Source organism: Nomascus leucogenys, chromosome 17, assembly GCF_006542625.1.
Source record: "Nomascus leucogenys isolate Asia chromosome 17, Asia_NLE_v1, whole genome shotgun sequence".
NCBI lineage: Eukaryota > Metazoa > Chordata > Mammalia > Primates > Hylobatidae > Nomascus > Nomascus leucogenys.
Window position 1 is genome coordinate 67,495,246 of NC_044397.1, and position 144,179 is coordinate 67,639,424.

The window sequence follows — 144,179 nt, forward strand, 5'->3', positions numbered from 1 at the left end:
AGGGAGGAGTTTGAATTATTTTGTTATTATAAGGTACCTGCACTAGCTGTGAAATAGTATAGTGTTTTTGGAAGTTGCCTTGAAATAGTTATAAATGGATATTGCAAACTCTAAGGCAACCACTAAAATAAGTGAAAAAAGGCTTAACTGATATGCTAAGAGAGGAGAGAATATGGAAACATATAAAGTGTTCAATTAAAACCACAAAAGGCAGAGAAAGAGTGAAAGAAAAGATAAGAACAAAGAACAAAAACAACAAATAGAAAACACTAACAAATATGGTAAATATTCGTTCAACTATATCAGTAATCACTTTCAATGTCAATGGTATAAAATAACCAGTTGAAAGACAGTGATTGGCAGAATGGATGAAAAAAAATGACACAACTACATGTTGTCTACAAGAAACCCACTTTAAATATAATGACACATAGATTAAAAGTAAATGGATGGGCCAGGTGTGGTGGCTCACAACTGTAATCCCAGCACTTTTGGAGGCCAAGACAGGAGGACTGCTTGAGTTCAGGAGTTTGAGACCAGCCTGGGCAACATAGCGAGACCTTGTCTCCATTAAAAAAAAAACAAACTGCGTGTGGTGGGATGTGCCTGTAGTCCCAGCTACTTAAGAGGGTGAGATAGGAGAATCGCTTGAGCCCAGGAGGTCGAGGCTGCAGTGAGCCGTGATCACTCCAGCCTGGGTGACAGAGAAAAACTTGCCAAAAAAAAAAAAAAAAAGAAGAGAAAGAAAGGAAGAAAGGGAAGGGATGGGAAGGAAAGGTAAGTGAAGGGAAGGGAAGGGAAGGGAACAGGAGAAATATGCCATACTAACACTAATGAAAACAAAGCAGGAATCACTTCATTAATTTCAGGCACAGTGGACTTCAAAACAAGGAAAGTTAGCAGGGGTAAAGAGGGACATTACTTAATAATACAGAAATCAGTTACCCAAAAAGACAGAACAATCCTTAACATGTATGTGCCTAGCAGAGTAAAAATACATTAGGCAAAAACTAATTATGCTGGAAGGAGAAATAGGTTAATCCACCATTATAGAGGAAGATTTCAGTACCTCCTATCAGAAATGAACAGATCTAGCAGGCAGAAAATCAGCAAGGACATAGTTTTACTCAACAGCATCATCAATCATCTGGACATCTGTAACTCTCTACAGCAACAGCCGAATACACTTTCTTCTCAAGCTCATGTGAAATTTTAACCAAAATAGACCACATTCTTGGCCATAAAGCACACTTTAAGAGATCTGAGAGAATAGAAATGTCATATAATATCTGCTGTATATCACAATGAAATTAAACTAGAATAACAGAATAACAGAAAGATAATTGGAAAACCCTAAACTACATGGAAATCAAACAAAATTAAATAACACATGAGTCAAAAGAGAAATTTCAAAAGAAATTTAAAAATTTTTGAACTAAATTAAAATGAAAACACAACTTATAAATGTTTGAGGGGTGCAGGAGAAGCAGTGCTTAAAGGGAAATTTATAGCATTGAATGCATATATTAGAAAAGAAGGTAGATCTAATAACATGTAAGCTTCTACCTTAGGAAACTAGAAAAGGAAGAGCAAATTAAATTCAAGGTAATCAGAAGAAAAGAAATAACGAAAATTAGAACGTAAATCAACACAGTTGAAGATAGGAAATCAATAGGAAAAAATCAGTGAAACCCAATGCTCGTTCTCTGAAAAGACCTAGAAAATAGGTAAGCTTCTAGTAGGCCAACCAAAAAAAAAATTCTTCATATCAGAAGTGAAAGAGGAGACATCACAGGAGATCCCATAGACAATAAAAGGATAATCAAGAAATATTATAATCAACTGCATGAACACAAATTTAATAAGGTAGATGAAAGGGACCAAGTCCTTGAAAGACACAATCTGACAAAGCAAGAAGAAAGAGGCAACCTAAATAGGCCTATATCTATTAAAGAAATTGAATGAATAATTAATAATGTTTCAAAACAGAGAGCACCAGGCCCAGATGGGTTCGCTGTTAAATTTTACCATACATTTAAGGAAGAAATTATACCAATTCTCTACAATCTCTTCCAGAATATAGAAACAGAGGGAATACTTCCTAACTTATTGTATGAGGTCAGCATCACCATAATATTCAAACCAGACAAAGGCATTGCAAGAAAACAGAACTACAGACCAATATCTCTTTTGATCATAGAAGCAAAAGTCCTCAGCAGAATATTAACAAATCAAATCCAGCAATGAATAACAAGAATTATATATCACACCCATAGTGAGATTTATCCCTGGTAGGCAACTGGTTCAACATTCAAAAATTAATTAATGTAATTCATCACATCAACAATCTAAAGAAGAAAAATCACATGATCATATCAATGGATACATAAAAATCATTATAAAATTCAAGATGCTTTCACAATAAAGCTGTCAGTAAACTAGGAATAGAGGACACTAGATAAGGAATATTGAAGGGTGACATAATATGCCACCTCAAAATATGCCACTTTGACATAGTATTACTTTGGACTAAAGGCACTTAAAAAACATCAGTTGCAAGAAGGCATTCTAATCTTCCCCTTTTCTTCCTGAAAACAGAAGAGAAAAATTCCTCTATAGCAACAGAAAAGAAACATTCTTCAATAGAGAATCATATCCAGAGAATTCTGGGCAAACAGACCCTGTTAAAATAATTCTACATTTTCTACCTTCCATTAGCCTCCCCATATAATTTAGTTACTTTTCCATGACTACCTCTCTTTGTTCAACCTAAAAGCATACAAGCTTGCCACTTCTTTGCATCATCATTTCCTTTTGAGGACTCCATATCATGTAAAATTTAAATTCAATTTGTATGCTTTTCTCCCATTACCCTCTTAAGTCAATTTAATTCTCAGGCTTAACTGGGACTTTACAAGGGTAGAGGTAAAATTTTGCCTCCCCTACAATATTTATCAAAAAACCGACAGCTAACATTACATGTAACGATAAGAAATGAGAAACTTTCCCACTAAGATTGTGAACACGGCAAGGATGGTCTTCTTACCACTTCTTTTCATTATCATACTGGAAGTCCTAGCTAACCAAATAAAAGAAGTTTTTTTTTTTTTTAAAGCATACTGCCGGGGAAGGAGAAATAAAAACCATCTTTGTTCACAAATTACAGTCATCTATGTAGAAAGTCAGAAAGAATAAACCAGATAATAAAACCTCCTAAAACTAATAAGTACAGCAAGCCTGCAGGATGCATGGGTATTATACAAAAGTCAATCTGTTTTATATATACCAGTAATGAAAAGTGGAATTTTAAATTAAAAACGCAATAACATTTACATTTGTGCCTCCCAAAATGATACACTTTTGTGTAAATCTAACAAAATATGTGCAAGATCTACATGAGGAAAGCTGATGAAAGAATTCAAAGAGGAGCCCAGTAAATGAAGAGATATTCCATGTTTACAGAGAGGCAGACTCAATATTGTCAGGACATCAGTTCTTCCTAACTTGATTTATAGGATCAACACAATCCCAATTAAAATTCCAGCAAGTTATTTTGTGGATATCAACAAAGTGATTCTAAGATTTATGTGGAAAGGCAAAAGACCCAGAATAGCCAGCACAATGAAGGAGAAGCACGAAATTGGAGGATGAAGAGTGCCTGACTTTAAGACATATTACAAAGCCATAGTAATTAAGTTGGTGTGGTACTGGCAAAAGTATAGGCAAACAGATCAATGAAAAAGAGAGGCCAGAAATAGACCCACATAAACAGAGTCAATTGATCTTTGACAAAGAAGAAAATGCAATGCAATGAAGAAATGCTAGCCTTTTCAACAAATGTTGCTGGAACGATTGGACATCCACATGCAAAAAATATGAATCTAGATTCAGATTTTACACCCTTCGCAAAAGCCAATTCAAAATGGGTCACATATATAAATGTAAAACACAAAAGTTTAAAACTGCCAGAAGATAACATAGGAAAAGATCTACATGACCCTGGGTTTGCTGACTACTTTTTAAAGACAGCACCAAAGTCAGAATCCATAAAAGAAAGAAAGCTAGAATAGATAAATAGAAAGAAAAGTAGATGATTGATAGCTAGCTAGAAAGAATGGATTAAACAAATTATATTATTATTATTATGGATTTTGCCTCTTCCTTTTAAAATTTTTAATATGGCAAGTAGAAAATTTTAAATTGTATATGTGGCAATTATCTATTTTTATGTAACAAATAATCCCAGAATCTAGTGGTTTAAAGCAACGATTTCTCTCATAATTGTGTGGATCAGGAATTTAGGCAGTATTGAGTGGGCAATTCTTCTGCACCATGTTGTGTGGACTGAGGTCAGTTAGTGGTATTCACATGGCAGATAGGTTGTTCTGGAGGGCCCAAGACAGCTTCTTTGTTTATGTGCCTGGTGCCTTCGCTGGAAGTCTGGCTATATCTGGGCACATCTCCATGTATCTCCATGTAGTCTCTGGCATCTCTAGACGTTCTCCAGCATGCAAGTCAGGCTTCTTTCATGGAGTTCAGGCTCCAAGAACCCATGCTTCAAGAGATAGGAAGCGGAGGTTGCTAGTTTCTTAAAACCTGCACCTGAGAATTGGCACAGCACCACTTTCCTTGTGTTCTATTGGTTGAAGCAATAACAAATTCCACTCATAATAAATTATAGGAGATATAAATTCCACCTCTCAGTTGGAGCAGTTTCAAAGAATTTATGCCCATTTTCAGTTTATCAACTTAATCCAGTGCAGTGGTTCTCAGATTTTAGCCTGCATCAAAATCACCCAGAGGGCTTGTCGAACCTCCTATTATTGGGACCCACAACCAGAATTTCTGAATCAGCTGGTCTCAGGTGGAGCTCCACTGATTTTTCCTTGTTAGAATTTTCATTTCTAACAAGGTCATAGGTGTTACTGCTACTGGTAGTGATGGTCCAGGGCCACACATGGAGAATCAATGGTCCAGATTTCAACATGACTAACAGAACAATTCTTACCCACTCTTCAACTGACCCCCTTGCAATCTTTACTCTAAACCAGCCCAGTGTATCTCCATGTACATTATATGCTCATACCCCTACTTTTCAGGTGTAGAAGTAAAGCTTCTAACACAATACCAGGCACAGTTCTTATTGACTCAAACAACAGGCAAGGATATATTTTTATCATCAGCAACTGGAATAAGCAGAGACTAAGAAGCAGGTCGTAAATGTCAGATACTATAGTGTCTTATGTGGCAGCATTCTATAGGTGTAAATAACTTACTATATTAGCTATCTATTACTGCATAATACATTACCCCAAGACATGAGGACTTAAAACAACAAGTTTCAAGTCAGGAATCTAGCAGCAGCTTAGCGGAGTGGTTCCTGCTTAGGGTCTATCATGAAGCAGCAGTCACTTCCCAGCCAGGCTGCCAACATCTCAAGGTTCGGGTGGGAGAGGTGGGAGAAGATCTGCTTCTGAGCTTGCTCCACAGCTATTGGTAGGTCTCAGAAGATCCACTTCTAAGCTCACTCGCATGGCTAGTAGAAGGCCTCAATTATTTGCCACATGGGCTTCTCCACAGGGCTGCTTTATGACCTGGTTTCCTCCAGAGTGAAGCAATCCAAGAAAGAGAGAAAGAGTGCTCGAGATGGAAGCCACAGCTTTTTTGTAACCTAGCCTTGGAAATGACATTCCATCGCTCTGCCTTGTTCTATTTATAAGAAGTCAGTAAAAGGGGAGGAGATTCCACATGGTCATTATACAGGAGATAGTAGGAGACAGGAATCATTGGCGCTCCTCTTAGAGGCTGCCTACCATATTAAAAACGAACTTGTGAAACCTAATGAATTAGTAAGTTGAGTACTGACAATAATGAATACTGTCTATCTTGAGAAGACTGTGACTTAAAACACACCATGTGCCCTAAGAAAATTGATTAAATGTAATTTGAGTTCACTGCCATTTATCCTGTTCTGTGGTAGCAAAATTATAAAGTGGGTCTACTATAGCATTTTCAAATATAATTAATAATTATAGTAACAATGGCAAGTTATTATGCCTAGTCATTCCTGAAAGAGTTTTCTCTCTGTTGACTTCCTATCTGAGCTAATGTTTTCCTCCAAATACCAAAGCCAGTAACTATAGCTTTACTGACAATCAGTAGTTTTCAAGAAGCAGCTATGTCAACTTAAGTATTCTCTAGAGCCCAGTTTATACCGTTCCTATTTCCAGGTTCTCTGGATCTTAAAAAATTGACAGGTGGAGATGGAGGGAAAGAATGTTCTAGGGTCAGAACTCAGAGAGAGCAGATGTCACAACTTTTGCTCACAATGTAATTTGAGTACACTGCCATTTATCTTGTTCTATGAAATTTGTAAGCAAATTTCCCTGGAGAGTACAGGGAAACCAATTGTTGTGCTTAGCTGAAGTTAAGTACTGCATGAAGGTAGTTAAGTCTGGAAAAAATGATGCAGGCAGCTTATATAGAGCTAAGAGATTGAACATATTGTATGGTAAATATAGACCTGGTAATGGTTCTCTAAAGAGAGGGGAACAATCAATCCTCATTACCTTTTTGGGAAAAAAAAAAAACAATTCTGATGGTGATTAAGATGAAAAATTTTGAAATCACAGTAACATTCATTCAATTAAAGCATTTTATCACAATGGTGGGAAAACACTGTGAAGGAAGAGACATAGGAATGCTTAATGGATAACCCCACTTATGAAACACAGCATATCCAGGCAACAGACAGTCGTTAAAGTAACACAAATTTCATTATAAAGAACTAAGTCAGAAGCTTTTCTCTCTGAATTATTTTGAATAAAGTGTACCTGGAATGCACGGTGGGGTACAAAACAGACAACTATTACTAGAAGGAAGAAGAAACTCTTGATTTGGGGTCTATACTCTTGATGGGTCCACATGTCAGGTCAAAGAGCTTTTATCAGGTGAATGATGACAGCTGTCTGAATCAGGAAGAGGATCACAACCATTGTCATCATAGTGACAAACACAGAGTAGTTCATGATAGTGAATTCTCTGTGGTTAAGATCTTTGTAGAATTCAAAGCATCGTTGTTCTGAGTAACTTGGATCTATGCCATACTGTAAAAAAAAAAAAAAAATTTGGCAAAAATGAGGCAACCCACCATCCAAATAATAATGCTTAAAACTACTACATGGTAGTTTTGTAACTGTTGCATTTGGAGGTTGTTAACATAAATGAGTAATCAGAGTATGACAATGGCCACACAGAAAACAAAAGTAAAGTACATATGCCCATATATGATGCTAACCACTCGGCAGGTAAAGAATCCAAGCTCCCAGATGACTAAGACGTAATAGCTGAGGTGGAATGGAAGGCTGACCAGGAGGATGGAGTGCAGCACTATGATATTGAAGATGATTGTACCAATCATTGATTGGCTCTTTGTTTTGAAGAACATACATAACATCATAACCGTTCCTGTAGTGCCACTAAGTACAACCACACTGTAGAGTGTCATGAGGATTATCCTACAATGCATGTCACAGTGATCTAAGTCTATGTTTAAGGAGTCTGACAGGGTGAATGCATTGATCATCTACATGTTTTGCCACGCAGAGCTTGGACAAACCCCTAAGAGAAAAGTTTTACAAAATTATGATAAACATATTGAAGCTAAACAACTGTGTATTAATATTATTGAATTTGGCAACCCCAGATAATTATTTAAAAACCAAACCTATATACCAAAAAAAAAATTGTCAGAGATTCCACCCAATTACCAAACATATTTGAGAGACAGAAGTTAGTGAAATAAATTAACAACAAAAGTTTGTTTGAATATAAAATTCAGAGCTGTGCACCTAGGTATTCTGCAGACAAGTTTAAGCACACATATCAGGGTCAGGGCTAGTATGAGACATATTAGCTTCAGGGGTAAAATTTAAGGAAGGGCCAAAAAACTCAGGAAACAAATAATATTTTGAAGCAACATTTTTTAAATAAAAATTAATGCAAAATACCATGCAAAAAATAACAAAATTTTAAGTAAATGCAAGATCAGTGTACGTCCAGTCCACAGTTAGGTCAGATATACAAAGGTCGTTCTCCTATTGTCATGCGATCCAATTGGGGAAAATGTAGAGAAAAAGACGTTAATCATGTGTAATTATTGTAAGACAGTATATCAGACAACATTTTAGAATATTTTCTGTGGGATCTATTGAGCAGAAAGTAGCATATATATATATATATATATATATATATATATATATATATATATATATATCCTACAGTCCTTTCTTCTTAGATCTGAATCTCTTCTTGCACTGATGTGTTACATTTTGGTGAAATGTTGGGGATTGAAGATGGTTCTTTTTAGTTTTTATTTAAGTGGGAGTTTAAGGGACAGTGATCATGCAGCAGAAGGACAGAGCATTGTCGATCTGCCACCCTGCAAATAAGCGCCAACTCTGTCATTTAGTTACTGTGGGCCTGCTGTGAGTTACTTGGCTTCTCAGAGCTTCAGCTGTGAAACGAGAAAGGTTGTACTACCTGCCTTAAAGGGCTATTCAAAAGTTAAATAAATTGGCAGGATGTGGTGGCTCACGCCTGTAATCCCAGCACTTTGGGAGGCCGAGGCTGGTGGATCACGAGGTCAGGAGTTCGAGACCACGAGACCAGCCTTGCCAATATGGTGAAACCCTGTCTCTACCAAAAAAAAAAAAAAAAAAATAGCTGGGCGTGGTGGTGCACTCCTGTAGCCCCAGCTACTCGGGAGGCTGAGGCAGAAGGATCTCTCAAACCTTGGAGGTGGAGGTTGCAGTGAGCCGAGATCGTGCCACTGCACTCCAGTTTGGGCGTCAGAGTGAGACTCCGTCTCAAAAAAAAAAAAAAGCCATATAAATGTTATGGTTCTTAAGGCAAAACAACAACCACAAGAAGACATTATTTGCCTCTTCCTCTCTACTGTAAGTAGGGGCAGAAACATAGTTACGATCCATAAAATTATGGTTGCATTAATAGCTATTTAGTAAATATCTAACTAAAAACAAACAATAACTTTTCCAGACTTTGTTCTGACAGTATGAGAAACCCAGGCACCAACAGCTCAAAATATTCTCTCTGGGAAGACCTGTGTCATTTTCTTCATGTATCTCCTGCCTACCTGGCCAGATTGGAGTTTGATTCTATCAGAGTTAAAAGTTATTCCACAGTGAAAGTCTAAATATCTTAGAGTTTTTCCTCTGCTACTACAGAATCTTCTTAGAATAAGTAAGATTTTGTTTATGATAAATTATATTGGACTTGGCATATTTACTACCCTCAATAAGATTTTATGGCAACTTAAAAACATAATTACAACTGACATAGTGATCTAAGTTTTATGTGTTAAAATATGCATTTTTAGAAGTATATATATATATGTAAAAAATGTAATGTTTGTAAGCTTTTGGGTGAAATAGAGTAGGTTTATATGACTTAATAAGCAATAAATATGATACTGATTTAGTTTTAAAATATTGGTCATCCTTAAGTTTAAGCATACAGGATCTTTTAAAATAATTTCAAGAGAATGAAAAACCTAAATTATTTATCAGTTCCATGGTTTATACGAACATATCTCCTAAGGCAGTGTGATACTTGGAAACAGACAGGTAGTGCCACACCTTACTACCTGGTGAATCATGAGACATATACTTAACTCTGTAGCTGTTTCTTCAGCTATAAAAATGAGAATGATAATGCCTATTTTGTAAGATTTTTGTAGGCAGGAAGTTAGATCACATCTGCAAAGAACCTAACAGACTCTCTGACATATCATAGATTACTGAAGTGTCAATGTCATGTCTCCTTCTATAATGCACATAAAGATATTTCACAAACACAACGTGCAAGAGCCCATTCTGCTTAAGTTGGCTCTCAGAAACCTACAAATATTTAAATTCATAAGGACAAATTCAAAAGGAGGGGAGAAGTTACACAATCACTTTTCATATCCCGCAAGACCCTATCCTACGACTGCACCACCACTAGTAACATTATCTTTCAAAAGCCTTTAATTTCTGGGATGGTACTTCCTTATTAAAACCAAGTAAAGACATTTTCGGATCTGTATTATACTCAGAAACAAATGGCTACACAAACTACTTACTTGTTCTTTTCCTGTTACAATTTGCTTAATATCACAGTGGGTATACAATCTGTAATATTATTTGTAATATCATCGTAGGGGAATATTACCCCAATATCATAGTGGGTGTACACCTGCTGTGTACACACTGTGATATTATTCATAATAACTTAGGGGGATATTACTTCTAATATCACGGTAGGTATACACCCTGTGATATTATTCATAATATATTGGGGGGATATTACTCCTAATATCACAGTGGGTATACACTCTGTCATATTATTTGTAATACCTTAGGGGGATATTACTGCTAATATCATAGTGAATGTACACACTATGATATTATTCATAATATCTTAGGGGGATTTGACTCCTAATATCACAGTGGGTGTACACCCTGTGATATTATTTGCAATATCTCAGGGAAATATTACTCGAAATATCACAGTGAGAGTAGATCCTGTGATATTATTCATAATCTCTTAGGGGGATATTACTCCCAATATCACAGTATGTGGACACCCTGTGATGTTATTCATAATACCTTGGGGGGATATTCCACCTAATATAATAGTGGGTGTACACCAGGTGTGTACACTTAGTGATATTATTCATAATATCTTAGGGGGATATTCATCCTAGTATCACAGTGGGTGTACATGCGTTGTGTACACCCTGTGATATTATTTATAGTATCTTAGAAGGATATTCATCCTAACATCACAGTGCATGTACACCCGGGGTGTAGACCCTATGATATTATTCATAATATCTTAGAAGTATATTCTTCCTCCTCTCACAGTCAGTGTACACCTGGTGTGTCCACATTATTCCTAATATCTTAGGGGGATATTCCTCCCAATATCACAGTGGGTGTACACTCGCTGAAATTATTTGTAATATCTTAGAGGAATATTACTCCTAATATCACAGTAGGTGTGTACCTGGTGATATTAAGACTAATATCTCAGGGGGCTATTACTTCTGGTATCACAGTGGATGTACACAGAGTGTTATCAGGAGTCATATCTCAGAAGGCTATGACTCCTAATATCACCAGGGGTGTACACCCGGTGATATTATTCACAGTATCTTAGGAGGATATTACTCCTAATATCACAGTGGGTGTACACCCGGTGATACTATTCAGAATACCTTAGGGGGATATTACTCCTAATGTCACAGTGGGTGTACACATGTGATATTATTCATAATATTTCAGGGGGATATTACCCCTAATTTCACTGTGGGTGTACACCAGTGATATTATTGGTAATATCTCAGGGGGATATTGCTTCTAATATCACAGTGGATATACATCCGGTGATATTATTCATAATATCTTATGGGGATATTCTTCCTAACATCATAGTGGGTGTACACCCTGTAATATCTTCAGGGATTCCCCTCCTGATATCACAGTGAGTGTACACCCTGTGATATTATTCATAATATCTTAAAACAATATTCTTTATAATATCACAGTGGGTGTACACCATGTGATATTATAAGAACTATCTTAGGGGGATATTCCTCCTCATATCACAGTGGCTGTACACTCTGTGATATTATTCATAATATCTTAGGGGGAAATTTCTCCTAATATCACAGTGGGTGTACACCCTGTCATATTATTTGTAATATCTTTGGGAGATATTTATCCTAATATCACAGTGGGTGTACACCCTGTGATATTATACGTAATACTTTAGGGGGATATTCTGCCTATCATTACAATAGGTGTACACCCCGTGTTATTATTCGTATTATATTAGGGGGATATTCCTTCTAATATCACAGTTGGTGTATATCCTGTAATATTATTTATAATATATTGGGGGATATTCCTGCTAATATCACAGTGGTGTGCACCCTTTGATATTATTTGTAATATCTTAGGGGGATATTTCTCCTAATATCACAGTGGGTATATACCCTGTGATATTCATAATATCTTTCAGGAATATTCCCCCTAATATCACATTTGGTGTACACACTGATATTATTCATAATATCTTAGGGGGATATTTTTCCTAAAATCACAGTGGATGTATACCTGGTGATATTATTCATAATACATCAGGAGGCTATTTCTGCTAATATTGCAGTGAATGCACACCTGCTCATATTATTCGTAATATCTTACAGGAATATTACTCCTAATACCACAGTGGGTGTACAGTGGTATTAGAAGTAATTTATAATATTAGGAGGATAGTACTCCTAATATCACAGTGGGTGTACACCCAGTGATAGTATTTGTAATATGTCAGGGGGATTTTACTTTTAATATAGAAGCATGTATACACACGGTGATATTATTCTTAATATCTCAGAAGGATATTACTCCTAATATCATACTGGGTGTACACCCGGTAATATTATTCATAATATCTCAGATGGATAATACACCTAATATCACAGTGGGTGTACACCCAGTGATATTATTTCTAATATCTTAGGGGGAAATTACTGCTAATATCACAGTGTGTGTACACCTGTGGTGTACATGCTGCAGTATTATTTGTAATATTTTGGGGGATATTTCTTCTAATATCACAGTGGGTGTACAACCTGTGAGATTATAAGTAATATCTGAAAGGGATATTTCTCCTAATATCACATCAGTTGTACACACTGTGATATTATTCATAATATCATAGGAGGATATTCCTCCTAATATTAGAGTGGGTGTACACCCTGTGATATTATTCATAATATGTTAGAAGGATATTCCTCCTAATATCACAGTGAGTGTACACTCTGTGATATTATTTGTAATATCTTAGGAGGATATTCCTTCTAATATAACAGTGGGTGTATACTCTGTGATATTATTCTTAATATCTTAGGGTAATATTTTCCTAATATCACAATGTGTGTACACCTTGTGATATTACTCATAATATTGTACAGGAATATTCATCCTAATATCACAATGACTATACAGCCTGTGATATTATTCTTAATACCTTAGGGAGATATGCCTCCTAGTATCACCGTGAGTGTACACCCTGTAATATTATTCGTAATATCTTAGGAAAATATTCCTCCTATTATCACAATGGGTATACACCCTGTGATATTATTTGTAATATCTTAGGGGGATATTTTTCCTAACGTCACAGAGGGTGTACACTCTATGATATTATTCCTAATATCTTTGGAGGATATTCTTCCTAATATCACAGTGGCTGTACATCCTGTGATATTATTCATAATATCTTAGGGGGATATTCCTCCTAATATCACAGTGGGTGTACTCTCAGTGATATTATTCATAATACCTTAGGGGGGTATTCTTGGTATCACAGTGGGTGTACACTCTGTGATATTATTTCTAATATTTTGGGGGTATATTCCTCCTAATATCACAGTTGGTGTACACCTGGTGATGTTATTCATAATATCTTAGAAGAGTATTCCTCCTAATATCACAGTGGGTTTACACCAGGTGATATTATTTGTAATATCTTAGGGGGATATTCCTCCTAATATCACAGTGGGTGTACACCTGGTGTGTACACCCATTGATATTATTCATAATATCTTAGAAGGCTATTACTCCTAATATCACAGTAAATGTACACCAGGGTGTACATCTGGTGATATTATTCATAATATCTTAGGAAGATATTTGTTATATCACAGTGGATGTACACCCTGTTATATTATTCGTAGTATCTTTGGGGAATGTTCTTCCTAATATCACAGTGGGTGTAGACCCTGTGATATTATTCGAAATATTTTAGGGGGATTTTCCTCCTAATATCACAGTGGGTGTAGACCCTGTGATATTATTCGAAATATTTTAGGGGGATTTTCCTCCTAGTATCACAGTGGGTATAGACCCTGTGATATTATTTGAAATATTTTAGGGGGATTTTCCACCTAATATCACAGTGGGTGTACACCCTGTGATATTATTCAAAATATTTTAGGGGAATTTTCCACCTAATATCACAGTGGGTGTACACCCTGTGATATTATTCATAATATCTTAGGGTGATATTCCTCCTAATATCACAGTGGGTGTACGCACTGTGATATTATTCACATTATCGTAGGGGGATATTTCTCCAAATATCACAGTGGTTGTACACCCTGTGATATTATTTATAATATCTCAGGAAGATATTCCTCCTAATGTCGCTGTGGACGTACATCTGATGATATTATTCATGATATCTCAGGGGGATATTACTCCTAATATTATTGTGAGTGTAGACCGGTGATATTATTCATAATATCTGTGGAGGAGATTATTCCTATTATCACAATAGGTGTACACCAGTGATATCATTCATGACATCTCAGGGGGATATTACTCCTAATATCACATTGGTGTACACCTGGCGATACCGTTTGTGATATCTCAAGAGGATATTACTCGTAATATCACAATTGTTGTACACCTGGTGATAACATTTGTAATATCTCAGGAGGATATTACGCCTATTATCACAGTGGGTGAACGTCCGGTGATGTTATTCATAGTATCTTACGGGGATATTCTTCCTAACATTGCAGGAGCTGTACGTGCTGCAATATCATTTGTAATATCTTAAGGGGATATTCCTCATCACATAACAGTGGATGTACACCCTGTGATATTATGTATCATGTCTTAGAGTGTTATTGCTCCTAATATCTTAGGGGGATATTACTACTAATACCTCATGGTGTGTACACCCTGTGATATTATTCGTAATATCTTAGGGAGCTATTACTCCTAATATCACAGTGGGTGCACACCCTGTGAAATCATTCATAATATCTTAGAAGGATGTTACTCCTAATATTAAAGTGGGCGTACACCCTGTGTTATTATTCATAATATCTTAGGGGGATATTACTCCTAATAATACAGTTTGTGTACACCTCATGTGTATGCCGTGTGATATTATTTGTAATGTATTAGTTGTATATTACTCCTAATATCACAGTGGGTATACATCCTGTAATATTATTTGTAATATCTTAGAGGGATATTACTCCTAATGTCACCAGTTGTGTACACCCTGTGTTGTTATTCGTAATATATTAGGGGAATATTACTCCTAATATTCCAGTGGGTATACACTCGGTTTGTACACCATGTGACATTATTTATAATATCTTATGGGGATATTACTCCTAATATCACAGTGGGTGTACACCTGTTGTGTACATCCTGTGACATTATTTGTAATATCTTATGGTGATATTACTCCTAATATCACAGTGGGTGTATACCCTGTGATAGTATTCATAATATCCTAGGGGGAATTTACACCTAATATCACAGTGGGTGTACACCCTGTGATATTTTTCATAGTATTTCAGGTGAATATTACTCCTAATATTTTTTTATAAGGATATAATTTACCATAGTCATTTGCTAATCATGATCAGGGCAGGCAATGAGAGCAGTTTACTGGAACCAAGACTTCACTAACCTCAACAGTCTTTAAAACCATGTGAAAAATGAGGAAGCGAGAGAATAGCTTAGACTGAAGGCTCACAAGGAGGAACAGTGAAAATGAAGAGCCCAGATGAACCATCCCAGCCACAAAGGAATGTTTATCTCTACAGTTAGTGGTGAAACACATTCGAGAATATCCTCATAAGTAAATGCTTCATTTTCACTCTCAGTGTCTTATTTTCAGAAATATTTATTATTAAAATGAAACACTTAAAAGGTATTTTTCAATGCTGTTTCTCATTGTAATTTTATGTATTGCCCCAAATGTTTCACATTCAGAATGAAAACGACCTGTGGCATGACTTCCTTGAGACTTTTGTATTCTCAGCAGTAAGTGTCCAATATTTATAACTATAATTTTCCATTTTCAAAGGTTCCTTCTCTCATCAACTGCCGTTTGGACATATGGTTTTCTTTGAAGTCCAATCCTCTGGTGATGTAACTTCAACAATGAGGGTTGTTTTCCTCAAAAGTTTTTAATTTTCATATGTCAACCTTCTCACTTTCTGCCCTAACTTCACAGTCATCTGTAGCTGTGCTAAGACATCAAAGCATAATTTTGAGGAAGTATTGGGTGACTACATCCTAAAGATGGAAGGAACTAGCAGTTACAGGCAAACTCAGCACCAAATCATATTACTGCTCAGCTACAGGAATTCAAAAGGACAAAAATGCATAATGCAAGTGCATTATGGCCTACATTTAGGTAACAACTGGTAAAGTTCTCATTTGCTTTGGAAAAGAGTAAGTATTGTCCCCACCTGTGCCATCTGCTCCACAATCATCCAACAGTGCTTGTGGCCACAGAGATGTAAAACAACAGAATCCAAATGTTATGGAGCCATATGCTTAATTATTTCAAAAAAAGCTCTCAATAAAAGATAAGATTTCAATTCTTATTATCAAAATCAAATATGTACCAATTCAACTCAGCTGGAAAATTTCACATGAAACCAATTTTTCAACTAATTTTAAACAACTCTACTTAAATGAAATAAATTCAAAAATATAAAACCTGGGTTATAGTCCTGAATTTGGACGTGTTATCTGACAGTTCCTTATTTTTCAGATAAAATGTGTTCCTGGAATCTTCAGGAGAATGTATGTTCCCATAGAAACCGTGCTATATTTAGGGATTGTTTGTCTAACAAAGGACAAACTAAGAAATAAGTTAGATGTGACCAACAGTGGAGTATAAAAATAAAAATCAGCTACAATTTGGAATGATGACCAACACATACTTTAACTGTTCACATTGATGATATTAGGATTTCAAAGTACATATTGCATTTGCAGCACAGCTAGAAGAATGCAGGTGTTTCATATATTTTCTTACTATACTCAGAATTCAGCACTTTTTTCTTGGGTAGTGCCAAGATTTTAAAGAAAACTAACAATTCCTTAATACGAGAGCTTAGAAATAATTTACTCCAGAATAGTATAATTCTCTTATTTAAGAGATGTAAGCCACTCCAATTCGGAGTTTAGGAATTTACCACAAGGCCACAGGGCTACTTAGGGAGAAGATAAAGATGAAAACCAGGGTTTGTGTTCCAAGTCTTCATTTCCACTGCACCATGATGTACACATGGCAAGGAATTTGAGACAGTCTCTGGCAGACACATTAACAATCTATGGCTTCATTTTCCACCTTCTTTTTGCTATTTGGAATCTTATTTTTGAGTTGGAACTTAACCTTTAAGTAGAAGTATATTTTTAAATCCTAGAGCATTAAAATTCTTTAAATATAATTATTTTCCCCTTCTAAACTGTTAAATTAAGACATTAACATAAATGATTAGCCTAATTTCATTTTCAGAAGACAAAGTCAATCTGTCCTCGGCTGAGGCAAGTCCAAAGCAAATGCTGCTGGAGATGCCACCAACTTGCTCACTTCTCCTTTCCCATGGAAGTGCCATTTGAAATGGCCATTGCTGGGGAATCTCTGCTCCTGAAAGAGTGGGTGGAGGTCACTTTTCTTCTCTGGAGTCCTTAAATTGCCACTGTGAAGTATTTTTAGGAAAGTGGTAACAAAATCTGCAACTGCTAATTTCCAAACCTGTTTACACTCAAAAGTCATTAGTTAAAACTTGAGATGCCAGGCTTTGTGCCCTCTTTGATCTAAAAAATAATCCCAGAATCTTAGCCAACCCAGAAACTGGGAGTGGTGTGTAGGCTCTTCACACTAGGCACCTGCATTCATAAAGTATCTCTCTTTATTAATCTTTCCTTCTCTGCGTATATGCATGTCTCACTCTGTCTCACTCTTAATTGAATATATCCATGCTCTGGGATGCTTCCAAAGTGTTAAGATATACAGTGCCCTAAAAAGGCCATCTTTGGAATTTGGAGAACCCTCCAGCTGTAGTGGATTTGAGATGGTCACGTTGGGTGGCAGAGCTGGTTAAGAAAGGAGGATGAACTGAGAATCTCAGAGCCAGGGCATTTCAGTGCTTTCCACTCAGGCTGACTCTCTGGGTTCTGTTGCTAAAGTATTTTACAGGGAAGAAACAGAACCCAGAGAGGTAGCCTGAGGAGAAACCACTGAACAGAGATTTCCCAGCAATGGTACAATAGACCTTTCTTCCATTGAGACATGAGATTTCAAATGAGAAGAGTCCAGATAGGTTATCCCATCCCTGTCTTCCACTTTGCAGATGAGAGATGAAGGCCCACAAAGGACATTCTGTCTCTCTCACTCCTCCCCCAGAGGAAGGTGATCCAAGGTAGCATTACTGAGCATCCATAGGACCAAGAAAATAAGCATGTTAAAAAAAAATATTATCTGGCATTTATTTTCTAGTCTGGATATAGTCTCAAATAATGAAATCATAGTTGGCACACAAAAGTGTTGGATGGTCGAAAGCTGTGGATATTAGTCTTCAAATATTTATAAATGCACACCCTGCCCTATAAGAGTGCTCTCTACATCTAACAAAATGATAAATGATTTTAAGTGCAGCAAGAAAGCTTGAGATTAGCCACTAAGAAGGGATCTCTAATGAATCCAGAGAGAGATTTATGCTGGCCTACAACATCCTCCTTTTATATGCTTGACCATAATTCATACCATGCCACGCTCCATCCCTTGGATTTTATTTTGGTCCTGGAGCCCACCCAGCTCTTTGTGCATTGTGATCTTTACACCTGTGGGTTTCTCTGCCTGGAGTGCTTTTCTCACTTCCACACGTGGTGCTGGCTGTCCCTGGTCATTCCATTCTCACTCAGTATTAATGACACCTGCGTGGGGAAGCCTGCTATGACTGCCACAGTGTCAGGAAACTGCCCAAGCACTATCACATTGTTCTATTTGAATTCTTTGCATATGACTTTCCACCAGATGTTTTTATTGCCCTATTACTTGGCATGGGTTTCTTGTCTGCCTTCTGCTGAGATATTCTGCCTCCAGTATCTTAGTAGACTTAGCCACTATACTTTAAAATCAAACAGGGCACCCCCACCTGGCATTTTACAGTCTTGATCAGTATAAACAGAGAGGGTAAACAGGTTTGAGAATTAGCAGTTGCTGATTTAGCTAACACTTTTCTAACAATATATTCCACATGGCCCTAACTATATTGTTTATTGTTATTTCTCAGTGCCCAGAATAATGCCTTGCACATATTTGTTCAATTAATTCAATATTTTCAATGATGGTCTAACTATACAAGATTTTCTGAGAACAGTCATGGAATAATCCTTCTTTTGTAGATAGCTATTTAATCATTCTTAACTTGATTTTCAAAACTTTTCTGGGATCAGGGTTGAATGTGAGGAGAATTGACCTAAAAAAAGGCTCTATCAAATCCATATACATTATTTTACAGGGAAGAAACAGAACCCAGAAAGGCAGCCTGAGTAGAAAGTATTGAAATGCCCTGGCTCTGAGATTCTCAGTCCATCCTTCTTTCTTAACCAGAACTGGCACCCAAAGGGACCATCTCAAATCCACTACAGCTGGACGTTTCTCCAGTTCCAAAGATGGCCTTTTTAGGGCACTGTATATCTTTATTTTAATATTAATATATGTGTTTCTTTATTAGTATAGTAAATACAGTATCTAGTGACAGGTTTAATGGTCACAGTAATATTGAAGTCATGATTTGCATAAATGGTATTCTGAGAATTTGCCACAGTTACAGTGTAATGTCAAATGATCTGTGATTCCTACGGGTGACAGAGTCACTGGTTTCTCTAATACGATTCTCCTTTTTTGTCTACATTTATAATTGACAGAAATGACAGATTTAGTTATAGATGAGTGAAAAGTAAAAGTCAGTTGTTTTCTGATCCCAGTTCACAGTCGAGGGCACTGTATATCTTAACACTTTGGAAGCATCCCAGAGCATGGGTACATTCAATCAAGAATGAGAGAGGGAGGAGCAAGATGACTAAAGCCCTCAATTTATCATCCTGCCAAAGGAATACCAAATTGAACAATTATCCACACAAGAAAGCACCTTCTTAAGAAGCAAAATTCAGGTGAGCGATCATAGTATGTGGTTTTAACATCATATCAAGGAAATGGGAATGGAAGAGGGTAAGAAAGACAGTCTTGAAACACACCTTTCCCATCCTTCCACAGCACCATGTGGAGCATGGAGAGAGAATTTGTGTGCTTGCAGGAGGGAAAGTGAGTGATTGTGGGGCTTTGCATTGGAAATCAGTGCTTCCCTGTAATAATGGAGAGCAACGCCAGGCAGAATCCAGTTTGTGCCCATGGAAGGAGCATTGCAGAGCAGAATCGCTCATCTTAGTGGCCTAAACCTGAGTTCCAGCTAGCTTCACCACTGCAGGTTAAAGTGCTCAGGGGTCCTAAATAAATTTGAAAGACAATCTAGGTCACAAGGAGTGCAATTCCTGGGCAAGTCTTGGTGCTGTCCCGGGTTCAGAGCCAGTGGACTTGGAGTGCATGTGACCTAGTGAGACATCAGCTGAGATGTCAGGGCCAAGAGATTGTTTTCATCACCCCTCCCCCAACTCCAGGCAGCACAGCACACGGCTCTGAGACTTCTTCCACTTGAGGGAAGAGTAAAGAGGACTTTGTCTTGTAGCTTAAATACCAACTTAGCCACAGTAAAATAAAGCACCAAGCAGAGTCCTGAAGCCCCTGTTACAGGCCCTAGCTCCCTGGGCCAGAAAGGAATCTGCTGTCCTGAAAGGAAGGACACTGTCCTGGCAGGATTCACCACAACCTGCTGGCTAAAGAGCCCTTGGGCCTTGCATAAACATCAGCAGTAGCTAGGCAGCAGTCACCATGGGCCAGGGCAGTGGTAGACACAGGGAGAGACTCTTGCTTGAGGAAAGGAGAGGGAAGAGTAAAAGGACTTTGTCTTGCAACTTGGGTATGAGTTCAGCCATAGTAAAATAAAGCACCAAGTAGATTCCTTAAATTTCTGATTTCAGGCCTTAGTCCCCAGATAACATTTCTAGGTCAATCCTGGGCCAGAAGGGAACCTGTTGACCTGAAGGAAAAGACACAGGCCTGGAAGGATATACCACTTGCTGACTAAAGAGCCCGTGGGCCTTGAATAAACATCAGTGATAGCTAGGCAACAGTCACCACAGGCCTTGGGTGAGACTGTACTGTGTTGGCTTCAGGTGTGACCCAGCAATGGAGGCCACAGGAGTGGTTCTATCACCCCTTCCCCAACTCCAGGCAGCTCATCACAGAGGGAGACTCCATTTGTTTGGGGGAAGAATATGGAAAGTGAACCAGAGACAATGCTTGGGAATTCAGGGAATTCACCCAGATCTTACCCAAGACCACCAAAATGATGCTTTTACAAGTCTGCAAGAGTCACATTGTTACTGGGCTTGGGGTGTCTCCTAATGCAGATGTGGCGGCAGTGAGTGACCAAAGACTTAAATCACAACACTCAATTCCCTTTGAATACTTGGAAAGCCTTTTGAAGAAAGACAGGTACAAACAAGCCCAGAGTGTGAAGATTAGAATAAATATCTAGCTCTTCAATGCCCAGATATCAGTGAATGTCCAAAAGCCTCAAAATCATCTAAGTAAACGTGACTACATCAAACAAGCTACATAAATTACCAGTGACCGATCCCAGAGTAACCGAAATATGTGACGTTTCAGACAGAGAATTCAAAATAGCTGTTTTGAGGAAGCTCAATGAATTTCAACATAACACAGAGAAGGAATTCAGAGTCCTATCAGATAATTTTAGTAAAGAGATTGAAATAACTTTTTTAAATCAAGCAGAAATGCTGGAATTAAAAAATCAATTGACAAACTACAGAATGCATTACTGTGTCTCAACAGCAGAATTGATCAAGCAGAAGAAGGAATTAGTGTGCTTAAGGACAGACTATTTGAAGACACACAGATTAAACAAAAGAAAAAGAGAGTGAAGCGTGCCTACAAGCCTAGAAAATAGCCTCAGAAGGGCATATCTAAGAGTTATTGGCCTTAATGAGGAAGCAGAGAGAAAGAGATTAGGGTAGAATATTTATTCAAATGGATAATAATAGAGAACCTTCCCAAAATATACAAATATGTTCATGTTTAAGTATAAGAATGGTATAGGCCACCAAGCATATTTAACCCAAATAAGAATACCTAAAGACATTTAATAATCAAGCTCCCAAAGGTCAAAGATAAAGAAAGATTCATAAAATCAGCAAAAGAAAGAAACAAACAACATATAAAGGAGCTCCAATACACCTGGCAGCAGATTTCTCATTGGAAAGCTCAGAGGCCAGAAGAGACTGGCATGACATATTTAAAGTTCTGAAGGGAAAAACTTTTGCCTAGAATAGTATATCCAACAAGAATACCCTACATAAATGAAGAGGAAATAAAGACTTTCCCAGACAAACGAAAGCTGAGGGATTTCATCAACACCAGACATGTCTTACAAGAAATGCTAAGGGCAGTTCTTTAATGTGAAGGGAAAGGATGTTAACAGGCAATAAGAAATCATCTGAAGGTACAAAACTCACTGGTAATAATGAGTACACAAATACAGGATATTATATCACTGTAACTGTGGTGTATAAATTATTTATATCTTGAGTAGGAAGACTAAAAGTCACACCTAACAAAAATAATAACTACAATGACTTTTTAACACAGAGATAGTATAATAAGATATCAATAGAAAAGCAGTAAAAAGTTATAAAGTGGTGTGGGTGAAGTTAAAGCATAGAGTTTTCATTAGTTTTTCTCTTTGTTTTTGTAGTCAGAGTTAAAGTTTTATCAGCTTAAATAATGATTTATAAGACGTTATGTGCAAGCCTCATGGCAACCTCAAATCAAAAAACCTATAACAGACGTAAAAAAATTAAAAGCAAGAAATTAAAACATACCATCAGAGAAAATCACTTTCAGAAAAGAGAAGACAGGAAGAAAGAAAGGAAGGAAGACAAGACCAAGAAACAACCAGAAAACAAATAGCAAAGTGGCTATACTAAATCCTTACTTATCAATTAAAAACATTGAATATAAATAGACTAAATTATATAATCAGAAGACATAGAGTGGCTGAAAGGATTAAAAAAAAAAAAAGACCCAATGATCTACAAGATACTTCACCTGTAAAGAAGCACATAGACTGAAAATAAAGGGCTAGAAAGATACTCTATGCAAATAAAAATAAAAACAGGGCAGAAGTAGCTTTACTTATATAAGATAAAATAGATTTCAAGATAAAACTTATAAAAGAGACAAAGGTTGTTATATACCGATAAAGGGGTCAATTCAGCAAGAGGATATTGGGTAAATATATATGCACCCACTGTTGGAACACCCAGATATATAAAGCATATATTATTAGACCTATATAGAGAAATAGATCACAATACAATAATAGCTGGAGACTTCAACACTCTCCACTTTCAGCATTGGACAGATCATTGAGACAGCAAATCAACAAAGAAACATTGGACTTAATCCACACTATAGACCAAAGGGACATAATAGATATTTATTGAACCTTTCATCCAATGGATGCAGAATACACATTCTTCTCAGCACATAGATTATACTCAAGGATAGACCATATGTTAGGCCACAAAACAAGTCTTTAAATATTAAAAAAAATTGAAATCATATCGAGTAACTTCTCTGAGCACAATGGAATATAACTACAATCAATAATGTGAAGAACTTTGGAATCTATACAAACTCATGGAAATTAAACAATATGCTCTGAATGACCAATGCTTCAATTAACAAATTAAGAAGTAAATTTAGGCCGGGCACGGTGGCTCATGCCTGTAATCCCATCACTTTGGGAGGCTGAGGCAAGCGGATCACCTGAGGTCAGGAATTCGAGACCAGCCTGACCAACATGGAGAAACCCTGTCTCTATTAAAAATACAAAATTAGCAGTGTGTAGTGGCACATGTCTGTAATCCCAGCTACTCAGGAGACTGAGGCAGGAGAATTGCTTGAACCCAGGAGGCGGAGGTTGTGGTGTGTCGAGATCGTGCCATTGCACTCCAGCCTGGGAAACAAGAACGAAACTCCATCTCAAAAAAAAAAAAAAAAAAGGAAATTTAAAAATTTCTTGAAGCAAATTAAAATGAAACCACAATATACCAAAACCAATAGGGGTACAGCAAAAGCAATACTAAAAGAAAAGTTTATAGCAATATGCACCTACCTCAGACAAGTAGAAATTTTTCAATAAGCAACCTAATAATCAATAAACAACCTAATAAACAGTAAACAACTTAATGATGCATTTTAAAGAACTAGAAAAACAAGAGCAAACTAAGCCTAAAATTATTAGAAGAAAAGAAATAGTACAACACAAAAGCTCAGAAATGAAAAGTTGTTTTTTTAAAGATAAGCAAAATCAACAAATCTTTAGCCAGACTAAGAAAAAAAAGAAAGAAGACCCAAATAAATAAAATCAGAGATGAAAAAGGAGATATTAAAACTGATACCACAGAAATTCAAAAGTCATTAGAGACTATTCTGAATAACTATATGCCAATAAATTGGAAAAACCAAAAGAAATTGATAAATTTCTAGATACATACAATCTACCAAGATTGACCAATGAAGAAATCCAAATTCAGAATAGAACACCAACAAGTAATGAGATTAAATCTCCTATCAAAGAAAACTCTGGGACTTCATGGCTTCCCTGCAGAATTTTACCAAACATTTAAAGAATAACTAACACCAATCCTACTCAAACTATTCTGAAAAACAGTGGAGAAGGGAATACATCCAAACTCATTCTATGAAGACATTATTACCCTAATGCCAAAACCAGACAAAAACACATCAAAAAATGAGAGAGAGAGAGAGAGAGAGAGAGAAATAGAGGCCAGTATCTCTGATGAAAATTGATGCAAAAATTCTCAACAAAATACTAGCAAACTGAATGAATCTGAACATTAAAAAGATGCATTATAATCAAGTGGGATTTATTCCAGACATGCAAGGATGGTTTAATGCATGCAAATCAATCAATATGATACATCATATCAAAAGAATAAAGGACAAAAATCATATAATCATTACAATTGATGCTGAAAAAACATTTGATATAATTCAACACCCTTTCATGAGAAAAATCTCTCAAAAAACTGGATAAAGAAGAAACTACTTCAACAACAACAAAAAAAGTCATGTATGACAAACCCACACCTAGTATCATACAGCATGAGGAACAACTAAGTCTTTCCTCAAGATCTGAAACAAGACAAGGATGCCCACTTTCACCACTGTCATTAAGTACTGGAAATCTCAACTAGAGCAATGATACGGGAGAAAGAAATAAAGTGGATCTAAATTGGAAAGGAAGAAGTCAAATTATCCTTGTTTGAAGGGGACACTATCTTATATTTGGAGAAACCTAAAAACTCCACCAGGAAAACTATTAGAACTGATAAACAAATTCAATAACGTTTCAGGATACAAAGTCAACATACAAAAATCAGCACCATTTCTATATGCCAACATTGAACAATCTGAAAAAGAAATTAAGAATATAATCCCATTTACAATAGCTGCAAGTAAAGTAAAATACATAGGTATAAACTTAACCAAATAAGTAATAGGTCTCTGCAATGAAAATTATTTTATTATAACTATTACTGATACTCAGTAATTTATAAAGGAAAAAGGTTTAATGGGAACAATTCAACATGGCTGGAAGAGACCTCAGGAAACTTACAATCATGGTGGAAGGGGAAGCAAACATGTCCTTCTTCACATGGCGGCAGCAAGGAGAAGAGCCAAGCAAAAGGGGGAAAGCCCCTTATAAAATTATCAGATCTTGTGAGAACTCACTTTCAGGAGGACAGCATGGAAGTAACCACTCCCATGATTCAAATACCTCCCATCAGGTCCCTCCCACAACATGTGGCGATTATGGAAACTACAATTCAACAAGACATTTGGGTGAGAACACAGCTAAACTATAACATTCCACTCCTGTCCTCTCCCAAATCTCATGTCTTCACATTTCAAAACACAATCATGCCTTCCAAACAGTCCCCCAAAGTCTTAACTCATTCCAGCATTAACTCAAAAGTGCAAGTCCAAAGTCTTATCTGAAACAAAGTAAGTCCCTTCTGCCCATGAGTCTGTAAAATCAAAAGCAAGTTAGTTGCTTCCTAGATACGATGGAGGTACAGGCATTGGGTAAGTACGCCCATTGCAAATGGGAGAAATTGGCCAAAATGAAGGGGCTACAGACCCCATGCAATTCTGAAATCCGAAAAGGCAGTCATTAAACCTTAAAGTTCCAAAATGATCTTGACTCCATGTCTCACATCCAGGTCATGCTGATGCAAGAGGTGGGCTCCCATGGTCTTGGGCAGCTCCACCTCTGTGGCTTTGCAGGATATAGCCTCCTTGCTTGCTGCTTTCACAGGCTAGCATTAAGTATCTGTGGCTCTTCCAGTTGCATGGTGCAAGCTGTCAGTGAATCTACCATTCTGGGGTCTGGAAGACAGTGGCCCTCTTCTCACAGCTCCACTAGGCAGAGTCCCAGTGGGGACTTTGTGTGGGGGCTCCAACCCTACAATTCCCTTCTGCACTGCCCTAGAAGAGGTTCTTCATGAGGTCTCTGCCCCTGCAGCAGACTTCTGCCTAGATACCCAGGCATTTCCATACATCTTCTGAAATCTAGGTGGAGGTTCCCAAATCTCAATTATTGACTTCTGTGCACCTGCAGGCTCAACACCATGTGGAAGCTGCCAAGGCTTGGGGCTTGCACCCTCTGAAGCCACTGCCTGAGCTGTACCATGGCCCCTTTTAGCCATGGCTGGGGCAGCTGGGATGCAGGGCACAAATTCCCTAGGCTGCACACAGCAGGGGGGCCCTGAGCCTAGCCTGCAAAATCATTTTTCGTCCTAGACCTCCAGGCCTGTGATGAGAGGGGCTGCCAGAAAGGTCTCTGACATGCCCTGGAGACATTTCCCCCATTGTCTTGATGATTAACATTTCGCTCCTCGTTACTTATGCACATTTCTGCAGCTGGCTTGAATTTCTCTGCAGAATATTGGTTTTTCTTTTCTATTGCATTGTCAGGCTGCAAATTTTCCAAAGTTTTATGCTCTGGTTCCTCTTGAATGTTTTTCTGTTCAGAAATTTCTTTTCCAGGTATCCTAAATCATCTCTCTGAAGTTCAAAACTTCCACAGATCTCTAAGGGAGGAGCAAAATGCTGCCAGTCTTTTTGCATAGCAAGAGCGACCTTTACTCCAGTTTCCAACGAGTTCCTTATCTCCATCTGAAACCACCTCAGACTGGACTTCATTGGCCATATCACTACCAGCATTTTGGTCAAAGCCATTCAACAAGTCTCTAGGAAATTCCAACCTTTCCCACATCTCCCTGTCTCTTGAGCCCTCCAAGTCTCTAGGAAGTTCCAAACTTTCCCACATTTTCCTGTCTTCTTCTGACCCCTCCAAATTGTCCCAATCTACCCAGTTCCAAAGTCACTTCCACATTTTTGGGTATCTTTATAGGAGCACCCCACCCTCTGCAGTACAAATTTATTATATTAGTCTGTTCTCATGCTGCTAATAAAGATATACCTGAGACTGGGAATTTATAAAGGAAAGAGGTTTAATTGACTCACAGCTCAGCATGGCTGGGGAGGCCTCAGGAAACTTACAATCATGGTGGGAGGGGAAGCAAACCCATCCTTCTTCACATGGTGGCAGCAAGGAGAAGTCCCAAGCAAAAGCGGAAAATCCCCTTATAAAACTATCAGATCTTATGAGAATTCACCCACTTTCAGGAGAACAGCATGGAGATAACGGCCTCCATGATTCAATTACCTCCCACCAAGTCCCTGTGGGGATTATGGGAACTACAATTCAAGATGATATGTAGGTGAGGACATAGCCAAACCATATCAACTATAAAAAGTTGATGCAAGAAATTAAGGAGGACACAAAAAGATGAAAAAATATTCCATGTTCATGGATTGAAAAAATTAGTATTTTAAAATGTCCATAATAACCAAAGCAATCTACAAATTCAATGCAATCCTTATCAAAATACTGATGATATTGGCCAGGTGCGGTGGCTCACACTTGTAACCCCTGCACTTTGGGAGGCCAAGATGGGCAGATCATGAGGTCAGGAGTTCAAGACTAGCCTGACCAACATGGTGAAACCCAGTCTTTGCTAAGAAATACAAAAATTAGCCGGGCATGGTGGCACACCCCTGTAATCCCAGCTGCTCAGGAGGCTGAGTCAGGAGAGTCACTTGAACCTGGGAGGCAGAGGTTGCAGTGAGCTGACATCGTGCCACTGCACTCCAGCCTGGGTGACAGAGCAAGACTCTGTCTCAAAACAATAAAAATAAATAAATAAATACTAACGATATTCTTCACAGAAGTAGAAAGAAAAACCTAAAATTTATATGGAACTACAAAAGACCCCAAATAGCCAAAGCCATCCTGATCAAAAAGAACAAAACTGGAGGAATCACGTACCTGATTTCAAATTATATTACAGAGAAATAGTAGCCAAAACAGCACAGTACTAGCATTAAAATGGGCACATAGACCAATGGAATAGAATAGAGAATCCATAAATAAATCCATACATCTACAGTGAACTCATTTTCAACAAAGGTGCCAAGAATATGCATTGGGGAAAGGACAGTCTTTTCAATAAATGGTACTGGGAAAATAGGATATTCATATTCAGAATAATGAAACTAGACCACTGTCTCTTGGCACATACAAAAAACAAATCAAAATTGATTAAAGACTTAAATCTAAGACCTCAAACTATGAAACTACTAAAGGAAAATATTGGGAAAACTCTCCAGGGCGTCGGTTTGGGCACAGATTTTTTGAGTCATATCCCAAAAGCATGAGAATCAAATAATGGTCAAGAGGGATCACATCATGTTAAAAAAAATAGGAAAAAATATAATAATCTAATTTAAGATGGCATTTATCAGAAGAAGCCACACAAATGGCAAACAGATATATGAAAAGGTACTCAACATCATTGATTATCAGAGAAAATGCAAATCAAAACTACAATTGGATATCATCTCGCCCCAGTTAAAATGGCTTTTATCCAAAAGACAATCAATAAGGAATGCTGGTGAGGTGGTGGAGTAGTGGGAACCCTGATACATTGTTGGTGAAAATGTGAATTATTATAGCCACCCTGGAGAACAGTACAGAGGTTCCTTAAAAAAACTAAAAATAAAACTAGCATATGATCCAGCAATCCCACAGCTAAGCATATACCCAAACTAAAGAAAATCAGTATATCAAAGAAATATCTGCATTCCCATGTTTATTGTGGTACTATTCACAATATCCAAGATTTGGAATCAATCTAAGTGTTCATTAACAAATTTTTTCTATTGAGTTCCTTGAGCTCCTTTATATATTGTAGCTATTAATTGCTTGTCAGACAGACAGTTTGCAAATATTTTTTGCCATTCTTTGTCTCTTCACTTTGTTGTTTCCTTTGCTGTGCATTTTTTTAACTTGATGTGATCCCTCTTGTCCATTATTGCTTTGATACTTGTGCTTTGGGGATACGACTCAAAGAAACCTGGGATAAAGAAAATGTGGTACATATACACAATGGAGTACTATTCAGCCATAAAAAAGAATGAGATCCTGTTATTTTCATCGATATGGATGTAACTGGAGATAATTATGTTAAGTGAAATAAGCTAGGCAAATAAAGACAAATTTCACATGTCCTCCCTCATTTGTGGGAGCTAAAATTTGAAACAATTGAACCAATGAAGATAGAGAGTAGAATGATGGTTACTAGAGGCTGGAAAGTGTAGTGGGGAAGTGGCAGGGGGCGGAGTGGGAATGGTTAATTGTTAATGGGTGCAAAAATATAGTTAGATAGATGGAATAAGATCTAGTACACACATACAGTCTACAGTAATTTCTTGTATATTTAAAAATAAGTAAAAGCATAATTGGAATGTTTACAACACAAAGAAAGGGTAAATGCTTAAAGTGATGAATACCCCAATTACTTTGATGTGATTATTACACATTGTATGCCTGTATCAGAATGTCTTATGTGCCTCATAAAAATATGCACCAACATACCCACAAAAATTCAAAATTAAAAAGTAAATAAAATGAATGAAAAAACATTTTGTCCAATGTAGACTTTTTCTCTGATCTTCTTTTTAGTCTTATATCCTTAAATGTTTTGTGCAAATCTTCACTCATGCCTTAGGGTACCAGTCTGATTTTAGTATAGAAGAAGCAAGTGATCTCTTTACAGGTTACTGTACGAGGAGGTTTAATTTTTTTCATCTTCTTTATTCTACATCTTTATGAAAGAAAGATACTATTTATTTCCCCCAGAGCACAGGAAGGGAGCTGGCATTTTTTCTAACAAATGATATACTCTGGACTAAAGAATGACATGTAGCTCAGATCAGTAGATTAAACTCAACTGTTCGCAGAAACAATTATCTTAGAATTTTGACATCCAGAGGAATGTCAATCAAGATATAATCAACAATATATCTGATTAACATGACAAGGAGGACTCTGTAAGAAATCACAGAAAGCACTTTCTTCAGGGTATAATAATATCCAGAAGTTGTACACATGTCTATCACTCTAGTGGTTTAAAAATTAAACTTTGAAAGCAGTATTTCTCAAATATTATTGTGCTTACGAATCATCTGGTGATCTTGCTAAGATGCAGATTCTGAGTCTGTAGATCCAGGGAGGAGCCTGAGAGTAGGCATTTCTAACCAGCACCTAGGTGATGCAGAAGCTACTGGCCCATGGATCACATTTTATGTGGCAAGACTCTACAAAACACTGTCCAATTTGATAGCCATTTGCCACATGTGACTCTTTCAATTAATTTAAATTAAATTACATTTAACAATTTACTTCTTCAATCACGTTGGCCACATTTCAAGTGCTCAGAGAGAGTTCTGTTGAATATATTTACTAAAGAAAACACAATTTATCAAACAACTCCTAATCCCTGTGATCTCACCTAATCTCTCTTTTCCCTGTGGGCTGGCAGCTTACATTTGGAGAAAAGCAAAAATTGGCAGGATAAGCACTTGGATTTGGAACTGGGGGCAATGGGACTGAAAAGAACCAGGGAGAATAATTGTTAAGGAATCAAAAGAACAAGGGGATTTCAAGAAACGCATGGTCAACAGGGTCAAATGCTGCTGGGAGGAAAAAGAAGCTAAGGCTTAAAAACTGTTCATTGACCTTGAAGAGAAGGACAGAGTAAGAGGGCAGGAGTTGGTGGAATATAGCTTCAAACAAGAGTTTCTGAAGATGGAAGATTTTTGCTTGTTTACATGATAACTCTCAAAATGGCCATGAGGATATATTGGTTTTGAATGCTCAAGTCAAAATGGGCCCTGTGGTGACCTAGTTTATGCTCTGACAGTTCAAAGAACTCAAACAGATACCATTAGCTGTTAAAGATTTCGGTCTCCCATTCTAAGAAGCAGATCTCAAGCCTTCAAAGAAACCTCCCATTTCCTTCTAGCTAAGTAGAAAAATAATTACTTTGTCATGAATACACCAGTGACTACAGAACTCTTCGCCCTTTTGCAGGCTCTAGTTAGGATGAGGAGCAACTTCACTAATCATTTTTTACTCAAAATCTCACCAGACCCTTAAAAATAAACTCTCTAGGCCAAGCCCTATGGGATTTTGCCAATTGAAATCTGATGCCTTGTTCAGAGGATGAAAAGCAATTTTAATTAGGAGCACAAGCCAGCCTCTTTTCAAAGGAAAGAAAACTTCTTAAAATTACATTAATTGCCCTATTATTAGTAAATAAATTTAAAAAACCCACAAAAGCCTATAGAACTCGGTGATGGGTGAAACTGATTGCATTTTCCCGCTGCTGCAGCAGAAAAGCCCACTCAAGGAGAATGGCATGCATCATCTGCTGGGGTAGATAAGGTTTAATTTCCCCTGGGCAGTGCCGTGCCTTGAACACTGAGAATATTGCTTCCTGGATTGTTCCAAATTGCTACCAGAGCATTGCATCACTGCATTACATGCTGGCAAAGGACAGCTGACAAAGTTACTTGAAAGGACTCTTGGGACCAGTTGGACAATGAGAGTTTGGCTCAAATGAGTACTGTGTGACTTCAGGCAAACCATAGAATATTTTAATTCTTTTATTTTTAAAACAGACAAAATATAATTTTTTCTTCTCTTAAGAGATTGTTTTTAGAGGAACAAAAATCAAAATAAACAAGGACATCAAAGGCATCTTGATTTCTTCAGGTAGTTGAGCAGTGCTGACCCAGCTCATGCACTGAACGTTAGTTGATGGCTTAGACTTTTATTTTAAGCAATTTTTAAAAATCTGAGTTTCCTTTGATTAACTCATAGAGGTCATTCATAGGGACACGGTATCAGTGGACATCTGGGAGATGACATAATTGAGTTGAGCTTAATTACAGGCACTGGAGAGAAAGATGAAGACAGAAAGGATGGGACTGAGGGAATGGACACCACCAAGGGGCTTGCCCCATTGGGGCAGTGGGGCCATCCAAGGGCAGGCTCAGAGGAAATGACAGACTCAGGCAGGTTTGACCTGGTGAGGACAGGGAAGCAAGAGGAGATCCAGGTGGTGGATGTATTCTAAACCCAGGCAGGTAGAGGCAATGAACCTGGTATTATGTTCATTCACGCATGGGCCCGGTGAGAGAACAGTCAGAGGGTAGGTGGAACTTTCAGCTTTAACCCACTTCTGAGTCATCTGGGAGGCTTGCTGACATGACCCTTCCTGATGGACTGTGGGGAGCTGGGAGGAGACCAGGCATCCACACTTTTGAAAGCCGCTAGGTTATCCTAATACAATTGATCAGATGACCACTTCTAAAGCAATGGAAAGGAGGCCTTGTCATTCCAGGTGTCAAGGTAGCACACAACAGGGCCAGATTTTACCTGAGGCCCACCTAAAAAGGAAGCTAGTGTTCTAGAGAAGAAATAGAAGCAGAGTCATAGTTGTGTGGACCAGACAATAGGCTGATGAACAGAAAACGATTAACTCGGGCTAGCCAGATGTGTTCACCTCATACATGTTGGCCAAAGCCCTACCATACTTCCTACATGACTATGGTCTGTGAGATATAACCCTAGAGGCAGGGTATAGAGGCAGATCCAACCATAGAGAAGCCTAGAAGGTAGGGATACATCACATCTAGAGTAGCCTCAGTAGTATTTATTACCAAGTGATGCCTTCAAGTTGAAGAATCCCAATACAAGAGTCTTGGATAAAATGAGAAATTTTGTGTCCCACATTACAAGAGATTTGGAGTGGATGGCTCCAGACTAGGTTATTCTTGAGCACTCACTGATGGCAGAACTCTAGCTTGGTTTCCCTGTGGTCTCATGGCCTTCTTTTCATGACTACAAAAAGATGAATGTTGCTTCAATTTTCAGGCCATCACACAACCTTCTGGAGAGGAAGACAAAGAAACTATGTCTTCCTGGTGCCTCTTTTTATCAGGGAGAAAACATTTCCTGAAGCTCTCGTGCAGATCTGCCTTTACATCTCATTTGACAGAATGAATATTTGTTGATTCCTCAATCCATCTTAGAAGCATCATAGTTCACACCGTGGCTAGAGAAGAGCCTCTTTTCCCTGAGCCTACTCCTCCCAGTACAAAAAAGTATTGTGGTGCAGTGAGCAAGACAAGAATTGGCATATCTCTTTAAAGACAACACGTAGTGCCTTTACCCTTTGACTCATGTGGCAAGGCTTGAAACCTCTCTAGCTCTGATGCCTTATAGTAAGATTAGTGGCTGTGTTAGATTATTGATGTTTCATTTGAACACTGATGATTTTATGATCCTATGCTTTCTCTCAGCAACTAGTCTTCTGGATTTTTTCATTTATTATCCAGCCATCAGGACTTTTACCTAAATTCTAGATACAATGGCTAAGTGCCAAGAACACATCCACGCAGAGTTTACTGCATGAATTCCTTATGGTCTGCCCATTATTAAATTATGGCAGTAAGGTTATGGTCAAAGAACTAAGCTCCAAATACAACTGAGAAGCCTGTAAGTCCTACTTCCATTCATCCTCCTCTGAAAAACAGTAAAACAGTGTACATTCCCAGCACACAGCCTCCTGTGCAGGACTCTGCGGATCTTCTCTGTGTCATTGCAACCCTTGTTGTGATGCACTTAGCAATATTTCATAACTTGGATGTTTCCTCACTTTTTTTAAAAAAACATAAATTCCTTCTTCCTACTTCTTTTCATTTTATTTTTCTCAAGGCTCATCTTAAGATATTGCACCTCTAACATATTTCCTTCTTCAAGGGAAGTGTCTTAAGAAATGCTGTACAAAAGTACTCTGGGTTCTGTTTTTGAAATGACATGAAATCATGTTTTTCTATATGCCCACAAGGACATTCATGCCTAACGATTTCTGTGAATAATGTAACTTAGAAACATATAGGCCAGGCACAGTGGCTCGTGCCTGTAATCCCAACACTTTGGGAGGCCAAGGAGGGTGGATCACTTGAGGCCAGGGGTTCGAGACTAGCCTGGCCAACATGTCAAAACCCCATCTCTACTAAAAATACAAACAAACAAACAGACTTCTTGCTTGGTTCCATTTATGTTTAATAATTTTATTATCTGGTTTGCACTTTTAAAGCTATGGCAAGAGAATAAATACTAGCAGTAAGAGTATCTTAGTTGGCTTCTGTATTCCTTCATTCCCTTTTCTTTGGCAAAGGTACATTTTAAAAAATCTCAGTATCAAACAACTTATGTTTGAATATTCCAAACAAGCTTTTTTAGGAACAATAAAAAATGTTATTGCAGAACAATTAGCCATTGTATCTAGAATTTAGGTAAAAGTCATGATGGCTGGATAATAAATGAAAAAATCCAGAAGACTATTTGCTGAGAGAAAGCATAGGATCATAAAATCATCAGTGTTCAAATGAAACATCAATAATCGAACACAGCCACTAATCTTACTATAAGGCATCAGAGTTAGAGAGGTTTCAAGCCTTGCCACATCTCACATGAAGGAGGATGCGGAGACAACCCTTGTCTTGCTTGGGCTTATATCTTGGACCTGCACTGCTTAAGGCAGCAGCCCCAAGTCAAATGGGGCTGAACCCTTGAAATGTGGTCGTCCTAGTTGAGATGTGCTTGAAGGTAAACTACACACTGAATTTTGAAGTCTTACTATTAAAGAAAAGAAATGTAAGATATATTGTTAATATCCTTATATGGATTACAATTTGAGGTGATAATATTTTTAATATGTTAGGTTAAACAAAATGATATACGAATTTCACCTATTTCTTTTTACGTTTTAAAAAGTGTAGTTACCAGGGAATTTAAATTTTCTCACATGGCTGGCATTATATTTCTATTGTATTTAAACTTAGATGGTTAGCTCTTTTGGTCCTGAATACTAACCCTATTGAATGAGAAGGGCATAGTCTGGCCTCATGGAAGGTTCGTCTCACTATGATTTAAGGAGTTTTTTGGGGGGCATAAATTGTGATTTTTTAGTTGGAAAAATAAAAAAATCAGCTCAAAGTGGGAGTGGATTTGAGGCAAATTGTGCAAGCAGATTTTCTTTAAGTGGCTAAGCAAAGTTTAAAAAGCAAGTAACAATGGAAAAAAAAAATGTTTCTGGTACAGGACCAGCAGTACAAAAATGGTGTACGAGTACCTGGATCACATACCCATTTTGCAAAGTGCAACTTTTAAGTAAACAATTTTAATGACTTTATTTGTTGCTTAATCCTTTGGATCATTATAAAATAGTTTTATGAATCAATCAATAGCCAGGAAATTTGAGGTATATTTCCTACCTGTGTTGTTTATCGTACGTGTGTTGGTTTCTAGTCCCACTTAAACTCTACAGCCCATGCCTGGCAATTAGGGACTAACCAACACTATGGATAGAGGTATATGGTTTTACCAGAATTCCTGACTGGAAAAAACAATCAGCTTTAACTGGTTAGAAGTCATCAGTGCTGGTTTACATATTAAATAAATCATTTCCGTAAGTCTGACAGTGCCTTGGAAAGAAGCACTTTTCCCTAGAGGCCTTCACCCATGCGGAGCACAGAACAGTGAACTCCAGAGCCAGCCATTGCAGGGAGATGGAACAGCAGCAAGGAAAGCTGAGAGAAGCATGGTGTCAGTCCAGGGCTATTCCCTGCAAGCAGCAGAAACTTTGCCTTGGCTGACATTAAACAGAAAAGGAGGTTTTGCAAGGTTATTAGTTTGTTCACAGAATAATTGGGAAGATGCAGAACTAGTTTCTGAAAATAGGCATGAACAGAGGGCAGCCAGAACCACAGCCCAAATCAAGACTCAGAACTTGATCTTAGGGTGGTCAACGCCACACTGCAGAAGCTGCAGCTTCCCCTGCAGCCACTGTTGACCCTGGACACTGAGGCTGAAACTGCCACCCCCAGACTCCAGCAGCAGGTGACCCACTCGTGCTGGTGTGCTCAAAACTCTTTGCTAGCTTTAAAACTGATAGTCTGGGCTCCTGAGAACCCCCTCTGCCCTCAGCAAAGCAGGACAGTTGGTCACACTAGTCCGAATAAATTGTCCATCATCCATGGCTCCCATGTCCAAGTGCTGGGCACGTATGTCTGATTAGACCCTGCTGGGTCCCTTGTCTAAGTTCTGGCTGTCAGAGAGATGAAGAGAGAGGGTCTGACCATCTATCATCCCTAGTGGGCGGCTGGCCCAGCTTTCCATCAGAGGCTTATGACTAAAACATAAGCAGACTACTTCTCAGTAATTTAAGTTAAATAGAGGAAACGAAACACAAAGAAAAGCAGCCAGGAGCAACAGGAACTGGTGGCTCTCCTTCTGAAGCAGCATCCTGTAGTCAAAGGAGGAAGTGCTTTGCTGGGACTCATTTTGTTCATTTGTAAGTTGGAGAAAGGACTCTAAAGGAGCTCATGTAAGGGAAGTGCCTAGCCCACATCACGTGCTCAAATATTTCTTTCCCCTTTCTTCTGTTTTTCACTTTCTTTTCTCACCCCCTCATTGGAATCTGATGTCACTGCTGTAGAAACTAAACTGATTTACATTCTCTACCAACTAGCCATTATTAAAAATTCAAGTAATAATGTGTAGAACTCATCACTTACTAAAACTTATCCATTACTGTGTTTGATTTATTTATACTTTTGAAGTTACCTATGTCTTAGTTGCAAGTTGCAAGTTCTACATAATGCTGTGTCACTGCACATCTCTTCCCAAATCTATGTTTGTGACATCACTCGGATAGCTTGAAATTGGCCTGGTGGGAATTGGCAAATGCTACAAATCAGGGCTCAATTTATTTTTTATTGACTGTCTAGACTTATGGAAGTGGTAGAGAAAATGTTGATAAAGCAGATTAAACTTAGAAGTGTGTCGTGTGTCTGTAGTTATCACACTGACCAGCACTGAAATGAAAAATACAGTTTTCTAGTGTTCAACCACTATTATACAAGTCAACAGAGAAGTTGCTCACACCATGGACAAAACAGTGAAGTTCTGAGACATGAGTCTTCATTGTTTCACTTTTGTCTTACATGAGATAAACAAATGTGTCAACTAACTTGTTCATCAGTTGCAAACAAAGGTTGGCTATAGGTAAGAGTTTGGTAAAAATTAATAAAAGCATTCTGTGGAAACTGACTGTATGGAATTTATAATAAAGAATATTGTGTGTATATATATATATATATATATATATACACATACACACACACATACATACACACACATACACATACACACACACAGAGTTTTTTTTTTAGGGAGAAGGGAACCAGTTGTTCAAAAATTACCAGTACACCACAGTGAGCTGCCCTCTTTATACATGATCTATCTTTACAATCATATTATTATTGTTCTTTTTAATTTTTATTTTACTTTAAGTTCCTGGATACATGTGCAGAACATGCAGGTTTGTTACATGGGTATACATGTGCCATGATGGTTTGCTGCAACTATCAATCCGTCATCTAGGCTTTAAGCCCCAAATGCATTAGCTATTTGTCCTGATGATCTCCCTCTCCTCCTCCCTCTACAGGCCTTCATGTGTGATGTTCCCTTCCCGGTGTCCATGTGTTCTCATTGTTCAACTCCCACTTATGAGTGAGAACATGTAGTGTTTGGTTTTATGTTCCTGTATTGGTTTGCTGAGGAAGATGGCTTCTGGCTTCATCTATGTCCCTGCAAAGGACATGAACTCATTTGTTTTTATGGCTGCATAGTATTCCATAGTGTATATGTACCACATTTTCTTTATCCAGTCTATCATTGATGGACATTTGAGTTGATTCCATGTCTTTGCTATTGTAAATAGTGCTGCAATAAACATACAAGTGCATGTATCTTTATAGTAGAATGATTTATATTCCTTTGGGTATATACCCAGTAATAGGATTGCTGGGTCAAATGGTATTTCTGGTTCTAGATCCCTGAAGAATTGCCGCACTGTCTTCCACAATGGTTGAACTAATTTTCATTCCCACCAACAGTGTAAAAGCATTCCTATTTCTCCACAGCCTCGCCAGCATCTATTGTTTCTTCTGACAATTCATCCATGTCATCCTCCGTCCAGTTCTGTGCCCTTGTTGGAGAGGTGTTGTGATCATTTGGAGGAGAAGAGGCACTCTGGCATTTTGGGTTTCCAGTGATTTTTTGTTGATTTTTTCTCATCTTCATGAGTTTGTCTAGTTTTGATCTTTGAGGCTGTTGATCCTTGGATGAGGATTTGTGGGGACTTTTTTTGCTGATGATATTGCTGTTGCTTTCTGTTTGTTTGTTTTTCAATAGTCAGCTCCCTCTTCTGTAGGGCTGCTGTGGTTTGCTGGGGGTTCACTTCAGGCCCTATTCATCTGGTTCACTCCTGTGCCTGAAGATGTCACTCGAGGAGGCTGGAGAACAGCAAAGATGGATGCCTGCTCCTTCCTCTGGGATCTCTGACTTCGAGGGACACCAATCTGATGCCAGTAGAAATGCTCCCATATAAGGTGTCTGACAACCTCTTTTGGAGGATCTCACCCAGTTGGGTGGCATGGGATGCACGACCCATTTAATGAAGCGCTTTGGCTGTCCCTTGGTAGAGGGGGTGTGCCTCGCTGTGGGGAAACCTACTTCTCTGGGCTGCCCCAATTCCTCAGAACTACAAGAAGGAAAGACTAAGTCTGCTGGTCCACGGAGACTATGGTCACCCCTTCTACAGGCTCAGGCCCGGGGAGATTAGAGTTCTGTCCCTGAGCCCCTGGCTGGAGTTGTTGGAGTTCCTGCAGGGAGGCCCCACCTAGTGAGGAGGGATGGGTCAAGGTCAGGCCTGAAGAGGCACTTTGGCCATAGTCTGCCACAGCCGGTTTGTTAGGCTGTGGGGATACCTATTGGGACCAAGCCGTCCAGCCTCCTTGGCTCCAGCAGGGGAAAAGCGTGGCCTGGAGCTATAGAGATGGCTGCTGCCCTACCCCTGCCCTGGGAGCTTAGTGTGTTAGGCAGCTAGCATTCCCAGTGTTGCCTGCCGCCCCTCCTCCAAGGAGCCCAGACAGCTTAGACAGCAGGCAGCTGCAGCTGTGGTGATGGCCTCCCCTCCCCTCAAGAACTGGGCAAGCTTAGGCAGATTCTAGCTGAGTGGCTGTTGAGAATCTGCATGGCTCCATGGTTGGGACCCTAGGCCACGGTGGCTTGGGCTCACGAGTGGGATCTTCTTCTAATCTGTGGGTTTGTCAGTTCCATGGAAAAAGGCACAGTTTCCCAGGCTGGGTAGCGTGCTCACTCACCACCTCCCTTGGCTGGGGGTTGGGGTCTCCTCGGCCCCGTATGGCTCTCAGGTGGGCCGCCCATCACATTGCTCTTCCTTCCTCTCCATGGGTCACGCCAGCCTCCTAGTCAGTCCTGATGACAGAACCTGGACACCTGGGTTGCCGGTGGAGGATTCGCACACTGTTTTGGTTCTTTTCCATGGGAGCCTCCCATCGACACTGATTCTAGTCGGCCATCTTGGCCCTGCCCCCCAATCATATTATTTTCTAAATCAAATAAAAATACGTGATTGGACAGATTTATTTTCTGAGTTGTAGAACTTTTTACATGAAAATGCTTACATATAATTAAATCACATTTAGTTTTATGTTTACTAGGTTGTCTTCACTGAAAAAAATTGTCACATAAAACTAATACACAATTCTCCATAAATTATAACACTTAATACATTACCTGACTATTTGAATGATAATGATAATGTACTATATTATGAAAATAAAATCAGAAAGACTTAGTGTTTAGCTTTTGCTGTGTGATATTGGGCAAATTATTCTGAGTATCAGTTATCTCATCTATACGTGCAATTAATGATATCTCTCTCTCGCCCTTTTATTCAACTCTTTCAAAATAATTTCAACTTTTATTTTAGATTAGGGGGTACGCGGGCAGGTTTGTTACGTGGGTATATAGGATGATGCCAAAGTTAGGAGTATGAATGATCTCGTCATCCAGATAGTGAGTATAGTACCCAATAGGCAGCTTTCCAGTCCTTCCCTCCCTTTCCCCCACTAGTAGTCCCCAGTGTCTATTGTTCCCATCTTTGTGCCCATGAGTTCTCAGTGTTTAGCTCCCACTTATAAGTGAGAACATGCAGTATTTGGTTTTCTGTTTCTGTATTAATTCACTTAGGGTGATGGCCTCCAGGTACATTCATGTTCCTGCAAAGGACATAATTTTATTCTTTTTAAGAACATACAGTATTCCATGGTATATGTACCATATTTTCTTTATCCAATTTACTGTTGATAGGTACCTAGGTTGATTCCATGTCTTTGTTATTGTGAATAGTACTGCAGTGAACATGAATGTATGTGTCTTGTTTGTAGAATGATTTATTTCCCTTGGGTATATACCCAGTAATGGGATTGCTGGGTAGAATGGTAGTTTGGTTTTTATTTCTTTGAGAAATCTCTAAACTTCTTTCTACAGTGGCTAAACTAATTTTTTTACAGTGGGTAAACTTCTTTCTACAGTGGCTAAACTAATTCCCACCAAGAGTGTATAAGCTCAACAAATATTTATTGAGTACCTACCATGTACCTCACACAGCACAGAGTGCATCGAAGAAGACATGGTCACCGTCCTCAAGGAGCAGATGACTTCATGTCATATGAATTTTTTTTTTAACAACATGTAGAGTGTCAAACACGGCAGGCTCTCAGTAAAAGTTGACTTCTTATTTCCTTCTCATTTTTTCAGTTATCCAGGTCATGTGGTCTTCAAAACTACGTATTTTTGCCTCCCTGTGCTCTTAAAGAACCTATAACTTTTTCCTTTTGACAGTCTTAATCATAAGATCACACATATACACACATACACACACACACACACACACGCACAAATTGGAGAACAAAAGTGTTTCTTCTGCAGCTGGTCCTCTGACCTAATAAACCCTAAGTATCAGAGGCAGAGAAGAGAAATTCAAAAATCAACTAAATTAAGAGCTGAAATAATACAGAAGACACTGTTTCCCTAGAAGCTGAAAGTGATGTTTTCCTTGTTTCTCTGTGAGTGAACTTAGCTGGCCCCCTGTAGTCTTTCCTGGCCAGGAATTAATTGGCTGTGTAAGTTCCCTTTCTTATTCTAAATTTCTATCTCAATGTAGAGCTATTCTGAGCTTGAGTTTTATGAGTCTGGTTTTGCCACAAAGGAAATGAAATCAGCACCTGGTAGAGATAGCTGCACTCTCATGTTCATTGCAGCATCATTTGCAATAGCCAAGTTATGGAAACAACCTAAGTATCCATCAATGGATGAATAGATAAAGACATTGTAGTAATAATCTACAGTGGAATATTCATCGGCCTTATAAAAAGGAGGAGACACTGCTACTTGCTACCACATGGATGAACCTGAAGGACACTGTGCTAAGTGAAATAAACAAAATCACAGAAAGAAAAATACTACATGATCTCACTTATATGTAGAATCCAAATAAAAGTCAAATACGTAGAAACAGAGAGTTAGAATGGTGATTATCAGGGGCTGGAAGGGAAAAGAAATGGGGAGATGCAGGTCAAAGAGTCCAAATGCTATGATGTATGCTGAACAAGCCTAGAGATCTGATATATAGCAGGGAGACTATAGTTAATAATATTGTATTGTATATTGAAAATTTGGTAAGGGGGTAAATTTTATATTAAGCATTTAAAATGAAAATGTTTACATATAATTAAATCACATTTAGTTTTATGTTTACTAGATTCATCTTAACTGAAAAAAATTTTAACATGAAAATAATACACAATTCTACATAAATTATAACATTTAATGCATTACCTATTTGAATAAGGCATGTCTCTAGATAATGTACCATAGTACAAAAATGCAATCAGAATGACAGAGTTTTGCTTATGTTGTAAGATATTGGACAAATTATTCTAAGTATCAGTTATCTCATCTATACATGCAATTAATGATATCTCTCTCTCATCCTTTTATTAAACACTTTTAAAAATAACTTCAGCTTTTATTTTAGATTCAGGGGTACATGTGCAGGTTTGTTACATGGGTATATAGCATGATGCCAAGGTTAGGAGTACGAATGATCCCATCACCCAGATAGTAAGTATAGTACCCAATAGGTAGCTTTTCAGTCCTTCTTGCCCTCTCTTCCCGTTTCTAGTAGTCCCCAGTATCTATTGTTCCCGTCTTTATTTCCATAAGTGCCCAATGTTTAGATCTGACTTATAAGTGAGACCACGCAGTATTTGGTTTTTTGTTTCTACTTTAATTAACTTGGGATGATGGCCTCCAGTTATCCATGTTCCTGCAAAGGACATGATTTTATTCTTTTTAAAGAACGTGTAGTATTCCATGCTATAAAAGTAAAGGAACTCCAAGGTCAGTAAAGTACCTATACTTTACTTACCTGTAATAATAAATTCACTACATGTATGAATACATCATGTTGTGCACTGTAAATATATACAATAAAAAATAAATCAACTTATTAGTTCATTAATGAAAACACAGTCATATTTCCTCCAATATTCAAACTGTAATGACCATGTCCCCAAGCACGTGGTTGGAAATTGAGATTTTATTCTGGACTTCTATCCAGGTCACGCTAAGACTCTCTAGTGTAGTTTATACTCCTGAATAATCAGCTCTCCTTGGTGTTTCCCTGCTGCTGCCATCTGTCTGGAGAACACAAAACCAGCTGTGCCCACGACAGCTGATCTCTAATCTGCTCACTTCTGGGCAGGTGGTGCAAGCCCCGTGTTCTGCTGGGACCCAGCAAGCAGTAAGCCAGTGTGATCCCACAGCTCTGGAGCTGGGCTCTGCTTGCCCAAGGAATCACCATGGAAACCAAGGCCCAGCCATCCTTGCACAGCCGGCACTCCAGCAACACTGTGTAATATGCTGTCTACAGCATTGATCCTTCAATGTTTCTCTGTGACGGATGAAAGTGTTTGACTCTTTAATAGTACACTTGACCAGGGGTGTCCTACAGCCAACAGCCACGGGATGCAACACCCAACTGCTCTGGGCTCTGAGACAACAGCTCTTTGAGTTTGCATACATGCAGCCATCTTCCCAGTAGAAGATAGGAGGAAAGAGTAAAATAATGGGAACTGCATCAGGAAAGGGTATGGGACAGCCACAAATTGTGTCTTGATCCAGCCTTTTTCTGAGAATATCTAGGCTCTGAGGTTACATCCAAATCACTCATTTAGATCCCTCCCTGATGGTGAGTTTCCTCCTAGGGTACCCTGTTGACCTTTCTTGGTAGCTGGTTTTATTTGCCACCCTTCTAATGCATCAAACAGATTCTAGTTAATTATTGTAAACTTCAGAGATGATATTTGTGTTCTATTTCTCTTTCTTCCAGAAAGGTCCTTGGCTTCTAGGAAAAAACATAAAGCAGAATCAAATCAATACGTAAGAGATACACTTTGCCTAACCATACACAGCAAGGTTTCTGTGTCCCAGGCTCCTGCTAAGCTGTACATGGATGACACATTCTTCTTTCAGAACAATGAGTGGGGTACTTGATCTACAGCAACATCACTAAGAGGGACCATTGAGAGCAAAAGGGTCTATTTCAATAGGTACAAAACTTCAGGTACAAAAATATAAAGTCTGGTTATCTCCAGCCCTGGGGAGAAAACTGCTTTCAATGGAAATGTGAGCTTCTCAGCCTGCATTTAAGTTCCATCTGTTATGACATCTTTTCCATGTGTTCCAACATGTTCCCTTGAAGAGGAGAGGACAATGCAGAATTACAGCTATTCCACAGGGAATATCCTCCAGCCTCCAGCCTCTGTGCGCTTCACTGGGAGAGATAGTGTACCATGTGTGAGTACTATCCATCACAGGATAGGGAAGAATAGTTGAGAATGACTGTGCAGAACTACATGCACCTGCCTGTTCACTCACTTGATGCTGCATGTGTCACCCTTGCCTACATGGGCACAGAAAATATTTCTAACAGGTAGTTTGTCAAATATTTTGTTGTCCCCAAATTTAGTCAAATTCAGAGAATATAACTGGGCTCCTGTCTGAGATGACTGTCCAAATGTTCTTGGACATCGCTAGACTGCAGTTGAACTAGGAAAGCAGGCCCATCTCAACCTTTGCCCTCCTGATCCTGACACTTGCCTCTCTCCACTGTTTCTTCCTTAGTAACTAGCCCTCATGGACTCCTACTCAGAACCCATGTTCCAGGCACTCGCAGTGATTTTCTGTCAAAGTCAGCCTCCAGCAAGGATTAGTTTCTTCACACTGAAAGAAAAATGACTGGTCTGGCTAAGTGCTGCTCTTTCCAAAAGCCCAAAAGAATGCAAAAGGAAAAGAATGAGAATCTGAGAGCTCCCCACTCTCCAGGTTATACTTGCAGATACATCTTGTTACTTTGGAGAAAAGCAAATCATCAAGACTGAGAGTTACACAAATTCTATTTCTTCCAAAACTCTGTAGCTTTAATCAAGGCATGCTGACACTGGATGATGCCTGGTTTATGGCACCACTAAGTTAAATTAAATTAAATGATTAATTTACACTAGATTAAATATTTAACTGCTATGACCACATGGCAGACTTTGAAATAAAGATTGTTTCAAAGCAAAGGGGCAAAGCAACAGCCCCTGCCTTCAAGGAGCTCACGATCCAGAAGACATACAGGCAAATACATAAGAGCAGAGTATATCAAGTACCTGCCAACAAGTGCACATAAGGGACTTACGACTAGAACCACAGAGCCTAGGGAGGGTGCAGCCAGGTTTGTGTTCTACTAACACTCTGTGGAAGTACTGCCATCCCTACCAGTTTTCTTTTGGTTTTGACAAAAGTGATGACATCACTGTGGTAAGAGCTAATCAGCCACCTCTGAGAGCACTGGTTAAAAATCAGCTCAAGGCTGGGTGAGGTGGCTCTTGCCTGTAATCCCAGCACTTTGGGAGGCCAAGGCAGGACCACCTAGGTCAGGAGTTTGAGACCAGCCTGACCAACTTGAAGAAACCCCATCTCTACTAAAAATACAAAATTAGCTGGGCGTTGTGTCACATGCCTGTAATCCCAGCTACTCAGGAAGCTGAGGCAAGAGAATCACTTGAACCCAAGAAGTGGAGGTTGTGGTTAGCCAAGATCACACCATTGCACTTCAGCCTGGGCAACAAGAGCAAAACTCCATCTCAAAAAGAAAAGAAAAGAAAAGAAAAAATAAATCAGGTCAAATGCTGCACTAGTGCATGACCAGAGAAGACAAGGCTCTGGCTGTGGGGCTTCCCCTGGAGTGCTCCCATCATGTGTGGCAATGCCAGGGCACTCTTCCACAAGGGACCCAGATGATATTCTTTTACCTCACTTTTATCTGAATATCTTTATTTTAAAACTTCGGTTATTTTTTCTATTTCTCAAAATATTCACTTAAGCACCTAGGAAATATTTTATTGAAAAGAAAAAAACACAAAAATGAAAAAATTGTATTGAATCTAGTTACACTTCAAAACTCAACCTTCTCTGTGAAGCTCAGTTCTCTCTCCTCATTCCAACAGAGAGTAGTCATGTGATACCACCTCCTTCCAACTGAAAACCACCCTCTCTCCTTATCTGTGACTACGGTTTACTGTCATTAGACACCCAGCCCTCACAGCAAAAAATATCCCTTGGCAGATCGAATGAGATTACCTCATGATCAACATTCTTTCAATTCTGCTTTTAATTGCTCACCAAAGGTGGCCATTGCACCATTAAATTCACCTTTTCCAAGAGTGAATAGATTGCTTTCTTAAACCTTAAAATATTACCAAACTCATACACATTTACTACTTTAAAGTCCACAGGAGTAAAGACATTCAGAAAAAAAGAAAAAGCCAATCAGAATCAACTATGAGTACAGCTAAAATCTCAATTTATATTCTTCTCGATAACTTTACGTGTGAAGATAAACACACGCACTGTATTTGTCATATGCTTAGTTTCCTTAATAATATATAAAGAACATTTTTTTCATAGAACAGTTCAGCAACACCATTTTTAGGACGCATAAAAAAATAAAACACCTATGGAAAATAGGCAGGGTTGCACAGATGAAGGAATGATCAGCTCTTCTTGAAGGAATGAATTCTGTTCTGGGTTTTAAAGGACAGTTAGCAATTTGCTGGGCAAACAATAGAGACCACCGTTGGCAGCAGAGAAACAAGACAATGGCGTGTGCAAAGTCACTGAGGCGAGAAAACATGTGAAGTGCTTTGGGAGTTTTAAAGAAACTTCATAATGCTTCATAAGAAAGTCATAAGTGATGACTTTATTTCTAGAAAAGTAAGTAAGGTTTTTAGTTTGATGTAGCCCTACTTGTTTATTTTTGCTTTTGTTGCCTGAACTTTTGGTGTCATAACCCAAAAATCACTGCCAAAGCCCATGTAAAGGAGCTCATCCCCTATCTTTTGTCCAGGAATTTTACAGCAAGTCTTACACTGAAGTCTTTAATCCATTTTGAGTTGATATTTATGTATGGCATAAGATAAGAGTTCAATTTCCTTTTTTTGCATGTTCATATCCAGTTCTCCCAATAGCATTTATTAAAGAGACTATCCTTTCTCTGTTGAGTATCATTGGTTTCCTTATTGAAAGTGAATAGTCCTTATATGTTTGGACTTATTTCTGGACTCACTATTTTGTTCCATTGGTCTAGATGTTTGTTTTTATGCCAGCACCATACTCTTTTGATCACTATAGCTTTGCAGTATAATTTGAAATCAAGAAGTGTGATGCCTCCAGCTTTGATCTTCTTGTTTAAGATTGCTTTGGCTATTTTGGGTCTTTTGTGTTCCATTTGAATTTTAGAATTGTTAAAAAATGTCATTGCAATTTTGAATAGGAATGTGTTGAACCTACATACTGCTTTGGGTAGGATGAACATTTTAATCATATTAATTCTTCTAAACCATGGACAAAGGATATATTTCCATTTATTTCTATTTAAGGATTGGGGGAATATATTTCTAAACAATATATCTGATTAGGGGTTAATACCACAAATATATAATAAATGCACATAACTCACTAACAACAACAACAAAAAAACTCAAGTGGTTTAAAAATGGGCAAAGGGGGGCGGTGGCTCAAGCTGTATCCAGCACTTGGGAGGCGAGGCGGGGGATCACGAGTCAGGAGATCGAACCATCCTGGCAACACGTGAACCCGTCTCTACTAAAAATACAAAAAAATCAGCGGGGTGGGGGCGCTGTGGTCCAGTACTGGGAGGCTGAGGCAGGAGAATGGCGTGCACCAGGAGGTGGAGGTGCAGTGAGCGAGATCGCGCCACCGCACTCCAGCCTGGGGACAGAGAAAGACTCCGTCTCAAAAAAAAAAAAAAAAAAAAAAAAAAATGGCAAAGGATCTAAACAGACGTCTTTTAAAAGAAAACATACAAATGACCAACAAGTATATAAAAAGAAGCTCAACATCACTAATCACTAGGAAAACGCAGTTCCAAATCATATTACCTCACACTCCTTAGAATGGCTTTTATCAAAAAGACAAAAGATAGCAAGTGTTGATGAGGGTGTGGGAAAAAAAGGGAACCCTTGTACACTATTGTTGAAATTAAAAATAGAACAGCCATATGACCCAGTAATCCTTCTGTTGGATATATATGCAAAGGAAACGAAACCAGCACATGGTAGAGGTACCTGCACTCCCATGTTCACGGCAGCCTTACTCATAATAGCCAAGCTATGGGAACAACCTAAGTGTCATTTGGTGGATTTATGGATTAAAATGGTGGATTTACAGATTAATATTAAAACTAATATATATATACACACACACACTATACGTGTGTGCGTGTACAGAATAGAATGCTATGTGACCTTTAAAAAGGAGATACTGCATTTATGACAACATGGATGAACCTGGGAGACATTAAGTAAAATAAGCCAGACACGGAAAGAAAAATATTGTATAATCTCACTTATATGTGGAATTTTAAAAAGTTAAATACATAGAAATAGGGATGGGGAGATTTCTAAAGTTGAAATGGGGAGATGTGGGTCAAAGGGTACAGAGTTGCCGTTCTGTAGGATGAATGTTTGGAGATCTAATGACGAGCAGGAGGACTCAATAATACTGTACTGTATATGGAACATTCGCTAAGAGAGTAGATTTTAGGTTCTCTCGCCGTAAGAAAAATAAAGGCAACTCTGTTCGTAGATGGATATGTCAATTTGCTCAACTATAGCAAACATTTCACTATGTATGTGTATAAGCAAACGTCATGCTGTACACTTTAAATACATACAATTTTTTTTTAAAAAAAAAAAAAGGAGGCAAGGGCCAGATCAAGTTATGGAGGTCATAATGAGGAATGTGGGCTGTATCCTGCATGTCATTACTTTCTAAACTTCTTTTGAGTTGCATACTGACTTTGAAAATCTAGTGAGATCTATGGATTCTAAACCCTGAAAGTACATGCATACGAGATACACACAAACGTTTACAAATAATTTAGGAGAATCAGAGGCCTCTGAAGTTAAAACCAGTGAAGTATTTTAGGCAGTGAGGTGACAAAGTTACATTTGTCCCTGATTGGTTTCTAGTAATAATGCTTAACTGGGTTATATTCAGTCCCACACACATCCTTCAAATAGCTTTGTCACCTAAAAGAGAAAAGTAAACATTGTGCAATCTCTAATGGCCATGTATAACAGTGATTTGTCATTTGGGATATGTAAATTCACAAAATAAAAACTTATACACTAAGATCTCTTTCTCTTAAACACTAACAGACACACAAAATATAACCCTGTTCTTTAATTCTGCTATGTATATCTTGAAACTTTTGTGTTTAGTTATTATCATCCTCTATAAATATTCATAGACCTCCTAGCAGAGCACTCTTCTAAATCATGTAGACAAAAGAGGAAAAGGGATTTTGTTCCTGCTCCTGAAAGAAGTAAAACTTTAGAAAGTCTGTAATGCTTTAAATGAGAATCTTACCCAACCTTAGCTCATAATTATCTCAATTCCTTGGCAAAGTTCAGCTGTGATTGAGAAGGAGACTTGACTTCTTTTCTAGATGGTTTCTGTTGTCCTGTAGCTTTGTTGTGATTTTTTTTTTTTTTTTTTTTTTTGTAACCAGAGGTTTTCCTCTGCCTGTCTTGCATAGAGACAGAGCACCAGCTTTCAGCCACAGATACCTGGGCATAGCCACATCCATGTCTCTGCCAAATTTTAGCCCTGTGTCCTCAGACTAGTCACTTAACTTCCCTGACTCCTATTCTTAGCCTTGGAATAAGTGGATGATAAGACTTATGCTTGTTGTTATGTTACTGTGAACATGTGTAAAAGTAGTACATATAGTTTGTAATAAAAGAAGACTCCTGATTCATCAATGAAACAGGAAACAGCAATAACAGCAGCAAAAACAACAATGTACCAATAAATGTGCTATGAGTAAGCCATCATCCACCTTTCCTATGCCCATACCACAGCTCTTTTTCCCACTTGAACTCAGAGAATTGTTACAATTCTTCTCAACAGAGGGGTCCAGGCAGACAATGCCATTCTGATCTAACTGGTCCTCAGGTTGAAGATTCTTTGATATCCTGAGCAGCTGATTCAATCACAAAGCCTCACAACACAGGACAAGCATCAACTCCTTCCCTAAAGTGCACACCTGCTGGGGGATAGGCTCTCCTCTCTTCCTCATTACATTTAGGTTATTGAAAAAGTAATTGTGGTAAGTAATTACTTTTAATGGCAAAACTGCAATTACTTTTGCACCACCCTAATACCTTTTGTTTATGTAGAAATGTTATTAATTTTTTAAATTAATCAAATTCACTGAGAGAGAGGCTCTGATTATGATTCCCACAACAATTTTGTCAAAATTATTAAAACAAGAACATAGCCCATTAAGGCCTAAGGCACTCCTGAAGTTTATGCTCTACTGGACCAATTCACAAAGTCAAAAAGAGTCATTACAAACCAGAATTTCCCCAAGCACATAATTTATCATCTCTGAAAGAATCATTTTTAAATCATCCAAAAGAGACCAAAAAAACCATTTTATTAATGAAAAGAACTTTTCAAAGAAACGAAACCATGATGCTTTTATCTGAATACAGGCTGTACATGCTAAGCTGCTCAGTGAAGGGCAATTCACTTAGATATCTACTCTGCTTTATGGCATTGTGCATATGGGCTGGCACTGTTTCCACACCTCACAAATACCATCTCACTTGAGATCTGGGACCAAAATACCTCTGTCCCATATAAACAAGGCCATAGAACATACTCTCCTGCCCCAGTGCTAACCAAATCTCAGATAATATATTCTCCCTGTTTCTTTATTAATCAATACTGAAAACAAGCAAAACACACTTAGCTACTTGCTCCTTGAAACACTTGCTCGTAGAATATGAGACTGTAAGCCAACCCAATCACTTATTCATTAGGACTAACAGCTTGCTAACTTAATTCATTTTACCACCCTCACCCTACTGTGTCCATCAAAGCACAGTTGTTTCATAAACTCTGTCCAATCCAAACCTTAATAGACACTCTTTAAAATCTCCCAGGTTGGCCTGTGGCCCTATAAATATCCTGCTCTAATTGCTTTTTTTAAGAAACTAATTAGAGTCCATCAAGAAATGGCTCTGCTTGATCAGGAAGTCTTTCTGATGGTTTTTTGAGGAGATATCATCCAATCTGGTGAATTTTCACAGTAAGTTTCGGAGAGTTAAATGTTTTAAACTATCATCTTAGAGAAGAAGAATTTGAGGTTCTTAGATATTGAGAAAATGACTTGAATTTTATATGCTAAAAAATGGCAGATCATGGGTTCAAATCAGTCTGTTGAAAAGCAGGAATTCATTCCTTTACTCATTTTTCTTATTCTTTCAACATATATTTATTGAATGCCATTAAACCTTAGCTCACAATAGCCAGGCAAAAATAATTTCCTTCTTTATGACACTTAAATTCTAGAGGACAAAAATCTAATTAATTCTTGTTAATTAAGAATACTTAACAATTTGTGGTAATAATAAATGCCCAAAAGAATATAAAGTAGCCAGGTGTGGTGGCTCATGCCTATAATCCCAACACTTTGGGAGACCAAGGTGGGGAGGATCACTTGAGGTCAGGAGTTCAAGAAGAGCCTGGCCAACATGGTGAAACCCCATCTCCACTAAAAATACAAAAATTAGCTGGGTGTGGTGGTGCGCCCTTGTAATCCCAGCTACTCGGGAGGCTGAGGCAGAAGAATCTCTTGAACCCAGGAGGTGGAGGTTGCAGTGATCCAAGATCGCACCACTACACTCCAGCCTGGGTGACAGCATGAGACTCTATCAGCGAAAAAAAAAAAAAATATATATATATATATATACACACACACACACACACGTATATATATGTATATATATGTATATATATACGTATATATATACGTATATATATATACGTATATATATATACGTATATATATATATAATAGTATAAAAAGTAGAGAATGAAGAGCTACAATTTTAGATAGAGAAATAGAGAAATCAGGACCTTCTTTGCAGAGATGACACTGGAGCAGATGTGAATGATACGGAGGAACCAGCCATTTGAAGAAACGTTCCCATCAGAGATAACAGAAAATTCAAAGCTTATGAGGCAAAAACAAAGGAACAGAAAGAAGTTGAGCGAGAGGCAGGCAAGGGTCTGATCATGGTGTTTACATTTTCATCTGAGTGGGATCGAAAACCACAGGAAAAATTTTAGTGGAGACTGTCATGATTTAACATCAGTACTATAAATTAGTATAACATTGAATTTATACTTTCACGTGATGTGTGGCTAATGTGCAGAGAATTGACCACAGTGCAGCAAAAGTGAAAACAGGGAGAGGGAGAATGTTGTGCTAGCCCAAGAAAGTGGTAGCAGTAGAAATGGTGAGAAGTGGTCAGATGAGAGACATGCTTTAAAGCAGAGTCATCGGTATTAGAAGATACAGTGTATGTGGTGTGAGTGTGAACAAAAGAGAGGCTATCCATCCATATATTGTCTTCGGCTCCAAATCCACCCTCTATTGCCCTGCCATGAAACTAGCATGTTTCTCGCTTACCAATGGGCAGGATGCTAAACTAATCTTCATCATTACAAGGCGCTGAAGCAGCACTTGGGGAGGAATAGGCTTTTCTCCCTGGCTCTGGTACCTGCTCTCTCGTAGCAGGCTCCTGCCTAATGCACACAATGCATGTGGCCTCCTCGTGGACAGCCATCCCTGCCCTTCAGAGAGCAGCTTCCAAAGGCATTCAGTTCCTTGCGCAGATGCCCAACATGGCCTGAGATGCAGTTTCTCCCCTTGGACAGCTTTTCCTAATACCCCTATGAGTGGCTTTTCAGCAAGCTCCATCAGCAAAGCACCCTTGTGGACTTTGCCATCATCCAGGGGGCCCACCATTTCCTGCAAGGTCTGCATTTCAGCGCTGGCTGTGTGTATATGTGAGGTGGGCTGGTGGGGGTAAGGAGATGGATTCCTTACCCAGGTTTGTTTTTCTTTGCATGCTTTGCCTCTGATCTGAAGATAGTGGCTGCTGGCTGTATCTCCTACTCTTGTATTCTTTAGACATCTCTTCACCTCTTAGTAGCTAATCTCTCAATACTTCAATCTCCTATTATAGCTAATGATTAAACTTTCCCTGTTTAAATCACCAAGCAGTTTCTGTCTCATAATTGGAACCTGATGGACACAAAGGGCATTGAGAATAACTTCTTGGTATTTGGTTCGAGCTAATGGGTAAAAAGTGATGCCATTTTAGGAGATGGGGAAGGCTGCTGAGGGGAGGAAATCCAGTGTTCTGCTCTGGTAAAATTAAATTGAAGTTGCTTATTATTATAAGTAGAGGTTTCAAGTGTAGCTGGAATCTAGGAGGGAGGACAGAGTGACAGATATAAATTGGTGAAGATCAGCATACAGATCACATTCAAAGCCACAAAACTGGCCAAAATTTTTTAGGGAAGTGTGCAGAGAAAGGCAGGAAGGTTGCTGAGGATGAAGTCCTGTGCCCTCCAACCTTTAGAAACTGGGAAGAAGAGGATGAATAGCAAAGAAATGGAAATGGAATACCTAATGAGGTAGGAGAAAACCCAAGAGCAGGAGACATTTTAGTAATTAAATGAGGAAAGTATTTCCATAAAAAGAGACTTCTCAACTGCATCCTACTTTACTTTGAGATTGAATAAGGTGAAGACTCAAACTTAACCATTGAATTATATAATTGATACCATTAATTACCTTGACAAAATTGATATGGTGGAGTGGGGCATAAAGGAAACTATGGAACTGGGCCAAGGGAATAATGGAAGTTGAGGAACTGGAAACAGAATGCAGCTTTGGGAGGCCAAGGGGGGGAGAATCACCTGAGGTCAGGAGTTCGAGACCAGCCTGGCCAACATGGTGAAACCCTGTCTCTGCTAAAATTACAGAAATTAGCCAGGTATGGTGGCTGGCGCCTGTAATTCCAGCTACTCAGGAGGCTGAGGCAGGAGAATCAGTTGAACCCAGGAGACAGAGGTTGCAGTGAGCCAAGATAACGCCATTGTACTCCAACCTGGGCAACAAAAGCAAAACTTCGTCTCAAAAATAAATAAAATAAAATAAAATAAAATAAAATAAAATAAAAATAATGTGGGTGTTACTTTCAAGGAGTTTTCTTGTAGAAAACTTATAACGGGAGGCAAAGCAATAGCATGGCATTTACTGGAGATGATGGGAGTGGTTTTGTTTCATTAATACTGTATCATTTATGCAGATGTGGATAGTTCAGTAGAAAGAGAGAAAATGATGGTGCAGGAGTCTGAGGCCACAGTAGCAGAGGCAAAGTCCTGAGTGCACAAGAGAGGATGAGGTCTGTGGAATAAGTACATATTTATGTACCAACACTCAAGATTTGGTAGTTTCATAATTTTGGAGCATTTTTATTTCAAAAAGTTATCTGCATTGATCTTTTAGGGTAGTATCTTATATTTAAATGTATTTAAAGGTTTTGCGGTTTTAAAGCATCACAGCAGACAAAACTTACTAATATCATGCACTAGAGTTGCTTTGATCATTTGCATTTAGCTGAATAAATCTGAAGTGAATATGTGAACACTCATATTTTCAAGTAATTCTGCATGACTCTCCTTGGCAGGCTGGATGTTATTCTCATCATGACCTTATGTGAATTTACTCACAACACAATTCATGGAGTATACATTTTTACTCTGTCAGGTCTTTTTAAAAACATTCAAGCCCAGGCGCTGTGGTTCACACCTGTAATCCCAGCATTTTGGGAGACCAAGGCAGGTGGATCACCTGAGGTCAGGCGTTCGAGACCAGCCTGGTCAACATGGTGAAACCCCGTCTCTACTAAAAATACAACAATTAGCCAGGCGTGGTGGCACACGCCTGTAATCCCCGCTACTCAGGAGGCTGAGGCAGGGGAATCACTTGAACCTGGGAGGCGGAGGTTGCAATGAGCTGAGATCGTGCCTTTGCACTCCATCCTAGGTGACAGCGCAAGACTCTATGTCAAAAAAGAAAAAGAAAAAAAAAAGAACGTTCAAACAGACCAACTAGAACAAACTTCACTTTGACATGTTTAACATTATTGGTCTTTTAATATCCATAAAAGGTAGAATTAATTTTAATCATCAAATTTATCAAAAGTCAGGACTTCGAGAGAAATTCAATGTGTGTTCACTTATTGATTTTTTACAAATAATTCCAATCTCATATAAAAATTTATTGTTTTAAAAACTTTGCCAGATATTTTTGGGGCAATGTGTCATCTTGGGTGACTTTACTGATAACAATAGCAGATATAGAACTCATTTTGTGTCCATGATATACCAAGACTGGCCAAAGGACATCTGAGTCCAAAGACTGGAAACTGAGCAATATTGTCAAGAAAATTGTCTATGTGTGGTTCTTAGCACAACCACCATCTTGCAGATTACTTAATAATCTTATAAATGGTGTTTATAATATTTCTAGTACATTATGATATAATACAAACTGAATTATAAAAATATGTCTCTGAATATATCATTAAATATGTTTCACTTTAAGAAAAACTCAGTGCATCATTATTGCATTTCTTATTTCCCTGGAAAAACAAAATTTTATTATGAATCAGCATCTCTCATGTGTGGATTGAAGACTACTTGGAGGTTCATTGACATTGGGTAGAGGGGGTTTGTACACACACAAAAAGGGCAGTTTCTTCACTCCAGAATCATTCTGGGTACACAGGGCTGACCACTTTACACAAGAGAATTAATAACTATACAAAACAAACTGCAACCTTAGTAGAGTTTTCCGTAATCCCTACAGCCTCTCTCTTGCCCTTGGGCACTTAACACCAGGAACTGGTAATCAATCTCCAATTTTTACATTTAAGTGGAAGCCTCTAAGAGCCCCTGATAATAAGGAGTTGCTGAGAAGAAGCCACTGATACAGTTGATAAGGAAGACTAAGGCCTGGTGATCTCTTACCTAGGAATACAGGAATAAGGAGAAAAAACTACATGTGGCCAATAACCTGAACTGCTCAAATGGTAGAAAGAGCACGTTTGAAAAGAATTTTCTGAATGAGATGGAAAGACATTGTAGACTGTACTGGACAATTTTAAACCATTGATAAAATTCAAAATACATGTTTTCTGTAGAACAAGAGGTTAAATGTGCAATATGCTAACAGGTTATGATAAAAATGGAGATGAGGCAGAAATTTAATTTTAGGAAAGTTTAGGAAATAAGGTTGTGAAACTAAATATGCAATAAAAATTTAAATGCAAAGCAAAATTTTGAAGATGGTTGTGACAGGAGGAGAGAGACAATTATTTCAGAACAGATATCTGGCTCTCTTTCTAGTCTAACTAAGGAAATAGTGACATGGGAGCGGCTCTAAGCAGGGATGGAACATGAGAACAAGAGGCCAGGGAAAGCTGCCTTCCTATTGTAAGAATCATGGAAGAAACATTTTTCTAGACCAAGTGCTGAATGGATCTTATTCTAAAAGGAAAGTTAGGATTCGCCAGCAACTTGCCTCCTGAAAAGATAATTTGGCCTCAAGATAACCAAGTAGAGTTGCTCTCCTACCTGGGGAAGACCCTGGAGTGGGAGAAGCAATGGCTTTGGGATGATAAGCCCCGAGATGGAGAGGAAAATCGGTCTCAAGTCCCTTTGTCTACCCAGGGGCATGCACAGTAATTGCCTGCTTACAGAGTTCTTAGCCGTGATATTTTAAACCACAATCCAATAGGCATTGCTTCCCATTTTCTGGCATTAGGCTGTGAAGGAAAATAATACCTTTCTAATTGTTTTTCTTTCTTTTAGAGGTAAACGTTTCTCTTGCTTGGCTTTTTTTTGTACTACTTCTTTGTTCTTAAAATTCAAAGCATTCTCAAGGATATGTCCAGATGTGAAGTGTTTTCCATTTGCTTTCCCTATAGGTAGTCCCTTGATAGGAGGACTGAAGTCTTTCTATGTCTCAGACTAGCTTTTTTCTTTCTAATATTTTAACTTTCTCCATCAGCTCAGTTCTTGCCTATTAAAGTTTCTAAATATATATACATAGAAATGTTATATATATATATAACTAAATATATATATAAGATATATATATATCTTCTAATTTAAAAAATTGTTTATTGTGGTAAATATGCTTGACAGGAAATCAACCGTCTTAGCCATTCTTAAGTGTGCAGGTCAGTAGCGTGTCCCATGGTTAAGCACAATGCTACGAAAATACTGGAATTCTGAGAGGCAAAGGACAACTCAGAGAATGGGGTACCCAACTGTGCTGTGGTAAGAAGTGTGTTGTGTTATACAGAATTGAACATCATTAGAGAGGGGGCCTAGATGTCTTTCCAGACCCTCCTGAGGGTGCCAGAAGGCTGGTGTAGACTTTGGCAAGTGTCTACTCCTGACATGTAAGATGATGCTTTCCTGAAAACAGAAGGGAAACTCTTCAGACTCTTTTCTAAATTCCAAGGGATTCTTTTCTTACTTGACTTAGGGAAGAGGTGGAGATCTTTATCCAAAATCTCTGATCAGGTTGCTAGTGGTTACATCTTTGTAACCATACTGTGTCCTCCATGAGATCTGTGGCCCAGATCAGCAACAAAGGGCAGAAATAATTCATTGCTAATGACATAAACTGTTAGGACAAACTGCAAATAAAATAAACCATGCTCTCCAGCACTTTCTTACCTCCTGTTCAAAACTGTCTTTGTTTGCTGCCTCCATTGCCCTGTCTTCCAAGAGCAGTCCTATTTGCTCAGAACTCCTGAGCAAGACTCACACAAGCCCCTCCTGCTCTCAGCTAGCCGTTCTCAGACCTGGGTCTCATTTCCCCAGCAGTTCCTGCTGGGTCTTCAGAGTACCCTGGTTTCCAATACACATGGGTGTCCCTTGGCATGTTGCAATCTCTGGGCATTATCCCCACAGTTCTGCCATCCCTGTGCCCCTTTACCATGGAGCTCTCAGTACCAACAATTTACAAAATGCTGTAGTTGGCCCCTATAACAAGAAAATTGGAGATTGTTCCTACCAGTCCCAATAGGTGTGAGAGTCTTTGGCCTATGTCTGTCTCATAGAGGAAAGTGGGCAAAATCTATCCAATCAAAGCTATGACAGCGTCCCAAATTCTAACGTCACACCAAAAGCCAGTGACTGAGAATGGATTGGCCCAATACCCTCCTTCAGAAAAACTGATTCTTAACCCAACAATCGAGTTTTCATGGCAGCTTCATTGAGGAGGATTTGGGGAGGCAGGAGGGATTCCTCTTGAGTCACTTTACACAAAGTTCATTTCACCTACCAGTGAAACAATCTTTTTATCCTTAATTTAAATGAAGTTGAGGAAGAAGGCAGGGGACTCAATGATCCTTTCACAGGAAAATTAAGGAACAAACAAGAGCCAAACCGTGTCCCTTTTAATGGGTGCCTGAAGAGATCTTTCTGCCTGGGCCTCAAAAATTATTATGTCTGGGTTAAAAATCTGATAGATACTGATCAAGAGCCAATCTGAGAGTGGTGAGGCCAGAAAAAAATGTATTTTTCTTATTAAAAAAGAAAATACACATGTATATTTTCCTCACATTTTTGGAAAAGTTGCATTTAATTGTTGTAGAAACAAAAGAAGTAATTTAGAATTGAATGAAGATGAGGTATTTCAAAAACACCGAAATATTTTTTCTGTTTATAATGTTAAAATTTATTAATTTCCCTCTTATTTTGTCCCTTTGTGGTAATTCAGTGGTTCTCAGCTTTCTCAGACCCAATACCTTGCTTTTTATCACAAATATTTGGTAATATTTTACCATTCTAAAAGGAAACTTACAGATAATTTTACCATTTCAAAATGAAATGTATATGCTTTCTACACTAATAATGTAAACATACACATTATTTTTATGTATAATGTTCTCACTGTAATATAAATGAGTAATGAAAAGAAAAGTTATGGATAATAGTATATAATTCAGTGTGTAAATGCTCAGGCATAATCACATAAAGAGACAAAATGAGGGAGTCTGATGCTGACACCTATATGTAATATCTCCTGAATACAGTAACTACAAATATTGCTTACAGGTATGTTGTGTCATATTTTAATGTCATAAATGGTATTGCTACTTATAATGTCATTTCCAAAGGACTGAACAACTCTTGGTAAAGTTCAGAGGAAACCAAAGTAAAATCTTTCTTCAATCCAGGATAGTTGCATTTACAGAAAGTTCAGAGAATTAAAGCTATACAAAAAAAATACTACATGTTTATGAAAACTGGGTAAAACCTGATAGCTGCTCTGATTGTTATATGTTTCACTTCATTAATATCTAATAGGGCATTCAAATAGAGAGCAAGACCTGATACTTCTTTATTGTACAGACAATTATGTGCAAGGCAAGATGTCTATTCCTTGGCTCCCACCACCAAATGCTAATACTAGTGCTGTCTTATAATGGCGATATCCAAAAATGGCCCTAGAGGCCAATGTCACCCCCAATGTCACATGAGGTTCATTTCTGTATTGATTAAAGACAAAGAACAGGAAAACTAAAATTTTTCTGTTTATTCCATAAATACTGATGAAAAAGATATTTTATATTATGAAATATTGCATTTCTATATTTTGAGAAGATTTCTAATAAGCCCTTTATTATAATATATGAAAATAACGTAGTGTTATGTTAACATTATAACAGATTAATACAGAGATTAATTCTTTTGAATTGCCTGACCTCAACATATCTAAAATCTGGAAGAGAGTATGATATAATCTACAAGGTAATGAAATTCTCATGAATACTTTTAATTTAAATATTTTTCTAAATTTTTTTACATATTTATAGGTATTATAAATTTTCTTAAAACTATCAGGGGTCTTAGTAACTGTCTTATAAATTTTGTGGTTCAAAATGAGAAAGAAAAAAATGTAAAAATAAATGGAAAAAAGGCAAGAAAGAAAAGAAATATTACTTGTTTAAAAGGACATTTAAAAGAAGATATAAAACAGAAAATATATGGAAACAAGTCATGTTGGAACTATGTTGCCACTTCTGCTTCCTCAGAATTAATTTCTGTGGCTCAGTAATTTTAGTGGTCACAGAAATTCACAGAGGTATTTCTTATTCATCTGAGGAATTTGTGGATCCATAGAGTGATAATAAATTAAGAAAAACTTTTAAATCCTGAAGATATACCTTGATGAAAAAAAAGTTCCCTTAATTCATTCCATTATTCTATTCATGTTACTAATTACCTCAGGTTTTCTGAAGCATTAAATATGAAACTGCATCAGATCCTGGGAAAATTTTAAGATAAAACATTGAAGACACTGGAAGTATGGGCAGGAGCAAAAAAAACCCAAAAAGCAAAAACCCACAAGCCTATGTATCAACCTAGCCAGTAATAGAAGTTCTTGAAAAAAATCAGTTTAACATGCCACATGTCACAAGTTATTAATACAATTTTACAAAAAGTAATTCTGAATTTGGAAAGAAAATCCATAGTATTTTATTATTATTACTTTAAACTTTTATTTTAAGTTCAGGGGTACATGGCAGGTTTGTTACATAGGTAAACATGTGTCATGGGAGTTTGTTGTACAGATTATTTCATCCCAAGTATTAAGCTTAGTTCCCATTAGTTATTTTTCCTATATTTTAAAGGATTATAATTTTATTGCTTTTGAGTAGATTTATTTATCCACTCTTCAAATATTCAGAAAACCTTCTTCCTGCAGCCTAATCTCACAGAGTCTAAATTAATGGTTTTTCTATATGCTTCTCAGAAGTCCTCTTTTAAAAACATAGTTTTCGTTTATTTAAAAATATATAATTTTAACCTGGAAACCATCATTCTCAGCAAACTAACACAGGAACAGAAAACCAAACACCACATGTTCTCACTCATAAGTGGGAGTTGAACAATGAGAACACATGGACACAGGGAGGGGAACATCACACAACGGGGCCTGTCCAGGGGTGGGGGGCTAGGGGAGGGAGAGCATTAGGAGAAATACCTAATGTAGATGGGCTGACAGGTGCCGCAAACCACCATGGCACGTGTATACCTATGTAACGAACCTTCACATTCTGCACACGTACCCCAGAACTTAAGGTATAATTTAAAATATATATATATAATTTTAATGGTGGAAGGGAGCTCTAAAGATTTCAGTATAACTTTCTGTCCCCCCTAAAAATCTTAATTAACTGTGGCCCAGGACATCTAGAAATTCTCTCAAAAAACAGAAGAGAAAAAAGTTTTAATCACTTCCCTTGGGAACTCATTTTAATGCCTACCAGCATATTGGTCAGGGATATTCTCTAAATTACAGTTTCACCATTATGTAGATATGTCCAGTAAGCTTTTAAATGATTTTTGGAGCAACAGTGCAATTGGTGATATTGAGGAAGTTGATCCCCAAGTCCTTAAACAACCTTTCACAGGACAAATCTAGAAACCCTTGTTATAACAGAAGGCCACACGTTCTTTTCCTCTTGATTTCTAGACAGATGACTTCCTACCAGAGTTATGATACCCTAGAAAAATTTTTAACTATTCTCTCCCCTTATCAGTTTTCATCACGGTGTGAGATGAATGGGACATCTAACCTGGTTAGCGAAGGACAGTTTGTGTCTTTGGAGCTGGGTGGTGGCCAGGATTTACTTACCTAAGGTGAAGTGGGATGAAAAGAACTAAAGGGCTGAGTTCAGTCCAAAACCTAAGAGACCGTGCTTCAAACAGAGGAACTTAGAATGAGCTAATGAAACTCTAAAACTCTTAAAACCTATGTTGCTTTCGTGGGCCACACAGACATTCTGTACTGGAAAATAATGTAATACTGCAACTCCAGGTGGATTCAACATCAATGGTCTTTGTACGGGCATCATTCAGAGATGCGAGGGATCCCATAAGGACTACAATGAGGGCTCTGACATTTTATAGTCCTTTTGTTTTGGGTAGATCAAGACATGGTTTTGATCAAGTAATGAAATACCATTCTTTCCTCCCCTATACCCATTTTTATTCCCAATATAAAGTAAGCAAATATGAATACTGTAGTTTGTGGCTAACGGCACAAAACACAATTCCATAAGTCAATTATCTTTTGCTTAAACCAATGGCTTCCCCCAAAGACAAACAGAAGCAAATCATAGCAGCTAATTGCTGTTACACTCAAGAAGATTTCGTTATAAAATGCAACCTTGCTGTTACAGGCATTGGAGTGCGTCACAACATGCAAGTAATAGATCCTAAAGAACTGGTAGGGAAGGAAACAAACAAGGATGATCCCTATAAAAAATAGGTTTTTCAGCTGAGCCCAGAACTCCTGGTGGGATAGTAAAGAGTGGCGTAGCTTCTGCACCATCAACATAATGATGAAGACCTGGAAGACCAACAGAATCACAGCAATGGCTATGACAAAAATGACTATCATATAGTTGATGACTTTCACATATGTGTAAGCAAGCTCTTTGTGAAATTTAAAACAGTGCTCCTCATTGTATTCCTCATGGATTCCATACCGGGAGACAACCAGGGGTACCACAATGACAATCACCAGCGTCCACATGCCAGCACTGGCAGCCACAGCATGCAGTTTTCTGTAGAACTCCACTTTGTCTTTGCACTTGAAGAAGATGAGGTATCTGGTGACCAGGATCACCACATAGAACAGGAACGTGAGGTACATGTGGATGTGCAGCATGGCACTCACAAATTTGCAGAAGGGCAGCCCAAACATCCAAGTCTTCTTGATGAGGTAGGTCAAGCGAAATGGCACTGTCAGCAGAAAAACACTGTGGACCACCACCAAGTTAATGACCGCCATGGTGGTCACTGACCGGGTGTTCATTTTCACCAGGAGGAAAAGAATGGAAATGACACCCACCAGCCCTCCAATGAGCACTATGAAGTAGAGGCTGATTAAGTGGGGTGTCACTATAGGATCGCAAGAGGAATTCCTGGAGGTATTGTGGCCAGGCATACTTGGGAAGTCACCTGGAGGAGACAAAGCACCAGAGTAACTGACGAGCTTTCAGAGCTTTGTTCCTATCTCTTTTACAGCACTGACAATGTGACTTTGTCATTTATCTGCTTACATGATATAAACTTTACATGCTTTAAGAATGAAGATTATTTCCTATGAATGTTTGCATACCCTAGACCTAAAACACAGTAAGCCATTGATTCTTACTCTTTTTTTTTTTTTTTTTTTTTTGAGACGGAGTCTCACTCTGTCACCCAGGCTGGAGTGCAGTGGCGCAATCTCGGCTCACTGCAAGCTCCGGTTCCCGGGTTCACGCCATTCTCCTGCCTCAGCCTCTCCGAGTAGCTGGAACTACAGGCGCCCGCCACCACGCCCGGCTAATTTTTTGTATTTTTAGTAGAGACAGGGTTTCACCGTGGTCTCGAGCTCCTGACCTCGTGATTCGCCCGCCTCGGCCTCCCAAAGTGCTGGGATTACAAGCGTGAGCCACTGCGCCCGGCCTGATTCTTACTCTTTAATAGGAATAAAATTCGAATCTTAATCTTCAAGTTGCCCCCCAGACAGATGTATGTAGATAAGACAATTTACATAAAACTTCAGGAGGATTGCAGACCATCTAGAGCTGCTACTTGGATACTACTACTACAGTAACCCTTTAAAAAGTTGTAAGATGGATAGAAAGATCGATGGATTCATGAAGTATACAATTTTTTTTCTTATGGGCATGATTATAATTCTCTAATTCTTTCTTACTTATTAGAAAATGACCCAAGAATATTTATACTACTTAATTCATTTAGAATACTGATTAATTTGACCAAAAATACCATCTAAGTCAAGACAGCAGCAAGCAATAGGAAGGTTTACCTGAATTTCTCATTACAATTATGTTATCTTCTAGCAGTGAGTGAGGCCTTGCTAAGCCTTCCCGTGGGCCCCACTGAAAATATAGCATGTCTCCCAACTCTCTCATCTCCTACTCTCAAAGGCCTTGCAAATTCATGACAGAGCCATTGTCATTTATCCCCTGGACTCCTGAAAGATCCGCTCCACAAATACTCTCAGTCCTTTCTAATTCATTCTCCATATTCTTATTCATTGCTTGCTATAAAAGATTTAGTAATCTTTTAATTTCACTAAGAAAGTCATGTCAGTTTCCTATCTAAATCCCTTCAATGGCTTCCCATCTCTCCTACAATAAAGATTGATAGCCTTACATGTCTGGAATGTTCTGGGTTAGAGTGGCAAAACCTGATCCCTTGAGACAAGATTCAAGCAATAATCAAGAGATGAAATTGTCAGGCTTTAATGGATTTGATATGCAGAAATGAGGAAAAAAGAAGTGTCTTGATACTCTCAGATTTCTGACTTGAACAATTGTGTTATTAGAGGTATGTCTACTGACACCAGGGAGACTAAGATTTGAGAAAGAACAGTAATGGAATTATGCACTCACTCCCTGACCTTTGCAACACATATGCAATTATTCGTATTCATTCATTGAGTGTCTCTTTGTATAATGGAACATTACCCAGCAATAAAATGAACCAACTTCTGATACACACAATACTGATGAATCTCAAACACATTACACTAAATCATGTATTCTCAATGGGGTGATATCACCTTGTGAGGGGCAAAACATTTTGAGATGTGAAGAAAAAATCTTACTCTGTGAAATCTACTTTGTGAAATTTTCTCAGGTGTATACACAGTACATAGACATATAGATATATCTGTGGTATCAAAATTTCATTAAGTGGGGAGAGACAATTAGGGAAAAATACTCATTAGAGGGACAATAACAAACACAAAAAGTTGAGAAACATTACTAAATAAAAGGTACCAGCCACCAAGATTATATATTGTATGATATCTTTTTCTAGAAAAACCAAAACTAATGTGACAAAAAGCAAATCAGTTAGCCCAAGGTCTGGGTTGTGGGGGAAAGGATTAGTTTCTGTTTTATATCATGTTGGTTACCATTGTAGTTATTTATCAAAGCTCATTAAATTGTATACTTAAAATTGGTTATTTTTATTGCATATAACTTAAACCTCAATGAAACTTAAAAAAAAAAAAAAAGATAATAATAACCCAACCTCAGGGAGCCTTCTGCATTTGTGGGCATGGAATAAAATTTTAAGGAATTGTGACTCACTTAACTGAACATGATTTTTTTTGTTGGCTCTGCAACAGCTGTCTCATGTTACACTGTGTCTTTCATCCACAGGCTGAAATCTCTCTACGTGCCTTTTATTTTTCCTTGTAGAAAAGTAGTTTTATCAAGGAGACATGAAATTATATTGTGTTCACATGTGAGTCAAGAATGAATGTGCCACCATAGGTTCTGCTCACCATTTCTTTTGGCTATTGGCCTAGTAGGATTGACTCCTAATTGATGAAAGTAAAGTAAGTAGCACATCACTTGTCCCAAGTCCTCTTTCTTATTATAAACTGCCATGATCATTGCCAGATATCAGAAACACATCTTCCATGTTTCAGGACTACACTACATTCTTGCCTGTACTTTGTCTTATTTAATTTAACCCTTACAACAGTTAATTGTGTAATGTAATATTATACTGAATTTTAGATGACAAAACTGAGCCCTAGCAGGATAAGTCATTTGACCAAGGTGTCCAAAGCACACACACACTCCCGAAAACTCTTTATTATACATTATGGAGAAGCATTGTGAATCTCCTAAGTCCAAGTTTCTAAATTGTAATACAAGAAGGAAAGGAGGCCATGAAGAAATTTGGTTCTACTCACATGGCTGTATGCCAGTGTATCTTGAAAGGTGCTTTTCTCTCTTTTTGGATATCTTACTTTCCCATTCCCTTTACTTGGCTTATAGTCAATCCCATAGGTTAGTTCACTCAATATCCACCCGAACCCTTTCTGAACTGCTTTTCTGTACAGACTTTTTGCATCTAGAGTGCTTGTATGTGCCTTAATTTCTGCTAGTCTGTTGCACTATTGCAAACCTTGGAGGCAAAAGTGAACCAAATGAGGGATGTCAATGTGCAGAGAGATTAGACGAGGTGTCTAATCTTTTGGCTTCCCTGGGCCACACTGGGGAAGAAGAATTTTCTTGGGCCATATAGAAAATACACTAACAATAACTAATGAGCTAAAAAAAAAAAAAAAAAAGAAGTTAAAAATAAATTTCATAATGTTTTAAGACAGTTTACAAATTTGTGTTGGGCTACATTCAAAGCCATCCTGGACTGTATGTTGCCCATGGGCCGCAAGTTGTATAACCTCGGATTAGACCATTTGACGAGACAGTAGTAGGTTTATCTGGTTCCTCTGGGACTGCTGTAATAGAATCCTGGATTTCAAATACTAACATGATATATTACACATGATTTCAATCACATTTTACATTAAATGTAAATACAGTAAACAGTCCAATTAAAAAATAAAGGTTGTTATACTGAATTAAAGAAACAGGATCCAGCTACATGGGTTTTAAGAAAGACATTATAAACAAAGGAATTATAATAAAAGTGATATATTCATTATGAAATTTCCTCTTTATTTCAAATAATGATTCTTCCTCGAGATCAACTTTTGGCACACTCAAGCTTCTTTTGTTTAGTGTGTGTACTTCATATCTTTTCCCTTTTTCTTGCAATCTTTATGATTATTACATTTAAAATGTGTGTGTTGTAAATAGAAATTTTGACTCGTCCTTACTATAAATTCAGAGCATTTTAATTCTATTTACCCACTCCCTTATTCTCTTTTATAGTTTTCATGCTTTTTATTTCTACATATCTAATTAAACCCCACACAATATTATTGTATTGTATCATTAACATTCAATCCCTAGTCATTTATTTTTGTCCATTTAGTTTTCTTATCCATTGATTTTTATGTCTTCTTGAATTTCTGTGTTTCCATTGGGTATAGCTTTCCTTCTGCTGAAGAACTCCATTTTAAATTTCTTTTAGCACAAATTTCTTAGGGATAAATTCTCTCAGCTTTCGTATGTGTGTGTCTGAAAATGTTTTCATTTCATCTTTATTTTTAGGATATATTTGCAAGGCATAAAAGCCAAGGTTGGCATTTCCTTTCAGTACTTTAAAGATGTTATTACATTTTATTACATGTCTCCTGCCTTTCATCATTGAGACTTCAGTTGTCAATATTGCCATTGCTTCTATTATGTTTGCATGTCTTTTTCTTTCTTTCTTTCTTTCTTTCTTTCTTTCTTTCTTTCTTTCTTTCTTTCTTTTTAAGAAAGATTTTTTGCACTTTTGCCTGGGTTTTTTTTTTTTTTTTTTCTCTGTTAATACTGTTTGGGCTTCTTAAATTTATAGGTTAATGTCTTTTGTCACTTTTGGGAAATAATCAGTTTTACCCCACCAAATATTGCTTTGTCCCAATCTGTTATCCCCTCTAAAAGTTCAATTATAGTTATGTTAGACATTTTAACTGCTTTCCTTCTGTCTCTACTTTTTTTCTGAATTTTATCTACATTTTGTCCGTCTCTTCTTCCCTTTTTCCATTTGGATATATTCTTTTTTTTTAAAAAAGAGTCTTGCTCTGTCACCCAGGCTGGAGTGCAGTGGCATGATCTCAGCTCACTGCAACCTCCACCTCCCAGGTTCAAGCAATTATTCTGCCTCAGCCTCCCTGGGATTACAGGTCTCCACCACCACGCCCGGCTAATGTTTGTATTTTTAGTAGAGACGGGTTTCACCATGTTGGTCAGGCTGGTCTCGAATTCCTGACCTCAAGTGATCCACCCGCCTCAGCCTCCCAAAGTGCTGGGATTACAGGCATGAGCCATCATGCCTGGCCTGGATATATTCTTGTCCAGTGCTTTTATCTTTGGCTGTTTCTATTCTGCTGTTAAACCAACTGGAATTCTTAATGCCAGATATGAAATACTTTCAGTTCTAGGCTGTGTTGGTGTTAACATTCTACTTTGTGAAATTTTCTCATCTGTTTCATTTTTTTCACCTTTTCCTTTAATTACTTAAATACTTTAATCATAGTTATTTCAAAAGGCTCATCAAGAACATTTGTAGATATATTTCTATTATCTGGTCTTTTTTCTCTTGGTTTTCCATTATGTAATCTTATCCTTTGATATGTCTAGTAATTTACTAATAAGTTCTGTATATTTTTCTTAAAAAAGGTAGTGGTTCCAAGTAATGTTCTTTTCCTTGAGAGGGGTCATCCTTTCTGCCACTATACTAACGTTATTTTGAGTCAAGCCTTGTTTGCAGTTCTAGTAAGGCTTAGTGTACTTCTGGGTCTCCTTAGCCCCCTTTGTAATTTCAGCTACAGTCAATAGTCTTATCTCTGACCTCTTTTTCTGATGAATCTGGCCTGACTTCAAATCCTGGTCTTATAAAACTGCTGACATCTTTGATATATTTTTCAGATGTTTTAAGGCTTAGGATATTAGTCTCCCATCCCCCCAAGTCCCAGAATTCATCAAAATGTCTTCATGCATTGGTGAAGAATTTGGATTCTCAGCTCTGAATTGGAAAAGCTACTGTGGTGAAAGAAGTTGCTTTGAGCTTTTCTCTCCTTGGGAGTCACGACCTCTTCACTAATTGCCTCAGCTGTGCTCCACTGTCTTCAAGCAAATACCTTCTGTATTTTACTTTATTTGATTTCTTGGATTATTCCTGGTGGGAGCTCTAATCAGTTGATCAACCTTCCATCCCATGAAGATGCAGAAGTTAATGCAATTTTTAACGTTTCAGTAGTACAATAAACTCTTACAGTCTTGAAATTAATTGAATTAACAAGAGAAAGGTAACTTCCTCCCCAACATACAAAGATTAGTTCCCTTTTATAAATTTCTATTATGATGTAAATATGTTATAGTACTGTTATTTGTACATTTTAAAGTGCATCATCTAATCCCTGCTTACAGCAGCCACACTCCATAACACCTTACCTTCACTCAATGCCTCAAGCTCTTTCTTGCCTTAGCACTAACACCTCTTCTCTCCCCTCCCCACCCATCTACTAATATTTCAGGTCTTAAGTCTATTATCAGTTCTTTATGGAAGTTTTCTCTGACTCCCATACTAGATAAGATCTACTTGGCCTTCTCTTTCAGAAGGTAACTGAGAGAACTCCTACACTACATGAGATCTATCTGACCTTCTCTTTTCTCCTCTTCTGAAGATAAAAGAATCACCTCTACAAGGGGGATTAAATAATCACTCGGGTAAATGGGTGCTGGTTGCTGGTATCTTCCCTCTTCCCCCCAGATTGTAAGCTCCTAAGCTCCACAAAGACAAGGACTGTGCATGTTTTTATTATTTTCCACCCTTTTATCCATAGCAATAGCCAACACATAGAAGATAGTCTCTAAATATGAAATGGAAGAGTAACTAAATATTCATAACATGTAGCTAAGAGAACAATGCATTACTTCAATTCTTGCTTCTGCTACTGTTTTCAGTGTTACTGTGAACAAACTACTTAACCTCTCTGAGGCTTATTTCTCTCACCTAAAATGTGGATAAGCCCTACCTACCTCATATAGTCATTATGAGACAAACTAGATAATTTATGCCAAAATAAAACAATATACAACATAATAATTAATATTGATTAATTGAGTAATTAATTCGTTGAGACAGTCTCGTTCTGTTGTCCAGGCTGGAGTGCAGTGGCATCATCACGGTTCACTGCAGCCTTGATCTCCTGTGCTCAAGTGATCCTCCCACCTCAGCCTTCCCAGTAGCTAGGACTATAGGTGTGCACCACCACGCCTGGCCTAATTTTTGTATTTTTTGTAGAGACAGGGTTTCACCATGTTGTCCAGGCTGGTCTCAAACTCCTAGGCTCAAGAAATCCACCTGCCTTGACCTCCCAAAATGTTGGGATTACAGGCATGAGCCACCATACTTGGCCAATATTGATTAATTTATGAGATAAATATCCAACGTATGAAGTGGAAAAAATCTTCTAGGAATATTTTAAACATCACCTTTTGGCTGCAAAATTCCTGCAAACTTCTGTTTTTCTGAGGGGTCTAGCAAGTTCGCAATAACTGGAATGGTAACTATCAGGGATGCTAATCCTAGAAATACTTTTCTTTTCTCTTTTTTTTTGAGATGGAGTCTCACTCTGTCACCCAGGCTGGAGTGCAGTAGTGGGATCTCAGCTGACTGCAACCTCTGCCTCCTGGGTTCAAGTGATTCTCCTGCCTTAGCCTCCCAAGTAGCTGGGATTATAGGTGCCTGCCACTACACCTGGCTAATTTTTTGTATTTTTAGTAGAGACGGGGTTTCACCATTTTGGCCAGGCTCTTCTTGAACTCCTGACCTCAGGTGATCCACCCGCCTCAGCCTCCCAAAGTGCTGGGATTACAAGGGTGAGCCACCGTGCCTAACTGTAATACTTTTCAGTGGCTTTCTTCATCCATGTCCCTGCTCCATTTGCTGGGAAAAGTCACCATGTTTTATGATGACATCACAGTTATTCCCAGGAGCTGGGGCTTCTTTCTGTCCCAAAACCTAGGACCCAAGCTGTTCATAATAACATTCCTTGCCAGGCTGCATGATAATAAAAGCACCTGTAGATATAGCTGCAAAACATTCAGCTAGTTAAGCACATAGAGCCAAGTCCATATCTTCCCAGCCCTGCTCAGACCTATCCATGTACTCTATGTTACTCGTTCTTGACTTGTCACCTGATATCTGGTTTTGGTTCTCTGCCTTACCTGACATACTTTTGCTCACTCTGCACCAGCTCCCTGGCTCAGACTCAGTGCTCTTGATTGTTTCCCAGGCAAACCCATCTGCCTGACTTTAAAGCCTAATTTTCCCTTCTAGGAAATGCCTCTTCATGTCTCAGCTCCCCCATATATTCTTGCTACTTTCCTGTGACTACATCTCCACCTCAAGTTTTGGAATAACCTTCTCCCAATCAGAAAAGGTTTATCTGCATCTCAGGAGATTCTGCATGAACCACTGCTGTGCCAACCCTCTCCTTATGACCATCTAGCTCTTATAAAGAGTTCTGCTCTGCTCCTTTGTTACAAATCTATTACTGACACTCCTTGGTGGTGCTGTTTACCTGCTCATTATCTTCATAACCTATTTATTGTTCCTATATTGTAACCTTGAGGTCAAGTTCCATGATCCCACCTACCTATGATCACTTGTCCTGAAATTGAGTCCTGATAGGTTTTCCAGATGCTGCCTTTTATGTCTGCCTGAACCAAGCATGTTTCCAACCTCCAAATTCCTTTTTTATTGTGCTCTGTTCACACGTAATCAGGATATTGCACAAGACTTTCAGATGATCTGCATCAAAATGCAACATCTCCATTCTGTCCCATGGACTATAGCTAAAATAATCCTTCTGCTAAACCATGCACTCTCTCAATCTGCCTGCTGGGGGCAGACTCTCGCAACTCATCACTCTCAAGGTGAGGGGCTCTGACTCTAGCCTAGGTAATAGGTTGTTGCAAAAGTAATTGCGGTTTTTGCCATTGCTTTGAATGGCAAAAACCGCAATTACTTTTGCAACAACCTAATAACAAAAAGAGAAAGAGGTTGCAGTGAGCCGAGATCACGCCACTGCACTCCAGCCCGGGTGACAGAGTGAGACTCCATCTCATAAAAATAAAAATAAAAATAAAAACAGAGAGAGAGAAAGAAAAAGGAGAAGTTAGAAAGTTCTTCCTGCACGTTGTGCACATGTACCCTAGAACTTAAAGTAAAATAAAAAATAAAAATAAATAAATAAACAAATAAAAATAAAAAATAAAAAACAAAAAAACCTCTCTTCCTCTTTACTTTGCTTCTTTCTACAAGGCACTCACTCCCTTATTGTCCCCTTGAAGACCACTTCATCTCGTGTAATGGGCACCCTACTCCCAAGATGGCTCCCGAGCATCTAAAAGCAAAGCAAGAACTAGGATGGGGCCAAATGGAGGAAGACCATGAAGCAATAAACACTTTCAAGATTCACAGATAGTAAGAAAGGACAGAAAGGGATTGGGGCACAATTTTTTCCTAGTGGGACAAAAAGATTACATATTTGTATAAGAAGTATTCCTTTGCGCCTGTAATCCCCGCACTTTGGGAGGCTGAGGCAGGCAGATTACGAGGTCAGGAGATCGAGACCATCCTGGCTAACTTGGTGAAACCCCGTCTCTACTAAAAATACAAAAAAAAAAAAAATTAGCTGGGCATGGTGGCGGGTGCCTGTAGTCCCAGCTACTTGGGAGGCTGAGGCAGGAGAATGGCTTGAACCTGGGAGGCAGAGCTTGCAGTAAGCCGAGATCCTGCCATTGCACTCCAGCCTGGGCGACAGAGTATTCCTTTGCATATGGGATGCTATTCTAGGGATTGGTGGGAATTTTTAATTAGTTGACCAAAAATTTTCTCTCTACATTTCTTTCAGAGAGACACCTCATTCTCCATGTGCGTGACTTGCTTGCAGCCATGCCTATATCCAGTGCCCAACCAGCAGAGCTGGACAATCACCTCCCAACCTATGCATGTACAAGGGGGATTGCTACATACTCGTAACAGACTGTTCTCTAAGCCCTGAGAAGAGATGAGTATGCAGGATCAATAACATGATTTTATCAGTATTACATTAAAGAACTGAATTCTCCAAATTGAATTTGAAACATTAAAATCTGCAGATAATTCTCATTTGAGTTTTAATTTTAGCAGTGTCACATTTATCCTCCAGGGCATATTTCTTTGTACAGTGGTTTATTTCAACAGCAATTAATAGCAACATCAATTCAACCAAAGTAAACATATTTGTTTGAACTTAGACCGTTAAATATTTCCTAGTCTATTAATTTATGTGTCTGTTAGAGTTGGATGCCCACAAAGAATGAAGGAAATTTCAAGCCTTTTCACAAAATGGAAAGTTCAAAGCTTAACAACCTTGAAAGGAAATGTCTTCATTGCTAAAAAATTGAGCACATACAAAAATAATAAATGCTGCTCAGAAATGCTTCCAATGCCTCACTTCAGAATATTAGCTTGTTATTTAGAACAGTCCCTGAGACTGTGGGAAAGCCAAGAGAATGTCTGAGAGACACAGTGAGCTGTGAAGCAGTGAGCCTGCCAGGTATGAGACAGACAAGCCTGAGAGACAAACACCATGGCCATGGCCGGGCCCTGGGACCCTGGAACAAGCAAGCCAGAGCCTGCAGTCACAAAAACAAGCTCAACTGATGGCTTTGACGTGTGTTAACCTGCCAAGTGTGGTTAAAACAAACACTTGCAGGTAAGAAATATACAGTCTTTGGTCAAATGAAAAGCTCTGTTTTCCTGGATGCCAGCTTTAGATGATATATGTTTAGATTTCTTAATATTCAGGTTCAGGTTTTGATATTTGTCCTGAGCTTTGGGACACAGGCACTTTGAAAACAACTGAAGCTTACAAGGTGCCCAGGATAGACTGTTTGAGACACATTTGTTGTTATTATTTAAAGATCCACCTCACACTTAATTCTGTAGAAAAATATAGCATGAATCTTAGCTCAGAATTTGGGACATGGTATGTGTCAAGTACTTCTGTAACGATTCAATGAATTCATGAAAGAGAGCGAGAGATCAAGAAAGTGAGGGAGGAAAAGAGAGAAGAGAAAGAAGGGGGAAAACAAAGAAAAGGAATAAGAAAAAGAAAGAAGAGAAGAAGATGAAGGGAAAATAGGAGAGTAGGCTCTGAGGGTCCCCGCCAGTGATGCTGGCGTTATACTTAGGCATTGAACTGACCGTAATATTTTCCTGGGCTCCGGTCTTTCTTTACACCTAGAAATGATTCAAATGTCTCAGTTACTTTCTCAGTTGATTGTCCAATATACTTTTGCTAAGGAGTGCAGCTGATCCCAGGAAAACCTGAAAGAAGTTAAGAGAGAGGTAGTTTCTGCTTCCACGGAGACAATCCATTCCAAATACAAGAAGCCGGGGAATTTTTTTTTAAACAACATTAACAATAGTTATTTGTTGATGCTACTTAGATATTTCACCTATATATCTTCATTGCGCTTTCTCTTCCCAAAATATTACCCCCACTCACACAGTCTTGCACATCTTTGAGGTGTAAACACAGACTGCATTTTCTTTCAAGCCCTTCAGGCCCCTGGGACATTCTCAGCTGCTTTCTCAAAATTCTTTACAGGTGCCTTTCAGTCCTTCCTTTGTTGTCTTATTAATTTCTCTGTTTGAATTATTTTGGTCATTTGTGGACTTGTTTTTAACTTTGAATTTCTTTCAAAACTAGCATATATTTTTTAAATAGTGGTCATGAGTTGTTAACTGAATGGGTGAAATAATGGTGAAAAAGTGCCTTGACTGGATTAAACATTTTTTGGATATGGCCACATTTGAATCTAGACCAACAACTCACATCAGGATCCCAGGAATAAACTGCAAACCCCAAGCCAGCTCTCTCAGGGTGCAGGGCTGCCTCTCTGGCTGGCTGTGGACCTCCTTGTCCCACATGAGGATCCCCTCTTTACCTCTGTGATTGACCTTGGAAGGTCATCATGAAGCCTGGCCTCAAACTCTTATTTTCCCCTGCCCTCTATCATGTCTCTGCTTAAAATCCTTCTTTGGTTCCTGTTAGAGAAAAGAAGAAACTCTGAGTTCCTACCATGACATGTAAGCCCTTTGCAAGCTGGCCTCAGCTTCTATTTCAAGGGACACCTCCTCTCTAACCCCCTTCCTTCAGCTTCGAGCTGTGACTCAGACTTACCTGTCATTCTTGGAATGTTCTCTTTCACACCTCCAGCTTGTTTCTTGTTTCTCTAGGCCCCAAATGTACAGCTAAACAACTAGAATGAAGTCCAAATTGCATCATCAATGATTTCATTTCTCTTTTTGAAAACTTTCCCTGGCATCCCATTGTCTATGGGAGCTGTGGAAACTGACATATTAGCTGACCTGACATACCAGGCCAGGTCCTGCTAGTATTTGTAGCTCTAAACAAGCCTCTCCCCTATCCTGGTGCACCAGGATTCTCCCATCCTGCCTGCATGATTCTCTTGTGATTCTGGTCTGATCTCATCCCACACACAAGAGAGCTCCTCAGGTCTGCCTGAGGCCTGGCTGGTGGCTATTCCCTTGTATCTTACCAACCCCTTCCCAAAGCCTTGCCCACAACCTTGCTTGGGTCTCAGTGGTCATTGTTCATGACCTGAGGAATACGTCAATGTCAAAAGTGAGATATGGAAGTGGTTTCTGTGGCTGTTTTATAAGAAACCTATGGTAGAGCCAACATCGGAGACCAGCCTACAAAATGAGAGTCCTACACAATTTATAGAACCCTGCAAAATAACACCAAACAATCCAAATGCTCTTTAGCGTGTAGACTTTAGTCACCAGAACCCCTCCCTGCATCATTTTAAAACAGACAAACAAGTATAACCTACTTTTGGATTTCTCACTTCATTTATTAAACAAGTGATATCACTCTAAGTGTCTACCGTACAGCAGGTAGCAAAGATTCTGAAATGAATAAAACACATCACCGCATTTAAATCTCCTTCTGTTTGGTAGAAGAGAAAGAGGCACATCAATTATTTATAGAAACACCTACAGGTACATGAAAAATGCTGCAAGAATTCAGAAAGAGCAGTAGTTATTTAAGAGGTACTTGAGGATGAAGGCATCAAAATAAAGTAAAAGATGCTTGGGTACAGATATGTAGCAGTTACTGGATCTTGAAGGATGCATTGAAGTTCTAGATGTAGAGAGGAGGAAATAAAGCACTCCAGGGAAAGAAAAGATTCTGAGCAAAGGCTTGGATGCACATTCGGGGAATTACCAATAGTTTGATGTACCTGGAACATTTGACACATTAGGAGAACATGGGTGAGAATCTGTAGATGAGGGTTTCCATATTTATGGCATATTGCCACTCTAAGGATTTTCCATTTTATTCTGAAAATTATGAGGGATGCAGGGAATTTTAGAATACTAAATGACATCTTAATATTTCAGTTTTGAAAGCTTGTTTTGGCAACAGAATGGATAGTCGGAGAAGGGTTATTCAAGTTTAAATATTACAAGCATTCGAGCAAGATGACACCCACCTAGGAGAGCTTGTCCCCAAATTAAACAAAAATTGAAGAGTCTGGGCTTGGAAAAGAAAAGTACATGCTTCAGGTAACTTCATCCACATTCAACAGTGAAAAGACAAGGAACAGTCACTGGACATTTTAGGAGAGCTAATGCCACATTAGATGGATACCAAATTTCCCAGACAAAAGAACTAACAGATGGGTTGGTTTGCTAAGAGGGCAAAGTGGAAAAAAGTAACTTTTAAATGTCCTCAGAGAGAAGAGAATGGTGTGAAAGAAGACTCAGAGTTGTTATTTTAATTAAAATGTACCAAACCACACAATCAGTGAGCTTGTAAGAAGGTTGAGAAGACTCCCACAGACAGAACCAAAAAAGGTCAAGAGATGGAAGATTTAAAAGAAAAGCTAAAAAACACCTAGAACAAAACTATTAATAGAAGTTCCAACATCATCTGGGGACAGCAAAAGAGAATGAAATGCTCAGATAAATAATTAAAGGACATTTTCTACACATAGAAAAGATAAAATCTTTATGTTGAAAGGTCCCACCCAGCGCTGAGCTAAACTACTAGAAAAGACTCAGATTTAGACACATAAAGATGTTATTTCAAATCACAAAGAACAAATTCGCATATCCACTTCGATGTATAATAAACATCTCAAACTTAGTATATCCAAGGCTGAACTCCTGTGCCCCAGACATACACATAAACTTCTTCCTTGCAAAGTCCTCACAGTTTCACTAGTAATACTAACTCTATTTTCTACTTGCATAAGTGAAAAATCTTACAGTTATCCCTAATTCCTCTTTTTCTCCCACAATTCACCTCCACTCCTTCAGCAACTCCTATCCCCTGTCTCTCATATTAGTCCACATAGAGTCCCTGGACCAGATTTTCTATAAAGGATATTACTGGTATAATTGGCCAAATATTAACACAGTCTGCAGATTAAATAATAGAATTGTATCAATGTTATTTTCCTGATCTTGACCATTGTATGTGGTTGTATAAGAGAATATCCTCTTCTTATAAAATATACACTGCATACTATGTGGATAAAGGCAGCATGCTTTCTATTTATTATCGAATCAATCCAAAAAATTACAATACGTATATACAAAAAGAGAAAAATCAATGTTGAAAAGATTACAATTGGGGAATCTGGGTGAAGGTTATATTGGAGCTCTTTATATCATTCTTATAACATTGTAAATGTTTTGTGTAAAATTATTTTTAAATTTAAAAATTATGAAAAATTACATAAAATAAACATAGAGTTGGTCGACTCTTCATTGCCTACATTGCAACAACTGGGATTCAGCCATATTAACTCTTAATGGGATTATTACAGCAAGCCCATGAATTCTCCCGTTTTTCACTCCTAACTCCCCTATTCCCAACTCAGCAACCAGAGTAACCTGTCAGAATGTAAATTAGAAGATGTCATTCTTCTTCTCTCAATCCTCCAATGGCTTCTCACCTTTCTCAGAGTCAAATCAAGATTTGCAAATTGTCTGGAAGGCCTTACAGGATGTGACGCCTCCTCCCCACTCTCTGTCCTTTGATCTCACTTCCTACAGTCAAAATGCAGTGAAACACATCTTAAACCTAAAATGCTCATGATCATACCAAATTAAAACATCCATTGGTTTCCACATGGTGGCAGTGAGGGAAATAAAAGAGAGAAATTGTATGTGAATATCTCAATATTTTTTTGGTGGGGAGGAGGTTAAAGGTACTGTTTAAGTGTAGAGAAACAAAAAAAAATGAATATAACTTCTTGATGAAAACTTAAGAGCAATCAATTAGTGAACCAAAGTTGCATGTATGGCTTGCAAATTATGAGAAGGAAAAATGGAACACAGTAATAGCAGTAACAGAGGCAGGAAGGAAAAAAAAACAAAGCAAACATGGTAAACAGACATATTTTAAAATAAAAGAATGAAAAGTCCAGACATCTGAAATCACACAATTTATAATTTGTTCCTTCTTCCACCTACAGAAAGGAGAAATTTTGTCTATCACTCTGTGATTATACTAAAAACCATTGAATTGTGGTTCGCCAACCATAAAGTTGTCCTTTGAAAAAAAAATGACTTTCATAGTTGGTGAATTATATTTCAGTAAAGCCATTGTGCAAAAAAGGAGAGAAAGAAATTGCGTCTGAGCTGAGCCTTGGGGATGAGGGAGGAGGGGGAGAATTATTGACAGAGAATCAATGCTGCCGGTGACTGCCTTCATTCATTCATATCGAGGGCAGAGCAGGAAGCTCCCTGGTTAGAGGGCTAGGAGGATGCCGTGCCAGGAACCAGGAGCCCTGGGTGCCTCACCCTGCTCAAGATCGCAGGCCTGGTCCCTCTGATGTGGCCGCTCATTCCTCCTTGCTCCCCGCTGCATCCCTGGCTTCACTTCTTTCTGCTGCACCTTGAACAGATGGGACCGCAGATTCAGCTTCTTGATTCTTGACCACTCAATACAAGGAACCAGCCCTACCCAAGCCATGTTCTTCATAACACTGATCACTGTCATCTCACTTTTTCTTTGTCATTCTTTATATTCACCCCTGCTTCCAAGAAGAAAAGATCCATGAGAGTGGCCATGGTGTCTCCATCTCCAGGAGAGAAGGAACCCTTGGACCAGGAATCGGAAGAAAAAATCACGAATTCTTAGTGTCAGAGTGAAATCTAGAGATTATAGCATCCAGTGCACCCATTAAACTAAGACACCAAGGCCCACACAGAGACCTTTGAAAGCTAGCACGGCTTGTCACTGGCTAAATTCCAGGTTCTGTGTCTCAGTCTGGGACTATTCCTGTGACATAGCACTACTAAAGGCAGACTCCAGAGGCCCAGCGGGACAGATGGCAGCTTCTAGTCAACAGAACTATGCTTTAAGTCCAGCCCCATAGGCCCCACGTCAAGGACTCCAGTTGGGAGCCAGGATGGATGTCCAGCCCCAGCTAGAAGAGGCATCACAGGTTGTTCTGAGAAAAGGTTGTCAGCAGACAAATGGCTTCCTGCCTTTGAGCTCTCCTTAGAACGAACTATAGTTTGTTGTGTTTGCAGAAAACAAATAGGAACAGTCACTTTAATCACTCACTCAGGGAAACTCAAGCAGCAGTTCATCCAAAATATATTGAGAAAAGATTCGGGGATGGCAGCTCCGACATTAAGGATGAGCTCAGTGTAGCTAAAAAACCAAAACCAAAAAAATCTGTCTGAAAATATCTGAAGCAGTGTGGGAAACAATAAAAAAGAAATATCAACTCTAAAGAAATTCACTGGAGAAGGTTATATGCCTAAGTAACGTATAAAAATTGCCCCCTGCTTTGTTCATATTCAAACTCTCTCTCACAGTCCTCCTCCTCTGTATATCCTATTTCTGAAGTTTGAAAGGACTCTGTTGGGTTTTCTATGGTTTTTTTAATAGCAAAAAAAAAAAAAATACATTTTTTAGGCAGTTTCAAGTAAAGTTAGATCTGCAGCCTCACTCATCAAAGACATCATTTTCCACCAAAGAGCAGGCTTCTGGATTTGAGCTATCCTTTCTCTTCTCACTTGAGGAGTTCACCATTGCTGCTGACTCTCTAATGGGTGAGGATGCAAGTTCTGGTTACCTACAAGGGAAGTGGGAGCTGAAACTCAGAGGCTTTGTGTCTGTGTAGAGTGAGCCACACTGCTCTGTAAGGCACCCAGGGCGCCCCTGCTGCCACTCATGTTCTCCAAAATAAGGAACTGTCAGGGAGTTCTTTCCATTCCCAGGGAGAGCCTTGCATAGATCTGTAGGTCTGCAGATACTCAAATGTGCTATGAATTCTGATCTTCGTGAATGTCCATCTCCTTACCAGAAATTTTGCTTCAAAGAAATCTTTCATCATCCAGGGACTGTGCTTTATTCTCAGAAATTGTTAAATCTGGGGGACTGTGTTCCTGGAATTCCTGAGTGTCCAGTGCTACCACAGCCTTCTTGCCACCTCTGACACATCATCTGGCCTACTTAATCCACCCAACCTCAACAGACAGAGAAACATGTCTATACGGACATGTAAGGGACGAGGCCTTCAGACAGGCAAAACGTGGTATTCAACAATGCTGGTAACTTCCTTGCCTCCAAGCCTCCTTATGGCCCATGAAGCACTAAAACGTGATAGAGCAAGAACAGGACATCACTAAAGGAGGCTGCTTTTCGTCATCATTTCACAGGATTCACTCTGTGCCTCACCCAGTATCATAGTTTCTTCCCTCCCTCACCATGTCCACTTCAGGCATTTCAATATCTGCTTGCTCATCTTCCATGCCATTCACTTTTTTTTTCTTCCTAGTAACTACTAGGATTTTATTTCTTTTTATTTTCTCGGTGTTTCGAGATTTCTTTATATTAATTTAAAAAAAGAGGCAACTAAAAGACACTAAAGAAAAATTAGGCATTTCTGGACTCTTAGGCCAGGCATGGTGGCTCACGCCTATAATCCAGACACTTTGGGAGGCCGAGATGGGTGGATCACCTGAGGTTAGGAGCTCAAGACCAGCATGGCCAACATGGTGAAGCCCCGTCTCTACTAAAAATACAAAAATTAGCCATGTGTGATGGCGCACTCCTGTAGTCCCAGCTACTCAGGATGCTGAGGCAAGAGAATCACTTGAACCTGGGAGGCAGAGATTGTAATAAGCCAAGATGATGCCACTGTACTCCAGCCTGGGCAACAGACTGAGACTCTGTCAAAAGAAAGAAAGAAAGAGAGAGAGAGAGAGAGAGAGAGAAAGAAAAAAAAGAAAGAAAGAAAGAAAGAAAGAAAGAAAGAAAGAAAGAAAGAAAGAAAGAAAGAGAGAAAGAAAAGGAAGGAAGGAAGGAAGGAAGGAAGGAAGGAAGGAAGGAAGGAAGGAAGGAAGGAAGGAAGGAAGGGGAAAAATTAGAACAGAATTTTTCCACTTTTTTAAATATTAGTGTATTTTCTGCTAATATCTTTCTATGCCTCTGTGTTAGATTGTTAGATAGTGATAATACTGCACCTCAATTTTCAAACCATATTTTTTGCTAGTAATGTATAATACCAATTATACATTATAATTAGCCTTGGAGTTTCTGAACTTTTTTTTTTTTTTTTTTTTTTTGAGACAGAGTCTGGCTCTATCACCCAGGCTGGAGTGCAGTGGCATAATCTTGGCTCACTGCAACCTCCACCTCCTGGGTTCAAGCAATTCTCCTGCATCAACCTCCCAAGTAGCAGGGATTACAGGCACCTGCAACCATGCTCAGCTAATTTTTGTATTTTTAGTAGAGATGGGGTTTCATCATGTTGGCCAGGCTAGTCTGGAACTCCTGACCTCAAGTGATTGGCCCGCCCCGCCTCCCAACATGCTGGGATTAGAGGCGTGAGCCACTGTGCCCGGCCTTTTTTTTTTTTTTTTTTTTTGAGAGGGAACCTCACTATAGTGCTTAGGCTGCTCTCAAGCTCCTGGCCTCAAGTCATCTTCCTGCCTCAACCTCCCAAGTAGCTGGGACTGCAGATGCAAGCCACCATGCCTGACCGGTTTCCGTGCACTTTTATATGACCATATAACATCTCATCAAGTGGATGCCTCCAAAGTGATTTAATCAAATTTTCAATGATGTTATGTTTCTAACTTATTAATGTTATAAATAACTCTAGGACAATCACTTTTGTGAATTTAGTGTTTTACATATTTTAGATTTTTCCAGAAGGTGGTGTCCAGTAAAAAAGTGGTCATATGACATGAAAGTATTTGTGGATATAGATTGATAGTGCCAAGTTGCTTTATGTTGACAGACATGAAATATTTCCTTAAAGTCAAAAGTTTATTTCTGCTTTCTAATTTAAACTATTCCCGTCAAGAAGTTTTCCAATATGTTATCCAGATGACTTCAATCAACCATCAATCTTTATTCACTGTAGGTGAAATATGCTTGTAAGCAAAATTCTGAAATGAACAAGACAAAAAAGGCTGTGGATAAAATACATCCTTCAAGTAACCCATTGCCCCCTGAGACAGACACCATACTTTCAGGCCTCAGCAGTCTAGGCTGACAGTGAGAGAAGACTCTCCCCGAAGTTCTAAAAATTGTGTCTCCACTTCACATCCAAACAGAGACGTGGAGAAATTGTCAACCTTTGTCTTGGAGCCCAATATAATCTGCCAACAAGTTCAGCTGCCACGCCAACAAAAAATCTAGGGAGGACCAAGAATGGAAAATAATTTTAGGACATGTTGGGCATGTTTCTAATGGGCATTTCATCTGTAGAAGTAACCAACATCTATGGATGGAAAACACCACACCACCAAAGTGAAAGCCATTCAGAGAAGACCTTTCTTAAATCAAAGCTACTGAGGCATTAACCAGGCCAATCTGTCCAAGATCACCCGTATTCTGTCTTCAGCCCCAGGTACCTCTAGGTTTATGCCTTTTCACCAATAACGGGCACATCTATTGTAGCATAATGTATTGATAACTTTCACCACCAAGTCCTGAGTGCCTCTTCAGTTCCTGGCACTAAGATGGAAATTTCTTATATGCTACTTATAATCCTCCCAAGAAATCCAGGACAAGGGTACTTTTATTCCAAATACTAGTTGAAGAAATGAAGCTCGGAAAAGTTAAGCAACTTTCTGGCTTCACTCAACTAACAAATGACAGCTCTGAAATTGGAGACCCAGGTTGTTTGACTCTGAAGGCCAAATGTTCTGCAGCACATCACAGGGTCACAGCAACACAGAAGTCCCTTTCCTATGAAAAAAGAGAAAAAGTGACATTTCTTCACTGCTGCATCCCTGCTCTCTTTCGGAGCTGTGGATTCCCCTAGACAATCGGTCCTTGTTTTTCAACTGTATTGTTTGTATCTCTATGACCAATTATCAGGGTATTGAAAAGCAATTAATTAGAATACTAGAAGAGGACTTGGAGAAGTGATTAAAACAGGCCTACTCAAGTTCTCTAAAGCCAATAAGTGTTTGAAAAGCAGTTCATCAGATTGCAATGTAACAGAAAAACAAAATTGCACTAAAAATTTAGTTCCCCAAATTTAATTTATCCCAGAGAGGGTTCTGAACCCTTTTCTTAATTTCTTTTTTTTTTTTTTTTTTGAGACGTAGTCTCGCTTTTGCCCAGCCTGGAGTGCAGTGGCGCAATCTCGGCTCACTGCAAGCTCTGCCTCCCGGGTTCACGCCATTCTCCTGCCTCAGCCTCCCGAGTAGCTGGGAGTATAGGTGCCCACCACCACGCATGGCTAATTTTTTTGTATTTTAGTAGAGACGGGGTTTCACCGTGTTAGCCAGGATGGTCTCGATCGCCTGACCTTGTGATCCGCCCCCTTTGGCCTCCCAAACTGCTGGGATTACCGGTGTGAGCCATGGTGCTGGCCTAATTTCTTTTCCTTTTTGAACTCTTAAGTACTTAACTCTCTGCTTTTGTTGAGATTGGAAACTACACTCAGAGATTATTATGGTGCACTCAACTCACATGCTCAGCTCTAGGAAGATCTAGCCCAAGGTGGGCCACGTAAAGCCATCGAAGGGCACCAGGGTCTGGTATCTCTAAGTGCCTGCTGCCCTGTGCCCTGCAAACCCAGGATGAGTGCCTGGGGCAGGCCCTCTTTTGGAAGTGCCAGGCTTGAGTCATGGCATACCTTTTCTCTGCCTGCCTTCTGCCCAACTCCTGGTTCACCTCCCAGGCCCTGCTGAGTCCCAAGCCTTCCCGAACCCCATCAATCTCCCCACACCCTGGAACCCTTTTCTTTCATGTCGTTGCCCTGGCAGTAGTTTAGATGTTCCTCTTTGACCAGTAACCCTCCAAGACTAGTCACCCCTTCAAAGGCTGGTTCCAGGCTGGCCCTGACACTCTCTGGGGGCTGCTTTCCCCATTATTCCTGCTGCTCCCCATTTCCAAGGGCTGCCCTGGCTCCCCCATCCTTGCCTTATTTCTAATGGGATCTCTGGAAGGATTCAAGCTCTGCCTCACACTCTCATTCCCTCATCTTTTCCAATAAGCTCATTCCCTGCTGTATCTCATAGGAATTAAAGGAATGTTTTTCAAAAAAAAATTCCTGACCGGGTGGAGAATCACTAATTTCACTCATTTCCTCAGTTTCTCATCTAATTCTCAGCCCCCTTTTTCTGGTTTTCTATTCAGCTGCCTATGAACTGTACATTCTAAATATGGCCAAGGCGAACTCTAAGATTAGACAGTTTAGTCCCTTACAACAATGACTCATAATTCACAGACGTGTGTGGCAAAGGTGAGTGTCAATATTTTCGAGGAAAGGAACTAAGTTGCTAGAATCATTTTGATCATCCATATAAGATGGGAGAGGACCCATCTGTCAATTATTAAATACAAGATGAGATCCATGTTAAAAGTTAGAATGGTTAGAAGAAGCTACTAGCCATCAATGCTGGATGCAGGAAGAAGAGATGCAGATATCCAAGCATTGACAGGAAACCTCTTGCCAAATTGAAAACTTGCAAGATACAAAAACTTATCACTGAATCTGATGGTCAGACAAGATGACTAATCCCGAGATTGTATGATTTGACAAAGCCCTGGCTTTTGTAGTCATATCTTATCACCTCTCATAGCTCACAGAGACTTCCACCTTAGACTCAATCAACACTACTGTCTCGTGATAGTGTCGGTTACCAAACAGCCAAAGGCATTTCTTTCTGGGCCCAACCTTTGATTCTGGCATGGCAGAACCAACCAGAACTGCGTGGACATTTTTAGGTATAAACTGGCCACGCTCCACATCACAGCTTTCCCAGGTTACAGAAGAAAGCTGAAATCGTCTGGTGAAACTCTTCATGCACAGGCAAGAAAGCTTATTCTTCTTGCCTCCATAATGCCCTCCAACCCTATCCCCCACCCTGCAACATACACACACACACACACACACACACATACAAAACTTATCAGGGAAGCCTAAAACAAAAGTGTATTACAAATGTGAGCCCTGCTTAAGATACTGCATCTTCAGTTCTATGTCGCTGGTGTGCATTCAAAGCCTAACAGAAGCCCTTGGTTAAGGTTCAATGAGCCAGAGGGATCTACATAGGCTCTATCACCCTTGTGATCTCAGAAGAGTAACTGTTAAGTGGATGTAGACAAGGCTCTAGTACCAGTTTCTCTTCTCATTTATGCTCAGGGCAAATGTTGTTTCCTTTGCCAACCAGTGGCTTTTTCATGCATCTCCATAAATGAGGATAGCTCAATTTGTCTTAAATCAAGCTCATCAGCAGAAATGACTTTCTAACCCACATTTTCTCTAAACTTTTTTTTTCTTGAATCCCTTCCTTCCTTCCTTCCTTCCTTCCTTCCTTCCTTCCTTCCTTCCTTCCTTCCTTCCGTTGAGACAGAGTCTCACTTTGTTTCCCAGGCTGAAGTGCAGTGGTTCATAGCTCACTGTATCCTCGAACTCCTGGTATCAAGCAATCCTCCTGTCACAGCCTCTCAAGCAGCTAGAGTAGCTAGGACTACAGGCACACGCCACCATGCCTGCTAATTTTTGTAGTTTTTGTACAGATGGAGTCTTGTTATGTTGCCCAGGTGGCCTTGAATGCCTGGCCTCAAGTGATCCTCTCACATCAGCCTCTCAAAGCACTGGAACTGTTTAATTTCTTTATAGCACTTATACAATGTCTATCTGTGAATCTATTTGTTAATTCGCATATGAATTGGCCATTTTCCTCACTAGACTATAGTCCCCATGAGGGTGCTGAGACTGACTATTTAGTTCATCACTAGCATGATACTAGATACCTAGTAAACGCTAAATACTTCGCTGAACATTTGCTGAATTTAGGGCTTCTAATCAACCTTACTAGTTATAAACTTTTTTAACAATTCTAACTTTCAATATAATTGACTTATTTCGGCCCAGAAAGAAGAAGGAATACTTTGCAAGGCTATTAGACCAGGGGATCCACTTCTGGTACATTTATCACACAATTATATTTAACAATTATACTTATGAGCAATGTAAACAATCAGATTTAAGATATATGTGTTTGCCCAAGAGATGTATAAAGATTGTTCAGTAATGAAGGAGGGACACACAGTAAAAGAAGAGCAGTCCTGCCCTCAAGGAGCTTATAATTTAGTGAAGGAGACAGATGCATGTTGTAGAAATTCATGAAGGTAAAATAAGATAGTGCATCAGAGCATTGTTGTGGGAGAACAAGCCAAACTGGGAGAAGGGGGAATCTAGGAAGGCTTCATGCAGGAAGCTGGTTTTGGAGTGACACTTGAAGACAGAAAGGATTTAGTACACAACGAGGGGGGTGAGAGAAAGAAAGAGGGGGCAGAAAATGTCAGGGATGGACAGCATGAGCCACAAAAGGCAGGCACTGATATTGAAACGTTTGTTAACGAACAAAGTGGTCTTCTCCATTATGGTCTGAAATGCATCAGTCAGCAAATACACAACCTCCACCTAGACTTTGACTATCTACTCCTCCTTTTTCAGAGATGTCCTCAATCCTCTTAACCTTTGGGGGGAAGGGAGATTTCAATAAGAAATATACTTGCAATTATCTTTTATTGGTTCAGTTTTAGGCCACCTACTTTAAATGTAGAAGAAAGAAACTGAGCTTTCCCTTTTGTAGATTTGAAAACAGCTTTTCGTTGTTCTTCTCGCAAGCCCTCATGCATATTTTCTGAACCACATTCCCTCATAGTGTCTCTTATGTACTTAGGAAATGAAGCAAATTTTCACCTTAGTAGAAGACACACATAATTAGCAAGGCCTATGTGTCCTCAGATGCACCCATGGTTTGGACATGGCTTGATTCTCTTTTGATCATATCCATCACGTAAATTTCAGGTTCTTAGATAGAGGACCTCTCACCTATCTTCCTGGGAACCTTACACAGAGCTGAGCCCTTTTAAATGCTCACAACACCCTCAGCCCCTTGGCAGGCACTTTTTCCATCTCCAGTCTGTAAAGGAAAACCCTCCCCTTAATACCTAGAAACAAAGAATTTGAGTTGAAAACTTAGCTGAAAGCTCAGGTATTTTGTGTCTTCTTTTAAAGCAAAAGAGATATAAGTAAACAAATATAGTTGAAACTTTATTCAGAGATAGAAATTCTTAAGAAGGAATCAGATAAGTTGACAGAAAATATACTTTGCAATACACTGGTTTCCTGAACAAACAGCTAACTCACCAAAGAATATGCAAGTTACCATTTTTCGGCCAACAAGAAATTATACTTTTGTCCACACAGTTCTGATTTTTTGACCACACTTATTGGAAAAACTGATCCCAAGTAAAACAGTGAAATTGGGTAATTTTTGTTCTTTGGAGCCCTATATTTTCTACTAAAACCCTGGGCATTACCTCTCCTTCTCATCTTTCTGTCTATCTTATTCCCTAACAAGTCTTACTCTCCCTATGTCCCAGTTTCTCTCAGCATCATATCACACAGAGATAAAAAAAATTCCTAAGTACCCCTTCTAGCTCTAAGAAATCTTTCACCCCGTTTGAAAATTTTCCATTATTTGTACCAAAAAGTAATTCTCCTTCTCATTCTAATAGGTAGTTGCCACTTTTATGTCACAGCATTTCAGGTTTTGATTATAGTTATTAATTTAGCTCCTCCCTCTCCATAATAAATTATTGGCAGCCTGGACAGGAACTATGGCTAATTCTTGTCAGTTTCTCCCACTGTTCTTAGCAAGAGCGCTCTCTAGATGCGTCTTTGAAAGAATAAATGATGTTGTGAACAGCTGGGTTTGTCTGGCTCCCAGACTCCCATGTCTGTCTGCCTTCCTCAAAGCCTACCACTTCCATTTCAAGATCCACGTCATTCTGAAAAGTTGACTCTGTCTCAACTCCAAGGATGGGATTCTTGTCTTGGGCTATGTTAAATGGAGCAGTGCATTTCACTCCCGCCTCACCCCTAATCACAATTACTAGTTTGGGCTGCACATAGGCTTATGGTGGTTTAATCAGAATGAATTTCAGGACTCCTTTCAGGAAGGGTAGGCAAAGGCAAATTCTCTTGTTTTAGATAGTGGAATGTGTGCATTGGCGGCTTACAAATGCCGCCACCATTTTGTTAACATAACAGAGGTCAATATTTAAACTAATACTCACCTCCTGACGCTAATACCTGCTGGCCACAGACTTTTAGGGATCTGGCAGAACAACTGTGTTTTAATATGAAAGGAAACAAACAAAATTTCCTATCAAATTTTGAACCCATCAAAGCCTGACAACCAAAAAAGCTAAATTAGAGATCTATGCAGTTTGCATTATCAAAATGCCATTGTTTCTTCATCTGTAATATGGGACTAACATTGCGACAAACTATGTAAAGCACTCAGCATAAGACTGCATGCTGAACAATCACTCCATAAATATCATTTGTTTCCTTTCCTTTTCTTCCTCATCTAAAGGATTTTTTTTAAAGGAGAAAAAAAAAAACACTATTTAAAGGAGAAAATAGACTGGGCACAGTGGTTCACATCTGTAATCCCAGCACTTTGGGAGGCTGAGGTGGGAGGATTGCCCAAGGCCAGGAGTTCCAGACTGGCCTGGGCAACATAGTAAGATCCTGTCTCTACAGAAATAAATTTTAAACAAGAATTAGACACATGTGGTGGTTCACACCTATAGTCCCAGATACTCAGGAGGCTGAGGCAGGTGAAGTGCTTGAGCCTAAGGAGTTCAAGGCTGCAGTGCACTATGATTATGCCACTGCACTCCAGCCTGGGAAATAGAGTGAGGCTCTGTCTCTAAAAAACAATCAAATAAGATAAATAATAAATAAAAAACGTTAAAACCACTAACATATATCAACAGCCAACAATTCTTGTTAATAATAAATAAAAAACTGTAAAACAAGTAACATATATTAATAGCCAACAATTCTTGTTATAACATGTTTTGCAGAATTCAGGATAAAGACAAATAATACCCAGAAAAGAAATGCCATTTTCTAACTTTCATGAAGATAAAACTAACCCAAATCAGGACTCACAGGGTTTTTTGAAACTCCTAATGCTTGAGACACAGATGAATGGGAAGCCATTGCAAAGAACATAATAGCTTACATCCTGTTTCCACACATCAAAGTAACTGCCATAGCGTAACAGTGGTTGCTACACAAATGGCATATGACAACAACATGAAGAGAAATAAACATGTTTTTGGATCATATCTTTACAGTAAAATATGTTCATTGGAAAGTGAGGACAATGGAAGGGATGAAATTTCAGTTGGCTTTCTTCAGGGTTATTTAGATAAATTGAAATTAGTTTGACTTCTTTTTGGGTTATTCTTTAACTTAAATTGACCAAGAAGTTAGGTAAACAACCACTAGTAACAAGAGTCCCAAGTTATTCAAAAATCCTTTTATAAACCCAACACTCTAGAACCTAGTGGGCTGTATGGCTGAATAGTAATTATCCTCTGCCATCTTATTTCTATGTTATTGCGATGTGAAGAACACCCATGCTATTATTATTTCCAAACTCTTCCAGAACTCTATAAAGAAATATAGTGCTTTAGGTCCAAGTTCACTGGCTAGTTCCAGTAGCAAAATTGTAGACTCTCACACCTTCGATTACCATGATTAAACATAGTAATTTAAATAAGAGAGGAGAAAAATATACGGAGTCTGCATCCCAGTCCCTGTAAATCTCTTCACTTCAAAGTACTAGTCCCTGCAGCTTTATAGAGGATAATAATAACACGTGCCTTGCCACACTCACAGGCTCTCAAGAGAAAAAGAGATGGCACTAACACTTGCCACCCAAACATTCTTTACTACATCTCAGAGAAAAATCTAAAAACTCAAGTATATGGGTAAGAGGAGGGGACACGAGGAAAAAAAAAAAAAGATAAGTGAAAAAGTGAAAAATAGTAGAAAAACCATTGGCTTTGTAGCCAAACCAAACTGTATGAATTCTGATCTTACTACCATTTCATCCTTAAGCAATGTATTTAATCTTCCTGAGTTCAGTTTTGTTTACGTAATGGGGATTACTCAATCAATACTGCAGTATTGTTGTAAGGTTTAAAGGAGATGACACAGAGATATAAAGGATTTAGTGTAGATTCTTCCATTAGAAGGTTCTCAATATGTGGCAACTAAAATTACACAGGAGAGAAATAACGTCTCAGTCATGTAAATATACAACTGATGGGTATTCTGCAGAATGAACTGGAGGCTTTTTCACAGCAACTTTAAAGACAGGGTATCTTTAAAGTGGCAGAACAATTGCAGATATAGAGTCTGAGAATTTTAATTGAGTAATAACATTCAAGGCAGACAAGTATAGCTTTGGAAGCATGAGGAACACAGAAAAGAATTAGAAGAATCTATACAGCAGAGAAGCAAAATAATTCTTAATCAGATTTGGATACATCGACTAAAGTGTTTTAACAGTTTATTCATAGGAAAGCATTATAAATTAACATCAGGCCAGGCACAGTGGTTCACATCTGTAATTGCAGCACTTTGAGAGGCCAAGGTAGAAGGATTGCTTGAGCCCAGGAGTTTGAGACTAGCCTGGGTAACATAATGATATCTCTAAGAAAATAAAAAATAACAATAAAAAATTAGCATCAGAACCTAATGGTGTTTTATCTAAATTTTCTTATATGTATTTAACTTAATTAATAACACATGGTGTATATTTGTGTTAGGGACACTATTTGCCCAATTCTTCATGCACTGCCTATATGCACATTTCCTGACATATAATTTTGCAGTTTCTCCCACTGTAGGAGCATAATGTATTTCTGGCCCTCTTGACCCTGTGTTTGGCCAAGTGACTTGCTTTGGCCCACAGACCAAAGTGGAAGTCACGATGTGCTAGCTTTCAGCTCTGGCATTAAGAGACGGTGTTTCTGTACATTCCCCTGTGCCTCTATCATTACCATGAGAAAAACATGCTGGGCTAGCCCCTGGTTTTAAGAGGAAGATGAAGACACATGAAGCAAGTGAAATCATCCAGGACAGCCCAGCTAGAGTCAGCAGACACCAGAAATGGAAGCAGGCCCAACCGAGCTCTGCAGAGCTGCCGAACTCAGCCTTGACCAACTGGCTGAACCTCGGCCAATACACAGGTCCGTAAAGATAAATGATTGCTCTTTTGTGCTGTTGATTCTTGGGATAAACTTATTAGGTGGCATTTTGCTGGCAGTAGCTAACCACAATGTTCTTCAGAGGCATCTTATTTATCTTATTTTAAAAATTATTGTCCCCATCTGCTCATGCATTGCCACCAGAAGGGCAGCTACTGTTTTCCATCTTTCAGGTATCAGGTGTGCTTAAAAACAAAAGGCCTTTGATTCATGACCTGGTGTTCTTGACCTGAGGTATTACCTGGAGAAACAGAGGGGCAGGTGGTGTGAGGAGTAAATGGCAGTCTAGCATCAATGGTCCAAACAAAAGCAATATTAAGTAGGCAACATTGATCACTTTATCACCCTCCTTGTCTTTGTTTCTTTCATACTCTTTATTACTTGACCCACCCAGCCCTCAGACATACACACCCTGAGTCCCTTAATTCTTGGGTCCTCCTCCCTACACCATATACCACTGATTCAGGCGAGCCCAGGAGATATGGAGGTGAATACATCGCTGTTATCAAGGGGATCACAGGTGGGAATTTGATTGCTGCTCTTTTACTGTGTACCAAAGGCCAGCCAGTTTCTCAGTATCCCAGGGATGCCCCCACCCACTATCCCCCTTGGGACTTCTCTCTAGAGCAGATTTGGTCTCCCTGGGATCTGCCTTTTGGATTTTCATATTACCCTGTTAATCAAGTAACAGGAGATGAGAAACTCAAATACCCAGGGAGAGTTACAAAGCTTCTAGCAACTTTAAAATCCTAAAGGTGCTTCTTGGACTTAGATTCCTGAATTGTTATGAAATGAAGGTATCTCCCCTGACTTTGAGGGTATCTGTCATCTATTTTTACCATACAGACAGGACTGAGTTTTCTAAACCTCTGGCACTCTGGCTGCGACAAATTAAACCCGGAAGCCGTTATTCCAGCAAATCAGTGTACTCTTTTGTCTGGAGTTTAAAACTTGCACCTCTGGCATAACCTAGGTATCTAGATCACTGCCTGTTCAAGAATGTATAAACAGATCCAATAGGAAATACTCAGGGACAAGAGAGGGATACAGGCAGAGGCTCTGGGATTTCAGAGAAAGGTTGTCTCCAGTTAGGAGATTCACATAAAGATATCTAGCAGTGTTTGCAACAGGCTTACATTGAGATCAGTGGCTTAAATTCATCTGGAGAGGGAGAATCTTTCTTAAGGACTTGATTTTTAAAAGGAGGAGTTATCTCAAAGGAATGAACCTATGATGAAAAATCGATAACCCCCAGTAGATTCAGGGAGGCAGTTGAGTCTTCTCCATCTGTCACATCAGGTAGGAAACAGCCTGGTCAACCCACAATTCACTTGCTCCTGCCCCATGACTTGATTTTTCCAGCACTTACTCCCATGTAGCTCCAAGTGAGTTCATCTTACTTTAGCAGGGCTGTAGCCAAGAAGATGCTCCCGTTGGTTGTTAATTAGGCAACATGTAGATGGATTAGTGCTACTAAATCAGTCAGTGCACTGGCAGCATCAGCATCACAAGGGCCCCACCCAGACCTATTGAATCAGAGTCTCTGGGGTGAGGCTCAGCAATTGGGTTTTAAAAAGGCCTCCAGATGATTCCTGGTCATATTAAATTTTGAGAACCGTTGATTTAGATCACCTTGAGCAAGTCACCTTTCCAGCCTTAGTGTATCTCTCTACAAAATGAAGAGATCAACTAGAATGATTTCAGTAGACCCCTGTAGCTCTGTTATTCTGTGATTTTAATTTAAGTAACATCAGTCTCTCCACTTGCTTTATTTTCTTTTTGATTCATTGATGTTGCAGAGTATAAAGGAAGATTTTGAAAGCCAGGTCACATGGTAAGTCATCCCTATTCTCACCCAGAAGAACCTAAAACACTATTCGTTACAATAATCACACTGAGTATTTAACTAAGAAGATACAGAACTCTGATAACTCAGGAGAGAAAAAATGTTGTACTGTTATATAAATAAGTAAATAGCAATTAAAATATTGTGTGTAAAATAAAAATACCCTCCTATTACTTTCTAGCTCTGTCCAGAAATAACCATCAGAGTCGCAATAAGCGTTCCTGGCACTCAGACTGTGGGCATTTATTTAAATACCATTTCCCACTAAAAGTACCATTTATTTATACTTATTAAAGTGAGTACAACAACAAATCAACAAATGCAAGATACAGACCTTGTGTGGAACCCAATTCAAGAAATCAACTGTAAAAATATGAGGCAATCAGGAAAATCTGAACAGTAATTGGCTATTTGGCAATTTTAAAGAATTATTTTGGGCAAGATGATAGGTTTTTCAAAAACCATCTTGTAGAGATACATACCAAAATATTTATGGATAAATGATATTACATCTGGGATTTCTGGGATTTTCTTCAAAATGATGTAGCTGCGGGGTTGGAGGGGAGACAGAGTAAATCACTCAGGGCAGCCTTGCATGGAGTCTATGTAGTTGCATGTAGCTCAGTAATGGGTATATGGGGTTTATTGCTCTCTACTGGGCTACAGACTTCAAATTTTCCAGGATAACATTTTTAAATTAGTAATCTAAGAACAAAAGAGTAAGGGCAGAAAAAAAATACCCAAAAGAAAAAAATCCAAACAATAACAAAAGATAGTTCTACCTCCATTTTCTGTTATGAAGAGTAAGATGACTAAACTCAATGCCTCAAAAGGAAATGTTGCCTGTGGGGCATCCTCCAGGTCATCACGTACTCTCAGTTTCTCTACTTGCAACCCATTCTTGTTTTACTCTTTGCAGAGAGAGCTTCATGAACAGAGAATCCATGCTGTGAGAGAATGCTTACTGCGGGCGTGTGGGGAACCCGGCAAGCATTTGGCAACTGTTCATGCAATGAAAAATACTGAAAGTGGAAGAAAGAGAGGCAAGTTGACAAACAACAGACATCCTTTAGTCCCTGCTACTGTGCTCCCAGCTCTTGTATGCAATACCCAAGCTTCCCTCACCCTTGAGTATTTACCTTGGCCCACTGGGAGTTACTTTGCCATTGGAGGGAAACATCCAGTTAAGCTGCCTTTTACGGGGATTTCTTTTATCCATGTCTTTAATAAGTTGTGTGGACAGCGTAGAGTGACCATGCAAAGTGAAAATTAAAACAACAATATCTTTTAATCTATAAAATTGGTGAATTAAAATATTGTGACAATCTTCAATGCTGGCAAAGGCAAGGTGATGTTGCTCATTAGAGCTGAAATTGGTACCACATTTCTAAAAGTCACTTTGGCCATATGTGTCAAGATCACTAATAGCATTCATGCTCTTTGGGGTGGTAATCCTTCTTCTAGGAATTATGAAGAGGAATACCAGCAATAGGTACAAAATACATATACTATATGCAAGAGATTTGTTAACAATAAGTTAAGTAAATTATGCTCCACTCATATAATCTACTATGCCATTAAAATGATGTTTACTAAGAATATTAAATAAAATAGAAAATTTCTGTGATAAAGAAGACAACCCTGTATACACACTATAATCTTTAGCAAATAATCCAAATATATTTATTTATTGAAAGTAACTGTACCAAATATTTAAGCATTGTTGCTTTGGGCAGGTGGATCATGAATAATTTTTATTTCTTTCTGTGTACAATGATTTCTCTTTTTTTGCAATAAGAAGAAGACTATTTTCATATGTTCTTCTAATATACCTTCACCATGCAAAATTGTCCTATATTTCTTAGTTGCCTAATGACAGAAACAAAACAACAGTCTTAGATGCACTCAAAATAGGTGCTATAGAACATTTAGAACATAAATGAGATATTACATATGAAAAAATCTTCATAAGCCTTTACATACATAGTTTCCTTTGAATGTAAAATGTTGAGAAGGCTTGAGTGAGATGTCAAACCTGAACACGCATTGTAATCTATGAAATGTTGTAAAAACGGTAGCCCCTATGATGACTTATTTAAACGGGTACTTTAAGGAAAGCATTTGAGCTTTGATACCTTATTGCTCTTCTACACTCTAGGTGGCTGTTACATAATGAAGCTAATAGTTATGCATGAAAGGACCCTGTCTGTATGAGGTCAGTATCCTACAAATGCCACCCTGATTTCCCTCTTGAGTTTCTTGGAGTTGTCTGCCTCTTCCCAGAGGAAATCCCTGACTTTGCTGTATGCACAGCATGATATTATGCTCTCAGACAGGATGCGTACTAATTTTTCCCAGGTCTTATAAGGTCAGCTTTAGCTTTCACCACTCTCTGAACATGGCACCTTATTGGGACACCACCATTCCAGTACTTCTAAAGCATAGAGGAAGAAATGTGTCTTCCTAGTACAAAAAATAAATTCAAGAACAACTGTCTGCTTAATTCAAATGCAGGCTGCTTTTGGCCGGCTTTTTTTTTTTTTTTCTTTGCCAGCAATTTGTCAAGAGGCAGTATGAAAGAAATGCTGGCAAAGACTAGAAATGCTGGCAGAGACTAGATTCTGAGCTGAGTTCAATGACTAGATTAGTCATTTACTTGGGTTCAACCACTTGTCCTCATCATGCTTCAGTATGGCCACTTATAAAATTTTATCATTACATCTGTCAGGCTGCTGTGACGGTTTCAATGAGCTAACTTCTACGTCCAAAGCATCTAAGAGGTCACATACTAGCTTAGAGGTCATATACACTCCAATGTTCTCTTCAATTTAGGAAATTTCTTTAGCATCTGAAAATTTCCAAGGTCAAAATATTCACACTCTGTTTTGAGAGGCAGTCTGTGGTGTTGTTAAAAATAGTTGCTGGAAAGTCCTTTGTCACATTGTGCAGAAATCTGCCTCCCGAGAAAAACCCTGTCATAGCATTGCAATGTAATTGTTTTTCCTCTCTAGCTGGTATTTCCCTGTCAACTGAATATTCCTGTTTTCTCTCTTTGCTCCCAACCTCCATCTTCCTATGTGTCCTGTCATCCTTCCTTGTTCAGGCAAGTAACTAAAGTTTCTAGTGTAGTATATGACTATAAGCGCTGGCTCTAAAATCTTGCCTTTATTATTTACTAGCTGGGCCATCTTGGGCAATTTACTTAATATCTCCATAACTTATTTTCCTTATCTGTAAATTGGGGTGATTATAACGTTACCTGTTTCATAAAGTTTTTGTACTATTTTACAAGCATGTGAATAATCTATATAAAACACATCATAAGACTTGGCAGAGAGAGTACACTTGATAAATGCTTATTGTTGATGAGAGTGATAAAGATAGTATGGTTTTCAGTACCTTCCTCAGAGGGCCAGGATATTTGGACACTGTAGTTCATCAATGACCTTCATAAATTATAATGCCACAAATAGAGTCATAAAAATGTTACAATCAGGGAAGCTCAGGGTACAGTGGGATATATACCACTTGATTTGAATATTAGCTATCTGAAATTGAGCAAGTTGTTTGACCTCTCTAAGCCTACATTGATAAAATGGGGATAACGGTATCTACTTGTAAGGTACAAACTTTGTGCAAATCACCGTTCTCAGCACTAAATTTAAAAATACTTAGAATTGTCTTGGCAAGAAGGAAACATTCTATTATTATGTAGAAGTTCTGGGAGGTTCAGGATGCAGCTGGCTGCCTCTAGGGCAACTTTTCTCTCATGGGCACAGTACCTGAGGTTACCCTGCCCCTGAGAAATCCCACAGGGCTCTGACTACAGCTCTGTCTGGCTCCACCACCAGACACTTTTTAACAGGAAGGAGGTAAAGGGGAGGAGAAGAGGGAAGCACTGGAGGGAAAGGAAAAGAGGAAGAGGCAGTGGGAGTGGAAGAGAAGAAAATATACCAGGTGGGTGGGTGGTTGCTTTCAGGAGGGAGAAGAGGGAAAGCCACCGACTTAAGAAGGGGCAGCTCTTATTTTCCTTTGTCCTTGCCCAGGCTATTTGCAAGGGTCTCTGGTCAATCATTACGATTTATATGAAAAGCAAATGTATGTGAAAAAGCGTCCTACAAAATTCACGCTGTCACTTGCATACAGAGAGGCAATGGTATGGAGAACAAAGGATGTGAACTTTGGTATCACATTTTCCTTTTGTATAGTCACATTTTCGTGACACCCATCATGAAACCTCTCCATCTGAGTACCAGGTTCAGCTGAGCCTCTGCCAAGTGTGGCCTTTGTTTGGCTAGAATCCTCTTAAAAATTATTTTTGCCATTGATTTGTGAATTCTTTAACACTGCCAGAAGAGTGGGAGGAACTGTGGTGGGGGGTCAGGGAAGATATTCCCACTTCCTCCTGGTACTCACAGAAATATGGAGGGTGGAAAAAAGTTCTCTTCACTGGGAGTGTTAAACCTCAAGCCTTCTTCTTGAATCTGGATAAATGCTTTTACAAATATTTTGCTGTTTAAAGTTCACTAAAACAACAGAGTACATCAGTACTCTGAATTTTGGAAGTTCATCTATCCCAAACCAGTGATTCTCAATCTGGTTTTTAAATGCTCTCCAAGTATTTCTCAATCTATTGACAGACTTGCATCATCTTGTCCCTTCTATGTATCTGTAGAGTCCCTGGCCACAAAGGTTAGCGTTAGATGCCATGAATAATAAGAGCTGATACTGTGACACCTGCAGGTAGAACTGAAGAGAAGCCATTATTTTTTTGTGTGTGTAAACACCATGCAAGCCCGAGAGCTTCTGGAGAAAGGAGACCTGTAGTTCGCCAGTGGGTCTCAGGCTTCTTCTAAACCACCCTCATTGGAGCAAAGCAGCTGCCCTCTTTAGTGGTAGTCTCCAAAGATTCTCGCATTTCCTGATTTCTGCAACAGGAGCAGCAGCTTTTTCTGGTCTTTCCTCTCTCAGCCCTTTCAATGCTGTTGCAGCCTCTGATTCCCTACATTAGACCCCTTCCTGTTTCAAATACCTGGAGTGGTTTCAGTTTTCTCATGGCATCCGGATTGATGCATCAACTGTGGCTGCCCTATAGAATTGCCTGGGAAGCTTTTGCAAAATAGTGACACGTGGTTCTCACTTCTGGGAATACCGTATAGGTGTCTATATTTTTTATTGCTCTCCAAATATTTTCAATAGGCATCCCAGAATGAAAACCATTTTCTTAATTGCAAATTTGAATTTTCAACCTCAGGCTTTGGTATCTTTTCCCTCAGACCCCCATCTCATTGTCACTTCAAATCAGGTTTACCAAGTCAGAGAATTCACTTTATTTCTTGCCCTCAATATGTTTTCTCAACATATTGAGAAGAAGCTAGCAAGCAATTTCCAATGTAAAAACCCTAGATTTTCAGATGTACTTTCCTTCAGACAATTAGCCTAAGCCAGAATCCAACTGATATATCGCACTCCCCAGAATTTCCTTTCTCTACTGAGGTTATAGAAATAATAATTGTAAATGGAGAATACATTCTCCAGATGTATTTATGCTGTGATGTAAATAATTTACCAGTGATATAGGTTTTACCATTTAGTCTGGTGATCAAACCAACATTTAGAGTATTATTTTCTATGGAAGAATATTCTTCAGAAGAGCAAACACCTGAATTGTGGACTGCCCATCTGAAATCAGTAAAAATTCCTAAAGTTGCAGACTGAGGCCTGTATTCTGTTCAGAGCTTTAATAGAATGTTTTAAGTTTAACATATTTTAATTGTCTTCAATGTCAAAGTAAGCTTTCCTTGGGTTTTTAGAGAAATATCTAAATAATACCAGGGTTACATTCAACTATACATATATTTACTCATTTAATAAGTATTATTAGAGTGGCTATTGCATACTAAGTATTGGGCTTGTCACTGAGAATATAGCAGTAACTCTGATGTGGAATTTGAGGCAGAGTCAGTTAGTGTTGACCTTGGTTCACAGTGGAAAGTACCCTAAAATGCGAAAAATCATTTTTTAAACATCTTTTAAAAATTCATGGATGAGTTAAAAATAAGTAGAAAGTCTTAGTAGAAAAGAATAATTTCGTAATACATAAATCAAGAAAGGTAAGCGAGTAAATGAGTACTAAAAGCAGAGGCAGCTCTGAAGTTATTCATCAATGCTGGAGACTTAGATCTTTCCTGTTAACAGACCCATATACACAGGACAACACGGACAAAGCCTGGGCCCCATATTAAGGTGTAAAGTCAGATTGGACTCGACCACACTGATATGATTTAGCTGTGTCCCCATTCAAATCTCATCTTGAACTGTAATCTCCACAATCCCCATGTGTCATGGGAGGGCCTCAGTGGGAGGTAATTGAACCATGGGGGTGGTTTCCCCCATGCTGTTCCCATGATAGTGAGTGAGTTCTCACAAGATCTGATGGTTTTATAAGCATCTGGCATTTCCCCTACTGGGTCTCATTCTCTCTCCTGCCACCCTGTGAAGAGGTGCCTTCTGCCATGATTGTAAGTCTCCTGAGGCCTCCCCAGCCATGTGGAACTGTGAGTTAATTAAACTTCTTTCCTTTGTAAATTAACCAGTCTCAGGTATTTCTTCATAGCAGCATGAGAACAGACTAATACACACACAAAGCTACAACCTAAGAAAAGGAAAACACTTGGAAAAAAAATCCACTCCAGAGAAAGTCACAGTCTACTTACTTGTCCTAGTTTTAGCTTTGGGTGGAAAAGAAAAAATATATTCTCCCCACAAAAATTCATAACCATACGACAGCCTTGTCAGAGTTTGGACATAGGAATCTGTACTATCAGTGGGTCTCAAAAAATCCCATGTTGAAAATTTAGTTTGAAATGGCCCAGGGTTTCTGGGTATCTGGCAGAAGGTAACTGGTAATAGCAAATGCCAATGCAAACGTACATATATAAAATAATGTAATATATTAAAAGTAAGTGATTTTTAAAAATGAATAGGCATTTTGAAAAATAACCAAAAAATTACTTTTGGAAAATTGTATTTTTGAAAGTGAAAAATATACTAATAGAACCAGAAAGAGAAAATAAAAATTGGTGAACCATATAATAGAGATGACAAAAATTGCTCAGAATGCAACACAAAAAGAAAATAAGAGCAAATACACTGTGCAAGCTTCTTACCACTTTACACATATTTCATCTTGCAATCTTTACAACAATCCTATGAAGTAGATACTATTGCTCCCTCCATTTTAGAACTGAGGGAACTGAGGCACAGAAAGCTTAAGAAACTTGCTCAAATTTATATACCAACTAAGAGTTAAAGGCATCATTTCAACCCAGAGTTTGGATTCAATTCTGTTTCTTAGCAACTATGCTATGTTCCTGTAAGAAAAATGAGAATTACAAAAAGGAAGTCACATGGAGGTTAAATTTGTTCCAGAGTAGAAGATAAAGAGAGCAAGGTAAAGGCAGATTTTTGAGAGATAATAGCTGAGAAACTTCCAGAATTGATGAAAAACATCAATCATCAGATTCAGTAAGGCCAAAAGTTCTTAAGCAGAGTGAATAAAAAGAAATCATACCTAGACACAGCATAGTGAAACCACAGAATACTAAGGAAAAAGAAGCTGATATTAAAGGCAGCCAATTAGAGAAGACAGACCACTAAAAAATATCCTCTACACAGACAAGCAGCTTCTTAAAAGTGGCAGTGGAAGCAGGAAGACCATCGACTACTATCTTTAAAAAATGAGTGAAAATAATAATCAACCTACAATGTGTACCCAGTAAAATTATTTGAAGAATGTGAGCAAAATAAAGACCTTTTATACAAACGAAAATGGAAAGATAATACTACCGGTTTACCCTTACTAAAGGTACCTATGGAGGATACATTTGAAAAACAATGAAAGTTACACAAGAAGGAAAATCAAATAATAAAGGAAGAAATGTTACTCCAAAACACTGTAAATATGTGGGTAAACATATTTTGTATGAATCAATAATATCTAATTTATCAGTTTAAAATATAAGAAAATACTAAAATACTAGGCAACAATATTATATGACTTTGGGGGGATTTTCTATGTGTTCTGAGATATGTGTATTGTTTGAGAAGAAAGTAAGATCATTTAACTTCAGTTTTCTTAAACTAATGTGAAAATTTGTATTTGACAGCAATAAAAGAGTAAAAATAGAGTGTATGTCTTCTGAACTAGTAAAAAATGAAGTGAAGAAGAAAATTCTACTTAATTAAAAGAAATGAAGGAAGGAGGAAAGGAAGGAAGGAAAAAAAGAGAGAAGGGAGGGAGGGAGAAAAGGAGGGAAAAGGGAGGAAGAAAGGAGAGAAAAATAAAACCTACAAAAACATAGACAAATAGTAAACAAAAAACTAAAAGGCAGAAATAGATGTACATTTTACCAATAGATAATTTGTGCACCAAACTCTACAGTTTAAAATGAGATTTTTATGTCTTAATTGTCTAAAATTGCTTAGAAGGCCATTATTTAGACACGTTTTAAATAAGATGACTTGGAAAGTTTTGAAAGAAAAAAATCTTAAAAAGTTATGTCTGACAAGCACAAACCAAACAAGAAAGAAATTGATATGTCTATGTCATTATTACGAAACAAACTTTAAAGCATGTAGGTTACTGCAACAGAAATAAGTACAGCCAGTTGAAAGGGAAAAGGGAGGTGCTGCTTATTCTTCCCAGAAAGGTTAGGAAAGCGTTGAAATAAGTTTGAGAGGAAAAAAGAAAATAAACATTTACCTAATGTTTTTCGAGCAGCTGCTGAATCCTAACCTGAACCTAGGAGATTTATTTGCATTCTCTCCATTTAATCCTCATGACAACTCTACAATATGAATTATTAGCTCCAGGTTAAGCAAGTTTTCTAAAGGCTTATGTGTGGTTGTGCAGAAAATTAAATCCAATTCCATTGAATGAGAAAACTCTCCACATGAAAACTCAGAGCCTTAAGGATTTGTGTGTAGGGTTGACAGATAAAATGCAGGATAACTAGTTAAATTTGAAATTCAGGCAATCAACAAATGATTATTTTGTATAAATACCCCATGCAATATTTGGAACATAGTTGTACTAAAAAAAATATGTACCATTAATCTGAAATTCAAATTTTACTGGGAGTCCTGTGTTTTCATTTTCTAAATCTGGCAAGTCTGCATAGGAAGTGAAATAGAACGGAAGACAGAATTGAGCTGAGATCTAGTGGTGCTTCTCAAAGGCCTTTCCTTGGGTCATGAAGCAAGTCTCCCTCCATTCCTCTCCCAACAACCTACTCGAACATTGAAGTGAGAAATACATGGATGATCATTTTTCTATTATGATTTATATTTCCTATTAATAATTATTACTGTTTTCATAAATGCATATACAATGAGGTACTGGAGAAAGAGACTTAGGAAAAATAATCATACATTTTCTTCTATATTCCATTTGAAGCACTTGAAAGACTTTTCTTTGCCAAATCACGACGAATCATAAGATGTATTGTCCCCAGGTTTGCAAATGGAACTACTAGGAGTATGTTCACTATAATAATGTCCTACCACAATGACATAGTTCCATGTACAATGGGGTGTATGCTCACTTTTCAGCATAAGCTAAGGATGCAAATCCTGTCTAGACTGGAAGAATAAAGCATTCACGCTCAGGTTAATCAAACACAATTTCCTGGGGCAGGTGAGTTTACTAGGCTGGTGGTAGGAGAAAAATATAGGTTGAACTCTTCTAAAAGAGAATATTGTTTAGTGGCGATATTAAAGTTTTGAAGATTTGAAGATCTGGCTTCAAATTTCATCTTACATATATAATATACTTGTGATAATTTTGGGATATCCTCCATATTTATCCATAGAAATATGTAGGAGCTGGGTATATGGTATAAATGATTGTATACATTATATGACTAGGAGGTTGTTTTAATTAATTTGCATGAAAAATATCATTGTATGTTATTTGACTATAAACATAAAATCATAACAATGTACCGTACCAGTTACCTATACATGTTTGTATTGTTTTCCACATTTACAGAATAGGAGATTCTAGTTGAAAATTCCTTTGGACTGAGATCAGTGGCATAGCATGTGGTAGAGGAGGTTCAGAGTGAATCTCTCTCATGATATGCCTTACCTCATCTTTCTACCATCAAGCTACAGTGGAGACAATCTGACATGGTGGTGGTAGATGATTTTGGTTTTCAGGTGGGGTTATTATGCTATGCTTTGCCAAAAGAGAAATCCATAAAAAGGAAATTAGCATGCTGAGGCTCAATATGCAATGCCCTCCAACACTATGGTACTGAATTCTAATTTCCACAGTTAGCCTGTAATCCTAATTTTTCAGAAAAGTAAAATGTAACAAAATACACTCTGCACTAAATTCAATCTGATCACATCATTTTCGTTTGATGATTCAGAAGATGATCCAAAGATCTTCTTTTGGCCCAGAACGTCAATTGAATAATTTGTAGAAATTGAGGGATAGGGTATAGTGGAAAAAGTGTGAGTTTCAGCACCAGCTCTATCACAATATCTGGATGACTGAGGACAAATTGTTCACCCTCTCCGGCTTCGGTTTAGCAAACAAGAGTTATCATTTAAGGAAAACAAAAGGAAGGGCCAAGCATGGTACCTGATAGACTGAAGGACAGAAAAACTATTCAATAACCACTTTGGCCTCACAAGATCCAGTTGTCACTATACAGATGGAAAAAGCAAATGGCATGAGGCACCATGCTGATTCTCTGTCGTGTTTGGAAATAAGCGTTTTTAAAAATAAATAAATAAATAAACCCCTGAAAAAACAAAACCTCACAACATTTATATTTGCTCATATTTATATTTATTACACATATTTGCTTATTCAAAGCAATTTTAAATGTGTTCAATACATTTTTAAAAATCCAAGTTCATTTGGGATCTTGTTTACTTATCATCTAGATAAAAAGTTTGCAAACTATAGCCAAAGGGCCCAATTCCACCTGCCACCTGATTTTATAAAGTTTTATTGGAGCATAACTACATCTATTTGTCTTTTTTTTTTTTTTTTTTTTGAGATGGAGTCTCAGTCTGTCGCCCAGGCTGGAGTGCAGTGGCGCTATCTCGGCTCACTACAAGCTCCGCCTCCTGGATTCACATCATTCTCCTGCCTCAGCCTCCCAAGTAGCTGGGACTACAGGTGTCCGCCACCATGCCCAGCTAATTTTTTGTATTTTTAGTAGAGACGGGGTTTCACCATGTTAGCCAGGATGGTCTTGATCTCTTGACCTCGTGATCCACCCACCTCAGCCTCCCAAAGTGCTGGGATTACAGGCGTGAGCCACTGCACCCGGCCCACCTATTTGTTTACATGTGATCTATGGCCACTCTTTCACTACATTGCCAGTTGGGTAATCCTACTAGAAACTTTATGGCCCACAGAACCACAAATATTTACTATCTGATAATTCATAGAAAAAAAAATTGCCAATCCCTGATTCTAAATCAAAGTATGTTTTCTATTGTAAGTAAAGTCAAAGCCAGGCCATTTCAACAGACGGGCAGGAATTCTTTCGCATGCTCTAATGGTGCCCAAAGCACAGCTCAATAAAGCGACAGCACATTAGACTGGGAGTTTCGGTGGTTAAAAGTCAGCTGGATCTGGCTTCAAATGCCACCTTATGTAGATAATATACTTGTGAGATTCTCAGAAGGATCGAAGTTTATCTTGACGTAGGATACAGAAACTGCTCAACAAATATTCAAGGTCTCAACACTTCTCCACCTTTCACAATTCAAACGTACATCAGCTTTGCTCCTACATTTTCTTTTATTTCAGATGTGAGAAATTAAAAAAGAGAGCAGCTCAAGTAAGACCACTCTAAGGCCATGACAAAGTGGTACAAAACAAGTCTATTGCATAATTTTGTCTAAGCACAGACAAAAACAAGGTCATTGGGCCACCCATAAAATACCAAATACCCCCTTTTCTGGTTAAAATTAGTGACTGTCATTTCTTTACCTAATCATAAAGTTGTCCCTGCTTTCTGACAGGATCCAATACATAGCAAATCCCCACATTCCCTAGTCACCCAACCAAAACCCAAATCCTTCCATAGACTGTTTCTAATACTCTGTAAGTTGCCTCAAGATTCCCCATGGCATGTGTTTTCCCTCCCTGCAATGAGTCCTAAGCCCTACACACATGTTCTCGTGGCCTTTGGCTGAAAGTCATTGACTGATGGAATAGTGAGACAGGATAGTTTGTTTTTATTTATAGATGTTATAAAAACTAAAAACTGTACAATGGTGGTAGGAGGGAAGAAGAGTAATAATTTTGAGTAATGCTCTGTCCTAGGCATTTGTCACACATTATTACTTTTGATCCTCACAATTTTTATTTGAGTTAAATATCATTCTCTTCCTTTTACTTACACAAGAAGCTAAGGCTTGATGAAGCTGACCAAGGCCATGCATCTGGAATATGGCAGGTGTGCTTGTTTCTTTAAAGTACTCAATAGCAGAGAGAATTATCACAGTTTTTATAAAGAAAGTCTAGGCAATAAGGAACAAAATTACTAGCCTATATTTCCCCCTGTGGCATTAGCCTCCTGTATGTATCCCATGCTGCCAGGCACGGGGGCCAGGATGCACAGGGTGTCTCTGAATGTCTTAGAAACTTCTCTGTTCCTCCTTCTCTTAAACTTAAGCCCTCAGAGCAGCTATTAGTTATGTCCTTGGTATTGGCACTTACTATACAAGATTAGGATACAAGATGAGAGACAACCAGGCTCCTAACCACTAGCCTTCATAATCACCTAAAGAGATTAATCAAATCCCTGGTGCCCAGAGCCTCTTCTCAGACCACTGGATTAGAATTTGTGGAGAGACTGGTGCTGATAAGTGGTTCAGGTGATTCTGAAACAAACCCACTTTGAGAATCACTGCCTTAATGTGCCTGAGTGTCAATTTCCTTGTTTATCCAAATGCCATTTGTACATTGAGACTCAGTGAAGAGTCAACCTTCTGATCTCTCCACCTTCACTGATCTCCTTCCTTCCTAAACCACCACAGCGTTCAGGGTCCACATCCATAACTCATGCCTGAGCATGGAGGCTGCTGAGACACACTTAGAGCTTGAAGTCAAAATTCACTCTCCTGACTGGCTAGGTGACCTTGAGCCTTGATTTTTCCATTTGCATTATAAGGCTTTAAAGTTTTTAAAATAAACTTTAATTGTATTAGAACATATTCTAGAAAACTAGCTACAAAACTAGCTACCCACTCAGTCATTTGGTTAATGATATTTACTCAATATTCTTTTTCCATTTATGCTAACAAAGATTATCTAATCACTCTGTTTTTCTGCAAATGTCTCCGAATTGGCCTGTTTTAGATCTGTTCCTGTGAAGAAAATTTGACACTTAACTTGTAATTTCTCGTAATTAAGTATCTGGGGGAAAAACAGTAAAATAAGAATTATTACTTCTACCTCCTCTTTATAAATCATAAAGCATTTTACAAGTATAGATTTTCAGAAAGTCTTCTGATCTTGGCATTAGTTTTACATATATAAATTGTGTCCTTCTAACTAATTACAGTCTCCTGGAATGCACGGGTTATAAAAATATCTTTGAATCTCCCTCTCTCTCTCACTCTCTATCTGTCTATGGTATTATAAAGAGTAAATTAGGTAAAATCATTTCTATTTTACTATTAAAATTTTTTCCAGAAAACTCAACTAAGAAAACCTTATATATGTTTGTGTCAAATTTACTGCATCTGAAATGAGTATGAAGGGTGACTGGGGAGAGGAGAGAGAGAGCAGGCATCAAATTAATGTGACAATTGTTTAACTTTTTAACACATTATTGCATCTCATGCCAAATTTTAAGCAAGGCCATCACATAGCATAAAGACTGGATCCTGTTCTACAAGGAGATTACAACCAAATAATAAGATTAAACCTAAACTAAAATTATCTTTGTAAGGCAGCATAGATGTGTTATATGAGTGCCATTATACTAGATGACACAGAGAAATGAGAACAATTCCACATGTGCACATCAGTGGTCCTTGTGCTGGGTTGAATGACAAGTCGCACTGAGGAAAATGAGGTGGTTGAATGCCAGGCATCGATCGTAACATTCCAAAGAAGGGAATTGACAATATATGTTTGCAGGAGCAACAGGTGGAGGACAGTGGGCGTTAATGCATGAAAAACACATAGCAGGGTATTCTTAGACAAGATTCCAATACAGATGCTCCTCAATTTTCAAAGGGGTTTTGTCTCTAAAAACTCATTGTAAGTTGAAAATACCATTAAGTTGAAAGTGTATTTAACATACCTCACCTATCAAACATCATAGCTTAGCCTCAACTACTTTAAATATGCTTAGAACACATCCATTAGCCTACAGTTGGGCAAAATCATCTAACACAAAGCTATTTTATAATAACGTTATTATAAATGATTTTTAAGCAAAAGTCAAGATTCAGAGTCTGTTTTCTACTGAGTGAGTATTGCTTTCACACTATTATAAAGTTGCAAACTTATAAGTCAACTATTGTTTATATGGGGGATTATCTGTACTTCCAAACCAGAGGTGGCTGGAGGCCAAGGTATATGGGTAACTTATTTTTTCATGTGATTCCAAGAACAGATGCAAGAATTTATCTTTAAGCAAAAGAACAAATATTATGTAATTTCATTTATACAAGGCACCTAAAATTGTCAAATTTATACAGACTGAAAGTAGAATAGAGATAATCAGAGGATAACCTCCACTGCCACACAGTGACAACATGATATGTTGGCTTGTCAATATACATTTTTAAATTCAAACACTACATAAGTGTTTAAAGAGAAAGTATAGCTGAGGGACAGAAAAATGGCTGACTAGAAGCCCCTAGCACATGTCCTCACCACAAAGACAGACAAAACAATGAATAAATAACTACATTTTAATAAAAATAGCTAAAGCAGAGTGGCGGAGTTTCTTAAAGAAGTAATAGAAACCTGAGTGAACACGGAAACTTAGGATACCCACAAAGAGAACAGAAGGAAACACGGGGACTCCTACATCCCATCCCCCAGCCAGGATCAGCTGGGAGCCACGAGGAATTTCTCCCATTGTCAGAAAGGTGAACAAGAGAACCCTAGCCAACATCATCCACACTTTGGACATCTACAGACCTTGCCAGTGGGTCTCTACAGTCCTCACAGGCATTAAGTCAAGCTGAGGGAGCTACCTGGAGTCCACACAGCTGTGCTCCTAGCAGAGAAGGAGTGGACACAGTGCCCCACCCCCAGTGGCCTGCATGGCTACTGTGTTATGCCATTTTGGAACTGGAACTATGTTGGAGTGTGTCTTGCTCCAGGGGCATGGAGCTATGGGTACCTCTACATCCCTAAAGTTAAGCTGCCACAGAACCACCCCCATTCTGTGGCCTGAAATTCCCAAGTTGAGCTGTGAGCAGCTGTCACACCCTTCCCTGAAGGCCAAGCGGCAGTGGAACCACTCTCCCTGCTCCTCCATCTGCCTCCTTGCCTGGAGCTAAAGCTGAAGCTGTGCAATCCCTCCTAGGGAAACCTTGCTTTGGCAGAACAGCTCCATATACATCTCCCAGTAGTGGCTGTGCCCTGCCTTCAGGGCCCTAAGCTGAGGCTGCACACTGCCTGCTGGGAAAATGGTGCCTTAGTGGAATTCCTTTATCTACCCTTCCCAGTCACTGAGCTCTACCCTTAGGATAGAGCTGTAGTTTGGATATTTGACCCTCCAAGCCTAATGTTGAAATTTGATCCACAATGTTGGAATCCAGGCCAAACAGGAGGTGCTAAGGTCATGGGGGTGGATCCCTCATGAATGGCTTGGTGCTCTCCTCATGGTAATAAGTGAATTCTTGCTCTATTAATTCCCGTGAGAATTTCCCTGAGAGCTGGTTGTTAAAAAGAGCCTGGCACCTTCCCCATCGCTCTTGCTTCCTCTCTTGCCATGTGATCTGCACACCTGCCATGTTTCTTGTACAGGCTGCAGAACCATGAGCTAAATAAACCAATCTTCTTTATAAACTACCCAGCCTCAATAATCCTTCACTGCAACACAAACGGACTAAGACAGGGCCTGAGCTGCAGCTGCACGCTCCCTGCTAGGAAAACAGTTCTTCAGCAGAACAGCCCCATCTACCTCTCCAGTTGTTGCTGCGCCTTGCCCCTTGGGGCCTGAGCTCAAGTTGCACAATCCTTCCTGGGGAAATGGTGCCTTGGTGGAGTTGCTTCATCTACTTCTCCCGGTTGCTGCTGCACCCAGCCCTGAGGGGCCTAAGCCAAGGCTGTGCATTGCCTCCCAAGTAAACAGTGCCCTGGCAGAGCTGCTCCAAAAGCCCCTCCCACTCGCTGCTGCACCTGTCCCACGGGACCAATACTGAAGTTGCACACTGCCTCTCATCCCTTCCAGTTACTACTGTGCCCTGACACAGGTTTCAGAGCTGAAGCTATGTCTGACATCCCAGGGAAACAGTGCCTTGGCTGCCCAGAGCAGTCTTACCTCACCAAAGTCTAAGTTGAAGCAACAACCTGCCTCCCAGGAAATGGTGCCTTGACTGTCTGAAGTGGTCATACACTGCAGTACCTAAGCCAAAACAGTGCCCTATATCCCAAGGAAATGGTGCCCGGGTCATCCAGACTAGTCATGCCTTCCAGGACTGGCTGAAGCGGCACACTGCCCCGTGGGAACTCTGTCTTTACAGACTTCAAGCTAAGAAACTGCACATCTAAGGCTGAACTGACATGATACCCTACATCCAAGGGAAACAGCAGTGGCTGAGCTGAGACACCCCACCTTACAGGCAAAACAACTCTAGTATTCTGCTTCCCTGGAGTTGGACTAGCCCCCTAGAGTCTGAACTACTGAGATACCCCTCTTCTGAGGGAGTAGACTCATTGTTGTGCTGCTTCATGCTCCCCCAGGGCCCCAACAGCTGTGCCCCACCATTCTGGGGTACTTGCTGCCACTGTACCTGCTCTCACAGAGTCTGGGATGCTGCTAAGCCCCACCATCCCAGGGTCTAGATTCACCACTACAAGGTGCTTCATCCCCTTTGTCCCAAGTTGCCACTGAGGCCTATTGGCTCAGTTTACAGAAATACAGCCATATGTGACTCTTCAAGCCCATATAACCAAGATAATCCTAAGCAAAAAGAACAAAGGTGGACACATTACGCTACCTGACTTCAAACTATACTACAAGGCTACAGTAACCAAAATAGCATGATACCGGTACCAAAACAGACATATAGACCAATGGAACAGAACAGAGGCCTCAGAAATAATGCCACACATCTACAACCATCTGATCTTTGACAAACCTAACAAAAACAAGCAATGAGGAAAGGATTTAATAAGTGGTGTTGGGAAAACTGGCTAGCCATATGCAGAAAACTGAAACTGGACCCCTTCCTTACACCTTATACAAAAATTAACTCAAGATGGATTAAAGACTTAAATATAAAGCCTAAAACCATAAAAACCCTAGAAGAAAACCTAGGCAATACCATTCAGGACATAGGCGTGGGCAAAGGCTTCATGACTCAAACACCAAAAGCAATGGCAACAAAAGCCAAAATTGACAAATAGGATCTAATTAAACTAAAGAGCTTCTGTGCAGCAAAAAAAAAACAAAAAAACAAGAAACAAACAAAAAAACAAAAACAAAACAAAACAAAAAAACAACTATCATCAGAGTGAAAAGACAACCTTCAGAATGGGAGAAAATTTTTGCAATCTATCCATCTGACAAAGGGCTTATATCCAGAATCTACAAGGAACTCAAACAAATTTACAAGAAAAAACAAACAACCCCATCAAAAAGTGGGCAAAGGATATGAACAGACACTTCTCAAAAGAAGACATTTATGTGGCCATCAAATATATGAAAAAAAAGCTCATCATCACTGGTCATTAGAGAAATGCAAATCAAAACCACAATGGGCACACTGCCCCGTGGGAACTCTGTCTTTACAGACTTCAAGCTAAGAAACTGCACATCTAAGGCTGAACTGACATGATACCCTACATCCAAGGGAAACAGCAGTGGCTGAGCTGAGACACCCCACCTTACAGGCAAAACAACTCTAGTATTCTGCTTCCCTGGAGTTGGACTAGCCCCCTAGAGTCTGAACTACTGAGAGCACACAGATACATAAAACAAATGTTATTGAATCTAAAGGGTGAGAAGACTACAATACAGTAACACAGGAGACTTCAACACTTTGTTCTCAGCATGGGCAGATGATATAGAGAGAAAATAAACAAAGAAATATTGGATTTAAGCTGCACTTTGGATGAAATATACCTAACTGATATTTACAGAACATTTCATCTAGCAGCTGCAGAATACACTTTTTTTTTTCATCAACACATGAAACATTCTTCAGGATAGGTTACATGTTAGGCCACAAAACAATCCTCAACACATTTAAAAGAATTGAAATAATATCAAATATCTTTTCTTACCACGATGAAATAATCTAGAAATAAATTACTAGAGTGTATTAGGTTGCTCTTGTATTCTTATAAAAAATACCTGAGACTGGGTAATTTATAAGAAAAGAGGTTTATTTGGCTCATGGCTCTGCAGGCTCTACAGTAAGCATAGTGCCAGTATCTGCTTCTGGGGAGACCTCAGGAAGATTTTACTCATTGCGGAAGGTGAAGCAGGAGCAGGCACATCACACTGTGAAAGGAGAAAGGATGCGGGAAGTGCTACACACTTAAATGAGTGGATCTTGTGAAAACCCTCTCGCTATCAGGAGAACAGCACCAAGCCGTGAGGAATCTGCTCCCACGACCCAAACACTTCCCACCAGGTCTCACCTCTAACGCCAGGAATTACATCTCAACATGAGATTCGGAGGGGACATCCAAAGTATATTACAAGAGAAACGTTCAAAACTGTAAAAATGCATGGAAATTAAAAACAAACAAAACCAAAAACAAACAAACAAAAAATGCTCCTGAAATGACCAATTGGTCATGAAGAAATTAAGAAGGATATCTTAAAATTTCTTGAAATAAATGAAAATAGAAACCTAAAATTCCAAAATTTATGGAGCACAGCAAAAGCAGTATTAAGAGAGAAGTTTGTAACAATAAATGCCTACATCAAAAAAGTAGAAAGATTTCAAATAAACAATGTAACAATGTATCTCTAGGGACTAGAAAAACAAAAACAAACCCCAAATTAGAAGAAGGAAAGAAATAATAATGATCGGAGCAGAAATAAATGAAATTGAAACTGAAAAATAAATACAAAAGAGAAATGAAACAAAAACTTAACTGTTTGAAAATATAAACGAAATTGACAAATGATTATCTAAACTAACCAAGAATAAAAGAGAAAATACCCAAATAAATAAAATCAGAAATGAAAAGAGACTGTACAATTAATAGCACAGAAATTTAAAAAAAAAAAAAAGGATCACTGAAGACTACCATGAACAACTGTACACCAACAAGTTGGAAAACCTAGCAAAAATGGGTAAATTCATGGACACATATACCCTACCAAGACTGACTCAAGAAGAAACAAAAACTCTGAATAGACCAATTATTAATAATAAAACTGAATCCGTAATTTAAAAAAAGTCTCCCATCAAAGAAAAGTCCAAGACCTCATGACTTTGCTGCTTAACCCTACCAAACATTTAGAAAATAACTAATACTATTTCTTTTCAAACTCTTCCGAAAATTGAAGAGAAGGAAATTCTTTTAAACTCATTCTACAAGGCCAGCATTAACCTGATTCCAAAACCAGACAAGGATACAACCAAAAAAGAAAATTATAGGCCTATATCCCTGATGAGCACAGATGCAAAAATCCTCAACAAAATATAGTAAATGGAATCTGGCAGCACATTAAAAAGATTATTCACCATGACCAAAAGGGATTTATCCTAAGGATAGAAGGATAGTTTGACATATGCAAATCGACAAATCTGATATATCACATCAATAGAATGAAAGACAAAAACCATGTAATCATCTCAATAGATTCAGAAAAAAGCATTTGATAAATTTCATCATAGCTTCATAAGATTTACCAGGGGCCTGAGAGAAGGAAAGAATGGGGAGTAACTGTTTAATGAGTAAAGAGTTTTAGTCTGGGATGATGAAAAACTTCTGGAAATGAGTTGTAGTCCTGGTTGCACAACAAACTGAATGTATTTAAGCCACTAAGCTATCTGGTAAAATATTTAAAATGGTAAATTTTATATACTTTACCATAATAATAATTTTTAAAAGAAAGGGGAAAAGAACTGTCTTTACAGCAGACTCTCTCTTTAGTCAAGAAAGGAAAATTTTGATAAGCCCTTTAGTGGTGTGAATGGAAGGTAAGTGCTACTGGTAGTTTCAGAGATGCTTCCGACCTCCATGGACCACATTTCTGTTCAATGAGCCTTCCTCTTGTCAGATGATTATGACATGAACTTGTTTTTCACATCCCTAGCTGGGGCTTAATGTGTGGGGAGAAGAACCTGAACTTGTGGAAGTGAAGGCAAGGAGGAGAGAGGACTTCTGGCCAGGAAGGATGAGTGGGTCTCAGTAGCATGGCTTCAGGCCAGGGCTAAAATGAATGATGGACACCTCCAGGAAGCAAAGTGCTGATACCTCTGGAAGGCATTCTCTAACTGTGAATTTTATATATCTTTTTACTATATTGTAATTTTTTTTGTTTATTTATTTATTTTCTGAGACGGAGTTTCGCTCTTGTTGCCCAGGCTGGAGTGCAATGGCGCAATCTTGGCTCACTGCAACCTCTGCCTCCTGGGTTCAAGTGATTCTCCTGCCTCAGCCTCCCAAGTAGCTGGGATTACAAGCGTGTACCACCACGCCCGGTCAATTTTTGTATTTTTAGTAGAGACGGGGGTTCACCATGTTGGCCAGGCTGGTCTCAAACTCCTGACCTCAGGTGATCCACCCACCTCCCAAAGTGCTGGGATTACAGGCGTGAGCCACCGTGCCCGGCCTACTACACTGTATTTTTTAAAAGTTGACACGAAGCATTCAATATAGTTCACGGGCCAGCAAAGTACATTTCATGGGCTAGCCACTCATTTTTTGTAAATACAGTTTTTATCTGATCACAGCCAAGTTTATTTATTTATGCATTGTCTGTGGCTGCATTCACATTGCAACTGTAAGTTGTATCGTTGCAACAGAGATTGTTTGGCTCACAAAATCTAAAATATTTATGATCTGGTCCTTTAAGAAAAAGTTTGCCCCCAAAATAGGTTTGTCACAGATTAAGTTTACTTGTGTTTGAGACAGAATGGAAGGGGTCTTGACCACATTTTGGAGTAAAGCCTTCCAGGGAAGTGCAGAGGTCTATGAAAATAGAGCTCAGGACAGCAGTCAAAGCGAGAGGAGTGTGTGCTACCACTCTTGAATTTGTAGAACATGCAAGCACTGCCCAGGGAGTCTCAGAAATCCTCAGAGAGGGGACTAAGCTTCCTGCCACACCCAAGTGAGACCTTGGATCATAAGACATATTCGAGCTCCCATTCATGAAGCATGTGGTCATTGGATTATATTTGGGACTTATCTCAATCCTTAAGGAGATCCGGGAATATGTCCTCGGTAGAACTGCTAAATGTGTGAAGAAAATGGTGCTATTTAATATAGAGTGATACTGCACAGGTTCACTGTATAATTGTATCCCAAAGCAAATAGTACATTGCTATTTCCTAACAGTTTCTGAGATGAGGGGATGACAAGAGTAGAGGTGAGAGGCACTTTTTTGAATAAGGATGTCTCAGGCATGACACCAACTATATACAAAGCTACTTAGGTTTTTCATTACCGTTTCTTAACATTTTAAATCTTAAATTTCCCTAAGAAGTGAATGAGTCATATACTAGCTATTATAGATTGGATTTCCTTTAGTGGAATTGTTTCTGGAGTGAGAACAGAGCTACAATTTGATTGATCACAAGTTACTCCCTGCCCTGGGTAGCTGTGGGAAGTTCCCAGGAAACAGTGCTCTGACTGACGGCATCAGTTGGGCAGGCAGTGGAGCTCAGTCTGAACTTCTTTATCAGGGAGCAGAGTGGTGCCCTAAATTCTACCAGCCTTGACTTTTGGATTTCCCAGAAAAGCTACCATTTATGCATCATGCTCCAGCTGATACTGTCTTCTACCCAGTCTCAGGACACGAGGGGCTCAGATGCTGATGGCAATGCTTTTCATTAACAAAATTTCACCCTCCACTCACGCCATCCCAGAGGGTAGGTTACCAGCAACCTTGTAAAAAGTATTTCTCTCTCCTATGTTAATTAAATTCCACAAATTTCACTCTTTTTAAAAAGTCACTTAATCATCAGGAACTGCAATATTGAGTTGGCCAATTATTTTGAAATCACAGTTACATCCAAATTTGAAAAGAGAAGCCATCTTTGGACTTAGCAACTACCGCTTTTAGACCATCTGGAGTTCCAAGCCTTCAGTATCTATGGTATGTAATCTCTATGATAATACCTTCATCATTTCATTCACTTATTCACTCATATATCCATTCCAAAGATGCTGGGTACTTATTATGGGTCAAACTCTGTTCTAAAATATAAAGGTAGCAAAGGCATAGTTCCTGCCCTTAAGGAAATTATGTTTTTAGGAAACAGACTATGCTTAGATTAAGTCTGATTATGACTGTCATGAATAATAACATTGTCATTCAAAATAAGATGGGACAATAACAAAATTTGGAAAATACTTTGGTATAACGCATGAACTAGCTTTGAAAACACTTTGCAAAGCAATGTCTCAGAAATCTTTGACCAATTGAAAATTGTTTTCAATGTTATTACTTTGAAAGATAGCACTGACTTGCACATATTCTAACTTCTTTAAAATATTTTTAGTCTAAGTCTGAGTCAGGAAGACTGCTTGAGCCCAGGGATTTGAGACCAGCCTTGGCAACATAGTGAGACCCCCTCTCTAAAGAAAAAAAAGAAAAAGAAAAAAAAAAGGCAGGCAGGGTGGCTCACGCCTGCAGTCCCAGCTATTCGGAAGGCTGAAGTGAGAGGACCACTTGATTCCAGGAGGTGAAGGCTTCAGTGAGCTGTGAGTGTGCCACTGCACTCTTGCCTTGGAGACAGAGAGAGGCCCTGTCCCAAAAATATATTTTTTAACATATTATTTAACAATATATTTAACATATTATTTTAGTCACAACATGCTACGTCTCTTATAGTGCTAGCACAATGGCTTATACATAGTAGACACCAGTAAACATTTCACAGGCTCATTGATTTTAAATTTGGAAAGCACTTCTAGAAATTAGATAGACCTATGGTCCTTAACTTTAATTGGATTTTGGATCACTTTGAAAATCAATCCGTATTTTTCTTATTTAAAAAAAAAAAAAAAAAGCGCTGCCGGGCACAGTGGCTCACGTTTGTTATCCCAGTACTTTGAAAGGCCAAGGCAGGAGGATCACTTGAGCCCAGGAGTTTGAGACCAACCTGGGCAACATGAGCAAGACCCTGTCTCTATTTTAAAAAAAAAATTAATTAATTAGCCAGGTGTGGTGGCAAGTACCTGTAGTCTCAGCTACTGAGGAGGCTGAGATGAAAGGATCACTTGAGCCCTGGAGGTCGAGGCTGCAGTCAGTGAGCCATGATTGGGTTGCTAAACTCCAGCCTGGGCAACAGACAGAAAGTCCCTGAAGAAAGAAAGAGAAAAAGAGAGAGAGAGAGAGAGAGAGATGGAGGGAGGGAGGGAGGAAGGCAGGAAGGCAGGAAGGCAGGAAGGCAGGAAGGCAGGAAGGCAGGAAGGAAGGAAGGAAGGGAGAGAAACACACACAAGCACAAAGGAAGAAAAGAAAAACACACACTTACATTTTTGCATGCAATTTCAGAGGATTGGTGTATCAATCTAAAGACCATCCAGGAACTCCTTTAGCTGAGCATCTCTTATCCAGTCTACAACTTCCATTTTATAATTGTTGAAAATCATTGCTAGAAGAATAGTTGGAAAATTGTGTACCCTAAGCCAAAGAAACTTCTTCTTTGTACAGCCCATGAGCTACGAATGGTTTTTATAGTTTTAAATGGTTATGTAAGTACCAATATATTAGCCTCAGTTCTACCTCTTGGCTTGCAAAGCCTAAAATATTTACTATCTAGGCTTTTGTAGAAAACGTTTGCCACCCCCTGGTCTGGAATCCTTAGACAATATTCCCCCATATTATGCAGCCAATTACTAGAAAACAGAGGACTAGAGTTCACGCCACCTGATTCCTCATCCATTGGTCTTCCCATTACTTCTATTGACTGATTAAAATCCTAATTAATTGATTTAAACCCAATAAAACAGAAAACAAAGACATGTAATTCCAGAGTACTTAATAAGTAATTTCTCAGATAAGTAATTGTGCAGTTACGTAGAACGCTGAAGTCCAGAGAATTAAGTGACCTATCAAAAGTCATATAACAAATTTGTGAAAGAAGCAAAATTAAATGCCTATATTCAGGTTAGGCATTACTGACTTATTGTTTAAAAACTCTGCATTATATTTCATTCCACATATTTGAAAAATATTACTTCTTGGAAGTAGAAAATACTGGTATAGGAAGTATTTTACTTAAAGTAAAATTATTTGAACAGATGTTGTTCTTTTTATTTATCTTATTTAAGAAGTTATTTTCAGATCCTTCCTGTTATGTAGTACTTTAAAAGTGGGATGGAAAGAATTATAATTACCATTATTTCACATGTTATTTTGAATATACTTCTTTTAGAAATTTTAAGTACCTGATTGCCTACAGATTGTTTCCTTCTATTGACTAGGGCTGCCTGAATAGTTTCAAACCCTATCTGAAAATAATGCAGTAATAGAGTTAAAGGATTTTCATAACAAAAGGAAATTAAGACATCACTTAAAAGATAAGCATTTGAATAATTATACACAAATCCAATAGTGCCAGCTGCCCTAAAAAATTCTATGATACGTTTAGCTGGTTTTTTGAGAGATTCTGAAATCATTTTTCTTCATATTTACCAATAAAAATTAGGTTTTACTTACAGAGCAGCATATCCTAAGCAGTAAGAGTAGAACAATTCTTTCTATAAAGGAGGAGTTGTGGTCAGAGAGAATAAGCTTGCTTTTTAGAGCAGAACCGTTTGAAGATTCTGAATTAGGACTATGCCAACAAATTAAGTGTGCTTTATTTCTATAGCACTTTCGTTCATGTCTCCCCAAACCTAAGTCTTCTGCACTTACCTTGAAAATCCAGATTTCTCAGTGATGGCTACAGAGATGGGCCACATGTCTGCCTTCCAAATAGTATTCTGTTTCAACAGCAGGGCAGCTGGGGCATTTCCATGCTCTGCATGCATTTGCAAAGGCTCTGGACAGCTCACCAAGCAAAAGGAAGTGAATGTGTTCTAAGTTCCTCAGAATGTCAACAGACCATAAAACCTCAAAACTATTTGAAACACAATAGTCTTGAAAAACCAAGCTCTTAAACATGAATAGTCCAGGTTGCAAACTACAGAGAGGCCAATTGTCAAGAAATATTTATGAAGGACTGATGACTACGATGAATCAAGTTTTTAAAATGTTATTCAAACTAAATTTTGTAGAGAATGGGGAACAAAGTGATATTATCAAAAACAAAAAGGGAAGGTAAACTGTGTATTGTTCTTCTGGTGAAGGAATATGTGTAATATTTCCTTTCAGTAAGGAGAAAATTTCCAGAGTTGCTCTATACCTCACTGGTAACTTAGGGCTCCCACTTTTATAATTGTGTTAATTAGCTGTCACTGATAAATGACATTGACTGGGATGTGGCACTATAATTATGTCATTTAATTAGAATTAAGAGAGAAAATATTTAAAATCAGAGTGTGCTATAGGGGCAGGGGAGGGGAGTAAATTGTCACAGCTTAGCTTTTTAGACTGTCAACATTATCTCCAGAAGAAGCTGCCCACACGATCATAGAGATGCACTGCAAGTATTGAAAAAAAAAAAAATCATCAGTTCCTCAAACTGCTTTAACTTTCCTACCATTTGACGACCACTCTATAAATTAGGATTTTATAAACTTTCTAATTATGTAAATCGGTGGTCCCCAACCTTTTTTGGCACAAGGGAAAGGTTTCATGGAAGACAATTTTTCCACAGACGGGGTGGGGATGTTTTCTGGATGATTCAAGCACATTACATTTATTGTGCACTTTATTTCAATTGTTATTACATGATAATATATAATGAAATAATTATACAACTCATCATAATGTAGAATCAGTGGAAGCCCTGAGATTGTTTTTCTGCAACTAGATGGTCCCATTTGGAGGTGATGGAAGACAGTGACAGATCATCAGACATTAGATTCTCATAAGGAACACTGCAACCTAGATCCCTAGCATAGACAATTCAACAATGAGGTTCATGCTCCCATGAGAATCTAATGCTGCTGCTGATCTAACAGGAGGTGGAGCTCAGGCAGTAATGCAAGTGATGGGGAGCAGCTGTAAATATAGATGAAACTTTGCTGGCTCGCTCGTGCACTGCTCTGCTCCTTCTGTGCAGCCCAGTTCCTAACAGACCACGAACCACTGTTGGTCTGTGGCCTAGGGGTTGAGAACTCCTGATGTAAACAGCAGGATAATATTATATAGAAACTTGTCAGTTAAAAAGTACTGGCCGGGCGTGGTGGCTCATGCTTGTAATCCCAGCACTTTGGGAGGCCGAGGCGGGCGGATCACGAGGTCAGGAGATCGAGACCATCCTGGCTAACATGGTGAAACCCCGTCTGTACTAAAAATACAAAAAATTAGCCGGGCGTGGTGGCGGGCGCCTGTAGTCCCAGCTACTCGGAGAGGCTGAGGCAGGAGAATGGCGTGAACCCGGGAGGCGGAGCTTGCAGTGAGCCGATATTGCGCCACTGCACTCCAGCCTGGGCGACAGAGCGAGACTCCGTCTCAAAAAAAAAAAAAAAAAGTACTAATTTATTAAATATCAACATTTTAAACATTCCCCTATTTTTAAAATCCATTGTGACATTTCACTATTTCAAAAAGAAATTTTAAAAGGCATCAAAATGATACTGGCCCTGGGTTCTTTCTATTTTAAGGTCCCTAAGTAGAATGATAACTTTGGTAATTTGGGGTGATTCCTGGTATTCTTTAGAATGCTAAAACACTCATTATTTTAGGCGAAATTTTTGCAGTTCTGTTTTCATCAGTATTCACAGTTCTTACTCCAAACATAATGTTCTAAGTGCTTCCAACTTTGTTTCTTAGTTTGAAGAGAAGACCTCTGCATCAGGAAACTTCAATTTCAGCAGATGTGCGTTCTTTCTGTCGTATGAGTTAAAATGTTATCTGCTTCAAAATAACTCATGCTAGAGATATTTCAAGCTTTATTAGTTGTAGAGAAGATTGTTGCTGACAAACCCTCCTGCTGAGAGCAGCTTACAAAAATGAACAGAATGCAAAACCTATAAGTTTGAAGGCTTTTGAAAGCTGCCCAGGCAATGAGAGCTTGAAGAAATAAAATCTCTGGAAGACGGGAAGTACAAAACAGTGAACCTGATTTTCAACTCTTGAGTACTTTTTACTCAAGGCACTGCTGATTTGAAACTGGACACTGAGAGGTGAAGAAACAGGTGAAATAGAGTGGCTAAGATGCTCAGAAGTAAAGGAAATCTAGTTTAAGAAGCAAAATTAGAGTTCAGAGACCAAGGAGATGGTGCCCTTCTAATTACCTCAAATTTTCAGTTAGGACCCCTGAAGGGCTACACCCTAGGAGACTGCATGTGCTAGAAATATTGTACCATCACAAAGTGGGAGCCCAATTTCAAATCACCTAAATTGCTTAATTAGGTAGACAATCACTGAATAGATTAGGAGATTTGCCATCATCGTAATGACCTCCTCACACACATCAAGCAAAAGTAAATACTCTCTGGAGGGACGATAACACTAACCAGATTAATAAATTGACTCTCAAACTTTTTAAACACAATGTCCAAATTTCAATAACTATTAAGAGCCATTTCTGAAGATAAATCTAGAAAAACACACCATGAAAATAAACAGAAAACAGAAACAAATGCACAAGGGCATTCAGAATTGATTGGCTTTAAAATAGCTGTAATTAATTGTTTGAAGAGAGTACACAAAATACAGAAAATTTACACTAGAGAATTATTTTAATCAAATAGAAATTCTGAAACTGAAAAATTAAATAACTAAAGTTACTTAACTGATGAAGACTAATAGAAGATTAGACACAGAGGATGATGGAATTGAAATATAGGTCAGTAGAAAATACCACATTGGGCTGGGCATGGTGGCTCACACCTGTAATCCCAGCACTTTGGGAGGCCAAGGCAGGTGGATCACCTGAGGTCAGGAGTTCGAGACCAGCCTGGCCAACATGGTGAAACCCTGTCTTTACTAAAAATACAAAAATTAGCTGGACATGGGGGTGGGTGCCTGTAATCCCAGCTACTAGGGAGGCCAAGGCAGGAGAATCGCTTGATCCCAGGAGGTAGAGGTTGCAATGAACTGAGATCCCGCCATTGCACTCCAGCCTGGGCGACAAGGGCAAAACTCAGTCTCAAAAAAAAAGAAATACCAGATTGAAGAATGGCAACAAGAAAAGATAAAAATTATATAAAATCACACAAAAGTCATGAAAGACATAGGGCAAAGTTTTAACATGCCTATAATGTTGCTCTGGAAAGAAACAAGAGGAAGAATTTGGAAGAAACAATATTTTAAAGGGCAATACATTTTTTTAAAAAAATCATAATTAAAAAAGACGTAGATTCAAGAAGCACTATGAATCCCAAAGAGGATAGAAACAACAACAAAAACTCCACCAAGGTCCAATATATGAAATAAAAAAATTAAGAAAGAAATTTTAAAATTATATTACACGAGAAGCTGAGATGAGAGGATTGCTTTCAGCCAGGAGTTTGAGACCAGCCTAAGCAACATAGTGAGACCTCCATCTCTAAAGAAAAAACAAAAACAAAACTTAAAATCTGTTTGGAGGCAAAAAACTTTTAAGTGTGCAACAATAAGATTGAAGATAGACTTTTCAACAATAGCAGTGGAATCCAAAGGAAATGGAACAACATCTTCAAAATTATAAAAGAAAATAACTACTAATTTAGAGTTCTTTATGCAATAAAAATATCCATCATCTTGATGACAAAATAATATTTTCAGACAAACTGAAACTATGATGATTTGTAACCCACCAACATGAACTAAGGGAAATGCTAAAAGGAGTGATTCCAAAAGTGCAAAGGCAAGCCCAGGTGACAGCCAGAACTGCACAAAGAAACCAAGAGCAATAGAAAGAGCAAACGTGTGGGTAAACCTACGTACATATCAAAGATTTACAATAACAATAGTAATCACCTAACAGGATTTAAAATATAGGTAGAGTCAAAATTCATGACAATAATAGGATAAAGCATGGGAGAGATATAAATTGAATTCAAGTGTTCTAAAATCTTTGCATCTTTCTGAAGGTGGTAAAAGTACTAATTAATATTGGACTTTAATCAGTCAAGAATGCTCACCATCATCTTTGGAACAGCCACTAAAAAATAACAACAAAATTAGCAAGATAAAACAGGAAAAAATGGAATGAAGAAATATTATCCAAAAAATGCCAAAAAGTACAGAAAAGACACATAGAATGGATAGATAAGTAGAAAACAGAGTAAGAGAGCAAATTTAAAACCCCAAATTTGATGACAATAATATGTAAATGCACTGAGCACTTATCAGATTAGACTTTAAGGCAGGAAACATTATTGGCAACAAAGAGAGGTAATTTCATAATAAAAGTGTCAATCTTTCTAAAACATTACAATTCTGAATTTGTTGCAGTTTTAGTCTCAAATATGTGAAGCAAAACAATGACATGACGAAAGGGAAAATGGACACATTTATTATCACAGTAGAAGATTTTAACAAACCTCTCTGTGATACAACAAGCAGACAAAAATTCAATGTGAATATAGTACATTTGAACAATGCAATCAATAAACTTGACCTAATTCATGTACCTTATACTCAGCAAATGCAGAATTCACATCACATGAACAACCTCAATTAACCCAATGGTAGATATAAAGCAAATATAACAAATATAGTAAGACTGAAACTATACAGAGTATATTTTCTGATAAAAGGCACGATTAGGCTAGAAATCAGTAACAAAAAGATAATGTTAAAACCTTTATATGTTTGAAAAGTACACAATATACTTCTAAATAAATCACAAGCTAAAATGTGAGTACAAATGAAAATTAGGAAATACTGTTATTTGAATGATAATGAAAATTCAACTTATAAAAACTTTAATATTACAATTAAGGTCATATTTAAATGCATATAGTAGAGGTGGAAAGGTGAAATGAATGAAACTCGAGGTAAGCAGCAAGAAAGAAGAAAAATCAAGCAGAAGTCAATGAAAGATAAAACAAATATATAAAAGAGAAAATAAATCTACAAGTTCATTCTTTTAAAGACTAATAAATTCAATGAATCTCTAGAAAAAACAGAGAAAAAAAGAAAGAGGGCACAAAATCCAAGTATCAAGATTTTTTTAAAGAAGGGGCTTAACTATACATCCCTCAGGTAATAAAATGCTAACAAAAAGATATCATAACAGTTTTAGAGCAATGATTTCAATAAAATGGTGAAATAATTTAAAAAGCCATAATTTATACACTAAACTGCCACATGAAGAAATACATAATACAAATAGTTAATATCTACTAAAAGAAATGAAATCTGTAACTACAACTCTTTGAAAACAAATTTCCAGGCCTAATGATTTTATGTGAATTCTTCTAAACGTTTAGAAATAACATCAATTTTACATATATTATTCCAGAGCACAGAAAAAAAAGAAAGATTTCCAACTCATTTTTGACATTATCATAAATTTGATAGCAAAATCCAGTGAGGAAATTACAATAAAGGGCCTAAGCAAAGTCTACTCTGATTTATACAGACACAAAACTCCTACACAAAATATTAGCAAATAAAATCTAGTGATACATATATATAACTTATGGCTGGGCATGGTGGCTCAAGTCTGTAATGCCAGCATTTTGGGAGGCCAAAGCAAGAGCCCAGGAGTTCAACACTGCAGTGAACTATGATCAAGTCACTGCACTACAGCCTGAGCAGCAGAATGAGACCTGCCTCAGAAAAAAAAAAAACCACACACACACACCCCCACATACACACTAAGGCATGGCAATTATGGTCAGGCAAGAATTATTCCAAGAAGACAACACATGTAAAAATCACTGAGTGCAATTCACCACCTAGGCAAAATAGAGGAGAAAAATCATAGGATCATGTCAAATACAGGCAGAAAAATCGCGATAAAATTTAACATCCATCCATGATTTTTTAAAAGGCACCTACAAATGAAGAATAGACGGATACATACAAAATCCTACAGCAAACGACCTGCTTTAATGGGAAAATATTGAATGCTTTCCTCCTGATAGCAGGTATAAGTCAAGGATGCCATTTGTTGCCACTCTTACTAAAGATGTTTTATTGGATCCTAACAGAATGCAGTGAGGCAAAAGAATTAATAAAAGGTATAAATATTGGAAAGAAAGAAATAACACAATCTTTATTTGCAAGGGACATTATTTTATACATATAAAATACAAAGACTCCACAGATAGACTTATAGAATAAATTTAACTATTGCAAAGCCAAAACTTACATATTAATTTTCAAAAATCAATTGCATTTCACACTTGCAACAAAGAAGCAAACAATACAATTTTTTTAAATAATACCATTTAAATTAGCATCAAAATGAAAAAAAACTTAAATACCTAGGAATAAATTTAACAGTAGATAAGCAAGTCTTCAATGTAGAATAATATAAAATACTGAGAGAAATTAACAAAGATCTCAATGGGTGGAAGACTGCATTACTTTCATGTAAAAAGATTCAATATTGTGAAGATAGCTGTGCTTCCCCAAATTACCTATATTCAATATATTCTTAATAAAAATCCAAATAAATGATTTTGTGAAAATTAACAAGTAAATCCAAAAATTTATATGGCAATGTAAAGCGCCTTAAATGTCCAAGACAATGGAAGAAAATAAAAATATTTGAAAGACTAAATTACCAGATACCAAGATTTATTTTAAAGCTAAAATTATTAAAACAGCATGGTATTAGCACAATCATAAAGAAGTATAGTATAGAATCCAGCAAATGATCCACACGCATATATGAACACTTATTTACAAAAATGGTGGCAATGTAAAGCAGTGGGGAAGAAGAAAAGAAGAAAGAGGGAAAGAGAGAAGGACAGGGAGAGAGGGAGGGAGGGAGGGAAGGAAGGAAAGAAGGAAGGAAGGAAGGAAGGAAGGAAGGAAGGAAGGAAGGAAGGAAGGAAGGAAGGAAAGAAGGAAGGAAGGTAGGAAGTCTTTTTAATAAATGATGTTGGGTCGATTAAACATTCAAATCGGGGGGAAAAATGAATCTTGAGTTTCTACCTCACATTATTTGCAAAAAATCAGTTCCAGATAGATTGTTGACCTAAATGTGAAAAGTGAGACAATTAGGCTTCTAGAAGACAACAAAGATTATCTTCTTGACCTTGGAGTACAGGAAAATTTTTTAAAGAATACGAAACTCACTAGTCACTAAAAAGGAGACTGAGTCAAACTACTTTAAAATAAGACTTTATACTCATCAAAGATATCATCAAGACAGTAAAAAGAGAAACCATGGAATGAAAGCAGATATTTGTAATTCATATAACTGACCAAAGACTCCTATCAAATATGTATAAATGAGAAAAAAGATAGATAATACAATAAAATTAGTACATACAAAATACCTGGATAAGCAATTTGCCAAAGAAGGTTTTCTCATAAGTACAGGTGATGTTACTCATCTAAATTAGTCACTTGGTAAATGATAATTAAAAACAGCCATGGAATACCACTAAATATATACCAAATGGCTTAAATTAAAAAGACCACAATACCAAGTATTGAGGAGGATATGGAGCAAATAGAATTTGCATACGCTGCTAGTGGTACAGCTAAAGCTTTACTTCTCAAGCTCAACATTCCTTTGTCTCATGATCCAGCAATTTCATTATTAGATATGTACCCAACAGAAAATGCATATGTATATGTGCCAAAAATACTACAAGGATGTTCACAACAGAAAAAAGCACAGTAGTCAAAATCTGGAAATAATCCTTGATGTGGCTCAACAATAAAATGTATTCTTTTTTAAAAAAAATATGGAAGTGTAGTTGCTCTTTAACAATGACAATGAATGAAATAATGTTACATGCAAAAACATAGATGCATTTCACAAACATAGTACTGAGAAAGGAAGCCAAAAACAAAGAATTCACTGTGTGGTTACATTTATATGAAGTTTAAATACAGGGAAAACTCAACTATGATGTTGCGCGTCCTGCCAGTGGTTACCACTGAAGGCATGCAAGGAGTGGGAGCAATTAGGGGAAGAAGGGCTACTTCCGTGCTATCTCTTGATCTGGGTGGCGAGCACTCAAATGTGCTGACGTTGTGATAACTCATCTGGTTGCACCCTTGTGATTTGTGCATTTTTCTGTGTAAACAATATACTTAAATAATAAAAGTTCATTTTTAAATGTTCCACACTAAAAATTTAGTGGTACAGGTGATTTGACACTAATTATTTTCACAGTTCTATTATTATTATCATTATTATTTTATGATGGAGTTTTTGCTTTTGTTGCCCAGGCTGGAGTGCAATGGCACGATCTGGGCTCACTGCAATCTCCACCTCCTGGGTTCAAGTGATTCTCCTGCCTCAGCCTCCCTAGTACCTAGGATTACAGGCGCGTGCCACTACACCTGGCTAATTTTTGTATTTTTAGTAAAGACGGGGGTTTCACCATCTTGGCCAGGCTGGTCTCGAACTCCTGACCTCGTGATCCACCTGCCTCGGCCCAGTTCTATTATTTCTAAATAACGATTCAGCCAACATTCTGTTTTCTCACATTAAATGTCCTCCTTTTCTGAATTACCTGCCTGCTACAGCTCATTTTCCTAGGAACAATGCTAAAACATCCTCTTCTTCACTTTGAAATATATTTGTCCAATGCTTTATCTCAATGAAATAAGTGCCAGAACAATTAGTTCCAAATCCATATTTAGAGCTCATTTAGAAAAAATTTGCATATGGCATTTGTGAGCTTCCAGCTCTCACCTATTAAATCAACGTGCAAAGTAAACTCTGGTTGAACTCTGCTGCAGATCTTCAAAATTATCTGAATCACCTAAAAAGGATGATTTCCATTATTGGGACTCCACACAAAAAAGAGGGTGGTGATAACATGCCAAATATTTAAAGAGCAAAGGAGGGATCTGTGAAGCACGGAATCTCAGTGTTCAGAACTACTCACTGATACCGGAGATACCCCTCCAAGTACCATCCAGTCTCTAGTTGTTCATCTTCTGACAGCTCTGGCATTTAAAGTTATTTATTGCTTACAAACTGAAATGTTTCCTTACACTAACGACCCACATTTTAAATTCCCATCTTATAGCCAAGGAGAAAAAAAGTTTAATCCCTTTTCTCCATGACAGCCCTGCAAGTACTGAATGATGATTGTCTTGTACGGTCTGAGTCTTCCCTTCTCCGTGTCTGGAACTGTGATCTTCTAAAGCAATACTCACGTGATGTGGTTTTGAGTTCCTCCATTCTCCCAGCCACTCTGTTTACAACATCCTTCAGTTTCCGTAAGTTCCTCTTTCTTAAAGTGTTCATCCAGAACTGCACCAAATGCCTTCAGTGTGCTCCGATTTGTGAAATAAAATTTCTCTACTCTTATGTGGTGCTTTAAGAACTGCCTTCAAGCACAACTTCCACCATCCTGTGATTTGGGACCCTGGAGAAGGACCTTTTATCAATCATTATTGAACTTTAGTTTGCTCCTGCCTTCTTCAGGACTTTTTAGATCCTAAGTCTGACCACTCACCTCATTCAAGATGTGAAAAATTGTCCAAAACAACAGACCTGAGGTGCAAGTCCTCCACCAGCTACCTGATAGCCTCCAGTTGGGCACCAGTTCATTCACGAGTGTCCTTTGCCTGGAGGTATTCTCCAAATATCATACAGCCTGTGTTTCCGTAAGGTTGACATAGCCAGCAGCGGCCTTGCCAAATGCCTCGCTGAAAACCACATACTTATGACTAATGAATATTGTCCATCTTCATTCTGATAACCTGTCCAAAATATTCCTGTTGCAACTGAGCTTTCCAGCTATGTGAATTAGGATGTAGGTGCTGCATTCACAGTAGTACAAAGAGATTTGGAAGTTCATCTGCACTCAATTCCTCCCCTTCTTCTAGTAAACTGGGTGTCTGTAGAAAGACCATATAGACTTTCTGAGCGTCATTTTGCTAATTACAACAGTGGGGTAATTGCCTATATCTCTATTATAGATTTTTTGAAAATTTGTTTGTTTTACAATTTGTGTGACCTTTGTTTAAAGCAGTATTTTCTCTTTAAAGTGTTCAACAAATTTCAAACTTCTCACTTCAGAATGATCTGAAACAGAGGCCACCAAACATACCCACCAGTGCAGAGGCAAAAGTTCTTACCATTTAATGCATTCAGATACTATATTTAGTTATAAAAACCTTTGTCACCTGTAAAGAAATATTGTGAAAAGAAATAGTGATATGATGAAGATGATGATGATGATGATGATGAAGATGATGATGATGATGATGATGATGATGATGATGATGATATCCTGGCTTCCACCCTGAAGTCTACACCTGGAAGACTTCTGCTGTTGGAATAACTTACATCACTTGCTTGGCTTCTCAGAGTATGAGAAATTGTATTTATACTCATGTCAGTATATTACAAGGTATTTTAGGGCAGTTGCTAGGGTGACAAACATATTTTATGGGGAATATGAATGCACCTCAAATCTGTACTTCATCTCAGCAAAGGACTAGATTCAAATCCTGTGTAATTCTCAGGAAACAGAGTTACAGAGTATCATTTTTAAAGCAGAATGTGTTTTTCCAGAAACAGAGCAGCAGGCCTTGCTCTGTGGGAGACAATATCCCTATAAAGAGAAGAAATCTAATGGTATTTTGTCTTAGGCAGGAAGGCTTAGAATATCAGGGTAGAATTTCAATTTTTAATGTATTTATTCATCAATAAGTTTCAAACACACACGTACACATATCAAATAGATCTAGTAACTGAATCACCAAACAAGAGCTTTTATTCCAAGCTAAGCCCGGTCAGCCCCCAGTTATGAGCTTCAGGCATCCTAGCCATGTTTACTGGAATAGTCTCTGACCTTTTCTTTTGACCGTAAACCTTAACTTCTTGGCTTATTGCCTACATTAGTCAGGGTTCTCTAGAGGGACAGAACGAATAGGATAGATGTATATATGAAGGGGAGTTTATTAAGGAGTACTGACTCACACGGTCACAAGGTAAGGTCCCACAATAGGCCGTCTGCAAGCTGAGGAGCAAGGAAGCCAGTCCGAGTCCCAAAACCTCAAAAGTAGAGAAGCTGACAGTGCAGCCTTCAGTCTGTGGTCAAAGGTCCAAGAGTCCCAAAGCTGAAGAGTTTGGAGTCCGATGTTTGAGGGCAGGAAGCATCTAGCATGGGAGAAAGATGGAGGCCGCAAGACTCAACCAGTCTAGTCTTTCCATGTTCTTCTGCCTGCTTTTATTCTGGCCATGCTGGCAGCTGATTAGATGGTGCCCACCCAGATTGAGGGTGGGTCTGCCTCTCCCAGTTCACTGATTCAAATGTTAATCTCCTTTGACAACACCCTCACAGACCCACCAAGGAACAATACTTTGCATCCTTCAGTCCAATCAAGTCGACACTCAAGATTAATCATCACACTGCCAAGTCTACATTTACTCAGCTCTTGACAGTTTAGCCTTAACTCCTTTTAGTGGCCCTGGGCTGCACCTTGGACTTGAAGGTAGATTTAGCTTCTTCAGTTCCGGGCAATCTCTCTACCTAATGGAGTCCCGGCTTGGAACTCATCATCAATGATAGTTTTAACACTCACTCATTCCCTGAGAGGTTCAAAGAGAATGGCCAGCTCTTGCTTGAGAAAGATAAGAAACAGTTACACTGTGTCTTTACCTTAGTGGCTTTAAAAGAATTTTACTCTCTTTAAAAAAAAAAAAAAAAAAAAAAAAAAATCTGTGGCATACTGTTTACTTAACATCCTTCTCTTAATCCTTTATTTTTGTCCCTGAATCTCCAGAGGGTATTTCCTCCAAGGATGACTTTATCAATTCATTCAAAAATGCTTATTACACCAGGCATTGTACTTAAAGCGTAGGTCCACAAGCTGCCTGTTAGTTTGATTCTGCCTTTGCTAGGGAACGTGTCATCTGCTTGTGAAATGTCACTCAACAGCCTCCTTGCATTTGCCAGCACTCCACTAGACAGTCTCTTTGCCTTTGAATTCCTTCACCTTTATGTACCAGTCTCTCTCTCACACACTCTTTCACTACCATTTCAACTTGCACATCGAAACCTTAAATTATCTACCATAATAAACTCAATTGTTTAGATTCGATATCCATATTTTGTATACAGTTCAACAGAAAGGTGGGTCTATGAAATTAGGAACTATGATTTATCTATTATCCTATATTATCCTAATTTCATAGGGAATATCTGCATTATCCTAATTTCACAGGGAATTGGCTATGAAATTAGGAATGATGATTTATCTATTACTGCTTCACCAGCACTTAGCACAGTAGCGCCAAACACACTGTATATGCTCAAATGTTTGCTTAGTGGGCAGATGGACAGATGCTTACTTTGTGCCAGGCAGACAGTAAGAATTTCATAATTTTTTAATATTGTCCCCACAACAATTTTATGAGGGTAGGAATCATCAGTTTCGTTTTATAGATAGGGAAGCAAACTAGAAATACTGTGGTAATTTGCTCAAGGCCATTATTAACAAATACTATTATTACTTAGTATTATGTTAGTCAGATTTGCATTTATGATATTTATAATCCTATTGCTAGCATTTATTGGATACTTATGCCTTCAACAAATATTTTCTTCCTATTATCTTACAGAGTCCTCAGGCAACCCTGTAAGATAGTACAATTATTACATTCATTGTATGTATTCTCTACGTGCAGGACAATCTAAATGAGAGCTGTTAAATGCGATCTTTTCACTTACTCATACCTCTCTCTCCATGGCCAACCCAGGAAATGGAGCATACAAACAAAACTTCTGCTTTCCTAGAAACAGCATTACCTAAAGGAAATAAAATCAGTTTACATCTACAGTTGCTCCTCTGGTTCTCCATTACCAGAAAGTCATCAGGATCACTAAATTGTCATCACTAAATCAATTTGAAACTTCATCTTCCATTATTGATAGGGACCAGGATGGAACCACAGGTTTTGACATGCTTTGACATTATTAAATATATGTATTTGTTTTTTCTTACACATCGTATCAGTTAAACTGTGGTGTGTTTTATTACAGGAAAACTCAACTATGAATCAGGTTTGTCTAATTTCCTCATTCTTCATTTAAATGTACTCTACCATCAAGTCAATATGTCTATCAATTGTTTTCAGGTATTGAATCTTTCCTGGTCTTCTGTTTCCTTCTATTCATCTACAGAAACTAAAGTAAGTACCAAACACCATGAACCAAAAGTTGACACAAGGATGAAATTTCCTGTAGATTGACATTTTTGGAAAACACAGCTATTGCTCACCCAGGGATTTTCCCACTTCCTTTCAAATGGGATGTCAATTTTGTTTGGTTGGCAAAGTGCCCAGCTCTGGTAGATCTATTCTCAGCCAATAAATTTTTAGCCAGGCTTGGTGATGCACATCCTCCTTGCTGGTGATTGGTCTAAAGATGGGAATATGACGCAGGCGCAGCCACTGGAGGTTCCTGAGAAAGGCTTTGCTCTCCCATTTTTTAGGGGGTTAGCAGGGAAATAACAAAGACACCTGTCCTTTCTTTTTGAAACTGAGTTGAATGAGAACAAGCTTCCATAGCTGTACCCATGCAGGGGGTACATCTAAGAACAAGTACCCAACATGCTGAGGTTGGCATACTGGATTATTAAAGAGCTGGGTCTTTGACATCAGTCCAGGCACTGCACAAAACCCCTGTTCCTCCAAGTGTTCTAAAAATTCTTCTAATATGAGATAATTTAATGTCTGTAACTTTTGTCATATTTAGTTAAGCTTTCCATTTCTTTAAGTGCAAAAAAAAAATCCCTAACTTAATCAATGTGTTACTAGTTGCAACTGAAGAGAAAAATAGAGCATTTGCATCCTTAAGAGACAATTTAACAGTGCTGCCAGCAGCCAGAGCTAACATGTGTCATGTCCCTCTGTCAACTTGGCCAAGTTGACAAGCCACAATTTCTTCATGAAAAAAAAAAACCCAGGAATATAATACTTACCTCACCTGATTATTGTGAAAAGAAAATCTATATGACACATACCTGATATATAACTAGTGTCAGGTAACTGATAAATACAAGTTTCGGTGATTTCTTTAGAATTATCTCAGTGGGTGATGACGTATTGCTGAGTAATTGATTGTTCTTTTTGCATTTAACTGATATTTTTTGTATAACAAAGGCTATAGGAAAGGCAGGAAAATCCTCTCCCTCCATATTTCCAGAAACCCCTCCGAAGAGCTTTTTTCATGAATGCCCACTGTGCCTTTTTCATTGATGCCACTTGCTATTTCAACCTTTCCTGTCCTAATTCATAGACAGTGTCCTACCACTGCAAAAACAAGCAAACAAACAAAAAACAAAACACACAGACACACACACAATTTTCAGAGCTTCCACCATCCAGCTAATTCTACTGAAAAGCTATAAAATAAACCGGCAGGCAAGTAAAAGTAGGTATTAGTGAAATTTCCCTGTTTTTTGTTTGTTTGTTTGAGACAGGGTCTTGCTCTGTCACCCAGGCTGGAGTGCAGTATCGTGATCATGGCTCACTGCAGCCTTGACTTTCCAGGCTCAAGCAATCCTCCCTCCTCAGCCTCCTGAGTAGCTGGGACTACAGGTGTGCGCCATCACACCTGGCTAATTTTTTGTAGAGATAAGTTCTCCCTATGTTGCCCGGGCAGGTCTTGAACTCTTGGGCTCAAGTGATCCTCCTGCCTTAGCCTCCCAAAGTGCTGGGATTATAGGCCATGGCACCTGACTTCCTGTTTTTTATCTTTCTTTCAGCATTTTTTCTAGAAAATAAATATTGCAAGAACTCATCTGGGGAACACTGGAGCAACATCACAAACTCATCCCAATAGTATTTCTCTGAAGGGACACCAGTAAGCTTGTCCAATACCCAATATAGGTGAGCACCAGACACACCCATACTGTGGCTGCACATGCCCTGAAACCTTGCATACCAAATTTTCCCATTCTCCTCCAGTTTTGGTCTAATTTTAGACAAGAAATCTTTTCCTATCTAGCTTTCTCATCTGAAAAAGGAGCAATTAATATCTTCTACCTTGTAGCCATTGAAGGGATTCACAGATTGCAGGAAAAACAAAGTACTTGCCACAAAGAAAACACCAGTGACTCAAATACCACTCTTTGAGGTGAGAAGACCAGATACATATGCAGATTCCTTCTTCCCCAGATATGATAAAATGCATAATGTCAATGTGAACTTCTTGGCAGAGGGATTCTCCCTGTTGAGTGTATGTTTACCAGTCTTGGACTCATGACTGTGAGTCTTGACTGACAGACATCCTGGTGAGCCTAAAATCAAGAATATTTTCATGGTCTGTCTCCTTAACTTGCACTTCCATTGTGTTTCTGCTAACATAACTTGCCTGGGATAAATTTTAGAAGCTAGGACTACTGTGATAAACTTTAAAAATATAAGGCACTCAATGACTTGGCATTGAATTAATAACTTCACAGGAACTATATTCTTCCAACTCCAAGACCGCAGAAAAAAACATCAACTCCACCTTGTATCAAAAACCCATCAGGTTGACAGAATAGATTAAGAATTGACTAAGCTAAATCTGGAAGCTTGGTTTCTTTCAGTTTTAACTTTCAGAGACAAGTAAATTGGGTGTCAAGCCTTACTTCTTTTGGTCTTTAATGTATTTGGATTTTAACTTGCAAGAAGATTTATTCTTTGAACTAAATTCTCTCCCTTGGGATATCATGATGGAAGTCACTTACATTCCAAATTGGGGTGTCTCTCTTTTTTTTTTTTTTTTTTTTGAGGCAGAGTCTTGCTCTGTCACCCAGGCTAGAGTGCAGTGGTGCGATCTCGGCTCACCTCCCAGGTTCAAGTGATTCTCCTGCTTCAGTCTCCCAAGTAGCTGGGATTACAGGCACGCACCACCATGCCCAGCTAATTTTGGTACTTTTAGTAGAGATGGGGTTTTGCCATGTTGGCCAGGCTGGTGTTGAACTCCTGACTTCAGGTGACCTGCCCACCTCGGCCTCCCAAAGTCTGAGATTACAGGCATGAGCCATTGCGCCTGGCCTTGGAGTTTCTCTTCTAACTCAGCATCTTCATGTTATTATCTGATCTCAATGCAGAAGCCTATATTGAATTATGTAGCTGGATACAATATGGGATGAAAAATAATATACTCAATAAAAATTTTAGCTTTGGGAACAGAGTGGCTACGGGGTTAATTTTATTTAACATTTTGTCCTGATCCTTTTCAGAGTCTTCAGTGAAAAAAAATAGTGAAAGTCCTAGGAGGACCCTAAAAGGAAGAGTGATTTATATTAGAGGAGGAGATCTGTGCTAATAGAATCATAATCTTCCCTCCCAAAGGGGTAAACACAAACTCCTTGATTAGCATGAGCTTAATGGTTAACCCCACTGAATTAAGAGAAGCAGCAGCTGAGAAAATGTTAGATGGTTTCCAGAAGAGGAGGTTTTTCCTTATGTTCTCTTGCCTAACTCTTAATTCTTCCCACAGAGGTGAGAACAATTATCGTATTGATGAACAATAGCAGTTGGTCTCCATACTGCCATATTGGGTGTGGCCAATTTGTCAAAAGCCCTAGACATGGAAGAGATAATCTTTTTCTTCTTTCTCCTCTTCTACCTGGGACCTATGGAAGTCAGCCCCTCAAAGTTTCCTCCCTGAAGGCCATTCCCTGTGGTCATGAAGTTGGCAAGCCCATTTAGCTCTCACACCAAAACCATGGCATTTAATATCACTTTATATGCACAATAATCTTTATTTGGTCTCTCTGGATCTTTCATCTTATATCTCCAGTCACGTAGACCTCATGCAAAGAAATGGGCACTCTTAGCCTCCCCTCCTCCTCCCACAGCCTGCACGTTGGCCAGTTTCTGTCTTCTCTCAGATTGTATCTCATACTCTTATCCTGTTTTGTCACCTTTCATCTCATTTCAGCATCCATATTTTCTTGTTTGTCCTTGAGAACAGAATAATTGCTCCCAAAGGCATTGTCTTTTCTTGCGAATAATCATCAGAAGAAGTTAATTGTTAGGATTCTTATATTTCTCCTCCACGTGCCTTCATGAGCCTTGAGTTTGTGCTGTCGCCTCTTTCTCTAAGTGAATGAGAGTAGAGACATAGTGATGAGGCTGCAGGAGAGAAGGAGAGTGAGGAGAGAAGAGGAAGGAGAGGGAGGAGTTAAGGAGAGGAAGAGGGGAGAGAATCATCACTGCCTCAGAAAGGAGGTCCGCACAGTAAGTTAGGAGTTTCCTGATCTTTTTGCTTGAATATGCTAAGGATGTCTTTGTCCTGTCTGGCTCTGTAATTTAGTTTCAAAATTATGATAAATGTTGGGCAACAGTGATGGCTCAAGACAAGACCAGTCATGCTATACAAACAGGTAATGCCTCTTAGGGTTGACAAATCATTGAACAGTATGTGAGGTTCTTTCAGAAGCAATTGTTAAGCAAGAAGATTCATGCTGGGCAAGGTGTCAGAGCCTCAGCAACAGAAAGTGATTGTCTCACAAGTAGTAAGAAGAATTTACCAACAACAGTATAGGTTTGAAGAGGAAAATTTTATTAGATAAAAGAACACTGCAGAAGAGTGCGGTGGGGTGCCTCAGCAAGAGAGAACTGAGCATACAGCGGTGGATTTTTCCTTGGAAGTATTTATGGGCCTTAAAGTGGGAGCTTAAGAGTAAATTGGACCACATTAGCCACGTAAATCATGATAAATGATTACATTTGTAGCAGTTTTGGTGCTTTGATATCAAGAAGGGTTATGCAATGAGCTTCGACATGCAAGCATCCCGGAGGTGTATAGAAATTCTAGTTATAAATTGTGGGGAAAGAAGCCTGAAACCAGGTGCTGGCTTTAGATAATAGGGAAGTCTAATTACTTCTGAATTCCCCCGATGAGGAGTTTGCCTCTGGATGGTCTGCATGATGGCCACCAGGTGATCTTTGCTTTCCTCAACGCAGAAAATAATAAAGTCGAACTAATGGGTATGACTCTTAGTCCACAAACTAGGCAATAAGAAATGTCCTGTTTATATTCTATTCACATGATTTTCTGACTTCAAGCCCCCATTCCCACAGTCTATAGAGAAAAACTTAACAGTTCTTTCTGGAGATTCCTTATCTGCCCTGAGCAGTGCCTCGTGTCCAGAGTCTCCAATGCTGCCAAGGCCCAGCAGGGCAGGAGAAAAAAGGCATCCGGTCCTTCATTGCTTGTCTGTCATTGCCCTATCCGGTGGCTTTAAGAAGACATTAAGCTTTCTGTCACTGCAGCTGATGAAAAACACAGGGAACATCTGCAAAGTACCCACAGCCCTATCTTTCCAGAAACACCAGGCAGCCTTTCTCTTGTATTCGGCTGCCCCTATGGCGGTATACCACCAGGACAGCACAGGATCCCTCTTTTCTTACAACCAGTAAACCCGGCTCCTGCACTGCCTCCAACCTGGGCAGACCGAGTTCTTCTCTAATCCCCGTCAAGCCACTTCTCTAGCCACAGATAATCTCCCTGAGGACCTGAGAATGTACAAACAAAAAACCACATCTATTTTTTTTAATCTCATAACAAATTTCTGTGCTTGTTTCAACATGGGGAAGAAAAAGGGGAATAGATTAGTAGAAAAAAATATATGAAACACTAACCAATCATCCACCATACTAACCACAAAAACGCTCCTCTTATCTTTCCCCGCCCCCGTCTCACAGCTTTGTGTTAACCACGTATTTGCCACAACAAAGGATTCAATTAAATGTAGAATTTTAAAATAATAATTGTGTTTTTCAAAAAATGGTATGTAAGAGTACCCCCATTTTTCTAAGAGATAGTTTGCTATTTTTCTCTTCTTTTCTCCTTTCCCCTTACCCCTACTTCTCACTTAGCCCTTTCTGAAATGCAAAATAACCTCTCACCTCTCCCTCACCAGGCACTCCCTAGAGGGCAAGCTCATCTCTGTGCTCTGGATCTCTCCTCTAGAGTTGACAGTCTATTTGCAGATCAAAGCACGTCCCCACGGAGCTCCCACCTCCAGGTGCATGCTTTAGGCATGCCCACTTGGCTACTTCAACAACTGACTCCTGCCCAGAAAGATGCCAACTCAACTGCCTAGTTGATAACTTCTGGGTATCAGAAGACCCCCGCCCTTGCTTACTTCATTCCTTACCTAATAAAAGTGCCCACTTTTTGTTCCAAAAGCAAAGGGGCACATTCAAAGCAGGGTGAACGTCCCCCAAGCTAGCTTCAGAAATAAATTCCTTTGCTTGTCCCAGTGAGGCAGGAGAACAGGGTCTGGAGACAGGAAACTTAAGGCCAATTTGTGCTAACTTCCTAAAAGAGAAAACACCAAGGTCTGGGGGCAGGAAATCTACGGCCAATTCACACTGACTTCCCAAGACCTCACTTTTGTTAGCTGGACTCTTCAGGCAGAGAGCAACTAACCTGTTTTGTGGCTACAAATACATATTTCCTTTGCATACTTTGGAAAATTCATAATACTGTGATGAAGAAAATAGTAATATAAAATGCCACCACTCTGAAATAAACACAGATGAGGTATTGATATGCACACATATGGGTAGTTTTCAAGAATTTTATGTGGCAGGTTAGCTGAGTTGGAAATTAAAGGTTTGATGTTTCTCAGCTGTAAGAAATATTGTAGCCAATATTTCTATTTAGTTAGGCATTATATATTTCAATACTCAAAAATTTGGAGCCCAATATTTATGAGTTTATTTTTACTATGGAATGTTCCTTTTGCTAATATAGAGTAATATTAAATTGTTCTCTTTAATTTTTAAATTGCCTTAAATATGCTTTTAATATTTCTATTGTCTTCCTTGAGTCTGTTCGTGGCTTCCTAATATCTAAATTTTACTTTTAATTTGGTTCTGATTTCCCTGTTTTAACATTCATTTTAGTTTAAGAGTCTTTGTATTTAGTAGATAACTTTATTCATGACAGATATTATCACAATTTCTATTTCATCTTGCTCCTTGTAAGACTTAACACGAAGCACAGCTAGGAGGACTCAGGAAACTTACAATCATGATGGAAGGCAAAGAGCAAGCAAGCAAGTCTGACATGGTGGTAAGTGAGAGAGAGTGAGGGAGAGAGAGAGGGAGGGAGAGAGAGAGAGAGGAGAGAAATTGCCATGTATAAAACCATCAGATCTTGTGAGAACTTACTGACTATTCTGAGAACAGCATGAGGGGAAATGGCCCTCATGATCCAATCTCCTCCTACCAGGTCCCTTCCTCAACATCTGAGGATTATGATTTGGATAACAATTCAAGATGAGATTTGGGTGAGGACACAGAGCCAAACCATATTACTCCTGTAATCGCTTAAAGGGTTCACCTTGCCCAATGCCTAGGCAGAGTCAATTTGTCAAGAAAGGGAATTATGATGGAGAAAAAGTAATTCACACAGAGCTGGCTGTGTGGAAGATGGGAGTTTTATTATTACTCAAATCAGTCTCTCCAAGCATTCAGGGATAGGAGGTTTTTTTTTTTTTTTTTTTTTTTTTTGTTTTTGAGATGGAGTCTCACTCTGTAGCCCAGGCTAGAGTGCAGTGGCGCCATCTCTGCTCACTGCAAGCTCTGCCTCCAGGGTTCAGGTCATTCTCCTGCCTCAGCCTCCTGAGTACCTGGGACTACAGGCGCCCGCCATCACGCCCGGCTAATTTTTTTTTTTTTTTTTTTTTTTTGTATTTTTCGTAGAGACAGGGTTTCACCGTGTTAGCCAGGATGGTCTCGATCTCCTGACCTCGGGATCCACCCGCCTCGGCCTCCCAAAGTGCTGGGATTACAGGCGTGAGCCACCGCACCCAGCCAGAGATAAGAGTTTTTAAGGATAATTTGGCAGGTAGGGGCTCAGGAAGTGGGGGGTGCTGATTGGTCTGGTAGGAGATGGAATCATAGAGTGTCAAAGTAAGTTTTTCTTGCTGTTTTCTTTTCCTGGGTGGGATTGTAGAATTGGATGAGCCAGATTACTGGCTTGGTAGCGTCAGCTGGCACATCGAGTGCAGGGTCTGCAAACTATCTCAAACACTGATTTTAGGTTTTACAATAGTGATGTTATCCCCAGAAGCAATTTGGGGAGGCTCACCAGTGTATGTGAGGTGGACGTATTTACCCACCGGTGAAGTCTTTGACAATAAATGTCCTGATCACGTTTCACTAATAAGAACAAATAGAATCAGTATAGGAGGCAATCACACTGTGAAACAATTTATTTTAAAATCGCGCCATCTTGTCAGAACCAGGTGTTGTCTCTTTGCCCAAATGTTAGCTGTCACTCTCTTTAGGCTTTTTCAGTTGAGACAAATGAGGCTTTCATTCCTATTGATTACCAATTCCAATCATCAGGTTAGCACAATCAGTTTAGGGTAACTATATTTAAAAGAGCTGAATAGATTTAGCAATAACAAAACAAAAAGATTTCCCTCACATTAAGTATAAGATCTGACAGAATCTGTTATACATAATTTTGTGTATGTTCTCCTAACTTTTTTGCCTACAGAATAAATTCCAGTGCCTCTCAGGTGAAAACTAAAACCCTGGCTCTCTTTGTATGTACTAAATCTAACTGTTTGTCTCCAATCACTCCACAGTTCTGACCACAACTTTTCTACTTGCCAGACCTGATTATTTACTATTTTCCAATTTAACTACAAACTTTTATATCTTGATGACTTTACTCAGGTTTCCAAAATGTGTGCTCCCCTGCCTGTCCAAAGAGAGGACTTTTATTTGTTTCTCATGACTCTGTTCAAATATCTCATTCTTTGTAACCTCACCTTCCTTTTGAGTAAAATTATTTGTTTCTTCAAGCTTATTCCTATAGCAATTACCACACTGCACCACTTAGTATGTAACACTGATATCTTTGAGAGAAGTAACTGTTCAATCCCCAGACCTAGCACAAATGGAACAGACATCTATTCCTTCACTCATTTACTGAAAAAACAATTCACTACTGTTAAATCAAGTTTAGCCTAAAGTGCCTCCTTACATATTTAAGATTGGCCTGAAGGTTTTTCTGTACATTGTGAACTATAACAAGTGAAGATGTAAACCAACCATAGCCCACACCTGTGCCAATCACTAATGTAGCCAACTGTTCAAACCATGTTCAAATAAGGCAAACACAGAGCTGTAAACAATCCAGTTGTTTCTGTACCTCACTTCTGTTTTCTGTACATCACTTTCCTTTGGCTGTCCGTAAATCCTCTTCCACCACGTGGCTGCACTGGCGTCTTTCTGAATCTGCTGTGATTCTGGGGGCTGCTCAATCTGAGAATCATTCATTGCTCAATTAAACCCCTTTAAATTTAATTCGGCTGAAGATTTTCTTCTAACATGACTTACCGTATTCCAGACACTATTCTAGGCTCTCGCAATACAATAATGAAAGAACAAAGTCTCTACTTTTTTAGAACATCCTCAATAAAAAACAGTTTAGTGGAATTGAAACTCTTGAAAATATTATATATTTTACATTGTATCCTTATGAAATTGGATGGCTGGCTTTAAAAGAAATTTAGTCTAACTGATTTATTCTCCATCTGACTTGTATGAGAAATCATTCCTTTGTGATGCTATTTAGCTGCTAACTTTTTTGGAATTTATTATAATAATTCAGTATTTTTTCTTCATTAAAACACACAGCATAGAGTTATGAGCTTCTTTCAGAAATTACAAAATGAATAAAGTAGGCATGAAGGTTTTACTGAAACTTGAAACTGGGCTCAGCAGGGGGCCTTAGCACAAAGTAAGGGCTTTCTAAGTATTTGTAGAGTGAATGAGTGAACGAATGTATTCACAGAGCAATGCCTCTGTTACAAGATAGTTATTGAGGAAGCTAAAATGATAACTACATACTGGTTGCTTAAAATGTATACGATTTCTATATACAGTATATTTCTATATGTATGAGTCCATTTCTTTTTCTCAGAAATTCAAATTTTATATTCACCACAAGGTAAGATAGATTCTACTTGATTATTTGAAAAGATTTTATTTCTACAGCAGAAAAGGAATGAATCCATCTGTCAGAGGTGTTTGAACCAGGGCAATTCCATCTTGAATAGGGGCTGGGTAAAATAAGGCTGAAACCTACTGGGCTGCATTCCCAGAAGGTTAGACATTCTATGTCACAGGATGAGATAGGAGGTCAACACAAGATACCGGTAATAAAGACCTCACTGATAAAACAGGTTGCGTAAAGAAGGCGGGCCAAACCCACCGAAACCAAGATAGCCACATAATACATTAGCATGCTAAGAGACACTCACACCAGCGCCAGGAAAGTTTACAAATGTCATGGCAATATCAGGAAGTTACCTTGTATGGCCTATAAGCCGGAGGGGGGACCCTCAGTTCCAGGGAACTGCCCCCTCCTTTCCTGGAAAACTCATGAGTAATCCACCTCTTGTTGCCCATAAAAATGGGCCATCAGCAGCCCTCAGGGATGCTTTGCCTAGAACTAGCCATTCTTTCATTCCTTTACTTTCTTAAACTTGCTTTCACTTTACTCTGTGGACTCCCCTCGAGTTCTTTCTTGAGCAAGATCCAAGAGCCCTCTCTTGGGATCTGGATTGGGAGCGCTTTCCAGTAACAGATGCATACCCTTAGTTGTATCCAACTACATATGAGTTTCTGAACATTGAAAACAAAACAAAACAAAAAAACACTGAATGTATTTGAAATAGAATGTAAAAGGTGAAAGAATACAGTAAGAAGTTTTAATACTGATGTCATAGAAAAGAAGCATGTCAAAAGAAGTCATTTATAAGTACAGAGGTGGTGTACTCTGAAATGAAATGGACTAATATCCTTGGACTAATATCCTTGGCATAGTTGAGGTTTTGCATCTCAGTTCATCTTGCTGTGCACCAGCCTGTCAAACTGAAGTGATCTCAAAAATGGTGTGAAAAATACTGTCTGGGTTTAGACAGATTCTTTTGTTTTGATTTGCAATATTTTTGACACATCTAACGTTTTTCCTTCTTGAAGTATTAAAGAAGACATTTTTAAAGGTTAAATATCATATGACTATCTTATTTTAAGAATCCCTGTATTTCTAAATTTCCAGTTGTCACTTTCATAGGCAGGTAATTTGAGACAAAATAAACACACACATACACACACACAAATATACAAAACTGTATACTTTTTACAAATATAGAAAACTATATTTTTATAGTTTTAAAGTGAATTTAATAGATAATGTAGTTACATGATTCGAAAGTCAAAACATACAGTAGAGTGACAATCTCTCACCCCTCTCTCTTCTTCCTCAGAGGCCAATAGTATCATCAGTTTCTTGTTTCTCATTCAAGAAGTATTCTATTTCTCTACTCCTCCCACTTCCTTTCCATACATGGAAGCATAGAAACATACTACATACAATGTCATGCATGTTACTTTTTACTTAATAATCTTGGAAATTGTTGAATATTAGGACACAAAGTAGTTCTGCCATCTTTTCCTACAGTTGCATTGTTTTCCATTGTAAGCATGGGATACAAATTATTGAAGTAGACTATTAACAGAAAGTTATGTCTCCAACCTTAGGTTACTGCAAATTCTTATTAAAATTCTTCAATAGATAACCTTGTTCTCTGATCGTTTTGCCTGTGTGTGGATATATATATGAGATAAATTCCTACAAATGGAGGAGTGGTTATTTTGGTTTTTATTAACGTTTATTTTAGGTTCGGGGGTACGTGTGAAGGTTACATATGTAAACATGTGTCACAGGGGTTTGCTGTACACATTATTTCATCACCCAAGTATTAAGCCCAGTACCCAAATTATCTTTTCTGCTTCTCTCACTTCTCCAACCCAAGAGTGGTTATTTTGAAAAATTATTGCCACCTTATACTCTAGAGAATTCATTCCTATTTGTCTCCCTTACACTCATATCAAAGGGATGTTTCCCCACACCTGTCAATAATGTGTGCTGCCAAACTCTTTTGGTTTTGCCAATATGATAGGAGAAAAAGACAACCTCAATGGAGTGTTAGTTTATATTTTATTACCACGAATGATGCTGACTATCTTTTTAAAAGCCTTTCATGTTTGCCCACCTGTAAACTCTCAGTTCAATTCTTCACCCTCTCTTCTATTGAATTACTGGCAGCTTTTTTTCTTATTGATTTAGTGTATATTTTCTATTTTAAGAAAATTTGCCCTTTGTTTTTTTCAATAAGTTGCAAATAATCTTCCCAGTTTGCTGTATGACTTTTGACTTTGCTTATATTTTTGCTATAGAGAAATGTTGATTTTTAGGCACTACAATTTATGAATCTTTTATATCATGCTTTCTGGGTTTTATGTCCTAATTGAAAGGACCATTTCTACTTCTCACATAGTTTCTTCTAGAACTTAAATGTAACTTATATTTATATATAAATATATATATATATATTTACATATGCTTGGTCCTATTTCTAGACATTTATTTGGTTCTATTCATGTTGACATTACCAGGCTATTTTAATTAATTAGTTACTTGTTATAGTGTTAGTATATGTTTTAGT

The 144,179-nt window shown here is 38.5% G+C and overlaps 1 protein-coding gene across 3 annotated transcripts; it reads right to left on the minus strand.

Moving 5' to 3' along the window:
- Positions 1-59,642: 59,642 nt before the first annotated feature.
- On the minus strand, positions 59,643-118,493 carry GPR141 (G protein-coupled receptor 141). Of its 3 annotated transcripts, none has more exons than XM_030795842.1 (4): positions 118,356-118,493; positions 116,672-116,795; positions 73,820-73,942; positions 59,643-63,094 (listed from the first exon to the last, which is right to left on the minus strand). In XM_030795842.1, the coding sequence occupies exon 4, from the start codon at positions 63,078-63,080 to the stop codon at positions 62,163-62,165; it is 918 nt and encodes a 305-aa protein (XP_030651702.1). In that variant the 5' UTR covers positions 63,081-63,094; positions 73,820-73,942; positions 116,672-116,795; positions 118,356-118,493; the 3' UTR covers positions 59,643-62,162. The 3 variants fall into 3 exon arrangements, with proteins under 3 accessions (XP_030651702.1, XP_012352201.1, XP_003268993.1); XM_012496747.2 differs by lacking the exon at positions 116,672-116,795 and adding an exon at positions 116,971-117,090; XM_003268945.3 differs by lacking the exon at positions 73,820-73,942 and adding an exon at positions 116,971-117,090.
- Positions 118,494-144,179: the final 25,686 nt, after the last annotated feature.

Bases quoted from the DNA above. Each gene is read 5' to 3' on its own strand.
- GPR141 (XM_003268945.3), bottom strand. From the start codon at position 117,018: ATGGTCTTTAGATTGATACACCAATCCTCTGAAATTGCATGCAAAAAT. The intron at 116,796-116,970 runs GTAAGTGTGTGT...TTCTTTCTTCAG, and splicing joins CTGAAATTGCATGCAAAAAT to GGACTTTCTGTCTGTTGCCC. The intron at 63,095-116,671 runs GTACTTGCCACC...TGTCTCCTCCAG, and splicing joins CTCAGTAGCTGAGACTACAG to GTGACTTCCCAAGTATGCCT.